General features: G+C 38.8%; 2 long non-coding RNA genes across 2 annotated transcripts in view; both read left to right on the plus strand.

Annotated features, from left to right (window-relative positions):
- Positions 1-30,216: 30,216 nt before the first annotated feature.
- LOC123936026 lies at positions 30,217-101,931 on the plus strand. Its single transcript, XR_006817060.1, has 3 exons — positions 30,217-30,342; positions 100,462-100,533; positions 101,872-101,931. It is a non-coding gene; the product is annotated as an uncharacterized LOC123936026 (long non-coding RNA).
- A 31,442-nt stretch (positions 101,932-133,373) lies between these two features.
- The window catches only part of LOC123936025, a 15,508-nt gene continuing 4,702 nt past the window's right edge, over positions 133,374-144,179 (plus strand). The window contains exons 1-2 of the long non-coding RNA XR_006817059.1: positions 133,374-133,492; positions 144,060-144,179. The exon at positions 144,060-144,179 is cut by the window's right edge and continues 25 nt beyond it. This is a non-coding gene — a long non-coding RNA (uncharacterized LOC123936025). The remainder of the gene's footprint in view (positions 133,493-144,059) is intronic.

Below are 144,179 nucleotides of genomic sequence, written 5' to 3' on the forward strand. Positions count from 1 at the left end.
ATGACCAATTTGACCATTGCTTTATATGATCTTCTAATAAGACTGTTATGGGAATAGTGTTTTGTCATTGACTCATTCCTTGATTGATGCTACCATGCTGCTATACCTCACCTTATGAGTGCTTAACTAGTGACTTTTTTTTAAAGTAGGCTCCACATTGAGTATGGAGTCCAATATGGGGCCCAAAGTCACAACCCTAAGATCAAAACCCAAGCTGAGATCAAGAGGCAGATGCTTGACTTACTGAGCCACCCAAGTGCAACTACTTAGTGGTTTTTTGACATAACATATCTGGGAAAATTATACTACTTTTCAAACAATGACCTTTTCTCCCCAGAATAGCACAATTTTCACCATGAAGCACACTGGATAATCATGCTCTTAAGAAGTGGTATTTTGGGGCACCTGGGTGGCTCAGTGGGTAAAGCCTCTGCCTTTGGTTCAGGTCACGATCCCAGAGTCCTGGGATTGAGCCCCGCATCGGATTCTTTGCTGGACGGGGAGCCTGCTTTCCCCTCTCTCTCTGCCTGCCTCTCTGCCTACTTGTGATCTCTGTCTGTCAAATAAATAAAATCTTTAAAAAAAAGTGGTATTTTAACATTATGATTTCAGACAAAGACATGCTTATCAATTCATTCAAAACAAGTTTTTAGACAGAGTACAACATGTGGAACAAATTTAAATTGCATACTGTGAAGGATGCACCCAAAATATTTTCCTCTGTGTATGCAAGACAAGTGAAAGAGATGAGAACACAGCATCTTCAGCTAGTTACTCACATGGGTGATTTTGAAGTGTTCTGAAGTATTCTCATGGTTATTTAGTCTTTATTTCACCCTAAAAATATATTTCTGGGCTATAACTTTGAGTGTAGATTTGTGTACTAGACAATGATGTACCAAAGAATGGTTGAAAAATTGTCAAAGAGAAAGATGGAGAACAAACCCTCCAAAGAATATATTTCCTACACCCCTCCTCTAAAACCCACCATCCACTATAGTCTTTTATTACATTTTAAGTATAAACTATATTTACTTTAAACTAGTTATTAATTACAAGAAATTATTTTCTTACAATTCAATTCATGTATTTTTCTAAGAAGATTGTTTGGGTATCTTTCCTTTGGTATTGATATAAAACATCATAAATTTCCTTGTTAAATTTAATAGATTTTTAATTGAATTGTCAAGTTGCTTCACTTCTCTGAGACTTCCTTTCTTCATCAAAAAGAGGGTTAATAAAACTGGTGCTGAAAGTGCTGTGGGGTTTTTAAATAATTAATTAATTAATTAAAAAAATAAATGTCATGAGTAAATAGTTTCAAGCACTTTCACAGCATTTATTTATTTACTGATAAATGTTTTGTTACTAATGAATCACTCCTGGGCATCTGGGTGGCTCAGTCAGTTAAGCATCTGACTCTTGGTTTCAGCTCAGGTCATGATCTCATGGGTCATGATCTCACGGGTCATGGGATCAAGCCCCACATGGGGCTCTGTGACCAGTGGGGAGTCTGCTTGAGGATACTCTCCCTCTTCCCCTCCCCCCTAAAATAAATACATAAATCTTAAGTAACAGTAATAATAAAATCACACTTATTTACACATTAAAATGGTTATTTAGCATATGAGATATTCAAACTGCATTCTTTGAAAATTAAAAAAGATAAATTTAATGGTTTTCTTTTTCCTTTAATGACTCTTCACATGGTGGCAGCATTTCACAAATGAAGTAAAATCAGTAAGCAAAGGAAGACATTGATGGAATAAAAGATCCGAGTAAGTTATAGCCTCAGCCTTGAAGGAAATTGTACATAAGAATGTGCAGAATGTAAAAGTTTATGTACATTATAAAGAAATAGGACCACATTTTAAAAAGCAAATAAGCATATCTGAGTTTATACACCAAAACTACAGTTATCTCCTTTAAAAATTTCCCCTGGAAAGTATACACTGTCATTCCTCAAAAACTTATTTGGTTGAAAGATAAGTTATGATGATAAAGTAATGGGAATGGTATCACAGAGAAGCACTAGGATATAAAATGCCCAGAACATAGATAAGCGATTTTTCTAAAGGGGTGACTATTCTTAAGGATCTTTCCATGATCTATTCTCCTTTCAACATTTTCTTTATCTATCTATCATCTATCTATCATCTATCTATCTATCTATCTATCTATCATCTCTATATTCTTTATATATATATATATATATATATATATATATATATATATATATATATATTTCTTAATTTTTATTCTAAGTAGACTCCATGCCCAACATGGGGCTTGAACTCATGACCCAGAGATCAAGAGTCACATGCTCTGCAGACTAAGCCAGCCAGGTGCCCCTCAACATTTTCTACATAAGACTATAACAAGGTTCAGAAATGCTGATCCAAAGGAGCATTCAATTGTTAAAGTCCCATTCAGGAAAGTAGGTCAAGCTTGGATCCAACAGTGTGGACATTTTTGCAATGGGAAACAACCAACCACAAAAGGAACTGACTTTGAATACCAAGTGAATAGACTCATTCTAGAAGATACTCTTTTTCTTGCTTAAAACTGTTGTTGGGAGGCAATGGTGGGAGTAAGGCATAGTCTCATACCTTCCTATACAGCAGAAACAAGAATTTTCAGAGGATATTCATGGACATACAAGAATATTCAAAAGGAGTTTATATGGCAAGAGAAATAAGGCTAGGGGGACCTGGCAGGCTCAGTCAGTTAAGTCGCTGTCTTAGCTCAGATCATGATCTCAGGGTCCTGAGATCAAGCCCTACGTCAGGCTCCCTGCTCAGTGGGAAGTCTGCTTCTCTCTCTCCCTCTGCTGCTCCCCCTGCTTATGTTCTCTCACTCTCATGCTCTCTCTCTCTCAAATAAATAAATAAAATCTTAAGGAAAAAAATGAAGTAAGGTTAATGAACTTTGTGTGTCTGGAGGTGTCTACAATCAACCATAAGCATGGTACATGTAAATGGTCACCCCATATGAAACAGGTCAAGATCCTAATTAAGTGAGATCAAGAATAACAGTGAATCAGGACACAAAGGAGTTCCTGAAAGTCATTCTAGAAGCTTCTGACCAGGTTCTTCAGTGTGCCCTATGATAATGTTTTGGTAATAGCTTCATTGCCATCAAACCCACTCATATATGACTTGGTATGTTTATTCCATAATGTGGGTTCATTTGTGTTCAACCAATTCTTTTTTGTCCCAAGTTAAAAAAAAAAAAAACCAACCCAAAAGGTTTTATTAAGGGGGATTCTGAAACTGAAAGGACATTGTGTTTCTGATCCAAATGGACACTGTATACACTTAACACCCTGATTTGTTCACAGGTAGATAGAGTATCAGTCCCATTATAGAGTAAGCAGGGCCATTTGGTAAACATCCTTACATTAACCAAGGATTGTACGTGGTTAGTGCTTAAATTTGATTCCTTCAAAATAGACATACAGAGGTTTCTTTAGTACTATACTGACATATACCTCTATGTCAACATTATCATAATTCCTAAATGGGTCACAGTGGGGGAACTCAGACTTTGTAAGGTCCCCAGTGAGGCTGGTTATTCTGTGTGTGGGCCTCTTGTGACATAGCTTTTGCTCTTCCCCATCCTGCTTCATGCCCCAAGAAGCAAACCTGGAAGTCTGCGTTATCCAAATTCGTCTGCCCTCTGTCATTTGGTTGGGTTTGACAAATGCAATGCAAGAGATTAGAGAGTGAGAGGAGGAAGAGGTCAGAAATTTATTCCTGCTGCTCTCTGCCTGGTTCAGGAGCACCCATGTTCCTTTACAGATGGCCTCAGCACTTGGTCGGGTGGCTTCTCTCCAAGGGATACAGCCCTTACCATGCCCCAGTAGAGCTCTCCTTTGGGACTTCCTGCTGTCTCCTCAACATCCTCTGTTGGTTCCTTATCCTTGACAATCAGTCCCTACATCAAATCCTCTTTGATTTCCCCATTGGAATGGCTTCCTGCCTGAAACGTATATCTTCCATGTATTATTTTCTTATATATTATTTTTTTCTCATTAGCACAAATATTTATTAACACTATTTATACACCAAAATAGGTTGAGTCTGAAGTTTGGATAACTTGAAGTCACCATTTGCTTCTGCACAAAGGGATTTTCTTATTTATTAATGAACATTTTTCTTTGTCATCCTTTAGTTTTTGTCCAGATATTGGCCACTGTCAAATATTTAAAATTTAGCTTAGTTTCTATTAAACAAAACTAAAAGTGATTCTGTGACAGTGACTGTATGGTAACCAAATACATCTGAGGTCAAATGTCATTTAGAACGTTTCTTGGGATGCCTGGAGGGCTCAGTCTGTTAAGCATCTGCCTTTGGCTCAGGTCATGATCCCAGGGTCTTGGGATCCAGTCTTGCATCAGGCTCCCTGGAGCCTGCTTTTCCCTCTGCCTGCCACTCCCCCTGCTTGTGCTTTCTCTTTCTGAAAGATAAATAAATAAAATCTAAAAAACAAAAAACAAAACAAAGCAAAAAACCAACTTAAAAAACCCCCACCAAAATTTAGTAAACAAAAAACAAACAAAAACCAAAAACACCCCTGATTCTTGATCATCTCTGTCAGTTTGTGCTACTTATGACAGAGAGGGCTGGGATTTTATAAATTCCAAGCCTTATCTGAACAGTGTGCATATAAAAGTGGTCTTTTAGTTTATTAAAGGGGTATCCATGAAGCTGTGGACCTCTGCATTCTTGTCTCTACTCATCAATAACAGCCATCCTTCCAACTATCTTCTTTCAGGCAACCACAGGTTTTAGGAGCTGGCAAGGATCCACAAATAGGTTGTGCAAGTTTACTGTGAGGCACTGGTATACCCCCAGAAGAAGGGGAAGTGGGTCTCAGCAAGCCACTTCTCACAGTGGTTGTTCCTGCAGATCTGGTTGAAGGAGGGCTGTTGATATTGTTGGGAAGATTTGCTGGGACTGTGTACTCTGAGCCATGGGAGGACCCGGCTGGGAAGGGGGTTGGTATGAGCTATTGTTTCTTTGGTACCTGGAGAATGAGAGCCATGGTTTCTTTTGGTACCTGGAGAACTAGAGCCATGGTGGCTAAATGCTTTTACTGGTTGCTGGCAAGCCAGAGGAGAAGATACTGTAGGGAAGCAGAATTTGCCTGGAGAGATATGGCTGAAGCCTGAGGTTGTGTATAAGGTATTTCTCCATTTGACACTTGAAAATTTAAGTCACTTCTGCTGCTTTTCACTGAGTCAACTTGCATATTCGATGTTTGGGACTCTCATTCATTATTTAATATAATTCCCACAATGCGCTTGTTAGAAATATCACTCTAAAGATCACCAAAACAGAATCATACTTACCACAAAGTTGTAACTTAGAAGTAAATCTATATTTGACCATCTCTGAGCCTTTCTCCCCCATTTCATACAGTTTCCTTCTAGAAGGTTTGTTAATACTTACTTAGCAAATCATCCATAAATATGCTATTATTATTCCCGTTTTGCAAATGGAAACTAAAAATCAAAACCATCTACTCACTCCACCTCACATACTTGACTATTCACATTATCGTGATTTTACTCTGCCACTGTCTTTATCACAATGTCTTAACTAATGCAGGAAATTTTTGTCCAGAGAGCTAAAAGTTAAAAATAACTTCAATGTTCCTTTCAGGAACTTCCTGAAAAAGTCCATTTTTAATGAACATAAGATTGTTTGGCTTTTCAATAGATAGCATCCAATAATTCTTTGCTTTCCGATTTTTCCATACCTTTACCTCAAAGCCCTTATTTTTCTGTACCCACAAATCCTAAAGCATTCTGCTTTGATCTTTATCCCATCCTAATTAAAAGTCACCCCTTGCCTTGAAAGACTTGCCTTAAACCAAATACCGAAACTTCATATCACAACTTTGCTCTCTTCCTTCCAAGATGCTACTAATTTCATGGTCAAGCAGTGTTCTCCCTTACTGAGATAAGCAATAAATTCAGATTTACCTTTTCAACAGGTTATTTTGGTGGAATTTTTGAGGATCCAGCATTTGCCAACACTAACACTTAGGGACTTAAATAATCACCCAAGTTTAGCTAGATAGGAAGACGTGGAGCTGAGATTCAAACCGAGGCCTTCTGACCCTGGAGCCCTCCCATAAAGAGCACACATTTTTGCCTCTAATAAGCTATACTATTAAAAGAAAATGTGACAAATCACATAGCATAAATGTTACTAATTGGTCACTAGAGTGTTTAACACAGTCCCTGATGGCTTTGTATAACAGCACTATCTTTTCAGGTATTCAGAAAAAAATTATTAAAAATTAGTCTTTTTCTTTTATCATTCCCCAAAGCTTAAATTTTTAAGACTTGTGTTACTTAGATTCACAAATATATCAAGGTAATTAGCAAAAGTAATAGTATTTCTTTATATATCAACTTTTCATATGAAAATATTGAGCTGTGTTTTATCACGACATATAAGTAAAAATGGGTCTTGCCTTTACATGGCATTATGCATCAAAGTACTGATTTCCAATTTGTCTTCACTGTGCAGCACTGATTATTTTATCATCTGAATGAAATAGAGCAGAATTTTACTTGTTCTAAAAAAGTAGTTGTCATAATAAAAGTGGGCATTTCAATAAAACAGCATATGATTTTACTCTTGAGATACCAAAGGCAATAACTCAGAGAGACTTGAGTAAGAATTATCATTTTTAAATTACATATTTGAAAGCAATTATGAAAATAGGAACTGATGAATAAACCAAAGGAGTCAAGAAAGTTACTAGAAAATTCTGGAAATAGATTCTCTTCCTGTTTATTTTATTTTTCATGGTGACCTTTGGAAACTCTCAAATAAATCTGATGCAAACGGATGTTAATGTTTAATGTCTTTTTAGCCTGATAATATGGGAAGCAACTCACTAAGGCTTCCACTGAGGGGACTCTCAGGATTAACAGACTCTCTACCCTCTCTCTGTGAATCATACTGGCTGATTCCCACAGCAAAATGACCCTCAGCACTGCCATACTAGCCCCATTCTATCCTTGTACCTGTGCTCCCATCAGCTGAGTTGTATGCTTCCCTAGACTCAATTGTGTTTGATTTGAAACCTTGTCATTGTAATACTATAACAACTACATGTTAATACAACTTGACAACTACATATTACCCAAGATGACAGGTTGTAAAAGAAAAATGTTGCTGCTGTGAAAACTAAATTAAATACTTCAGAAAGCAAACTGCTTTTTAAAATGAGATCAAATCAAATAATTATAAAGAATTAGGGGGAAAAACCCTTTTAAGGCCTAGAAAAATTTTGCTGTTAGCTTTAAGATCTTTTTATCACTTGAAACACACTAGGAAATGTAGATGAATTAAGCGTATAGTTTTGTGAAAAAGACTATCTGGAACTCCAGTCACCAGATTCTTATTAAAAAAAAAAAAAAAAAAGCTTTGGGTCTACTACAAAAGGAAGGTAAGCAAATATGTATTTATATGTTTGATATAAAATTCAAAGTTCCAATTTAATATGTATCTCTTTTATGACTGTCTAATATGACTGATATTTCTTGATTAACCAATTGTGATGGTTAATTTTTTTAAATTTATTTATATTCAGCATAACAGTACTCATTGTTTTTGCACCACACCCAGTGCTCCATGCAATATGTGCCCTCTCTATTACCCTCCACCTGGTTCCCCAACCTCCCACTCCCCGCCCCTTCAAAACTTTCAGGTTGTATTTCAGAGTCCATAGTCTCTCATGGTTCATCTCCCCTTCCAATTTCCCTCAACTCCTTTCCCCTCTCCATCTCCCCATGTCCTCCATGTTCTTTGTTATGCTCCATAAATAAGTGAAACAATATGATACTTGGCTCTCTCTGCTTGTCTTATTTTGCTCAGCATAATCTCTTCCAGTCCCGTCCATGTTGCTACAAAAGTTGCTATTCATCCTTTCTGATGGAGGCATAATACTCCATTGTGTTATATGTACCACATCTTCCTTATCCATTCATCCATTGAAGGGCATCTTGGTTCTTTCCATAGTTTGGCGACCGTGGTCATTGCTGCTATTAACACTGGGGTATAGATGACTCTTCTTTTCACTACATCTGTATCTTTGGGGCAAATACCCAGCAGTGCAATTGCAGGGTCATAGGGAAGCTCTATTTTTAATTTCTTGAGGAATCTCCACACTGTTCTCCAGAGTGGCTGCACCAACTTGCATTCCCACCAACAGTGTAAGAGGGTTTCCCTTTCTCCACAACCTCTCCAACACAAGTTGTTTCCTGTCTTGCTAATTTGGGCCATTCTAACTGGGATAAGGTGATATCTCAATGTGGTTTTCATTTGAATCTCCCTGATGGCTAGTGATGATGAGCATTTTTTCATGTGTCTGATAGCCATTTGTATGTCTTCATTGGAGAAGTGTCTGTTCATATCTTCTGCCCATTTTTTGATATGATTATCTGTTTTGTGTGTGTTGGGTTTTATAGATCCTGGATATCAACCTTTTGTCTGTACTGTCATTTGCAAATATCTTCCCCCATTCCGTGGGTTGCCTTTGTGTTTTGTTGACTGTTTCCTTTGCTGTGCAGAAGCTTTTGATCTGGATGAAGTCCCAAAAGTTCATTTTCGCTTTTGTTTCCTTGCCCTTTGGAGACATATCTTGAAAGAAGTTGCTGTGGCTGATATCGAAGAGATTACTGCCTATGTTCTCCTCTAGGATTCTGATGGATTCCTGTCTCACGTTCTTTTTTTAAGATTTTTATTTATTTATTTGACAGAGAGAGATCACAAGTAGGCAGAGAGGTAGGCAGAGAGAGAGAGAGGGAAGCAGGCTCCCTGCTGAGCAGAGAGCCCTATGTGGGGCTCGATCCCAGGACCCTGAGATCATGACCTGAGCCAAAAGCAGTGGCTTAACTCACTGAGCCACCCAGGCACACCGCACGTTGAGGTCTTTTAACCATTTCGAGTTCATCTTTGTGTACGGTAAGAGAACGGTTGAGTTCCTTTCCTCTACATATAGCTGTCCAGTTTTCCCACCACCATTTATTGAAGAGACTGTCTTTTTTCCATTGTATATTTTTTTCCTGTTTTGTGGAAGATTATTTGACCATAGAGTTGAGGGTCCATATCTGTGCTCTCCACTCTGTTCCACTGGTCAATGTGTCTGTTTTTATGCCAGTACCACACTGTCTTGGTGATCACAGCTTTGTAGTAAAGCTTGAATGTGATGGTTAATTTTACATGTCAATTTGACTAGGCATTGACGTGCTCAGATATCTGGTCAAACACTATTCTGACTTTGTGAGGGTGTTTTTGGATGAGATTAACATCTGATTAGGTAGACTGAGTAAAGAGACTGCCCTTCTTAATATGGGTGGACCTTATCAAATTAGTTGAAGGCCTAAACAGAACAAGAAGGCTGACTCTCCCATGAGTAAGAGGAAATTCCTCCTGCCTACTTGAGCTGGAATATCAGTCTTTTCCAACGTTTGCACTCAAACTAAAACATCAAACTTCATTTTGTCTCAAGACTATCACCTTTCAGACTAGAAGTTACACCATCAGCTCTTCTGGACTCACATTGGAACTGTACCATAGATTCTTCTGGGTCTCCATCTTGTTGACTACTGATCTGGTGACTTGTACTTGAACATTTAAAGGTGATGGCAAAAAGAGGAAGAGCAGACAAGAAAGACTGAGGACCAGATGATGAAGTAAAAGAAAACCAGGAGAATGTGGGATCATTCAACCCCTAAAAGGAGAATTTCAATTAGTAACCAGTTGTATTAAATGCCAAAATATCAAGGAATATGAGGTCAAGGCAATCCCCAATGTATATAGCAATATAGTATAGTTTGTTGTGACCTTTATGGAAGTAATTTCACTGAAATGATAAGAATGAAGTCAGATTATAAGAACTGAAGAGAAAATTATATCTCTAGTTAATGAGGTCTATCAGACACAAGTGGTTACTTCTGTCCATTTTATAACACCATTGAAAAGATAGCAAAAGAAGATTTTTCTAAAAAGTGATAAACCCAGAAAAATAATGATGAAATTCTAACAAGCTTTTGAAAGATGAGAAATGAATGAACTGTGGTTGTTGACTTAGCAATCTAGAAAAGGCAAACTGAAAGTGTGAGGGGCAAGCAGACAAAGAACAAGATGATTCATGTCTCAGAACCCTGGAAGAACTTGGTAACTTTAAGTCTTAGGGATCTCTGAAAAATCAGTTGGAAATTCGTTTATGAAACAGCTTTTCACATCTTCTCCAGTCTTTAGCCAATCGGTACCCTGTCCTAATACTACAGAAGACTGGAAATTCCCTATCTAGGCATGTTGAAATCTTTCCCCAAACAATATGAAAATTCTCCCAGCCATAATCAGGTGGGAGAATAGAGAATCACTGTCAGGGAAAAATCTGCCAGTGGTAAAAAAAAAAAAAAAAACTGGAGAAATACTGATATTTGTGTGCCCTTCAATGAAAATGCCAGCTTATTGTTAAGTGATGTCCAACAGAGACTTATTCTGCTCATGCAAATTGAACTCTGAACACGAAATACAACAAGAAAATTAAAAAAAAAAAGCAAACAAACTATTTTAAAAAACAACAACAGAAAATGTAGGGGTACATGGGTGGCTCAGTTGATTCTCTCTTTGGCTCAGGTCATGATCCCAGGGTCCTGTGATCAAGAGCCCTCTGCTGCTTCCCATGCTTGTGCTCTCTCTCTGTCAAATAAATAAATAAAATCTTTAAAATAAAATAGAAAATTCCAGGAGGATCAAGAAACTTCAAAAGATATTTTAATAGGATCTTCACAGAGGTGCAAGATGATATTGCATCCACAAACAAAAATGGAATGTTATTTAAAAAATTACCAAGCCTAAGAATGGGCTTTTGGACACCAAAAATACATGAGAAGTAGGAGGGGTGAAAGGTTAAGTCAGGAAAATCTTTCTGAAAATGGATAAAAAGGAAATGGACAATAGATGAAATTTAAATGGACAATAGATGAAAATTAAAACAAATTTAAAGATCTGTGTAGGAGGTCCAATATTTGAATGATATGAGTTCCAGAAAGAAATACAGAGGAAAGTATGAAAATGCCTTAAACCAAAAAAATTCCTAGAACTGAGGAACACAGGTTTCCAGATTAAAATGACTCACTGGGGGTGCCTAGGTGACTCAGTCAGTTACACACCTGACTCCTGATTTCAGCACAAGTCATGATCTCAGGGTTGTGAGATTGAGCCCACATCAGGCTCTGCGCTGGCCATCGAGTCTGCTTGAGATTCTCTCTCTTCCTGTCCCTCTGGCCCTCCCTTTCTCCCCCCCCAAAAAAAAGAAAAGGAAAGGGGAAAAAAAGACCCATTGAATGTGCAGCCATACGAATAAAGAAAGGCAAATAAGGACAAAAAAAATCTTAAAAATTTGAGAAAGAAAAAAATCAGGTACTATACAAAAGATAGATTCCACATGTCATTCATAGGAATTCTGAGCAGCATTGAGAAGCCCTGTGATTTAAGGAAGAGCACATCCAATATAGAATTTCTAGATGACAGGGAAATCCCTTCATGGAGGCCATATAGTAAGGAAAGAAAGGACGTGAAATGTGTCAGGAGTCTTGATTGCTGTGATACCTGAGGTAAGCAGGATTAAAAGGCATGATGAACTCATGACTGGCAATAGAATGGGCAATCAGCCTGGTCCTGATATAGCCCTTTGTATGGCGGGGCCTTGGCCAGCTGTTGTTTGTTCCTGTATCTCTGCTGAGGCAGACAAAGGTGGATTCTGTGCTAATGAAACTAAGCTCCAGCTATCCAGTGGAAATTACCCCCACCGGGAAATATAGTCCACTCTCAAGTCTTATTTTTGAAAGCTTTCTAATATGTGATCGCCAATGCCACCAAGAATTTCCTAAGGTGGAAAAATTCCCTCATAGGAACTACCTATTCCACAACTGCCTTTAGTCTCCATAATTACAGGTTACATGGAATATTATACGTTATATGACATGGGATTTTCAAGCAATTGGTTGTTTTCCTTTGTGACAAAGGCACACATTCGAAGTCCTAATGGAATTTATGTATTGGGCTTATTTTCTTAACAACCGGCCCCAGAGAGAGGAGTCAAGATGGTAGAGAAGTAGCAGGCTGAGACTACATCAGGTAGCAGGAGATCAGCTAGATAACTTAATCTAAACATTGCAAACACCTACAAATCCAACGGGAGATCGAAGAGAAGAAGAACAGCAATTCTAGAAACAGAAAATCAACCACTTTCTGAAAGGTAGGACTGGCGGAGAAGTGAATCCAAAACAACGGGAAGATAGACTGCGGGGGGAGAGGCCGGCTCCCGACAAGCGGCGGAGCAACGGAGCACAAAATCAGGACTTTTAAAAGTCTGTTCCACTGAGGGACATTGCTCCAGAGGCTAAACTGGGGTGAAGCCTGCGCAGGGTCAGCATGGCCCCAGGTCCCGCAGGGTCACAGAAGGATGGGGAGTGTTGGAGTGTCGCAGAGCTTGCAGGTATTACAACAGGGAAGCCAGCTACAGAGACAGAGCTGAGGAGTGAGCTCTCAGTTTGGGGTTACCTTGAACCCGTCGCAGGTTGGGTGAGCTCAGAACATGGCTGGAGGCCGGGGATATGGGAGTGATTGGGCGCTGTTCTCTGGGGGCGCACTCAAGAGTGGGGGCCTGGCTCTTGGCTCCTCCGGGCCAGAGACTGGGAGACCACCATTTTCATTCCTGTCCTCCAGAACTCTACAGAAAGTGTTCAGGGAACAAAAGTTCCCGAAAGCAAAGCCGAGTGGATTACTCAGCCCGGCCCCTGGTGAGGGCGGTGCAATTCCACCTCAGGCAAAGACACTTGAGAATCACTACAACAGGCCCCTCCCCCAGAAGATCAACAGGAAATGCAGCCAGGACCAAGTTCACCTACCAAGGAGAGCAGGTTCAATACCAAGGACAGCAGCGGAATTCCAGAGGAAGAAAAAGCAAAGCACGGAGCTCATGGCTTTCTCCCCATGATTCTTTACTCTTGCAGTTAATTTAAATTTTTTTCAATTTTTTTCTTCTGCTGCTAAATTTTTTTTAACTTTTACCCTTTTATAAAGTTTTTAACTAGTTTATCTAATATATATATGTATTTTTTTCTTTTTTATATTTTTTCTTTGTTTTCTTTTTTTAATTTTTCTTTTTTTTTTAATGAACCTCTTTTTATCCCCTTTCTCCCCCACAGGATTTGGGGTCTCTTCTGATTTGGTTAAAGCGCATTTTTCTGGGGTCTTTGCCACCCTTTTAGTATTTTACTTACTCCTTCATATACTCTTATCTGGACATAACGACAAGGCGGAAAATTCACCAAAAAAAAAAAAAAAAAAAAAGAATCAATGCACAGAAATCAGTTGCATTTCTCTACACCAACAACAAGACAGAAGAAAGAGAAAATAAGGAATCAATCCCATTTACAATTGCACACAAAACTATAAGATACCTAGGAATAAACCTAACCAAGGAGGCTAAAAATCTATATGCAGAAAACTATAAAGTACTCATGAAAGAAATTGAGGAAGACACAAAGAAATGGAAAAATGTTCCATGCTCCTGGATTGGAAGAATAAATATTGTGAAAATGTCTATGCTACCTAAAGCAATCTACACATTTAATGCAATCCCTATCAAAATCCCATCCATTTTTTTCAAAGAAATGGAACAAATAATCCTCAAATTTATATGGAACCAGAAAAGACCTCGAATAACCAAAGGAATATTGAAAAAGAAAGCCAAAGTTGGTGCATCAGAATTCCGGACTTCAAGCTCTATTACAAAGCTGTCATCATCAAGACAGCATGGTACTGGCACAAAAACAGACACATAGATCAATGGAACAGAATAGAGAGCCCAGAAATAGACCCTCAACTCTATGGTCTACTGATCTTCGACAAAGCAGGAAAGAATGTCCAATGGAAAAAAGGTATCCTCTTCAATAAATGGTGCTGGGAAAATTGGACAGCCACATGCAGAAAAATGAAATTGGACCACTTCCTTACACCACACATGAAAATAGACTCAAAGTGGATGAAGGACCTCAATGTGAGAAAGGAATCCATCAAAATCCTTGAGGAGAATGCAGGCAGCAACCTCTTCGACCTCAGCCGCAGCAACATCTTCCTAGGAACAACGGCAAAGGCAAGGGAAGCAAGGGTAAAAATGCACTATTGGGACTTCATCAAGATCAAAAGCTTTTGCACAGCAAAGGAAACAGTTAACAAAACCAAAAGACAACTGACAGAATGGGAGAAGATATTTGCAAACGACATATCAGATAAAGGGCTAGTGTCCAAAATCTATAAGGAACTTAGCAAACTCAACACCCAAAGAACAAACAATCCAATCAAGAAATGGGTAGAGGACATAAACAGATATTTCTGCAAAGAAGACATCCAGATGGCCAACAGACACATGAAAAAGTGTTCCACATCACTCGGCATCAGGGAAATACAAATCAAAACCATAATGAGATATCACCTCACACCAGTCAGAATGGCTAAAATTAACAAGTCAGGAAATGACAGATGCTGGCGAGGATGCAGAGAAAGGGGAACCCTCCTACACTGTTGGTGGGAATGCAAGCTGGTGCAGCCACTCTGGAAAACAGCAAGGAGGTTCCGCAAAATGTTGAAAATAGAACTACCCTATGACCCAACAATTGCACTACTGGGTATTTACCCTAAGATACAAACGTAGTGATCCGAAGGGGCACGTGCACACGAATGTTTATAGCAGCAATGTCTACAATAGCCAAATTATGGAAAGAACCTAGATGTCCATCAACAGATGAATGGATAAAGAAGGTGTGGTATATACACAATGGAATACTATGCAGCCATCAAAAGAAATGAAATCTTGCCATTTGCAATGACATGGATGGAACTAGAGGGTATCATGCTTAGTGAAATAAGTCAATCGGAGAAAGACAACTGTCATATGATCTCCCTGATATGAGGACATGGAGATGCAACATGGGGTGTTAGGGGATAGTAGAAGAATAAGTGAATCGAGATGGGATTGGGAGGGAGACAAACCATAAGTGACTCTTAATCTCACAAAACAGAGGGTTGCTGGGGGGGAGGAGGGTTTGGGAGAGGAGGACATTGGGGAGTGTATGTGCTATGGTGAGTGCTGTGAAGTGTGTAAACCTGGTGATTCACAGACCTGTACCCCTGGGGATAAAAATCCATTATATGTTTATAAAAAAAAAAGAAATAAATAAAAAATTTAATAAAAAAATTTCTCATAATCGAATATAAATAGATGTTGCAAGTTAGGTTAATCACTACTATTTAAATAGGGAATACTATTGGATGGGTTATCTTACAACTGTCTTCCAGCTCACATGTTTAATCCAGATAATTTCAATGTTATTAAACTATTCCAGATCATAGACTTTTTAGATGATTTCTCATTTATGGTAAGAATTCAGGTTAACTTTAATAATAAAATTTGTTAAGGAGAGCACAGAAAAGGAAAACTAGGGATCCAATGCTTTTATGAATATGGATGCACACTCAAATAGAAAATATAATCAAGTAGAACCCATTAATTTGGTACCACATTTTAAAAAATAAAATATGACTGAAATGCATACAAATGTGAGAGGACAGAATGTAAGAGCTGAGAGAATTCTGCCTGGGATATGCATATCCCCTTCCAGCTTTTTCTTTTTCACTCTCCCCACATCCCACAGACTACACATGTCAACCTGACCTGGGGTGCAACTGTAGAGCACTTTCAAAGCAGCAGCCAAACATAAGAAGTGGGAATACACAGAACCTCCTAGGGCTTCACAGTTGTTAAAGTGAGAAAATCCTCTCTGGCAGCTATTTAGGGAATGTATGAATGAGATCCTGGAGGCAATGAGACACTCTTCAGGGATCCAGATGTTTGACTTCCAAGGCAGGCCCACAGATCATTCTGGGTGGCAGGTATCGCGAGTGTCAGAACTCAGAGTACTTCCTAAAATTCTGGCTCCTCCACTGGACATTGACTTTTCTCTCTTTTATAGATGATTTTGCAGTTAGAGCTGTTCTTGTCACCCCCAAAGCTACTGTGCTTCTAATGGCAGGGACACACAGTCTTTTCCAGATCACCTTTGAATTCTGTGCCTTTGCCACCAAGGTGGGGCCACATACTCTCCTCTTCTTCCCCGTTTGTCCTTTATTTCTGCTTCATGTCTTCTGTCTTTCCAACTTTACCTTTCGGTTAGACCTTCTCTATACCCTGTTCTCAGTTCAGTTTAGGTTGGAACGCAGTCCAGCACTTTGGCAGTAGCTGCAGCTCACGCTGAAAGTCATGATTACTGAAGCTATGGAGTAGTTTCATAATGTTGGCAGCAATGGCTTGAAGTAATGGCAGCAGCGATTAGGTAGACTCAAAGGTGACAATTCTAATAGTTGTAAGTTGGCAAAGGTGCCAGCAGTTTCCATAGTGATAATGTTGGGTTCAAGAGAAGCAACAATGGATAATGGTCATGAACAGAAACTTTTCCAAGGTGAGTTACTAGCCTCCTCCCACCTGTCCTAGACATTGTAATTGCCTCTGTAGCATCCCCTTTACTCCTACTCCACTGGTTTCCATGAGATTGAACCCACCCTCAGTGCTAGGGATGACCTGGTTTGACCTAAGCCACTCATGACAACTTCTTGCTACACTAACTAGTTCAAGGAAAAGCAAAGATTCAGACCTAAGCCAATGAGTATACATAATTCCTTCAGTCACATTGATTGTTGAAGGAATGAATCTGTACCATTAAAATGGTCCAATAAGAGGGTCACCTTGGTAGCTCAGTTGGTGATGCATTGAACTCTTGATTTTGGCTCACGTCATTTTCTCAGGGTTGTAAAACAGAGCCCCATGTCATGCTGGGCGTGAGCCTGCTTAAAATTCTTTCTCTCCCTTTCCCTCTGCCCCTCCCCAACCCCTAAAAAATGTTCAATTAGACACAAAGTTCAGAACTTCTGTTAGAGGTTGTTTTTAAAAATCCATTGCTCAGGGCGTGTGGGTGGCTCAGTGGGTTAAAGCCTCTGTCTTTGGCTCAGGTCATGATCTCAGGGTTGTGGGATCAAGTCCCACATTGGGCTCTCTGCTCATTGGGGAGCCTGCTTCCTCCTCTCTCTCTGCCTGCTTCTCTGCCTACTTGTGATCTCTGTCTGTCAAATAAATAAATACAATCTTTTAAAAAAAATCCATTGCTCAAGAAAAAAAAATACATTCCAAAACTTAGTGACTTAAAACATCAAAATTTATTATTTTTCTTAATTTTGTGAGTAGACCACGTGTTTCTTCTTCTTGTCTTGCCTGAGCTCTTTCATATGGTTGCAGTCATGTGACAGCTCACTTGGAACTAGAGTCCCAGATGTTATCACTCTCATGTCTGACAACTGATGATGACTGTTGGTTAAGGTACTTTGGCTCTTCTCCACGTGGCTTCCAATCCTACAGTAGGTTACTCTGGGCTTTTGTCTAGATGATGATCTCAGGTTTTCAAGAGGGCAAAAATGGAAGTTACAAGTTTTTCTAAGGGCTTAATCTCTGGAACTTATAGATCATCACTTCTATCACATTCTTTTGGAAAAGGCAATTCACAAGGTCAGTTAAGACTTAAGTAAGTGGGAAAAACGACTCTATGCCTTAGTGGGAGCAACCAAATTGTGAAATTATTAAATGATGTGGATATAGGGAATTCATCAAGGGGCATTATCTACCTACAATCATTGAATGAGATCAGTTATGCTGTAAAATACCACATGTTGTGTAACCCACTATCTAGTATTATCTTTAAAAACTTATGTAGGGGCGCCTGGGTGTCTCAGTGAGTTAATGCCACTGCCCTTGGCTCAGGTCATGATCTTAGGGTCCTAGGATTGAGCCCTACATTGGGCTTTCTGCTCAGCAGGGATCCTGTTTCCCCCTTTCTCTCTGCCTGCCTCTCTGCCTACTTGTGATGTCTCTCTCTGTCAAACAAATAAACAAAATCTTAAAAAAAAAAAGAGCCATTTATTATTTTTTAAAAATTATGTAAACTCTTCCATCTAGTGTATTTCAGTTCCATAACTTTCCTCTTAGAACTGGCTATTTGTTCTACCACATCTTGTGTGTGTACACTTATTTAAGTGTATGTATACATGTCGTTAATCAAGATATGAAGTCACCACTAGTTTTCTCTTTTTGGTAATACAGACTTTTTTATTTAAATGTTCCACTGGCATCAGTGTTACACAGAATTTGAAATTTGTATTTATAGATGGTACAAGATAACGGGCAGAGGGTATGTGTTTTTCCTTAATCCCTTCAAACCCCCTGCCAACGTTAGGTAAGAGTAAAAGAAAACACCCATTTCTGCAAAGGGAATGAAATAGAAATATGAGCAGGGGAGAGATTTCCACACATTTATGAAAGATAAAAAGAGGATGGAAGATTTTCAACAAGGAAAAGAGAGTGAGGCAGGTGTAGAGCAGAAAACGGGAGAAGGTCGACCTAGAGGAAAGTTGAAAGGTGTAAAGCCAACAAGAGTGAGAAGAGTGGCATATCTGAGAAGGCTATTTGCACAGCAGCCTAATGTTTTCTTCCTGACATGCTCATTTCTTTGCTTTCCTTCTCTGTGTTTTCTGATGCTTAGTGTAAAAATCAAGCATCAGTCTCAGACTAAAAACACCTAAGGATTCCTCTCTAATAAGATGGAAGCATCGATATAGGCAGAATTGGAACTTTTGGTGCCAGCACCCCAGAGTAAAGTTCTCCCATTTTGGCAGTTGGAACCTCCACAGCTAAAGACCTGTTACCTGCCTGTACCCATTAAATAATTCATTTCATTTAGACAAGTCCTAGACACCTACATAAAGGTCTCAGTAAATGTCTATTAATGAGAGAAACCAAGTAGAAAAACAAACCCACATAAATAGAGGAAACACATCCCTGCTACAGAGAGAAACAATCCCATCCCCTTTTCTTAATTGGAATGAATATACTGTCAACATCACAAAAGGACTGGATAAAAGAAAGACAAGACAAAAGAAAAAAAAAGAAGAAAAAGAAAAAACCCAAAAAACCAACAACAACAGAAAAATTGTTGCTAGAAGAAACAAAGAAATTTCAGAGAAAGATTTGAGAAGGTAGTACCCCCGAGTACAAGAGCAGAATGCTACAAGAAAGAACAGTCAAGGTACAAATTAGAACATTTATTATATATTTAATTATATGCCAAATGAAATATTTAAAGAAGGGTTAGAATATAATGTGAGTAGTTCTCGCACAACATAAAGAAAAAAACAAAGAGATTGAATGAGACAGAGGCAACAACAACAAAACGAGGAGATTGAACACTTGAAATAGATAAGATATTCAGAGTATAATTCTAAGAGATCCAACTCAACTAACAGGATTTCCAGAAAAATGGGCATACATTAACAAAGTTAAAGAAATTTTAATTTTAATTTTAAATTTTAATCAAAAAATTTTCTATGCCTAGCATGGAGTTAAATGGGCTTGAACTCACAACCCTGAGATCAAGATCTGAGTTGACATTAAGAGTCAGACATTTAACCAACTGAGCCACCCAGGTGCCCCACTAAGAGAAAGAAATTTTAAAGAAATACTACAAAAAAACTTTCTCAGAGGTCAGAAAACACTATTCTGTTTGAGTCTATCAAGTTCCTAGTAAATTAAGAGAAAATTCACATGTAAACATATGCCTGAAATCTTTCTGTCAGAACACAAAAGAAAGAGAATTCCAAAAAACTTTCACTTAGATAAAACAGGTCATTTACAAAGGATAGAGAGTCAAAGTCGCACTGGACTTCTAATCACCAACACAACTGGTAAGAGAAAAATGAGCAATGGTATTTCCAGTTCTAATGGATAATAATTCTGAAGCAAATGCATCATGGCAAAATAACTACATTTTAGAGATCCCAGGACTCGGAAAATTTATATCTCATGCACTCTTCTAAAGGAAGTCATTTGAGATATAATCCAGTAAAATGGGTGTAGATATCAAGTGTTGTCAGTTGAATTGTATGCCCCCAAACGATTTTGTCATTCTAGTCCCCAGTACCTATGAATGTGACCTTCTTTGGACCAAAGTTTTTCAGATCAATTTAAGATGAGGTCATTAGAAGAGACCATAATCCAATATGACTGTGTCCTTCTAAAAAGGGAACACAGACATGCACAGAAGAAAAACAATGTGAAGACATGGGGAGAACAAATCTACAAGCTAAGGAATATCTGAGGATATCCAACAATAGGAGAGAGGGATGACCAGATTCTCCCTCACTGACCTTAGAAGAAATCAACCTTTTTAACCTCTTGATCTTATACTTTCAGCTTCCAGTACTGTGAGATGTTAAAACTTAGTTATGGCAGCCCTAGAAAATGAGTATACCAAGAGAAAAGACTCTAAAAAGAGAGATGGTGGAATTCACCTGCAGGCTTTGGAAAAACAATCCCAGGATGACAGTTTTTTTTTTAAGATTTTTTATTTATTTATTTGAGAGAGAGAGAGATCACAAGTAGGCAGAGAGGCAGGCAGAGAGAGAGAGAGAGGGAAGCAGGCTCCCTGCTGAGCAGAGAGCCCGATGTGGGACTCGATCCCAGGACCCTGAGATCATGACCCGAGCCGAAGGCAGCGGCCTAACCCACTGAGCCACCCAGGTGCCCCAGGATGACAGTTTTTGATCAGGTACTTAATCAATCAGTCCAGTGTGGGAATGCAATCAAGGGCTCCAAGAAGAATGAACAGAATAAAGACAAAACAGAGCAACAGAGAGTACCTAAGGGGCTGGAGTATATTAGTGATTTTCCAAAGAAAGGATATAGTTCTTCTTTTCACAGAAAATTAGAATCTCTACCAAAAGTAGAAAATAAAACCAGAACCTAAGAGACTGTGTAATAAAGTCATGGTTCAGATATGAAAGAAACCCAATGTCATGCAGGTCTTTCAGCAATTGATGGTGTGTTATGAAACAGAACCCATTTAACCTAGAAGAGGTCCCTGAGTGTCCTGAGTGTTATGAATTTGGACCTAAGGAGAAGGAAGTACAATTTTATTGTACTACTTATTTATGCAATGAGCATTATTTAAGTAGTCATATCATAAATACATTGTTAATTGATTTTAAACTTTTAAAAAGAAACGTGGATGTCTCAAATGTAGTTACAGAATACAAGATAAATATTATCAATCCTGACAGTACAGAACTAAAGATACCAATTAAAAGGTAAAGGTGGAAGGTGGTGAGTCAGAGAAAGAAAGGCAGAATTGTTAATAGTCTCATGTAATAATACAGTAGGTAGTCAGGAGACATTGCATAACTTTTCTGTAACAGGAAGGAGTATTTTAAGTGTGCTGCTTATTTACAGATGTTGCCAATATAAGAATTAAAACAACTATCAAAAATGGGCATACCTGGGCGCCTGGGTGGCTCAGTTGGTAAAGCAACTGCCTTCGGCTCAGGTCATAGTCTCAGAGTCCTGGGATCAAGTCCCACATCGGGCTCCCAGCTCTATGAGGAGTCTGCTTCTCCCTCTGACCTACCCTCTCATGCTCTCTCTCACTCTGTCTCTTTCTCTCTCTCAAAATAAGTAAATAAAAATCTTTAAAAATAAAAAAGGGCATACCCTCTCTCAACTTGATAAAGAACATCCTTGAAAACCTACAGCTAATATCATACTTAATGGTAGCAACTAGATGCTTTCCCACTAAGATCAAGAATAAGGCAAAGATATGTGCTCTCACCACTTCTATTTTATATTGTATTAAATCCTAGCTAATGCAATAAAATAAGAAAAGGAAATAAAAAGTATACAGATAAGGAAGGAAGGAATAAAACTGTCCTTGCTGTAGGATGACATGATTGTCTATGTGGAAATCCAAAACAATAACAATAAAAACCTCCTGTTACTAGTAAGTGATTAAAACAAGCTAGAAGGATACGAGGCAAATATAAAAAGCCAATTGCTTTCTGCTATACTAGAAATGAATAATTAAAATTTGAAATAAAAAACACAAGACCATTTACTTGGTAAACCTCATGTCCACACAAAAACCTGCACACTAAAGTTTATAGCAGCTTCATTCTTATTTTTAGTACCAAAAATTATACTTAGGTATATTGTTAACAATGTATATGTAATAGCTATATGAGAAACATAATGAAACTCTGATGAAAGAAATCAATGAAGATCCAAATAAATGAAGAGATATTCTATGTTCATGGATAGAAATATTTCATATTGTAAGTACGTCAGTTCTTTCTAACTTGATATATAGATTCAACATAATTCCAAACAAAATTTCAGCAAGCTAACTTGCGAATATTGAAAAAACTATTCTAAAGTTGATATGGAGAGGCCAAAGACCCAGAAAAGCCAATCCGATATGGCGAAGAACAAAGTCAGAGGAGTAACTTTAAGACATGGTATAAATCTAGAGTAATCAATACAGTGCGGTACTGGGGAAAGAATAGACAAATAGATCAAGGAAAGAGAATAAAGAGTCCAGAAAAAGACCCACACTAACATAATCAATTGATCTTTGAAAAAGGAGCAAAGGCAATTTAATGGAGAAAGGATAATCTTTTCATCAAATCATGCAGGAACAACTGGACAACCCATGCAAAAAACAAACCAAAAAACCCCCACAAATCTAGGCAAAGACCTTACACTTCTCAAAAATATTAACTCATGGATCATGGGCCTGAATGTAAAATGCAAAGCTAAACATCTGAGAAGACAACCTAAGAGAAAATATGGGTGACTTTGGGTGTGACAATGATAAAGCCAAACATTTTTTGGATAGAGTGCCAAAAATGTGATCTATGAAAGAAAATCTTGATAAGTTGGACTTCATTAAAATCAAGATCTTCTCTGCCAAAAGACAACGTCAAAAGAATAAAAAGACGAGCCACAGACTGGGAGAAAATATTTTCAAAAGACACACCTGATAAAAGGACCATTGTACAAGATATACAAATAGCTCTTATAGCTCAGTAATAATAAAAAAAAACCTAATTAAAAATGGACCAAAGACCTTAACAGACAGATTATGAAAGAGGATATACAGATGACAAGTATGCATATGAAAAGATATTCAGTCTTGTATGGCACTAGGGAATTATAAAATAAAACAACAATAGGATGCAACTACATACCAATTAGAATGGCCGAAATCCAAAATCCTGATACTGCCAAAGGCTGGTGAGGATGTGGAACAACAAGAATGTTCATTCACTGCTGATGGGAATGAAAAATGATACAGTCTCTTCAGAACAGTTTGGCAGAAATACACTCTCATCTTGTGATCCAGCAGTCATACTCCTTGGTATTTACTCGAAGGAGCTGAAATGTTCTATCTGTATAAAACCTGCCCAATAATGTTCATAGTAGCTTTCTTCCCAATTGCCCAAACTTGGAAACATTCAAGATGTCCTTCAACAGGTAAGTTGATAAGCTGGTACATCCTGATAATGGAATTTTATTCAGTGATAAAAAGAAATGAGCTATCAAGCCATGAAAAGACATGGAGGAAACTTAAATGCAGATTTCTAAGTGGAAGAAGCCTGTCTGAAAATGTACATAATGTATTATTCCAATTATATGTCACTCTTTAAAAGACAAAACTACAGAGACAGTAAAAAGATCAGTAATTGCCAGGATGGGGAATGGAGAGAGGAGTAAATACATAGAGAGCAGGGCACTTTTAGAAATTATTTTCTGACCTGTAATGGTGGATATATGTCATCCATTTTTAAAAAGATTTACTTATTTATTGAAGAGAAAGAGAGCAAAAGAGCAAGGTGGAAGGGGCAGAGAGAGAGAGAGAGGCAGAGAAGCAGACTCTCCTATTAGCACAGAGCCTGATGCAGGGCTCAATCTCTGCACCCTGAGATCATGACCTGAGCCAAAATCAAGAGTTCGACATTTAAAAGACTAAGCCACCCAGGCACCCATATATCATACATCTGTTAAAACACACAGAATGTGCAACACAAGGAGTGGATTCTAATGTAAACTATAGATTTTCATTAAAAATAATTTATACACATTGGCTGATTAATTGTAACAAGTGTGCCACACTAATGCAAGATGTTCACAATAAGAAAATCTATGTTGGGAAGGTGGAATATAAGGGGGTTTATAGGAACTCTCTAGCCTAATACATTATATATCTGTTTTCAGTAAACTTGCTTTTCTGCTTTGGTAATGTGATTTTTTCCCCCTGGATTTATTATCATATATTTCGTTCAGTTTTCCATGATTGGTTTAGGAATATGTATATGGATTTTAATTATGTGATTGCCACATTTCAGGTGAGATGAATGGTACTTCTTTGAGAATATAAGAAATGTAATATTTGTAGTTTCTTCTGGTCCCCTAAACAGGCTCATAATTCACAGACACAGTCATTTACATATACACCATTTTTCTCTGAGAAAATAAAAGAGTATCTTTTGCCTTCCCCTGAAGAAATGATAGAGGAGAAGCAAAAGGCCACCTCTAAACAAAGACCATTTTGGTTTAGAGATAGAATGATTAAAGAGTTCCAGTGCAATTCATTCATTCATTTGATCAATAAATATATATTTAACAAGACTGTATGCCAGATTCTGGAGAAGCTGTGGTGACACTGTCTTTTCCTTCAAGATACTGTGGTCCTGTAAAGAATTCCGTCAATTGATCTGGCAATTACAATGAACATAACGGATGCTATGATAAGGAAGAAGGACTGTGCTATGGATCTTGGCACTTAAGAATTCTGAAAGTACTCCTGCATGGCTGGGGTTCGTTTGCCAAGGTGGGAGTGGCATGAAATAAACCCCGAGAGGCTGGGTCATAAATGACATTTGCCTTTATCCTGAGGGATTTGAAGTAGATTCAAACCCTTCTTGTATTCCAGGAAAAACTCTCTTGACCTCTTCTCTTACTCTTGATGACCATGGATGCAGTTCCTCAAATGCCCTCACCAACTTCATACAGGACCAATCTAAGAGTGCCTCACCCTTCTTGCTTCCTGACTCCACTTTTATCTGTGCAAACCTCTAAGCATTCATGCAAGGGCACCATGCAAGTACAAGGTCCTATGAATGCCTTATGGAGCAATCCTTGACCACCTGGGGATAGGAAATAATGATTAAATGCTTCCCTCTTTCTTCCCCCAGGATAGTTCTGAGCTGTATTTCAAAAGACTACTCAGAAGGTCCTGTAGAAGAGAGCATCTAGTTTCCCACTGGAATGGTCAACTCTATTTTGTATTCTTGTATTGGTTTTCCCTTTTTCTCTGTTTCACTCTTTCTTCCCTCACTCTCCCCCCCCCCCCCAGGATCACATTACCTATATATTATCTTCATGTTAGCTATTGTCTCCTCTCTGCTTTCTAAGGAATCCAGGATAAGACACACAGGCAATGACATGAAAGACATATAATTTTTATAAATTACATATATTATATATAGATATTGATAATAATAAGATACTATTATATATAATATATTATATATCTCATGTACATTTATATATATTAGAATGAAAACCTTGGAGGACACAAGAGAGGGTGTTAATAGAGGCAACAAGACAACCGGGTAGAAGTTTTTACGGGGAGGAGAGAAATAAGGTATAGCTTGAGGTTTATGAGGTTGGAGAGGATTTTTAAAGGGAGCTAAGCAGGCAGATGGTATGATGTAAGAATGATATTCTCCTGAGATTAACCATAGACAAAAACTGGCTGCTTATTTTGCAGGCATGGCTGTGTAAGGGCATATTTAGCCAGAGTGGCTCCACTTTGGTTGAACAGCCATTGTTGTTTATGCAGTAAAACTTAAATTGACCCTGCCCCCGCCCCCTCCCCCCTCCCCCCCACGGGAACTTACTTAAAAGCAAGTCTGGGAAACCAGTAAAATATGGTTGACCAGTTCCTGCTAACAGAGCCCAAATACAAGGGTGGGTCAGATCAGGTGGCAATAACAGAGCCCGAATTTAGGGATGAGTCGGGTCAAGTGGAGACGTCCAATCAGTGGAGTATGCATATTGTCTCCCTAGCTACCAAGGAGTGTGGGCCCTGCCTTTTGGGCAACTTTTGGGCGCCAATTCTGACTAAGGAGATAGACTAGTTCAAATAGCTACTATGGGGTGAACTGTAATTCAATTGGCCACCCATGTGTGACCTACCATGACTGCAGCTTTCTCTGTGTGTTGCAATCTCATTGGCCACCTGTGTGTGGCCATGCTCAACCACATGGCCTTTGCTTTATAAAAGTTAGTCTGTGAGGCTGGGGGGTGGCCGCCCTCTCTGTAAGAGGTGGCCCTGAACGGTTGGTTTGATTCTCGATGCTTGGCGCGAAATAAAGCTTTGCTTGACTTTTGCTTTGTATCAGTCTCGCTCCTTTGATTACGGACCTAACAGCTGTAGGTCAAGTTTCCATAATGAGGAAAGTGATTATCCATTACATGTTAGATTACGGCTGTGAGGATGATTTGGGTTTGATCAAGCTAGTGTAGAAAGGACCACACTTTTAAGAACTTGAGAGTCTTCCCAAAGGAATCCTATTCAAACATTTATTTAGTTTGCTATGCCATGAACATTGTATCTAAAATTAAAATATGGCTGTGAAACTAAATTTTGTCCTTTCAGGTAATACACATTCTAAAATCCTAAAGTAATAAGTATTTTTAGAATTATTTCTTGTCCAAGACTCCTAATTATGCTTTATACAGCTCCAACATACCTATATCTTTATACTAGTATAGTCTAGAATCATCTATTATAGGCTAGAGTAGTAAAGGAAATGCCAGAATCGATTTTACTTATAAATAAAAAAGTCTGACTCCTAGAATTCTCTGTTTAACAAGATGGCCATGCAATGAAGTGATCTTTCTTTTTTTTAGCCAGTGCTATTGTCTTTTGATGACTTCCACATCAAATCTGATTTATTACTTCACCTGGGCAAACACTAGTACCGGAATGGCAGGCAAGCTAAAATGATCTCTATCAGAAATACAAGCTGGGAACTCTTTTTTTTTAGAGAGACCATCTTGGGTTCTTCTGTCCAGGAGTTGTTCTTCTCTAATTCTGACCAAAGAAAACCTACTGTGCATTGTACTTTGGCTCTTTGAACTGTATAATAATAGATTCTAACCCGAACAAGTTCATGTATATGAAATAAACTTAATGGCTGGGCTAGTTTACCACTTAGCCTTTTCTCACTATCTTCTTTTTTCCCATCCCCTTTTTATTGGATGCTTCAACCTCATTACTATTTCAGGAAAACCTGGGTCTTGTCCATCATTTTTGTTGTCGCTTTCTTTTTCCTGGCAGACAGAGCTTAAAGTTTCAATAGAGGAAGTGGGGAGGGATACAACACGTTCAGAGTTTATGAAAGACCTTATTTACCATCAAAGTGAAGGTTTCCAGATATGAGGGCCCTGTTTTCTTATGCTCTCAAGTCTCTGATAAGAAATTAAGAACTCCTGCCAGGGCTACAGAAGACACTGAGAGGTGCCTGGCAGAAGGCACTACATGGTGTTCTGAAGCTGTTTAGTAATTACAAATGGTATTGAGGAATAATACACCGAGGAACAGAAGAATGGGGAGAAACTGTTACTATCATAATAATTTCTATGGGCACTTTTGAGAGACAATTGGATGTGCACACTTGAATATTTTTCTGTTAACGTCCTTGCACTTTTTTATTTTTTCAAAGCATGCCTTGCAGCTTCCTTTTAACAGAATTACTTATATTTATAACACTCTCCTACTCAATTATAATTCCTTAGAATGGTGGCTCTCAAATATTAGCAGGGCTAAGAATAATATGAAAACCCGTCAAAAGAGTTTAGGGCTTGCATCTCTGAGATTCTCATTCAATACATCTAGGATGAGGCCCAGAAATGTTTAACAAGACCTCCGTGTAATGGTCTGTGAAATACCTTCAGAAATATTTGCCTAGAGATCAAGTCTCTGTGGTCCTCAGGCCATAGGTCCATGCAATGCACGTAGAGTTACTCAATACACATGTTTGTAGATTCAAGGCAAATGGTTTGGGTAGGTAAAACCCCACTGGAGATTCAAGCTCAATATATTACTCTCAGAGATAAGGCTGAAGCTCTAGTGGGTTGTATATAAACTAATTATTTTTGATAGAAGGATAATGGCATAAACAGCTCTCAAACTTGGGGGGGGGGGACAATTGGTTAGAAATATATATAGATATGTATATATTTATCTATAAGAGTCCCTGAATGGAAAGCGTGATTTATTTACTCACTTTTTACATTGGAGAAGGGTGGATGTAAGGAGGAAATGCATTCATTCCTTGTGGTACATTGTGTAAAGGCTAAACCATGTTTGATTTTCCCATTCATTGCTGGATGTGTGTTTCCTTTGTCCTCCCTTGTTTCTTTTGTTTATTGTTTACTAGGGGTTATGAGATCTGCTCTTTAATGCCCCTCCTCCTTTGTTCTTCTGCCACAGGTGTGACGCCATTTGCTTATTTGTCCTTTGCTCAGAGCTACCTATAGATAGGCATGCACAAAACAAAGGAAAATCATATCTTGTCCATCAGCTCCTCACACATTCAAAAGCTGTGCCCTTAATAAAAGAAGAATATTTCACTCCCTCTTTGCTCTTTGAGGGATGTAGGGATTCATCATGCTCTGAAAAGATATCTCTGATAATTATTTTAATGTAAGTAATGTGGAAAATATCTTTTATTTTTAGAGTTTTGCTAATGCTTTCAACTATTGGAAAAAATTAACATGCTACTTTCTTTCATCAAAACCATTCACTCTTCAGTATATTTAAATGTCATTAGTGTGGAGTGCTTCCAGTTCTAAGTAGGAATAAAATGACACTGAAAAATCAATGTGGATAATATAAAGACAAAAATATATATGGATTATTCTGCTTGGAATTGTAAATGTTCAGTGCTCATTAGCTTCTGATTCTGTTTCCAAGTGAGAAAAGGCAATAAACATACACATTACAATCAGGACATGCTCTGTGTTTCTCTCCTTTTTCAAATCCTAAGAATATATCTGTATCTCTATACCTTTACGTATCTACATATCTTTTGATAACCACTCAATAACAGCTTTACACAAAGCTGCTCATTTAGTGACACTGTGTTAAATCATAGCACCTCTTAGAAACAAAATTGGCACGAGTATTTTTGCCTGTGATTAAATTCACATACTATCTTGCTATTGAAAAAAAGTCATAGGCATGCAAAGCACCCCTCCAAAACAGCACAGTGCAAAGGGGGATGCTTATTCTATCTGGAGTCTGTTTGTTTGGGCCAGGGCTGTCATTTTCCCATAGTGTCTTCATTTATTATGCTAACTGACTTTCCAAGGGCAGGCAGAAGGGTATCTGCTCTGTGAATTATTCTCGGTTGGGGGGCTTTTAAAAGCAAACCTATTTTGTGCCCAAACAAAACCAAAAATCAATGTGTTTCTTTTCAAAGATGGGAGGGTTAATACCATGGTTGTTTTGTTCCCATCCAGTTATGTAACCTTGGGAACTTGTTTCTTTGCTTTCAGGATTTGTACAAAACACATTAAAGCTAAACAATAGGCGGGAGTCATAGAAGCAACCCTCGAGCTGTGTCTTGGAGTTCGTCCTCCTGGGTTTGGGAATCTCCAATTAGTTCTATCTCAAGTGCTGACTCCCTGTGTGTGTGTGTGTGTGTGTGTGTGTGTGTGTGTGTGTGTGCTTAGTTAGCTGGCATGCAACACACTTCCCCAGGGTTGTTTCCTTTTTCCTGAGATATGGCGAAGGGTAAAGTGTCGGCGTCACATGGATACAAAGCATTTGATTAATGTCCAAGTCACCGCTGTGGCTGTCGGAGCTGCCTCTCCTCCAGCCCCGGCCGCGTGAGGCCAGAGCCATGGGGCTCAGCCTACAGGTCCCGGGCAGGGGCCATCTCCTTGTCTGCTCAGAGCCTCGCGCCTCCCGCGCTGGAGTTCCAGCTAGCGCACTCTACTCTCCCAACACCCCAGCCTCTCCCCGGCATGTAAAGTCGCCCATACCCCCTCCGACTTCTCAGAGGCAGCAACTTTCCCCTCTGGCGGGTGCGGGGCGGGGCACCAGTCGGCACGCGGCATAGCGCGCAGGACCGCAGCCCTGCGTCCCGCCGCCCACCGTGACCGACGAGAGCCGCGGGGATGCCAGCGCCGAGAGCGCCCAGGACCTGGAGAAACAGCTTCGCCTGCGCCTGTTGCATGCTCAGCGAGCTCCAGAAGACCGAGCGGGACTATGTGGGCACGCTGGAGTTCCTGGTGTTGGTGAATGTGTCCCCGCGCGGCGAGGCAGGGGGTGGCGGGCGGCGCGAGGCGCGGATCCCGGAGAGGCCGCTGGAAGCGCGCGTGGCATTGTCTACTGGGGGACGGGGTACCGCTCCCAGCGTCGCGGGACCATGAACCCGCGCACGGACACTATGCTAGCCCGCGCGTGGACCCCGGGCGGGGCTGTTTCACGCCTGGACACGCAGTGAGTTTGCCAGGGCCTTGGAGATAGGCGGGCTTGAAAAGTTAGCTCCAATGGGAGAAGGCTCTTGTCCCCGGAATCCCTGCTTACCCCATCTTTCCTCACTCTTTACCCCGTCCCCGGCTGCCTTATGTAATTTTTTTACCCTCTTCTCTTCCTCCCCTGGGATTTTAAGACTTTGGCTTGGTGATTAAAGTCAGTTTACCACATGCAGGCACATTTAGTTAAAAGAAAAAAAAAAATCCTTGATTGCTTTAGAGCTTGAGTTCATTATTCAGATTAGATGGCAGCGAAGTCCCTTAGTTATAATAATCTTTGAAACATAGGATTCTGGCGGGGGCTAGAGAAGGAGCAGCGGGGTTATGATCTCTAGCGGCTGTTGGCTATTAAAGCCACCTGTGGTGCTTACCCTGTTCTAGCTCTGCAGTCTCCTACCCCCATCCTCCATCCCGGGTTTAAATTTGCTCCCCGCTCAGCTTCTGGATTCTCTGTTCACACTGAGCCCAGGAGAGTAGTATAATAAAACTAGTGTCAAAAAACTTCAAGATTTCATAGAAAGAACTGGCAGGAACTTTGTTTCAAAGTTTCAGCTTGACGTATTGGAAGGCTGCTCTGGAAACGTTTCATTCATTTTAGAGCCAGAAAGGGCAAAACTGAGTGAAAGAAACTTCTGAGACATCACTCAGAAATTGAATTTTTTCTATTCATTGTTGCAAAGACAAAAGAGCATTGGCTCCTTTCCACCCAGATGCCTGGGCGAGCATAGGACTGAGGAGCTCTTAGCCTTTGCAATCTAACTCACATCTTCAAACCTACTGCTCCTTCCACCTCCGTGTTGCATGCCCTCGTGGTCCAAAGGGAAATGTTTCAAAGGCCAAAACTTTCCGCTCAGTGTTCTGTAAGATGTAAACTTTCTGCTTATAATTATGGTAGAGGAATTCACTTCTTTGCTATGTCAAGAAGGAGAGAACAATGTTTCAACACAGGTTGACTTCTGGTTGACTTCTCAAATTAAAATCAGTATACCTGAGCCCCTGGGGCCACATTCTTTGGAAATATTTAGATATTTGAGAATATATGGGTAATTGGTGATAAATTGGATTGTTGTACACTTCCATGCAGCAATGTTCTAAAAAGCATGTTTTTAAGATTTGACTTTTTTTTACAAAGTTATTACAATATTATTGACTATATTCCCTATGTTGTATGTTTCTATGACATTTTATAATCAGAAGTGTGTACTTCTTAATCCTCTTCATCTATTTCACTTATCCTCCCACTCCCCTCCCTGCTGGCAACTGCTTGTTTTTTCTCTGTATTTATGAATCTGTTTTTCTTTGTTGTTGTTTGCTTGTTTTGTTTTTTAGATTCCACTGTAAATTAAATTATATGGTGTCTTTCTGTCTGACTTACTTCACTTGGCATACTACTATCTGTGTTGTCACAAATGGCCAGATTTAATGCTTTTTAATGGCTGAGTAATATTCCATTGTGAATTTCATATTCTATTCCATACCACATCTTCTAGATCAATTCATCTATAGATGGATGCATAAGTTGCTTACATACTGTAAATAATGCTGCAACAAACATAGGTGTACATATATCTTTTTGAGTTGGTGTTTTCATTTTCCTCAGGCAAACGCCCAGAACTGGAGTTACGAATCATATGATACTTCTATTTTTAATTACTTGAGGAACTTCCATACTGTTTTCCAAAAGGGCCCCACAAATTTACATTACCACCAACAGTGCATGAGGGTTTCCTTTCCTCCATGTCTTTACCAACACTTGTTATTTCTTGTTTTTTTGATACTAGCCATTCTGACTGATGTGAGGTGGAGATTTGACTTTTAATAGCTTCAGATTTGCCTTTCATGAAACTTCACTGGTGACAAAGTCCTTTGACTTTTGAAAAATCTGAGCCACTTCTTAAACTGTATTAGTTACTTCTTTCTAGAGGTATATGAAAAAAGTACTGTGTAGAGTCCTGAATTGTAGAAATAGAGATCTAACCTAATCTACATCAAAAACTAATTTGTTGATCTTTATTTAATATATGCGTTTTTCCTCTAACCTTAGCACTTGATTATTAAAATTGAAAACTTATTGCTAGATAGAGTTGGGTAAGAAATTGTGGGACACATGGGTGGCTCAGTTGGTTAAGCATCTGCCTTTGGCTCTGGTCATGATCCCAGGGTTCTGGGATTGAGCCCCACATTGGAGTCTTTGCTCAGCAGGGAGCCTGCTTCTCTCTCTGCCTGCTGCTTCCCCTGCTTATGATCTCTCTCTGACAAATAAATAAATAAAATCTTAAAAAAAAAGGAAAAAAAAAGAAATTGTGGGAGGTATAAAGTAAATTAATTATATGTCCCTATTTACAAGTAGTTCATTTAATGATTTCATTCTTCTTATTTCATTCAGAAATTATGGACTCTTCCACTTTTATTTTTCTTTGTCCATTATTTTGTGCACGTACATCCAGTACTTATGCACAGACATGTTCACACACACACAAACACACTAATTGGCCTGTCATCCTAAACAAAAGTTTACCCTGACTTCTTTTTAATCATAATCATTGAAAGCCTCAGATCTACTTGTAATACACTTTTAGATTTTCTTTTCTGAGTATTTATTTTTTCATTATTATTTATAGTAACACTGAATATGCATGTATTATTACTTGTTCACCTTCTGTTGATGTAGTCAATCTAGTTCTAACTTTAACGTAAGCTAATAATATACCAAGCTTTAAAAATATTCAAACTCTTTGGCCTGGCAATTCTTTTTCTAGGAGTCCATCTTGAAGGACTGATCAGAAATGTAGACAAACCATAAAAGTGATTTTTAAAAAAAGTTAGCACTAGTATTAAATAAGGGGTACATTTGTTGTAAAAAATCTGGTAGTGCATTTCTAAGTCAAATGTAAATATTTGTTAGATTAGTCATTGTTTTAGATTTCTGTCATTGTTTCAGCCATTAACATGCAGTAAGGGTAACTCTTATTTTTATTATGAAGAGATAGAAAATGTATTTTTAGTTTTATCAAGAACATATTTTTGACTTACAAGCCCATAAATAATCAAACAAAATTGTATTTTTTCTCTTGATGAAATGATCATATGACCTGAAGGGGAAAACTTTTCATACTAAGATCTTTTATACTTCTTTTTCTTTTAAAGATTTTTAAAAATTTTATTTGAGAAAGAAAAAGAGCATGTGATCATGAACCAGGGGAGAGGCAGAGGGAGAAGGAAAAGGAGAAGCAGAGTCCCTGCTAAGGGGAGCCTGACTGGGGTTCTATTCTAGGACTCTGGGATTAAGACCTGAGCATTTAACTTCACAGTTAAATCAGTTAACCTGAGCTTAACTGACAGAGTCACCCAGGTACCCCTAAGATCTTTTATACTTCTAATTCCTTTCTGTTCTCATTTCCAACCCTTTCATTTTTTGAAGTGAGAACAACTTTCCCACCCCACAGATAGCTGGTATATAGAGTGATTCTCGCTTCCCATGGGATCTCTGGCTTCTTTTATTTCTTACTAGCCCTTCTATCCTTTTGTATTCCCACTGGGCTTTCAGGGCTCCATTCCTTGAGGAAACTTCATAATCCTGTCCTCTCTGCTGTCCCCCCTACCCCATCCCAGGCTACAGTGCTCACTGCTTTGTAGTTTCTTCTTCCCTGCACCAAAGGAGGCTTATACATGTATGTGTTTACTTTGGTCTCATTCTATTAGAATGTAAGCTTCTTGAGGACAGGCCCATATTTTACTTGTGTGTTTTTCCACAGAATTTTGTGCAGTGCTTGTGAAATCATAGGCCATACCAAGATCAGGATGTCTTCCCAGACCCATCTGAGTGAACAGAAGAAGGGCAGAGCAGGGCCAGCTTCATGGGTGTGCATGCTGTGCGCTTTGCTCTGGGCTTCGTACTCAGAAGGACCTGGAACTTGGTTTAGAACTCTGCTAACACTGTCTTGAAATTTGTGCTAGTTTTATCTTTGAACTTGTGTTTTACAAGTGAAGTCCATTGGGATAGTAGAGTGTGAGTAGAGCTAATATATGAAAGAAAGAGAAAAGCTTTATATTTTAATACCTCTTTTTTTTAAAGACTTTATTTGACAGAGAGAGAGAATGAGAGAGGGAACACAAGCACGGGGAGAGGGAGAGGGAGAAGCAGGCTTCCTGCTGAGCAGGGAGCCCAATGCAGGGCTCAATCCCCTGACCCTGGGATCATGACCTGAGCTGAAGGCAGAGGCTTAACCAACTGAACCACCCAGGTGCCCCTATTTCAGTATCTTTAATAACACATTTCCCCCTGCTTTTTGAGCAAAAGGCCTCACACTTTTATTTTGCACTGGGCCTGGAAAATCTTGTCGACACATTTCACTCTGGCATTGTGGCCGGATGGCTGTGAACACTTTTGTCTAAAATGGGACACTTCTGAGGGTGAAAGGGAGTGTTATTAATAATTACACTGGGAAACAGATGTAACCCTGGAGTGTTCCTGGCAAATCAGAATGTGCTGTTCTTCCACATTGCGGGCACATGAGTTACATGTCTTGTCATAAACAAAAGATTTTGAAGTTTGTTACCTGTCTAGACGCTGACCTCAGATAGCCCAGAATCTGAGTCCTGTCTCTAATTTACTAGTTAAATTAGGAATGGACACATTCCTAAACTTTTCAAGCCCCATTTTCTTCATCTCTAAAACGGGGAACCAATAGCATTTCTCAAGGTTGCTGTAAGGATGAGATGATGGATGCTTTGGGCTCTGCCCAGTCCCTGACTTACGGGAGTGCCCTATATATGGTTACTGTTATTTCTTCTGATGCTACAGTTGCTACACAGAGGTACCCATACTGGTCAGCCTTAGTGTCTAATTTTTGCATGGGTGATATTCCTCTTTATACTTTCTGTCTCTGAGTCTCTTCTTTACTTCTTCCCCCAGTGTTTCCCCTTCTTTGCATGCAGTCCTTCTTCCCATGATATTCTTATTTTTTAAAAGATTTTATTTATTTACTTGTCAGAGAGAGAGAGAGAGAGTGAGCGAGTGCACACACAAGCAGGGGGAGTGGTAGGAAGAAGGAGAAGCAGACTCCCTGCCGAGCAGGGAGCCCAGTGTGGGACTTGAACCCTGGAATCATGACCTGAGCCAAAGGCAGACACTTAACCAACTGAGCCACCCAGGTGTGCCCCATGATATTCTTATACATACTCTGTTGACTTAAAACTGTAAGAACACTTTGCAGTCTATAAAACAACAACCATAGTTAGTATGCCATTTTACAGTTTATAGTAAATAGTTGCATATTTATTATCTGATTTGGGTTAATATATATGCCTCTTACTCTTTCAAATGGTGCTCCCTAGAGTTCCAGGGTTCTGTGGTTTGGCCCTCATAGAGGGTGAGCAGGAACTGAGTTGGATGGTTTCAGGCTTTCCACTCAACCTCTCCTAGCACAGCCCCACCTTCTTCTGATTTGTGCCTTTGCTAAAGCAGTTAGAAAAGCCTCTTACCTAGATAGTAAACTCCAAGAGAACAGGAGTGGTGCATTTTTCTCTTAGGTACAGTTTTCTTGGCCTAAATATAGTGGTGTGTAAATAGGTACACAGGGAAACAAACAAATCAAACAAAAGCAAACACACAGTTTGAATGAGTCCAAAAACAACTTCCTTCAGTCACGGTCTAACTTTTTTCAGGCAAGGATAAATGAATTCAACACATTACCTTTAGGTTTGTGCTATCCCGGCTGAATTGTGTGATCGTCAAATTCATATGCTGCCATCCTAACCCTCAGTATACAAATAATTACAATGCCATGTGGGCGAGGCAATGATAGAGTAATAAGCAAAGTTGCATGGAGGCATTAAGGGGCCCCTTCAGTCCGGGGTCAAGGGAAGTTTTGGGAAAGAGGTGACGGATAGCTTCTGAGGGATGAGGAGAATATGCCAGACTGGGAAGACAGCTAACTATCCATCCGGAAAGAGCAGCGTGTTCCGTGTGACCTTCATATGACATTTTGGGGCTGCTGGCATGACGGTGCATAGGCGATGCTGACAACTCTTTGTTGACGGAGACTGATAAGTTCTACATGCTTTTTGGATACTTTTGGGTATTGGTAGGAGGTGAAGTAAGTTCAGTCCAGTTTGAGAAGGATTGTGTGTTTAAGAATTCTTTCTCCCAAGACAACTATCATATGATCTCCCTGATATGAGGACATGGAGAAGCAACATGGGGGGGTAGGGGGATAGGAGAAGAATAAATGAAACAAGATGGGATTGGGAGGGAGACAAACCATAAATGACTCTTAATCTCACAAAACAAACTGGGGGTTGCTGGGGGGAGGTGGGATTGGGAGAGGGAGAGCGGGCTATGGACATTGGGGAGGGGAGGCGAACCATAAGAGACTATGGACTCTGAAAAACAACCTGAGGGTTTTGAAGGGTCAGGGGTGGGAGGTTGGGGGAACAGGTGGTGGGTGATGGGGAGGGCACATTTTGCATGGAGCACTGGGTGTTGTGCAAAAAGAATGAATACTGTTACGCTGAAAAAATAAATAAAATGGAAAAAAAAAGAAAAAAAAGAATTCTTTCTCCCTTTCTTTCTTTCTCTCTATTTTTATTACTTATTTGAGAGAGAGAATGAAAGAGGAAGAGAGAGAGAGAGTATGAGGAGGGGAGAAGCAGACTCCCTGTTGAGCAGGAAGCCTGATGCTGGACTCGATCCTGGGACTCCATGATCATGACCTGAGCTGAGGACAGTCTCTTAACAAGCTGAGCCACCCAGATGCCCCAAGAATTCTTTTTTTATTTTTATTTTTTAAGATTTTATTAATCTATGTAAAAGAGAGAGTGGGGGAGAGAACTTGAGCAGGGGGAGGGACAGAGGGAGAAACAGACTTTCCACTGAGCATGACCTGAGCCAAAAGCAGACACAACTGAGTCACCCAGGCACCCTTATTTGAAGAATCCTGACTTTAACTAAAAGTAGTAGGAAATCAATTGTGAGGGGACACCTACTGTCCTGTTAGTAATAAACAAATTTGAGAGCTCCAAAGTTGGCACCGGAAAAGGATGTCTTGTGGGATAAAGTTACTAGGCCAAGATTTCCTGAATCACTGTATCTGAATTTCACCTTGGGATTCCTTCTCTCTGTTCCCTATGTCTACGACCTCTCTGGTCCTCAGCAATCCACTTAAGCATACAGAGAAGACCTTTCCTTGCTTCTCTTAATCTGGGACATGTTATAATCTTCAAAACATTATTCTTGAGTAGGGAAGAACAGAGGCCAGTAATCCTAGAAACAACATGAAACACAAACATAGTCCAACTTGTATAATAGAGATTCCTGCTCCTAACAAGGTGATCTTTCAGGGCCGGAGACTCGGAACTATTTTTATCTTAAGCCCCAATGTAGTTCCTAACTGACCCCCTGGCTGGGCACTACTCCTGGGCTGACTTGGGGGAGTGCTTTGTTTTCTAAACATTAACTTGAACATGTATGTATGAGGATGGCCTCAGGACACTGCCCTTAGGATGTCTTGAGTCTCGTAGTGAATACACCTTCATCCATAATTCAGATATTTGGAATATTAATCATTATGGCCAGAGCCTACTCCCTATACAAAGGAATGTATTTTTAGTCTTATGGTTTCATCTGCATAGTTGTACCTTATTATAATGCCATTAATATAAGAATAGTATCTACTGAGATTAGCTTTGTTTCCCAGCAAGAGAATTCTGTCAGTAGGATTGAGGAATGAAGACTGGAGTCTGGTTCCCATTGGGAGCTTCTGCCATTGCATTGGTCCAGGTAAGAAATGTGGAATGTCTGATTTAAGACGGAAGCAATGAAGAAGATAAAAAAAACAAAACAGAATAAAAACCAAATAAACCACAAACAGGAAAACAAGCACCCACCAACTAGCAGACATCCTTGGTTGGAACTTTTGGTAGGTGTGTTCATTCAGAAGTGGAGGTTTCTGTAGAAGGGAGAACATTGTGTGGAACTTCAGCCTGTAGTTTGAAAACAAGATGAATACAAGGGACAGAAGAGCATTGGGAGGTGGAAAAAGGTGAATTTGGTTTTGGACTCGCTGGGCTGCAAATTCTGCTGTTTTTGAAGATATGAATATGAAAGTTAAGAAAGAATTTGGGGGGCGCCTGGGTGGCTCAGTGGTTTAAGCGTCTGCCTTCGGCTCAGGTCATGATCCCAGGGTCCTGGGATTGAGCCCCACGTTGGGCTCTCTGCCCAGCAGGGAGCCTGCTTCCTTTCCTCTCTCTCTGCCTGCCTCTCTGTGTACTTGTGATCTCTGTCTGTCAAATAAATAAATAAAATCTTTAAAAAAAAAGAAAAAAAGAGAAAGAATTTGGGGCAAAAATTAGAGTTCTAGAAATTAACTTATCATATTTTTTTGAAGTCATCAGGTGGATGAGATGCCCTAAGGGGATGAACTTGAGGAAAAAAGCCATAGAGACACAGGGTAGGTTGTTGGAAAGCCAGCATTTGAAGGATGGAGGAAGAAGTAGATTGCATTGGTGACCCAGACTGAGCCATCAAAGGTTGAAACAAAGAACCGGGAAAGAGTGATCTCTTGAAATCCAAGGAAGGACTTAGTAGTACCCAGGAGAAAGTCTTCCTAGAACTTTTGAGAAGTAGGTGGTGGGAAGACTGAAAAGGCCCCTGGATTTGGCAATTAAATGCCTGTCATTGGGCTTTAGTTCAGGAGTGTGTGAGCAGTAGACTGACAGACAATGAGCTGAGACCCCAGTGGAAGCTGAGGGATGAAGACCAGTGGAGAAAAAACTATACTGAGACTTTGTCAGTAAATGTAAGGGGAGAAGTAGGTTAGTAACAGAAGCAGGTGATTTTGTCGAGGGATGTTTGAGGAACTGCCATGTCACTAGGAGATAAAGAGGATCCTTGGCAAGATTCACTGCCACGAAACACCCACAACAACACATCGTTGCAGACTGTAATGCCAAGAGTGGGCCGGCTGTCTTGGATACTTTTAAATTTCTGCTGCTTCTCTAGTGTAGCATGTGAGGAACTGCTGGGATGGCCTTTGTGCCTCCTTTTGCACACTCACCAGCATCCTGCTGGGACAGTAGGGTGTGGTGCATGGTACAGAGCATGGGTTTAGGGAATCTGATGACCTGGGTTAAAGTCCTGGCACTGAAACTTACAAACTGTGTGTAACTTTGGGCAAATTACATAGCCTCTTTATGCTTGGTTTCATATTTGGAAAATACATTTAATAATATCTCACAGGCTGGCCTCAAGTTCAAATCAGCTTCTGTAGGTATAGTGCTGATAGGTAGTAAGGCTTTCCTCTTTTTCCTTTCTCGTCCTGCCTCACAGACAGAGTCTGGTGGTTGTTGAGGCTACCTAGCCTGCTTCTGGGCCCTTTCTCTTCCAGCCTGGAAGCATACTGGAGGTTTTAATAGATAAGTTTTAATAGAAAAGTCCTGAGGAGGCTGGAGGGGCCTTCAGGATTGCTGGTGAGGTGTGGTCTTCCAGGAGGAGAGGGAGTGGTAAGGGTGTGGGAGATGCGGGTTGGGAGTGTGTGGAAGGTACAGAGTAGTTTGCCTCTGGGAGGAACAAAGGATGCAATGCCTAGAGTTATTTTGGAGGAGAGGGGAGTTGGAGGTTTCTGCCTGGTGACCTTTACTTTTCTATGAAATTGAACTATTGTTTTCTTTGTGTTCTGTTTTGTTTGTTTTTGCTGAGAGTAAGGCCTATGAAGACAGTGGTAAAGATTTGAAACATACACTTTCAAGAACAGTAAGGGGAACTGAACTCAGGTATCTGAGGTTGGATGTCTGACTGTCTTTGTGTAATCATTCTTTTATTTATTTATTTATTTTAAAGATTTTATTTATTTGACAGAGAGAGATCACAAGTAGGCAGAGAGACAGGCAGAGAGAGAGAGATAGAGAGGAAACAGGCTCCCTGCTGAGCAGAGAGCCTAATGTGGGACTCGATCCCAGGACCCTGAGATCATGACCTGAGCCGAAGGCAGCGGCTTAACCCACTGAGCCACCCAGGCACCCTCTTTTATTTATTTTTGCTATGATTTTTAACAATTTTATTTATTTATTTGAAAGTGGGGGGGAGAGAGAGCATGAGCGGTGGGGAGAGAGATAGAGGGAGAGGGAGAAGTAGATTCTTCTGCTAAGCAGGGAGCTCAACGAGGGTAGAGGGGGGAATGACTCAATCCTAGGACCCTAGGATCATGGGATCATGACTGAGCCAGAGCCAAAGGCAGAAGCTGTTTAACTGAATGAACCACCCAAGCACCTCATGCGTATTCTTTTAAAAGTGACTTTCTTAATGCAACATATAAATTTAGAAGTCAAAATAGAGAAGTAGCTTCACCTGATTTCTTATATTATGACTAGGTTCAAATCTTGGAAATAATGACATAATCATTTTTTTAAACCATGACACAAATTGTGTAGAACTTCTGTATTATTACATTTAATGCACACAGCAATTACTATGCACATTCTTTTGAAAAGGAACATTGATTTATCTGACAACATTTTGATAACATTACATTTTTTTCTCAGTACTGTCTTTTAGCATTGTTCTGTTGAGTGTTCTCTTATTATATACCTGGTTTATACTTTAATTCCAAATAAAATTGTTATATTTGAGTTTTGAGTACAATTAGTTTAACCTAAAAATAGTTGTTTCTGTTTACATGAATTCTTTAAAATTATTATCTATAATATTTACTTTTCATAATAGATGAATTTTTATTCTCAGTGTATTGTAATTGCATTAGCTATATTAAAATCAAGATTTCTTTGACTTATTATATTATTGCCTCAAACAATAACAAATTCAAAATCACCCCTTAATAAATGTTTCTTTGCTTAAAACTATTGTTGGGCCAATTTTCAAATGGTGTTCAGTATATTCATTCAAATCCTGAGACATCTTATAAAAACTTTTTTTTCAATTTTTTCCCATTCTCTGAACAATCATTGAATTTTATCCAAGAATTCAATGATTGTAATTTTAAGAAAATTGATATGTTAAATTGAGGTTATGGTTTTTAAACATCTCTAGTTAGTATAGATAACTTCAGACTTTGATTCCATGCATAAATTTGTAGTATTCTAGCCTTACCATATAGCTAAGCATACTGTACAAAAAAGGACCTGTGTTGTTGGAGAGTAGCTAAGCCAAGGACATTATGTTCTGTCATCAATGTGAAATGAGTATTTTCCATTAAAAGACAACCCCTTCACTTGGAAAGGTTAAATGGTATAATACTTAAGAAATGACGGCATCGGGTTAAATTTAGAATACTGACATAAAAATATTCTCTGGGTTAATAGCAAAAATACAGTAATATAGAATATGAATGAGTAAACATTTTTATTTATTTTAAAACTTTGTTTCTCTGGGAGAGTCGCCTAAGAGTTGATGTCTGTGTTTGACTTTGCTTTGCTACTTTTGTTATTTTAATTATCTATTGAAGTTGTCTTCTTGACAGTAGAAGAGGCTTTATAGATGGTGACACATTTTCAGTGATTGTGCAAGAAATGTGGATGTTTTCCTTTGCTGCCTGGTAATGCTTCACCTTGGCCTCGCTTTCATGCTCCTTTGGTTTCTAGTTTTTTTCTTGTTTGAGACTATTGCCCCAAAGAAACAAATCTTAGGATTCCAGAAATAACATCTCCCATTCCAAAGTTTTTTTTTTTTTTTTCTGTCAGTAGCACTTGGGGGAGAGCTATGGAAAGACATTTTATCATCTAGATGTTAGTCCCATACTTGCATATTCCAAGATTGCTTTAATAGTTCATTATTTCCCCAGAACTAAAATTATGGAAGGAAAGGGAATTTTCATTTTCTACACTGTGTATCTGTGTGTTGGCTTTTGTGTGACTTTAATATATTTTTATATGTTATGTAGGAATATTTTTGTATTCATATATTTATTCTACTAAAAATTTTTGAATATTTTAAACACTTTATGCCGGGGTTTCTAGTATCTCTTGAATAATGAGATGTCTGGCAGAGATTTCTAATCGCTCCCAATGTCCAATATTCTTTTCTTCCATAGTGATAAAAGTTTTAGCTCAGGCCATGATTATCTAACTTAAGATTGCATGTCTCAGCCTCCCTTGCTGTTAAGTGTGAGCCTATGAATAGGGTCTGGGTAGTGGGTTGTGAGCAGAAGTGGCATGGGTAACTTCCAAGGTGTACCTTGATAATGGAGGAGTATGCACTCTCTCCCTTCTCCCTGGGTGGTGTGAGGATGTGATGGTAGGAAATGAGGCAGCCATTTTCGACAACGATTTCATTGAAATGGAGTCACATGTTGAGGATAACAGAACAACAAAACAGAAAGAGTCCATTTCTTTACTAAAACAGTCTAACTGGTATCCTGTCAAAAATGGGTCTGTAAAAATAAGTCAGTATTTACTTAACTCTGCCCTAACATCATCTTTTTTGACATTTTTACATTGTGCTTCCAATTTTTCACTGATTTATGCAAATTATTAATGAATTGGCAAACTTTAATCGATTTTTCTGCCTTTGTCTTCACTGAGTAATCCTAACGTTTTAAATTTATTTCTAGCTTTTCTTTAATGAAAGTTCACCAGTGATTTCCCTGGAATACACTAAAACTACACTCTCTTTTGCTCTTGGTAAACTTTCTTTTTTTGTTGTTAGAAAAAGAACAGTATATTTATTTATTTATTTTAAAGATTTTATTTATTTATTTGACAGGTGGAGATCACAAGTAGGCAGAGAGGCAGAGAGAGAGGAGGAAGCAGGCTCCCCGCTGAGCTGAGAGCCCGATGCGGGGCTCGATCCCAGGACCCTGATATCATGACCTGAGCCCAAGGCAGAGGCCTAACCCACTGAGCCACCCAGGCGCCCCAAGAACAGTATAATTTTTAACCTATGCTTCTATATTTTTTTTTCCTGAAGGCCAGGTTTTGTGTGTTTGTTGTGTATATTTGTAAGAACATTTGTTCAGCTGCTTTGACTGAGGTTAAACAACAGTGGTTTAAACAACACGGATTGTTTGTGACTATGAAAGCCGTATGTAATCAACATGGCTTTTTGTGTGTGTGTTCTGTCTTGGAGCTCTGCTTATTTAATTTTTCAATTCGATTGCCTAACAGTATTTCAGAGGAGTAAGCAGCTTGGCTCTATCAGGTCATTGAGTATCCCAGTCCTTCTATCTTATTGCTCCACCATCCCCTAGGACCCATTAAATCAAAGTCTATAGGAGAGAGAGCCAGGCATCAGTATTTTATATAGTTTCTCCAGGTGGTTCCAATGTGCAGAAGGTTGGAGAACCAATACACGAGGGTCTTCTTGTCCATAGGGGTCGAAGCTGGCTTACAGACCCCTTTCTCATTTCAGCTCTAAGGGGACAGAGGCAAATTCCACACATCACTTTCAATCTCATCCCCTTGGCCAGAACGTCATTACATGGCTGAACCAGCTGCAGGGGAGACTGGAATAGTGCTATCTAGTTGGGTAGCCATGTATACGGCTGAAATTTGGGAAGTTCTGCACTAATATGAAGAAGTAGAAAATAAATATTGAGGAGCAAGGTGTAAAACTTAGGCTCCAGTGAAACATTAGGATTGGTTCTTTTTTTTTTTAAGACTTTATTTATTTATTTGACAGAGACACAGGGAGAGAGGGAACACAAGCAGGAGGGACGGGAGAGGGAGAAGCAGGCTTCCAGCTGAGCAGGGAGCCCGATGTGGGGCTCAATCCTAGGACCCTGGGATCATGACCTGAGCTGAAGGCAGATGCTTAATGACTGAGCCACCCAGGTGCCCCTAGGCTTGGATCTCAGAAAATCATATATATTAATTCTTGGGTTCCTTTACTATAAGAATCTGTTCTACTTAACATATAATTTGGATTATTTCCCCCTAAACTAATATATTCTTGTCCACATAGAAATCTATCTAATATTTTGTCTATCTCTTCACATATGTTTGTAAGAGCAATGTAAAGGGTTTTTTTTTGTTTGTTTGTTTTTGTTTGGTTTTCGTGGTTTTTATTTTTGTTTTTGTTGTTTTATTTTCCCATTGGTTTTCACTACAGGAAGAATGAAGAGAGGGTTTGGAAATTTTGTAATTTACATGTTTGTAATTAAACATGTTTTTTTTCCTGAAGTCTCAAACAAATGATAAAACTGTCCCAGGAAAATCTGGAGATCATTTAATATGTCTTTGTTGTATGTCAGGCACTGGATATTCATGTATAACTCACAACTCCTTTCAAGGCTTGTATCATTTTAACAAATACCTAAGTATAGTCTGGTTGGTTCCTCAGTGAGAGAGGGGGGATTCTGAGCCAATCCATTGTGCAGCTATTCCAAGAGGTTCTGCTGGTATTTACTGGCCCAGGCATTTCTAGATTGTGGGAGCACTGTGATTAATCAGGACTCAGAGAACCAAGGCAGATGTTGGGATCAGGGCGCAGAACTTGTTGACTCCGGAAGTACACAGAAGCTAGAAGTCAGGAAGGGACAGTAGTTCATTTCAGGCAAAGGAACAAGAGCAAAGGAGCAACAAGAATCGCCTGGTCAATCCAAGACAGGGGTCAGAGCCAGGCAAGCACTCAGGAGCCAACAATTACCCAGAAGTCAAGAGTTTCCAGGACAGAAATGAGGAAATGCAATGAATCATTTAAAAATAGACAACCTTAGTTCTACTGTTGGATATCTGTTAGTGTATATCATTGCTAAGGGTGATTTCAGTGTGGATCATTTTGGATCTCCATGTGCTTAATTACTTACTACTTACTCTTGGTTTTATGTGTTGAAAGTGGCTCATGGGTGTCCTCTATATGATTAAATCATATGCTATTTGAAACAGGGATTAAGTACACACACGCACACGCACACCCAGACACACATCCTCACTCTTCAGAATGTATGTATTGTTCTGCATTCAGTGGATTTTGTATAATTGGCGTTGGTAGAAAGCATTAATGTAATTAAAACACAGAGAAAGTGAACTATAATTCAAATGGTTGTTATTCCTGGAAGTGCTCTATTTGCCAGGACTACTTCTTTTGATGGGATAGATGAGGGAGAGGAACAGGCATTGTGGTAATCCCAGAATGACGTTTGATAAATAAGCCACGTTCTATAGGTGGGGCCATTTTTCTTAGCTTCTAGCAAGGACAGTTAGCACAGCTGTATAATCTTAGAGTCCAGAAGGGAATCATGCTATGGATAGATGAATATAGCTTTCAAATAAAATATGAGAAGTTGATGTTTCTCATGTATATTTTGAAATAATAATTCTCACATATAAATTTTACCTTCTCTGTATGGTGAAATTTTCTGAGGATAGCAAATATTCTTTGGGCTTTAGGGCTGTTTTTTTTTTTAAATTATTTTATATTTAAAATTGACTTAATTATAAGGAATTTAATGAGTTATATTATCAGAAAAAAATTTTTTTTATTTGTTTATTTTCAGCGTAACAGTGTTCATTGTTTTTGCACCACACCCAGTGCTCCATGCAGAACGTGCCCTCCCTATTACCCACCACCTGGTTCCTCAACCTCTTACACCCCCGCCCCTTCAAAAGCCTCTGGTTGTTTTTCAGAGTCCATAGTCTTTCATGGTTCATCTCCCCTTCCAGTTTCCCTCAACTCCCTCTCCTCTCCATCTCCCCAAGTCCTCCGTGTTCTTTGTTGTGCTCCACAAATAAGTGAGACCATATGATACTTGACTCTCTCTGCTTGACTTATTTCGTTCAGCATATCTCTTCCAGTCCCATCCATGTTGCTACAAAAGTTGGGTATTCATCCTTTCTGATGGAGGCATAATACTCCATTGTGTATAGGTACCGCATCTTCCTTATCCATTCATCCGTTGAAGGGCATCTTGGTTCTTTCCACAGTTTGGCGACCATGGCCATTGCTGCAATAAACATTGGGGTACAGATGGCTCTTCTTTTCACTACATCTGTATCTTTGGGGTAAATACCCAGCAGTGCAATTGCAGGGTCATAGGGAAGCTCTATTCTTAATTTATTGAGATTATCAGAAAATTTGATAGTTTAGTTGATAACTTCAATAGATTCTTAATTTTAAACATTCACATTTCTATAGTTGAGTATTTGGTTCAGATTCAACTTTAATGGCATCAGAAAAATATATGCAAACCTAAATGAGAGGTCCAGGAAGTCAGCCAGGATATTTGAATAAAATCTTAAAAAAGAAAAAGTCTGCTAACTAGACTTAAAGAGAAAATTATAGCTTTACTATATTGTATTATATATTCTTTCTACAAACCATTTCTTTTCCAGCTTGTCAGTATTAAAGTTCCAATTATTCTGTGATATTCTAGAATTTTCTTTTCTAGAATTTAATTTTTGCCAAGTGAAATCTGTAGTAATTTTGTAATAAGTAAAGACAGAACTAAGCAATCAGTAAAAAAAAAAAAAAAAAAAAAAAAAAAAAGGAATGGAATTGGAGTGATTTTTAAATTTATTTCAAAACCAACTTACATGTGAAAAACCTTTTAACAGTGCAATTTATGTCTCAGGTCAATTTAAAAAATACCTCTTTTAGGGGCGCCTGGGTGGCTCAGTGGGTTAAAGCCTCTGCCTTCAGCTCAGGTCATGATCCCAGGGTCCTGGGATCCAGCCTCGCATCGGGCTCTCTGCTCAGCAGGAAGCCTGCTTCCTTCTCTCTCTGCCTGCTTCTCTGCCTGCTTGTGATCTCTGTCTCTGTCAAAAAATAAATAAATAAATAATCTTTAAAAAAAAAACCTTTTTTATACTAGGCCTTATGATTTAGTCTCTTCAATAATTGTTTTAAAAGCATAAGATTCAGGTGTTTTGATTTTTTTTTAAGATTTTATTTATTTATTTGACAGAGAGAGACACAGCAAGAGAGGGAAGAGAAGCCTGGGGAGTGGGAGAGGGTGAAGCAGGCTTCCCGCTGAGCAGGGAACCTGATGCGATGCGGGGCTTGATTCCAGGACCCTGGGATTATGACCTGAGCTGAAGGCAGATGCTTAACGACTGAGCCACCCAGGCACCCTTGATTCCTTTTTTAAAGACTTATTTATTTATTTGAGAGAGGGAAAGAGAATCTTAAGCAGACTCCCCACTGAGCACAGAGCCTGATTCCAGGATCAGTGGAGACCACCCCTGCCGAAATGAAGAGTCAGATGCCTAAGTGACAGAGCCACCCAGGCACCCCCAGATATATTTTTTTAAGATTTTATTTATCCATCTGAGAGCAAGAGAAAGCGAGAGAGGGAGAGAGCATGAGTGGGGTGAGGAGCAGAGAAAGCAGCAGATTCCTAGCTGAGCAGGTAGCCCCATGTGGGGCTTGATCCTGGGACTCCAGAATCATGACCTGAGCCGAAGGCAGACACTTAACCAACTGAGCCACACAGGCCCACCAATTTTGATTCTTAATATTCCAGGGCATATTCATTAAGCACGTATTGCATGCCAATCACTGTTCTAGGCTGGGAGGAGGAGTTAAAAATCCCCTGTTTCATGGAGCTCCCTTTCTTTCTTTCTTTCTTTTTTTTTTTTTAAGATTTTATTTATTTGATATATAGAGAGAGATCACAAGTAGATAGAGAGGCAGGTAGAGAGAGAGGGGGAAGCAGGCTCCCTGCTGAGCAGAGAGCCCGATGCGGGGCTCGATCCCAGGACCCTGAGATCATGACCTGAGCCGAAGGCAGAGGCTTAACCCACTGAGCCACCCAGGCGCCCCTGGATCTCCCTTTCTAAAACAGTAGATACAAGATAAATGAGTGAACTATTTGGTATATTAGCTAGTTTAAATGGCAATGAGAATGAGTGAAGCAGATGGAGAATAAAAATTTGTGTATGTTTTTACATTTTATATAGGTTGGAAATTCAGAAAGTCACTCCTCTCTGCAAGGCTCTAAGAATATTTAAAAATAACTTTTTTATTTTTGTTTTTTGACACTCTTAACTCAGGCAGTACCTAAGAGGAAAGTGCTACTCAGGTCTCTTGTTCAGCTCTTCAGTATGATTATAATCTAATGATGAAATTAATTTAAAAAAAATTTTTTTAAAGATTTTACGTATTTATTTGACAGAGAGAGATCACAAGTAGGCAGAGAGGCAGGCAGAGAGAGTGAGAGGGAAGCATGCTCCCCGCTGAGCAGAGAGCCCGATGTGGGACTCGATCCCAGGACCCTGAGATCATGACCTGAGCCGAAGGCAGCGGCTTAAACCACTGAGCCACCCAGGCGCCCCTAATGATGAAATTAAACCCAGATATACATTGCTAATAAATTTAATGGAACAGATTAGCAATAGCTTAGTGAGTGTAAGACTTAAGGCTTTAACTAGTTAATTCTTTAGCTGTCATTTCTCGGTACACTGACTTTAATAGAGTAGGCACATGGTTTTTTGGAGGTTCAGCAAACTAACAATGTATCTACCTCACCCTGTCACTGTTACATGTTTATGCCATTGAGAAGCTTATTTTGTAGAGTGTTTGTCAATACGGTTTCACATCCTGGCAGCTTTGTGTCTAGTGGGAATTGTAGCCCGGGTTAGAATCCATCACTGGTGGGAACCAGCCAGCTGAGCAGTGCACCACCTCGGGGAAGCTTCTGCTGGAAATGAAGTGTCCTTCAGCCGTGAGTGGACGAGGTGTGGAGGTGACAGGTTGGGGATCCTGAAGGTGCAGCAGGATCTCAAGCCAGTTTTATAACTGTTACCTTAGATAATCCCAGATGAGTTAAAGCTAAGGTATGGAATGCTTTTTTCCGTTTTATCCATTAAGGTCTTCCCCTGAGAGGAAAAAGGAAGGGTAAGGAGTGTACCTTGTAACCCCTCCCCATTCCTTGTTCGGATAGTATTAGCTCCCTTGTGGCCCTATAGAAGTGACTCCCTGGAGAAGTGTGGACAGCTGGAGGCAGCCCCTCTGTGGCCTATAAAGTGTCATTGGGAGCCACAGCCAGAGACTGTGGGGGAGGGAAAGGGTCACTTCAGGACTGTGGAAAACGCTCCCTTTCCCCTCAGCATCCTAAGGCCTTGTTTCTTGTGTTATTGTCAGTAGAGTCTGGGAGCTTGGATTCTGGTGCTGAAGTTTTTTTCCGGGTTAGTTCTATAAATGATATTTTTTAAGCAACCTTTTTGTGGAGTTTCATTCTTTAGTTCACTGAATTTGTAGCACAAAGGAACGGAAAGAGATTTATTGCTATCGTCATTACCAATTTCAGAATAGAAATTGGTGAGTATTATACTTACATTAGACTTTTAAAAAGTATAACTGAGGGAAAGGGATTCAGCTGGCTGTATTTTTTGATAAGGTTCTGTGCTTTCCTCTTCCGTTTCTCTTTAGAGACCGTTCTATGGCTAATACATCATAAATGTGAAAAGGAAGTGCAAACACAATTACCACAGAAAGTCAAAATCTCTTCCATTCACTTCTTTATGCTGTTTATGACTGTCTGCCTGATTGTTTCAAAGTAAGAAAAAGCTTGGGATTCTTATCTATCATTATCAGTGGCACTGGCTTTGAGTGTGTGGTGTGGTTCTGACAAAACTGGGACAAAATCAACCTTCATGCTAGCAGCCATTGTACCAAACTAATCACAAGAATGTGTGCAGAATATACACAGTGAGCTTTAAAGGCAAGTACATTTGTCTAATGAGATAATGCAAGATACAATGCAAGGAGGGAGATCAGATATAGAATGAACATTCCGTTAACTCTGTAACAAAATATTCAGTGCCATCAGTAGCTCTTCCGTGGGGGCTTTGAGATTTTCTGCTCCACTCTGCTCAGTTTCTTAGTCCTCATCCAGTCCTGAAGCCCCCAGAGGAGGAGCTGAGAGCTGATGGGGCTCCTTAATCAAGAATACAGTGAATGTGGATGAAGTGATCCCTGGGAAACAAGGCTGGGTTTAGAATTTGGTCTAAGATAACATCTGGACATTTCAGAGGTCACAAAAGGAGTTGGGGTCAAGGATTAACACAGCTGAGGTCTGCAGTCTGTGACACAGAGCCAAGGAGCAGCTTTGGGGGATTTCTGCCATCTTTTACACTTGAGAAATATAGCTCCTACTCCTTAGCTCCTTCCCGTGCCCTCTGGTCTAACCATACCCTCTCCCCTTTCACTTTCAGGTTCCTCTAGCAGACAGTTTTCCTGGACTGACCGGGTAGCTTTGAGTATGGGCTTCAGGCTTATGGTAACTTCTGAGGGGTGGATAATTCCATAATGATAAAGATTAGTATCAGTATTTGTAATCCAAGATGAGGTAGATTTTGACTGCTTTCATTAAACTTATTTCATTAGATGATTAGAATAATCATTTAAGCCATTTGGTTCATAGTTACTCCCTTAATGCATTTTTTTTTCACCTAGAAAGGTTTACTAATGTTTTATGATTCTTGTATAATTTTGAAGAATATTTATCAGACTCAAAGAACTTCCCTGATAACTCGAGTCTGGTCTTAGCGACAAACTGTGCCATTTGGAAATGCTTGAAAACTTTCCTGACCACTTCTTTGAAGTTTGCTGTTTATTTTGATCAGCAGGTTCACTTGGCTACCCCTGTGGAAATGTTACAAGGGTCTTCTTTCAGTTCATTTCTGGTCCCAGGTTGACACAGATGAAGTGAGTTGCTCCAAACAGAAGCAACAGAGTTAGAGAATCTTCTGCCTATCATCTGAGTCAGCCTTGCTTAACATCTTACAATTCCAGTTTCTATGGCTTGATTTGTTCTAATTCCCAGGACCTGGACTATTTCTTCTCCTTTTTATTCATACCTTTGGTATAATTTGTTTAGAAATTCAGGAAGTATGGAAGAAAAGTTAAGAGAGAAATCAGTTATCTCCATTTTGGGAAACCAAAGAGCAAAGTGGTTTTGTTTATTAATTTGATGTTGTATGTTTGAGTAACAGTTGTTGAGAGGTTAAGGTCTTTTTCACAGAGTCATAATCTCTGAATTTCACATAAAACAGTATTAGGTACAGAGAGAACTTAGTTTTCAAACTGCCACCCCAAACTGAAGACAAAAATGAGTAAAAAAAAAAACAAAACCCAAACCCCAAAACCTCAATGAGAGCTATTCCTATTGACATGAAGAAATACTGTAATGATCATCAGCCTTTCAACAACATGGGATTAATTATCCCAGTAAAAAGAACAATACCCCTAATCTATTTTCACGCTTCTATGTCTCTGATGGAACCAATTTACAAATAAAGGCTGACATTTTACTTTGCAGTTCTCAGCCTTGCCAATCCCCCGCGGCAATTGCGTTGGCCTGCCAGTTGGGAAAATACACAAAAAATAACTCAGAGTTAAGAGTTCTCACACTAGTAGCTATAAACTCATGTTTTCTCGATCAGGAGGTAATCCTCTTTTGATTTCAGAGTAAGTAAGAAATGCAAAATGCATCAAGAGAAGACCATTCTCCTCTTCTAAGATTGTGATACAATTGATGTCCTACACAAGGATCCTCAGAACCTGCTAGACTAGAGCCTGGAGGGTCAGGACAGAGACCAATGGTTCAGGGCTCCCTTCCTCCACCTGTTGACCTAGCAGAGTTTCCACTGTCTGAAGGATTTATCAGTTACGCTCTTACACTAATTTACCTAATGCAAACAGATTCTCCTTCATCTGTCATGCTAGTGCCAAAGAGGAAAGGCCTATGGTTTTTGAGTAGATTATACTGGAAAGACTGTCTCATTCTTTTGTTTTTGTAGAACAGTGATTAAAGTGGTCTGACCAAAGGATTGGTGTAGGGGAGTCGTGGGTGGTCAAGGTAGCCTAGGGTCAGATGGTTGAGTAGCCTTGAATGCCAGATTAATTTAGAACTAGTGGTAGACAGTGGAGAGGTGGGGAGTTTTTTGAGCAGAAGTTATAGAATTGAGCCTTGATTCAAGAAGGGTCATCTGGCAGAAAGTCTTTTAGCAATAGGTTGTAGGAATGGCTTCATTGGGCACAGGTAAGACTGGAAGAGACCAACCGATGAAGCCCAACGAACGTCAAGAGATTAAATGAGTGGAGAATATGATGAGGCTCCCACTCTAGACCACCTTAATTAGAACCTTGGGATGGGAGAGAGAGTGGAGAGTCAGGAATTAGTATTTTTAAAAGGCTTCATAGCTGATTTGAATATGTAGGTAAGGTCAAAAAATAAAAGAAAATGAATAAAATAGCATTAACATATGTATCAATCAGGGATTGAGATGAATAATGTTTTTTCCAATATGCTGCTAAAAAGTCGACAAGTGTGGTTTAAGTTGTGGGCATGCTTTCTTGAAAAGAGATAGAGCTCTGAGATGACAGAGGCAAGATGTTGAGTTGAGGACTGGTATGCATTATGGAGTAGTTTAAAAACCACCACCACCAGAAAGACATTATTGCATCAGCCAAAATGATCAGAAATGGGGCAGAATGATCACACTCATGACCCAGAACAAACTTTTTCTGCAGTTGTTTAGGAATTTTCTTTCTCCCTTTTCATGCTTTGATCTATTTCTCCAGATACATGAATCTCTGTGGGGAAAAAAGGAGTTTTTTGTTTGTTTGTTTTGAGTTTAAAGTACTATGTGCGATAGTTAAGTTGGCTACCTGGTATGGTGAAATCTGACTTCTGGCCCTTCCGCTACTTATTAGGAAAAGTGAGAAAGTAATTGATGTGTGCCAAATAATTCCCATACAGTGGGAATTTATATACATTATCATTAACCTGCCCAATAGTCCTGTGATGTAGGGATTAACCTCCCAGTTTTATAGGAAATAAAAGGAGGCTCTTGCTTTCAAGAGAGCACACACCTGCTCTTGCTCCCAAGCCTGTGCTATTTCTTATTACCTGTCCTGTCTCAGCAGACATGAGAAAGAGTGGAGATAAACCATGAGTGCAAAGGTTAGTATTATTATTGTCATTTTCAGGTATTATAGAGATAACCCAGACGAATGGCTCATTCAAGGTTATGTGAAAGTAAATGACAAAGGAGAGGGTGTGCAGAGGAAATCAGAGTTCATGAGCATACCCAAAGAACAGAAAGAAGGTTTAGGCTGAAGAGGCAAGTAAATTCACTTCACTCTCCTCACATTTTTTTTTCTGACCCCAACCCTGTGGGCTTTTATTTCATCACTCCACCAAATATATATTTATCCAAGTCACCAGTGCTATCCACATTGCTAAATCCAGTGGCCATTGGCCAGTTTTTCAGTCCTCTTTTTGCTTGACCTAAAGGAATGTTGGTTTTCTAATTGAAACACTTACTTCCAGGACAGTATATATTGACTTTGTTTCTGACTCCGTACTCCACTATCTCAGTGTCCTTTGCTGGTTTGTCATCTTCTCCATGATAAGTAGCTATTGGAGCCACATGGTATCTATCCTAGAGATACAGGATTCATTGCTCTGACCACTTTTCTTCTTTACATACATTTATTCCTTTGGTAGTCACCCTGAACTTCAGTCTTGAATGTCTGTGTCTCTCCATGGATGTCTAATACATGTCTCAAACTTAACATGGCCAAAATGAAACTGCTTAACACCTCACCTCATTCTTTCTCCCAGCCAAACCTCATCTTTCTGAGATCCTACTCTTGTCAGTAAACAACAACTTAATCTTTTCTCATTGATCACATTTAATAATGGCAAATCCTTTTAGCTCTATTAAAAAAAAAAGAAAATCCAGACTTTACATACGTTCATGATAAAAACCCTCAACAAAGTAGGCTTAGAGGGAACATACCTCAACATATGTAAAAAACCCACAGCTAACATCATTCTCAATGGGGAAAAACTGAGAGCTTTTCCCCTAAGGTCAGAAAGAAGACAAGGATGTTCACTTTCACCACTTTTATTCAACATAGTATTGGAAGTCCTAGCCACAGCAATCAGACAACAAAAAGAAATAAAAGGCATCCAAATTGGTAAGGAAGAAGTATAACTTTCACTATTTGCAGATGGCACGATATTATATATAGAAAGCCCTATAGACTCCAACAAAAAACTGCTAGAATGAATAAGTGAATTCCGTAAATTTGCAAGATATAAATCAAAGTACGGAAATCTGTTGCATTTCTATACTGAAGCAACTGAAAGAGAAATCAAGAAAACAATTCCATTTACAACTGCACCAAAAATTATAAGGTATCTAGTAATAAACCTATACTCTAGAAACTGTAAAACATTGATGAAAGAAATTGAAGATGAACAAAGATAGGGAAAGACAGTGCATCCTCATGGATTAGAACAAATACATTAAAATGTCTATGCTACCAAAGCAATCTACACATTTAATGTAATCTCTATCAAAATACTAACAACATTTTTCAAGGAAGTAGAACAAACGATTCTAAAATTTTTATGGAACCACAAGACTTTGAATAGCCCAAGCAATCATGAAAATGTGAAACAATGCTGGAGGTATCATAATTCCAGATTTCAACCTATTTAAAAAGCTTATGTCATCAAAACAGTATGGTACTGGCATAGAAAATGGACACATAGATCAATGAAACAGGACGGAAAGCCCAGAAATCCACCTATGAAAAAGGAGGCAACAATATGCAATAGGAAAAAGTCTCTACAACAAATGGTATTGGGAAAACTAGACAGCTACATGCAAAAGAATGAAAGTGGACCACTTTTTTTTTTAAAAGATTTTATTTATTTATTTAACAGAGAGAAACAGAGATCACAAGTAGGTGGAGAGGCAGGCAGAGAGGGAGGGGGAAGCATGCTCCCCGCCGAGCAGAGATTCTGACATGGGGCTTGACTCCAGGACCCTGAGATCATGACCTGAGCTGAAGGCAGAGGCTTAACCCGCTGAGCCACCCAGGTGCCCATGGACTACTTTTTTTATACCATACTCAAAAATCAACTAAAAGTTGAGGAAAGACCTTATTTGTGAGATCCAAACCATAAAAATCCTAGAAGAGAACACAGACAATAATTTCTCTGACATTGGCCATAGCAACTTTTTTTCTATGTATGCCTTCTGAGGTAAGGGAAACAGAAGCAAAAATAAATTAGCGGGACTTACAAAAAATAGAATGCATCTGATTAAAGAGGGCATGTATTGCATGGAACACTGGGTGTGGTGCATAAACAATGAATCTTGGAACACTGAAAAAAAATTAAAAAATAAAATCCATGCACAGAAAAATAAAGGTCCATCACTGCTGTGGGTAATTTTTCAAAATGCAATGGAGAATATAAATGTAACTCCAAAGTAAAAAAAGATCCAACAGTGTGTTAAACTACTGTAAAATCACAAAAATACGTGTAAAGTCTACTGTGAAAAGAATAATATTTTTAAGAATCTTTTAAAGAATAAAATGCATCTGCATAGCAAAGGAACAATAAAACTAGAAGACAACATACTGAATGGAAAGAGATATTTGCAAATGACATATCTGATAAAGGCTTAGTATCCAAAATGTATTAAGAACGATACAACTCAACACTAAAAGCCAAATAATCCAATTAGAAATGCGCAGAAGACAGGAACAGACATTTCTCTAAAGAAGATATCCAAATGGCCAACAGACATATGAAAAAATGTTCAACATCACTCATCATCAGGGAAGTGCAAATTGAAATCAGAATGGGATATCACCTCAGACCTTTCAGAATGGCTAAGACCAAAAACAAGAAACAGCAGGTGTTGGTGAGGATGTGGAGAAAAAGGAAACTTCTTGCACTGTTGGTAAGGATGTAAGTGCTGCAGGGACTGTGGAAAACTCTGTGGTTCCTCAGAAAGTTAAAAATAAAACTACCCTATGATTCAGCAATCACACTATTGAGTATTTACCCAAAGAATAGAAAAACACTAATTCAAAAGAGATACACGTACCCCTATGTTTATAGCAGCATTGTTTACCAATACCAGGATATGGAAGCAGCCCAAGTGTCTATTGGTTGAGGAACGGATAAAGAAAAAGTGGTATATGTACGCACACACACACACACACACACACACACTGGAATATTTCTCAGCCATAAAAAAAATTAAATCTTGCCATTTGCAAGGACATGTATGGAGCTAGAGAGCATTAATGCTAAACAAAATAAGTCAGGGAAAGACAAATATTGTATGATTTCACTCATATGTGAAATTTAAGAAACAAAACAAATGAGCAGAAGGGCCTAAAAAAAGAAAGAGAGACAAACCAAGAAATAGACATAACTATGGAGAACAAACTGTTGGTTACCAGAGGGGAGGTGAGGGGGGCATCAATGAAACAGGTGATGGGGATTAAGGAGTACAATTGCTATGATGAACACTGGGCGGTGTAAGGAAGAGTTTATTTATTTTTTAAAGATTTTATTTATTTATATAACAGAGAGAGAGAGCATAAGCAGGGGCAGTGACAGAGGGAAAGGGAGAAGCAGCCCCCCACGCCCATCCCACAGAGCAGAGAGCCCAATGCGGGGCTCAATCCCAAGACCCTGGGATCATGACCTGAATTGAAGGCAGGTGCTTAACCAACTGAGTCACCCAGGCGCCCTGATATATGGAAGTGTTGAATCACTATAGTGGACACCTGAAACTAATATAACACTGTATGTTAACTAACTGGAATTAAAATAAAGACTTTAAAAAATTCGAAATTTAACCATTTTTCACTACCTCTGTCCACTGCTGTTATCCTGACACAGCAGCTTCCTGCTTGGTTTCCCTGGATCCCTATAACCAAGGTAGCTGGGGTAATTCTTTATGAGCATGTCAAATCATTTCACTCTTTTGGTTTAAGCCCTTCAAATACTTTTCATCTCGTTCAGAGTAAAAGCCATGTCCCTCTAATGGCCTGTGAGACCTTGTGATCTGTGGTCTTCTCTGTTACATCTCAATCTCATTTCCTGCTCTTTTTCCAACGTGCCTTTCTCTGATCACAGTCACCCCTTTGCTGATCCTCAAAATGCTGGGCATGCTCCTGTGTCAGGAACTTTGCACTATTGTTCCCTTGGCTTGGAATGCTCTCCCCCCAGGTACTCTCATGGCCAGGTCCTTTGCTTACTTCAGATCTTTGCTCAGATGCTGCTTCTCAGTGAGGCCCACCCTGACCACTGTATACCAAGTTGTATCTCTTCCCTTTCAACACAACACTCCTCACCCACCTTTACTGCTTTAATTTCTCTAAAGCACCTGCTGACCTACTAAATACCTCAGGTATCTTGTTTGTTCTTCTCCCACTAGGAAGCGAGTTCATTAGGAAATGAAGGAGATCCGTGACTGCTTGTTTATGGCTATTCGCACAACCTCTAAAACAATGCTTAGCACATAGTAGGTGTTCATAAATGGTTTTTTAATCGATTGATGTGACTCATACTCAATATCATATGACATATATATGTGTATATGTGTGTGTGTGTATGTGTGTATTTAAACCCTTTGTTAAGAAAACTTCTTAAAACATACACAATGCATTGGAAAGGTATTAGAAATCTAGTAAAGGGTTACAAATTTGAGTCTGATCTATAAATGCTAAGAGTTTAGCAAAGTAGATATTGATAATAAAATGGATGATGAGAAGGGATACACTGAAAAAATTAACTCATAAAACTAAGAGGCAAGTAAACACTGAAGAAGAAACTAAAGAGAAATGAAATTAGCTAGGAGACTGCATTTATAAGGAGATGTCATTCAGTGATTACCGAATAATACTTTTTTAAATTACTGAGAAATACTGTAGTGGAGGAGATACTGTTAAACTTTCGATTTGTCTTGGAAAGCAGTCAACTAATTATTTTCCATGTGTCTGAGCAGTGTAATAAGACAACAGTGATTAGTGGAAAGTACTTTTGGTGTGGGAAAGGAAGTATACTACTTTGGGATATAAGGATGTTGTAGAAATTAAGATTTTAAAGTCTTAAGAGGATTCCCATAGGGGGCTGATGTATTTTCCAAAGTCCTTTGTTGTGATGAAATATGGAAGGTTATTTTCTAAGTACCAATTTGTGAACATAAGCATATGTATGCCAAGGGAGATTTGAAATTCAAGAAACTGATTTATATGAAACCACTTGTTTGATGTGATGTCCTTAATGATTTGGTTTTATTTTCATCCCATCCCTATGTCTAAACACATAATTAAAGTTCACCATTGTGAGAGGCTCAGATGTCCTTGCTTTTGGCTGTAATAGTAGAATTTTGATTTCCAGTACCAGTAATTCTTATAAATGAAGTCTACTGGTGATCTCCACAGAATGTAAGCTATTACTGTATATGAAGAGGCAGAAAAAGTGTCATTTTAGTTTATATCTTTCTATGGAAATACCTTACACTATGAGATTAGGCAGGTCTTTTAGTGTTGAAAAATATGAATGAAACCTCCTGTGGATTCCATTGCTTCTTGTAGCTGCTGTGGAAATTCTCTCGCAATGCTTTCAGACACCTTGACCACACTGTTGTACGTATTTACTGTTGCACTGACTGCTTTTTTGCCTTCTTTGAAGCCTTTCCCAACCTGGCTTCTTGACCCTTCTTTTCAGAAGAAAGACTCCTAACCTTTTCCCATGACCATCTTTTAACCATATAGTTTAACTCTGCCCCAGTAGGATCTCCTTTTGCTTCCCTGTGGCATTTGATATTGCTCATCAGTGTTACTTTTTTGAAATTTCCTCCTTGGGTAGCATCCGTTGGGTTCACTGATGAAAGTCTATAATATCCCCCTTTGCTTTCAACTCTCATTCTTGGCTTTTCATTCCCTTTCTTATATAAATTTTATCTGTCTTTTTAATAAACTTATCAACTCATCATGACCTCTACACTTACCTTTACATAAAGTGAAATATATCATTCCAGTTAAGATGTCGAGTTCCAAAGTCATGTCTTCTATATACGGGACATTGCACCGTATGTTTCACTTTTTTTTAAAATATTTTATTTATTTGCCAGAGAAATCACAACTAGGGAGAGAGGCAGGCAGAGAGAGAGGAGGAAGCAGGCTCCCTGCAGAGCAGAGAGCCCGATGCGGGGCTCGATCCCAGGACTTTGGGATCATGACCTGAGCCGAAGGCAGAGGCTTAACTCACTGAGCCACCCAGGCGCCCCATATGTTTCACTTTTGCCTCCAATTCTGTCATTATTTTTCCTCTCTTGGGCCCTACTACCTTCTTATAATTGGCATTTTCCAATTTCCCTAGACTGGAAAACTTGGTGTCTTTTTGGTCTTCTTGTTTTTTATCCCCTATCAAACCAGTTTCTTTTCTTTTTTTTTTTTTTCCATTTTATTTATTTTTTCAGCGTAACAGTATTCATTGTTTTTGCACAACACCCAATGCTCCATGCAAAACGTGCCCTCCCCATTACCCACCACCTGTTCCCCCAACCTCCCACCCCTGACCCTTCAAAACCCTCAGGTTGTTTTTCAGAGTCCATAGTCTCTTATGGTCCGCCTCCCCTTCCAATTTTTTTTTTTTTAATAAACATACAATGTACTTTTATCCCCAGGGGCACAGGTCTGTGAATCGCCAGGTTTACACACTTCACAGCACTCACGATATCACATACCCTCCCCAATGTCCATAGCCCCCTCCCCTTCTCCCAATCCCACCTCCCCCCAGCAACCCCCAGTTTGTATTGTGAGATTAAGAGTCATTTATGGTTTGTCTCCCTCCCAATCCCATCTTGTTTCATTTATTCTTCTCCTATCCCCCCAACCCCCCATGTTGCTTCTCCATGTCCTCATATCAGGGAGATCATATGATAGTTGTCTTTCTCCGATTGACTTATTTCACTAAGCATGATACGCTCCAGTTCCATCCACGTCGTTGCAAATGGCAAGATTTCATTTCTTTTGATGGCTGCATAGTATTCCATTGTGTATATATACCACATCTTCTTTATCCAGTTATCTGTTGATGGACATCTAGGTTCTTTCCATAGTTTGGCTATTGTAGACATTGCTGCTATAAACATTCGGGTACACGTGCCCCTTCGGATCACTATGTTTGTATCTTTAGGGTAAATACCCAGTAGTGCAATTGCTGGGTCATAGGGTAGTTCTATTTGCAACATTTTGAGGAACCTCCATGCTGTTTTCCAGAGTGGTTGCACCAGCTTGCATTCCCACCAGCAGTGGAGGAGGGTTCCCCTTTCTCCACATCCTCGCCAGCATCTGTCATTTCCTGACTTTCAAACCAGTTTCAATGCCCTATTGATTCCCTCTTCTGATTGTGTTTAGACATTTCTAAATGTGTCCAGGATGCTGCTACTTAGGTAATGAATTGATCTTCCTTTGTTCAGGAAAGATGTAACAATGACAGAGAAGGCAGAGTGATAACCATGCAACAAACATGCCCAGATTAGTTTTGCTAAAATACTATTTTCATCTTTTTATTTATTTATTTATTTTGCCAAAGACAGACCTCACCTCCTTGAGGCTCACACGTCCTAATTGCCCCAGCTGACATTCTAGAACCTTCATAAAAATCTCCTTACCATATCTTTTCACACTTACCATGGTAACAAATCTCTCCTGTAGGGTTAGTTTGTTTCTCAAGTAATCCAGTCAGTTATCTTGCTGACTTATCTGATTGCCTCTGCTTATGCTCTTCTTTCTGCCGGAATAAACTCTCCTCTCTTCTTAGACACCCATAGTTTACTTGCCTTGTAAGACTCGATTCAAATATCACATTTCTATAAAGACATCTCATACCTCTCTTACCTTTCATCACCTCCCAATGTTTTGTTATTCATATTACAAATTTCATCATTTTAATGCTACTTGTCTTGCATCATCATTTATTTGGTTTCTGATATTGCTATCAGCTTAGGTCATGATCCCAGGGTCCTGGGATTGAGCCCCACATCAGGCTCCCTGCTCAGCGGGAAGCCTGCTTCTCCCTCTCTCACTCTCCCTGCTTGTGTTCCCTCTCTTGCTATATCTCCCTCTGTCAAATAAATAAATAAAATCCTTAAAAAATAACAACAACAAATGAACTGATAGATCTGGTCAATGTTACGAGTGTATAGCCTGTGCTTTTCTGTCTCTATGTCCTTTTCATTGTGTTTTCTCTACGTATCTTTAAGCAGAAACTGTGCCTTTCTCCTATTTTTATTTTCTATAACTAGTTCATAATGCACTGCCAATCCTATAGTGAACCTAGAGAATGAATGAATGACCAAATGCATTGAAAGTGAAACAAATAAATGTTAGTATACATCTTTTTAAAAAATCTCTTACATTTCCAAGTACATAAGAGTCTGAATAAACTATAGGAAAAGATGAGGGCAATGGAATTGAACAAAGTGTTAGATGGATATTATTATCAATAAGTAGGGCAAAGAAGTAGTGCCTAAGTAAGTATTATATTTTAGCATGTAATTATATCTTTTCAACCATATCTTATTCATTTAATGTTCCCAGTATTTATCAGGAATTCAGTAACTGGTTTTTGTGAAATGAATACATGAATTGTGTCTCATATATTTTTAAGTATTTGCTTAAATAATAATGCACTGCCGCAGCTGGTTTCCAAAGTTGTCTCCCCAAGGACCTTTACCTCCCAGTGGTCACACCTTTTTGGCATCCTTTCTTTGACTCTGAGCTGGCCCTGCAAGTTGCTGTTGACCAAAGACTCCTAGGTCTAGGTCATAAGAAGCTGTGCAGCTTGAAGAAAGTTTTGCTTTTGTGATGCTTTGCTTTGAAGCCAGTCACCATGTAGGAAGTGGACCTATTCTGAGACCACTGTGCCATGAGAAGCTTGAGCCATGTTAAGAAAATCACACGAAAGTGAAAACACAGTCACTGTACTATAGTGTAAAAATGTACCTGTAAGGAGAGCCATGCACTTAAACTCATGTTAAAGGTCAGCTGTTTTGTGTGTCCTATTTTTTGCATACCACTGTTTGTGCAATTTACCTGTAGTTTTTAAATTGCTATACTGTATCCCATTCTGTGAGTGTATCACAATTTATCCATTCTGCTCTTGATGGACATTGGAGTAGTTTCCTCTTGTTGACTAATATGGCTAGTTTTGCTGTTAGCATTCTTATAAATGTCTTTGATAAAAGGAGGTACCCCTTTCTGTTGGGTGGTTTTGAATTGTTTTATGGCTATTTTGCATTGCATTAGTTTTGTGTCTACAAGTAGCCTATATGCCATTTTAGAGTGTAATGACTAGGGTGTATGTGTTTCTCTTTCTTATCATAATGCCTACCAAGCAGAGTTTATAGTTTAATTATTCAAGAAATATACATTGATTGTTCATTTAGAAATTTTAAAGCACATCTGCTTGGCTTCTCAAAAAAAGTTCTAAATTAATCATGGAGTTTGTACTCCAGTCATTAAGGACAAAAAATAGGGAGACAAACCATAAATGACTCTTAATCTCACAATACAAACTGGGGGTTGCTGGGGGGAGGTGGGATTGGGAGAGGGGGAGGGGGCTATGGACATTGGGGAGGGTAAGTGCTATCGTGAGTGCTGTGAAGTGTGTAAACCTGGCGATTCACAGACCTGTACCCCTGGGGATAAAAATACATTATATGTTTATTAAAAAAAAAAAATTGGAAGGGGAGGTGAACCATAAGAGACTATGGACTCTGAAAAACAACCTGAGGGTTTTGAAGGGTCAGGGGTGGGAGGTTGGGGGAACAGGTGGTGGGTAATGGAGAGGGCACGTTTTGCATGGAGCACTGGGTGTTGTGCAAAAAGAATGAATACTGTTACGCTGAAAAAATAAATAAAATGGAAGCATCAAAAAAAATAGGGAATATCTTTTTAATTAGACATTCCTGTTGAATAAATAGCAGTTTGTTGGAAAATATTTCAACTCCCCAGAGCTATTGTTTATTGTTTTACAAATAACATGAGAAAGAAAATCACTTTTCTCATAATGATAAAAGAAAGGGTAGTAATAAACAACTGAAGTTTCTGTGTACTATTATCATACCTTAGGGTTCTAAGCTTCAATAAATCACTTGTTAGGATAGAGCTTATAAATTATCAGTGTGTGTAACTTGAGAAGAGTGTTAGAGTACATATTTTCTATTTGATGAGCTATATTTTAGAGCTGCATCATATCATTTATTATAGTATAAATTAATGGGTACTAAAATTACAACATTTTTTTCCTTCACAGCTAATCAACTTGAGGAATTTTCTTGTTTTTTGCCTCTTTGTCATAACACCTGGATTATTTATTTTAAAAATTACAATGATAAAACTATTCCAAATAGGCCAGGTCTGATTACTTTCCATTCCAGCAAATTTACTTTAAGTGCCAATACCATATGGAAAAGTTTGACTCTGATATACCAGACTTTTTTTTTCTTTTTTGGTAAAGTGTAACTCTTGAACAAAAAAAAATGAGTGACATGGAGGTTTAAATTAGTTTCAGATGGTTTATAGTTTGTGGTTTGTTGTTGTTAACTCTAAAGAATCTAAAGGATATATAAAAAGATTAAAGAATCTTTTCAACTACCAAGCTTAAAATATCCGTGTTTATGAACAAATGCCATGCATTTTCTATCTTGGTTTATCCTTGTTCCTTTAATTCCTAGTATTTTTTTTTTTTGAATACCGTGATGTCTTTTGCATCTTCCCATTCATCTATTTATTCAAACATTTACTGAGTGTTTTTTGTGAGGTAAACATTACTGTGGGCCTCCCATTTTCAGAGACTTGGCTCTTCCCTGGAGGAGATCAAGTGTACTGGGAATACCAGCTATATAGATGGATACAATATAATATCAGTAAACCTGAGGAAAGTAGGATCAGAGCAACTCGTTCTGCTTAAGGGAGTCCAGGAAGTTGTACACAGCAGATAACATTGGAAGGGAGACATGAAGGATGTATAGTAATTTGAGCAAAAAAGTGGAAAGAAAGATCTTCTGTGCAAAGAGAGTAGTGTAATACAGAGGCACAGATATGAGAGAGGTTTGGCATATTCAAGAAACAATGATAAGTGTGGTTTTCTTAGAGCTTAAAGCACACTGGGATAAAGAAGAGGGGGAAGACTTGAGATGAAGAAGGTTACCATTTCCACTGCCAGACATGAAAAGCACAGCCTTCCCCCAGAATGACCCCCTCTTTTTTATCTTGGAACAGAACAGTAATATGGGAACTGGTAACCCTTGGTACAATTGGCAGGAATTGAATAAAAAGTAGGCTTTTTGATCAGCAAAGAAAATAGGATTGAGTTTTCTAAAAAAGTGTAAAAAGGACAAATGGGAGTAAAACCCCAGCATAGGCTCAGAGCAGTAAGTAACCAGTGGTCATTCCCAAAGTAGAGATGCTACAGCTAAGAAGGAAGGAAGCCTCCATTAGAGTGCCTTTGAGCACCGGGCATGGTTTTCTATATTTCTTCGTCTTCCTTCATCAACCTGGGTGAAACCCCAGAGGGCAACTGGATGGAATTAGGTAGACACTAATGTGGTTGATAGCAGAAATAGGCAACAGAGTGATTATGATAGGGAGATGGGCTGGCCTGAGAGTGAGAAAGTAAAGTTTAAAGGCATAAATCCAAATTTCTGCACTTCTACAATTACTGGGAAAGAGATGTTCTGTGTTTTAAACAAGCCCCTAAAAGAGGGGAACAGTATTAGAAGACTGTTGGGAAAGTAAATGTGGTCTTACCAGGACGATGTTGGTGAAGACAAGTGACACTGGATGGAGGCGTCACCTCCATTTCCCTTTGTCCTGGAGGCCATATTTTTAGAGATAATTACAGAGAAGAGAATGGCTGGGGAGGTAACCAGGGTGGTGAACGGTCTGGGAAGAATATTGCAGGCAAAAGAGACAACGGACCTGAAGCTGATCAACCCTCCCATGGAATAAAGGAGACAAGACAGTCAAAAGCAAGAATTGTCTAGAGTGAAGGCAACAACCACTAACTGGAAGTCCGAGGAGTAGATTTAGTTCTATGAAGAAATTTAGTTCTATGATCTTTCTTACGACTTTCATTGACAATAGGGAAATAAACAACTTTGGAAGAAATACCTCCAGGATAATGGGTTCTCTGTGTATTGGGAGTGTTCAAGCTGTGATGGGTGCCAACTTGTCAGTAATGCTGTGATTTGTAGGCATTTTGATAATGACCTTGAGTGTCATTGGAAGATGTCTGAAAATGTAAAATATGACACTCTTGATAGCCTTAAGATGTATGTGAACCAGATGGCCTCAGCTGGATGCATTTAGGAGCCCTGATGCCAGCGAGCCCTGGGCATGCGGTAGGGCTGTGTGCGAGCTTTCATTGGAGATCTGACTCGTGGGAAATGACCTAGTTGCTAAATTGAGATGAAATAACAATTATAGCCATTAGGAAATGAATGCCTGCTAGTGCCCAATTCTCAGCTGGGTACTTTATACACACTGTCTGACTTAGTCATCACAACAGACTTGGGTGGTGGAGTTTATTAAATATCCCTTCTTTTATCAATGAACAAAGAAAGGATTGACTAGATTGATTCCAGCTCCAACATTTGCCAGCTGTGTCACTTTGGAGACTTACGTTGTCTCCATGCCTCCGTTCCCCCATCGAAAAGTGTGGATAGTAAGAGTGGCTGCCACATAGATGAGAGTTAAATATGCTTAGCACATAGTAGATGCTTAATACAAGTTTGCTATCATACTTTAATTTTTACTATGGCTCCAAAGCTCATGTTGTTTTCCCTGAGATGCAGTGGGTTGGGGGAATGTCACAGCTAAAGAAATATGAAAAAATATTAGAATCTTCATTCTTTACGGGGGGGAATATATATATTAAATATAATATTACCATATTATATTTTATATATATATATAAAATAAAAATATATTGTTCCACTTGGGAGTTTGGGAGAGAGCCAGGTAGCAGTTGATGATTACATGAGTAGTCTCGTATATTTATGTATAAGAACGGTGTACAGTATTGGAGTTATATATCCTTCAGGTTAACAACCTCTCAACACCAATCCAAAATGCTACTTACTTTATAAAATTTTTCCAGTCCTCAAACTGGAATGGGATTATGTTTTCCTTTAACTGCCCACCCCTGCACACACCCCCCACCCCCGACCCTGAATGTTCTTACTTGCTTATTATTTCCTGATTTATATCATGGTTACTTGTGTACTCTCCAAAGAACCTGAAGCTCAGTTTTGGCCTGGCCTTTAGCATCTCCTCTGTGGTATTTCTTGGAATACCTCAGTTCTGGTATGCAGGTACTCCAGTCTTTATTTGAATTGAGCCGCATTATTAAGTTTTCATTTTTATCCTTTTTTTTTTTTTACTGACCCCTTTAGACAATACTGAAAGGCATCCACAGAACATTTACTTTCTGTAGACCATAGAGTTTGTTTGTTTTTTTTTTAATTTATTTATTTTTATTTGTTTATTTACAGCATAACCGTGTTCATTGTTTTGGCATCACACCCAGTGCTCCATGCAGTACGTGCCCTCCCTATTACCCACCACCTGGTTCCTCAACCTCCCACCCCCCCCACCCCCCCTAGAGTTTGTTTTTTTTTTTGTTTTTTTTTTTAGATTTTATTTATTTGACAGAGAGAGAGAGAAATCACAAGTAGGCAGAGGCAGGCAGAGAGAGGAAGAAGCAGGCTCCCGGCTGAGCAGAGAGCCCGACGCGGGGCTAGATCCCAGGATCCTGAGATCATGACCCGAGCCGAAGGCAGAGGCTTTAACCCACTGAGCCACCCAGGCGCCCCTAGAGTTTGTTTTTTTAAAGCAGATAGGCTAATTCCTAAAATTTTAAGTTTGTGTACTTCTTTAAAAACAAACATTACTTTAATGAAAATAGATCCTGAATCTGGTATCTGCATACCAATGATTATGAATCAGTGGGGGAGGAAAGAAACTTTATTTCACTCTGGCCCCAAATGGCTTTCATGCAAAAAGACTAAATGCTCCCTTTAACTGACTCAGTTGCACAGATGTGTGGATGTGTATGCCCCCCTTCATCACCCAGCCATGCTGGTGCAGTGATGCTTGAATGTGCACACGCTTTGCAATACCTTCCACCTCTCCATCTTCACTGTCACTTCGTTTAAATTCTTATACCTGAGTTATTGTACTAGGTTCCTCATCGAGGTGCCTGCCACCATTCTGGACTCAGGTAAGCCCCCACCCTTCGTGATCATGAACGTTCTATGCACAGAGCTGACCATGTTCATGGACCTAGAATGCCACAGGAGTTTCAAGCAGTGAAGCTGGCCTCAGGGTCCTTCTGAGATCTCCCCCTCCCCCCAACAGATTTCTAGCAGCAGTCTTTCTCTGTCCTTTCCCTTCTGCCAGACCCCTTGGATTTTATGCTCAGAAATATAGGTAGTTTTTTGTTGTGTTATTCACTCTTTGATAACCCCTTAAATGTTATTGTAGTTATTAGGGATGTGGGCTCTACATCCAAATTTTATTTCCTTCAACTTCTACAACTGTAAGATGGGGATTATGTTAGTGCCTAAGTCATAGGATTGTTATGAGGATTGAGTTAATATTTGTAAAGTAGTACATCAGTGTACCTCTGTGCTCTGTCCTGCTTTGGGAATGTGTGTCATCATGCCTTTATTCCTGTTCCTGCTGTTCTCCCTATTTTTTAAAAAGATTTTATTTATTTATTTGACAGAAAGCATACACATGAATGGGGGGAGGAGGGGCAGAGAGAAGGGGAGAAGCAGGCTTTCAGCTAAGCAGGGAGCCCAATGCAGGACTTGATCCCAGGACCCTGAGATCATGGCCTGAGCTGAAGGCGGATGCTTAACTAGCTGAGCCACTCAAGCACCCCTGCTGTTCCCACTGTCTTAAGAGTTCTTCTTCTCTACTTGAAGAATTTCTATCCATTGCTTTAGAACCCTCCTCTAAGACATCAGTCTCTTAGTAAAGCCTTTCCATGTTACCCTTTACATGCTCAGAAAGATCTGATACTCCATCTACTTCTGAACCTTGAAAACAAATTTATATGGAACACACTGTGATGCAAATATTTTTATATATATCAGTGTCCTCTACTGGATCATCAACCCATGAAGTCATTATTGACTTATCATTGGTTCCTCCGAAGCTAGCTCAGTGTCAAGCACATCATTTTTAATAAAATCATTGGACAATTTTTTTTTTTGACTGAACAGCAAAGCATTTTACAACAGAATGTGGTGGTGGTAGTATTGAATTTCAAGATTTCGTTTGGACTTTGGTCCAGAGCATGGTGTTCTTGTGTGATTCTGATAGGTATAGATACATATCTGCATATGTGTAGTTTTATTAGTGTATGCCTGATTGAATACAATCATTCCTGCCAGTTTGCATTTATTTAACTACTTCTGGTAGTTTATAAGAAATTAATCTTCTGACTTCCCATGTAAAAATGCAAGCCGAGAGTTGTGGTGATTCCGTGCCAAAGATCTGTTGCTGTTCACCTGGAAGACTGACGCGTCCTCTGGTTCAAGCTGTGCTTTAATAAACGGGAGCTCAAACACTTTGTGATGGGGAGTACAGCTAAGGACTCTTTGAAGTACACAAGCGGATCATGCTGAATGCTTTTCTAGGTCATGTTCATTTCATAAAAACAGTCAATTCCCAGCCATCCCAGAAGAGGAAATGCTGAAGGTCCCTCACTGCACTGCGGGGCTAGGAGGAAACCAAGGGCTGCGAGCGGGAGGGGCCCCACCGCCTAGCCTTTCCTTGACTAGTAACTGGTGGGCATGGAGCCCAGTCACACAGGTCCCCACACACAGCGGCTTTCAGGCTAAATTTGTGCCGCTGCTTCAATGCAGAAGTTTTTTTGTTTGGTTTTGTTTGGTTCCCATGTTGATTTCCTAATCATGACTTGATTTCAAAGCCAAACACGATAGCATCCTGAACACTCATCAGCATTTGGTCAGCTTTGCTGCCAAGCTAATTAACAGATTTTTATTTAAAGGGATGAGAATAAAGGGGATGATTTTGGTAAAGAAGTACCATCGTGGGAAATTTGATTTTTCTCTTCTGTTTAAGGGTTGTTATTTCTAATTTTTGGACATTATGTTGTAAATATTAATTCCACTGGCCATGTTTGCTTTAATTTGAACACACACAGTTTTCAGATTCTGCTGACCATTGATGCTGACACATTTGTGATGGATATTACCAAGTTATCTTTTTTTTTTAAAGGTATTTATTTATTTGAGAGAGAGACAGTGAGAGAGAGCATGAGAGAGGAGAAGTTTAGAGGGAGAAGTAGACTCCCCATGGAGCTGAGAGCCAGATGCTGGACTCGACCCGGGACTCTGGGATCATGACCTGAGCCAAAGGCAGTTGCTTAACCAACTGAGCCATCCAGGCACCACCCCCCAAGTTATATTTTTAAAAACCTGATGAGTTATTGAGAAGGTACCACTTTGGATCTAAATGCCAAGATCAGAGCAGCTACTTGTGCGCTGACAAAACTTATTTTTCTTTCTTTTCAAGGATGGGAAAACAACTTTTTAGTCTGGAATAGCAGGCCTCTCACTGCTAAGCCATGAAGCCTGAGAGTCCCGAAACCAGAGGCAGAGAATCCTGGGGAGGGTGCTTAGTGTAGGGGGCTAAAGGGGAATCAGGAAGGAATCTCTCTTCCCTGGCATGACCAAACATTTGGAAGGGAGAGGAGCAGCTAGGCCATTGGAGGCAATTTGAGTGCCATGTCCGGACAGGGCATTTGGGCTTGGCTAAGGTCCAAAAATTATCTGGGGTGTGGAGCTGCTCCAACCTTGCATACAACCAGTGCTTCCCACCAGAAATATCCAGAATGATGTCTCTTTAATTCTGTTATCAGGACCGTGAGGTTTCTAGCAGGGAACAGCTCTGCTGGAGGCTTTCAGGAAGCTTGATGAGTAAGAAGACTCACGTAGTGGTGGAAAGATCTCAGGCAGCTGTCACTTGGGAGATGGAAGTTCAAGGTTAATTTCACTTAGTTGGCAAATGTGTATTGAGAAAAAAGTTCATTTTCATAATGCTTCTTTTCGCTGGAGACCGGAGAAATGCAGGAAAGATTAACATTTTTCTAGGCTCTCTTTTGGGCTAATCAGGTTATACTAATGAAAATATTTTAGTGTGCAACACACAGTATTAAGTGCACCATGTGTGTAAATTCTTTTAATTCTCACAGTAATCCCATGAGGTAAGTGCTCTTATTCTGCCTTTTTTACGGTTGGGATATTGAGGCACAGAGAGATGAAGTGATTGCCCCGGAATCACCCAGCTAAGTGGCATAGCTGGGATTTGAACCTCGTCTTAGAGTTGAGCTTCTGCTCTTTGTCAGGACACTGTACTGCCTGAGCATGCGGGGAGCATGTAGATGCAATAGTTGGCTTGGTCTCTGAACTCTCTGTAACACTTCATGGAGCATTGATTTATCTCACTGGGTTTAAGCTATTGATTTCCATTTATATTACTTCTCTCCTTCTGTAACCTTCCAAAGGCAGGGGTTTGACTTTGCATCCCTGGCACCAGCTTGCGTTCCTGGCACCTTAGGAAATTCTGGAACACGGTCCCAGCAATCTGGGGTCCAAGAAGACCAGCAAGGCTGGGAAATTCAAGTGACCCTGTGGCCTTTCCAGCTCTGGTCAGGGGAATAGAGATAATGTGTCAGAGTTTAGAAGTCACTGAAACCAAAGTTAAAGATGAATAGAATCACTCATTTCTGATGTGTTTATGTTTGCTCTCCTTTTATTATCAATATCTTCATCTTTCTAGAACTATGTAAAGCTGGTCAACATTTCCCAGAACGTAAGCTAGAGAGACCGTTAGCTAGCAATGCTAAATAGATCAATTCAGAGCCTCTATTGACATCATAAAGCCGGATTCTTTTTCTCTGACCTGGCTGGGCACCTTTAAGATATTTATTATTTCTTTCCAACCTGCCATACTTCTGCAGGGATTCTGAGGTTATCTCTGAGGCAAGCTGTGTGCATTGGGAGCAAAGGTTCAGTTACTGAATATGTCCAGAATGAAGTCGCAGACTGAGAGTTCCTCTCCAGGTATATTTCAAGTTCATCTCCTGCCTTGTTCCCCCAAGCCCCCATCTCGTGCACTGGACTGACTGTTCCCACATAGATCTGGTAGCTGCTAACCTTGGGTCTGGCCTTTTCGATCATTGCCTTTTCGAGATACCAGATACCCCATTTCTTCCTCTTTTTGGAAACGCTTCTCAGTCTGTGATGTTCAGACTCCACCTTTTCTAAGCATCTGTCCAGAATCTCCCCACCTGCATTTGACTTCTTCCTTCCCTACTCTGATAATCCTTCTTTCTAGACTGTTCTTACTAAGGCAAGCCTCATATTAGGTATTTGAATGTGTCTGTCTTTTTCATTGGGAATTTTGGAGGACCAGAAAGTTGTGTGTGTGTGTGTGTGTGTGTGTGTGTGTGTGTGTGTGTGTATACATGTGGCTACTCCCACGTACATAAATATACCCAATGTCTTTGCTGTCCCATAAGGCAGAATAGCAGGTACTCAAAGATACTTTTTCCATTTGAATGACCACCCTCCATCTTCCTGTTCACCTTCTGCCTCCACACATCATGGATGCCTCATTCTGATACCACAGAAAATATTTGAACACTTCTGCCTTCTAGTCATACAGTTTTTGGATTGTCTCTCTTCCCATTCTTTTCATTTATGAAATGCTACAGAGTGCACAGCCACCTAGCATCTGCCTGGCCTCAGTTCTAGCCAGCACTCCTCCACTTGCCCCTGCAGTGGGACAAGGACTAGAATCAAAGCAGTAGGGCTGCTGATGATAGAGGTTTGGTGAAAGTCAATGCACTCCATATCAGACATTCTCCTGGCAACCCTTCTGTCATTACTCCAGGAATGTTGCCTCCAAGGAGGAAACTGAAGCTCATGGAGATGACGGAGTGCAGCTGGGATTCAAAGCCAGATTTTGCTACCAAATCCCATGTTCTTTCGCCTACCACTCCTTAAGCCTCCTAAGCCCTGAATGTGCGTGACACGGTGCACTCCTCATCACCCGAGGGACTCTTTACTGAGAGAGAAATTGGTAGCCCCATTATCCACAGAGAGCGAGCTCCACCCAAGGTCCCACCAATGATAGTGGGAGAGCCCATGATTCAAGCACAGATGATCCCCCCTCTTCTCTTTCCATTGAACCACACCATTTCCTGACTCCCCAAAATATATATAGGAGACTTTGCGTGTCTTCTTTCTTTCCCAGGGTTGTTGCCCGCCACTCGTTTTTTTGTCTTCTAGTCCCCCCCCCCCCTTAGTTGTGGAGCCTTGGGCCCAAGTTAGGGGTCTCTTACTTGATTAGTTTATCCTTTTGTTGGAAACTCAGAAGCTTCCCAAGGTAAAGCAAGCAATGCATACATAACAAGCAGGTGGTGATAACTGGTCAGGTGGAGGGAGCCTGTGCCCCATCCAAAGGGGCAGCGATACTCACGTCCAGTCAACTGCTGCTGAAGACTGGGACCCCAATGTTCCAGAAGCTCCTGCTTTTCCAGAGTAAGCTGGGATTCTGGATTTTTATCTGAGTTTTCCAAATTTTTGAAATGCAGAACAAGCAAACCAATCATGTGTATGGACCGGATTTCCGGACTGCTGTTTTGTGGCCTCTGCCTGGGGACCTGACTCGTCGCCCATACTTTGCTGTTTGGTGTGATTTCCCTATCCTGTAGAGATCTGGGTTTGTGACCTTGTTTGGGGGAAAGGAGAAGGAAATTAGTACATGAGATACAGATATGGAAAAAGAAATTCAAAAGTGTTAATATTTGATTTAAAATATTCATGCTAAAATAAGTGGGGCACATCTAAATTTACATTTAAATATACATGGCATCCTAATTTAGCGACCACAAAGAATATCAGATTTCCTCAAAATAGAGTTTTCCCCAAATTAGTTATCCCTCTACCTAAATTTTGCCTAAGAATGATCTTTAAATGTATTTTAAAAACATCTAAATCTTAGATATTTTAATAATTAAAAATTTCCAGATCTAATTAAAGACTTCTAAAGAATAATACTAATATTTTATTTTCTATACATGTAGTTTGATAAGCATTTAAACTGTTTAGCCAAATTAGCATAGAACTTACACATATATTAGCAACATTTTAATAATGTTGCTCTATATTTCCTGCAAAATTATTGATGATTTTGTTATTTTTAAGTAGAAAGCTATGACTTCATTATAAAAATTTAAAGTTGTCTCACTATTAAGTAAAACTAGCTTTATATGTCAACCTTTAATTAATTACTGTGGTATTGCTAAATTCAGTCACCTTCCAAAGACTCAAAATTATTGTCCCTCAGTCTGTGGAATGCACTTAAAACAGGCATTTAAAATCACTTGTGTGGGGATACACTTGAAGAAATACCACATTTGTAAACAGTGATCTTCCTATTTTTAAAAAAATGTAAATCACTTAATCCATAATGCAGACATGTTTACAAAATGAATATTGTCTGCCAGATGAATCAGTAATTTCTGTATTTTAATGCTTCCTAAGCTGCTCATTTTTAAAAATGTGAACCCCTTTGTTGGATCTTTCGAGAGTCCTAGACATGGCTGGGGAGGGCTGGTGCTCTCTGTGTCATGGAACAGTGGTTCTCAAGCCTGTCTGTACGTTAGAATCACCTAGGAGCTTTAAAGATACATATAGATCCACTTCAATAGATCTGACTTGCTTGGTTTGGTGTAGGGCTTGGGCATTGTTTTCTTTAGTTTCGAAACTCTCCCCAGGTGGCTGTAAAGTGTAGCTAGGTATAAGAACAGTCCTGGGACTTCGAGGAGAATGCCAGCCATAACTGATACAATGCACTGAGTTTCAGCCTGGGTCCACCTCACTCAAGGTCCCAAGCAGCCTACTGGGGCTGTGGCCTGTGTTCCCTTGGCCTAAGGCTGAAAGCTCCGAGTTTATAGCTCTATACACCTAATGCAGTGGGGCAGAGGGGGTTTAATCTAGCCCCACTCGTGTGTCTGTGTGTTTTCCTTAATAATAAGTGCATTTATGGATTCATTGGGCTCTGTACTTGATGTCCAAGTTATCTTTAATTTCCCCAACAACTCTAAAAGTAGTGAAAATTATTATAAATTTACAAGGAGAAAACAAAAGAGCAGGGAGAGGGAAGAAAGTAATATGCCCAGGGTCATACAAGAAGGAAGTGTTGGGATTTAAATCAAGGTATTCTAACTGCAGAGTTCACACGCTTAAACCAAAGGGTTTAAATAAAATGCTCATGAAGTAAGGCAAGGAACAAAAATGGCCAAAGCTGCTCAGGGGCAAACACTAGGGAGTGGTGAGGACTGGGGAGCGCAAGGAGGGCAGCACCCCTCTGCTCTACCCAATTGCTGCCAGGCAGCAAGTATAGTTAGCTCATCTAATGTTTTAAGAGGTACTCTAAAAAGTCTGGAATATTAATTTTTAAAATTATTTATTTATTTAAAGATTTTATTTATTTATCAGATAGAGATCCCAAGTAGGCAGAGAAGCAGGCAGAGAGAGAGGGGGAAGCAGGCTCCGGGCTGAGTAGAGAGCCCGATGTAGGGCTCAATCCCAGGACCCTGAGATCATGACCTGAGCCGAGGGCAGAGGCTTTAACCCACCCAGGCGCCCCCCAAATCTGGAATTTTTAATATGAATCTTCCTCAACTTTTAAACTAGCAAACCTCTGTTACAAATTATGCAATCTTCACTGTTCTTCGTTCTCATTAAGGGAAGCCCTGGTCAAGGACAGAGATACTGAAAAGACAATATGAGCAATGCATTAAGTTCTGTGAAAAGAAAGCATGTAGATTCTTTTGGGGAGGGACTTGGCTTTCCACAGACAGGACCTGCATTGATCTACACAAGCTCTTTGTGTTACTCTTCTGAAACTGGTATATACTGTTCTTTGTGACACTAAACTAAGCTGCAGGTATGGGAATGTCTTATTGATCAGAAGGTCATAGCAAGGATATCTCTCCAGTTTCTTTGTCATCTCTGTGGTCTATGGTTCAGCACAGATGAGGGTATCATGATATCATAAACACAGGTGTTAAGATATAACCTGCCCCCATCAACTTAATATCCTGGTTTTGCTTAATTTTCATGTATAAATTTCTCATTTTTCTGCATGTGCATTAATGAGTCTCAGCTGGGAAGTATGATGAACATTGTCTTAGTATTTATTCATTCAACAAAGATACAGTCTGAGAAGTATTTAAGAACTTGGAAAAATAAAGTGTTTTATACTTTAAGGAACATTGCTTCAAATCTGATTTGGTCAGATATTGAGCCTTTCTAAATAATACCTAAGGTTAAGGAACATTAGTTATAAGCAACTTTTGAGACATAGATTTCTCCCTTAGTGTTCTAATACAGCACAATAGTTTAGAAATTCTTAAAACAGTGCAGTGTTTTGCAAGAAATGTCATTGTTAAGGGCAGTATAACCATGGGACCTGAATGATAGCACTTTGATTTAGAAACAGTCAAAAGCTTATTTTTCATAGCCTCTATAGCCACGGTTCAGATTCCATGAGTTTGAGTTATTCATCTGAACGTAATAGGAACTGTCTTTTTGTTAGAGGAATCAAACTGAGTTCTTTTAGGAGATGTAGGGGGTCATAACTGGTACCTTAGAAAAACAGGGGCAATGTAGTTAGTTATTCTTAAGGAAAAACTTCAGATGAATACATTTCTCTAGCAAAACCTAAGGTTATGAAAAAAATTGCACTGTTTATTTTAAAAAATAAGTTTTGAAGATGATGGATTGTTTATTTCAGAACTTGAACTGTTCAAAATTATCCTTGGCTTAAGTTTGTAAACAGATTTCAATATATTCTGTATTTTTTTCTTTTAATGATGAGGAAATAATTATTAAAATTTGTTCTAGATTTATAAGTATTTAGAGATAGGTGTTCTCCTGTTTAAGAATTCTGTTTCTTTTAAATACAGGTAGGTCCTGAAATTAATGCCATGCTTCAACTCGACTTTCTAACCGTACAGCACATTTTATTGGACTGTGTTCTTTTTCCAGATAGTAACATCCATTTGTAATCATATGATTGAAGATGAAATGTTCAATTTGTACATAAAATTCTAGTTTCTTTGAAAGAATAATAATGTCTAACTTTTTGAAAATTTAGAATTACTACTTCAGTTTGGTAGCTACGTATTGAGTATTTTATCTAGTAATTCTATTGGTTATCTAATTAAGAAATAAAAAATATGGGCCAAAGGATTGGAGGAAATCTTCTGGAAGGAAGTGGGCTTTGATCTAGGCCCTGGAGGATGGATTGAAACCTTCCTTCACCACTGCAATGGTGGCTGCAGTTCTTATCAATGACACTGGTGATTGAAGGGAAATGACTGGAATTAGAGTATGACTTTGAGACGAGGAATGGCTGAGCGATAATATTTAAAAAGGTAGATGAAGTTCTGTAGGAATGATTTATATAATTTTAAACTGATTATTGCTCATCTACTATCATCTGGTCCTGGGTGATTCCACTGGTTAAAGCATACATCTGGTGCAAGCCAGATCATGCTTTCTGCTTCCTCTTCTTTTTTTTTTTTTTAAGGTTTTATTTATTTGACAGAGATCCCAAGCAGGCAGAGAGGCAGGCAGAGAGAGAGGGGGAAGCAGGCTCCCCCCTGAGCAGAGAGCCCGATGTGGGGCTCTAACCCAGGACCCCTGGATCAAGACCTGAACTGAAGGCAGAGGCTTTAACCCAATGAGCCACCCAGGTGCCCCTCATGCTTGCTTCTGTCCCAAGGCTGTAGACTACACTTACTATCTCAGAAACCTGCAGCATGGGTCATCAAGCAGGTGGCTATTGACAGGCAACAGGAAAAAACCTGCATTAGCCAGCCCAGGAATCTTCCCTTTTGCCTTTGACAATTATTCGACATGGCATAGATACCAGAACAAAAATTCAGTAGGAGTTGCCTTAATATTGTCACTGAATGTATTATTCTAAGTTTTCTGGTAGAGAAGAGAGAAGATTCTTTCACTGATTACAGCCTTTTGATGTCGACTAATTGTTTCTCTTAAATCTTGAACGAAATATCTTCCTGTACTTGCAGAAGATAATACAGATGACTCTGAGTTATTTACATATAATCATATATTAAGCAGTTGTTGGAAAAATGGAATTCAAAAAAGAACACTGGAGAAATGAAATCGTTATACCCAATGAATTTAACATGTTTTCATTACGCATCTGTTATGCGTGAGATTCTGGGCTAGATTCTGCGAGAGAACCAGGGAAACAGATTTAATCCTGGTCTTTAAGAATTTTATCAGTAACTACCATTGCTGACTCAGTATTCAGGAGAACTGCTTCACCATGAAGTCCAGATAATGAGTATGTGATAATGAGTATGTGATAATGACATGTGTATGGAGCTTGTGCTATGTGTCAGACCGTATAAAATCCAGGACACATTAAGAGTAAGAGCTGTGCCTGGAGAGGACACAGGGGTTAGACCCTAGAGGACAGTATATGCAAAGGAGATCTATACAATTTGAATATAATTTGATAGGCATATAATTCTATCCTAAAACTAAATTTTAAATATTTTGAGGGGAAGAATTGTTTCATCTTTTTTCTTTTCTTCCCTTCTTCCTGCTCCATAGTTTTCTCCTCTTCTTTTAGACAGTTTACTTAGTACACTCTTTATGTTGATTGCCCTCCATACATAATGATATATAATAAAGTTTTACAGATAATGGGAAGTATAAGGTTTAGAGTTATTGTAAAGCTACCGAATAGAATTACATGGCCTTTCATGCTTAGATTCCTTAAAATTAGTATAATGCATAACATTTTCTTAATAAGCCTTTTATTATGGGTTTTAATTTTTTTATTTTCACTGCTTATGTATCACAGACAGACTGTGATATAAATTGCTCACCTGAAGATGATTGAGAATTGGCACTTTAACTTATTTTTAGAGTGTCATTTGTAGTCCTAGATAAAGCCACATTCTCCCCAACCCTTGGTATCGTTAGTCTTTATTATTTTAGTTCCTGGTATTAGTGTATCTTATTTTCATTTTAATTTGATTGTTCCTGATAACGGATGACCCAAGCTGCTCTTTTAAGCATTTATCAGCATTTTTGTATCTTCTTTCTGTTCAAATGTTTACCTGTTAGAAAATTGTAAAGTATTTCTTTTTTTTTATTATTGATTTAAATATTTGTATATTCTACATAAGGAACCTTTGTCATACTTATGTATTACAGATATTTTTCCCCAGTCTGTGGTTTGCCTATTAATTACCCTAATTAATGGTGTCTGGGTGCGGGCAAAACTTAGATTTAACATCATAAAAGCAACAGTTAGCTTTATGGAGAATGAATGCTTAGGATAATTATTATCATTATTAACTCCATTGGTCATCTTCAAAGGAGATTTTATGCTGTTTTGAATTCATTAGTACATTGTTTTGGATGTCTGAAGACTGATTCAGGGTTTCAGGGTTTGGGATGTATCCTATGTCCTAAACCCTTATAAGCTCCTGTATTTCTCTCTGTAGTAGTAATACAATAATTTTGGATGAAAACAAGGTAACTCTAAGTATTTAAATTCCTCAAATGGTGAAAGGCCATTTCCTATATTTTGTAGGTGAAACTAGTGGGTAGTATGCTAACCAGGCAGACTTTGGTCTGCCCCTGGCAACTGATGGAATTCGTTAGCTGAAAGTAGGTACTCAATTGTATTGTGCTCTTTAATGTGGTCTTAACTTACATGCTATAATTAGGTTAAGAGGACAGGATTTTCAGAAAATTGTCTTCTGTAAGCAATATTCTGTTACAGATACAAGAGCTTACTCAAATTCTGTGCTTTTTATTCATTTCAGGAAAAAGTCCCTACAATCAAATCAAGTAGCCTTAAGCGGAAGATTTCTGTGCTCAAAGATATGAGGGAGTGCCATCCTTTTCCAAAGCAGGGCTAGGAACATTGGAAATCAAATTTAGAAACTGAACTTTATTTGGTTTCTGTTTCAGCCTCTGCATGAGGTCTCCTGACCTGACTATTTTAATTTCCCAGTGGGGGAGTGTGGGTCTCATAATCCAGTGAGCCATGGGAGAGTTGGTGCTGAGTCAAGCAGGAATTTATTCCAGGCTCCCTCATATCCTGGCTGCTTGACCTTGGAGACCTTACTTCACTTCTTTGAGACTTAGTTTCTCCATTGCTAAAATTCAGCTAAGATTATACCCAAACTTAGAGGATTATGGAAACATTAATTGAGTTAATTTATATAACTGGTGAAAAAAAAAAGGACACTTTATTTATTAAATAATTAATAAATTAAATATTATTGCTCTATCTGTGGTAGAAATAGTAAGTTTGAATAGTAACCTTAATTTTTCTGTAACCTTAATTTTTCAGTAACCTTTCTTTTTCTGGTCATGTGGCAATGGCTAATTATTTCATGTCCCTTTATTCATATGTGTTCTTATTAATTAATTCTTTAGTGAATAGGCATCAAAGCAGTTATGTCTGTCTTTACTTAGCCAACTGAGAATTCAGAGTTGTTTATATTTCTTGCCACTGAGAAAAGGGCCATGCCAATTTATATGAAATACTCTTATTTTAGCTTTTTTAGTTTAGTATTTAGGCAATTTACTTGATTAAAATAATGTTTAATATTTTTCTTAAACAGTCACAATCCATATATGAAAATATATAAAGCATTTCTCATTTCTGAACAAATATTCCAACGAGTGTGGACTTTTGACCCGGGGAGTTCATCATTCATTTCTATCACTTTGGAATGAGAAAGAAACCAGTATGGCCACATCCCATTTATTCTTCACTTAATGAAGTGATACATAAGAAAGCAATTGTTGACACAGTTTATAAGTCATAATTTTTGATGGCTTCCTTAGTTCAGTCTACAGAACAGAAGGGAATATTTAAATGAAAAAGAGAAACAGAACAGAAGAAATAGCCATGCATCTATTCCTTAACTGGCATTTTAAATGATTTTGAGAAATAAAAAATGGGATTACTTGGATCGGTGTTTATTAATTGAAATGGGGTGTGCTTGTGTGTGTGTGTGTGTATGTGTGTGTGCATATGGATATGTGAAAAACATTTGTAATTATGGAGGTACTAACAAAATTCATTTCACCGAATGAGAGATGCAGTAGCTTCATCACTCATCTTCCTGCTTCTGAGCTTGCATCTCATTTTTTATTATCAGAAAGGTACCAGAGTCCATCTAAAACATAGGCCAATCCTGTCACTACTCAGTTGGAAACCTTCCCCATTGCACTATGAGTAAAAGTCGACGTTCTCATAATGGTCAACAAGGTCCTATACTCTGCCGTCTCCTTACCTCCTTACTCTCTGCTCTCACCCTCTACCTCTTTTCCTTCTCTATAAGGTGATACTATTTTTGGCCCCTGCTTACACATGAAGAAACAGAGTCCCAGAGATCTCTTAATCTAGCTTGCATTCAGTCCATTGTTCATTTATGAAACATTGAATTTCTACTTTGTGCACAGCACTGGCCTGTTGTTCTGGGTATAAAGGCGGTTAAAATACTGTGTTTATCCCCATCAGCTTCAAGCTAGTGGGGGAGAAGGGTGCATACATTTAATACAATCAAATAGTACATGAGGTACAATCATGAGAAAGTGCACAGGGCATTCTGGAAACCAGAAGAGCAGAACCAACGCCAACCTAGAGAATTAGCGCAAGGCTACCTACAGAAGAGGACCCTGAACCACTGTTAGGGAGGAGTAGAAGTTGACTAAATTTGGAGTGGAGGAGGGCATTCCAGGGAGAGGGCATGGTGAGGACACAGGCACAGAGTACGAAACAAGGTGATAAATGGACACTGGGAGGTGGCGGGTGTTTCAGGACCATAAACTTAACACAAGGCAATAAGCGATAAACAGACCGCATCGCCTCTTCCACCCTGGGAAGCAGGGTCTGGAATGAGTTTTACTGTCTTAGGTCCAGGGGACTGGGATGAGCAAAGACACCAATTCCTGAGTATCAATCTGATAACCCACCTCTACAGTGTGACTCGGCACTATAAAGTCACATGCTACTTCATTTCTGAATTTTATTCCAGTTCTTTATCAGCTCTAGGGTCCAAATCTAAATCCTATTGCATTTGGAAGAGGCCATGACAATAAAAATTATTCCCCGGTAGGTGCCATTTTCCCTTCCTCCCACCTCCTCTTCTCCCCACTCCACGTCAAAGAGCATCTGTATATACGTATAACTTTCAGACCAATGACAGCAGGACACATGCTCCCATATCCCTGAATAATATCATTGCTGCCTGACGTCTTCTTGCTGGGGGCACTTAGGACTTCCAGACAAACCCCCAAATATTGGATGTAGTTCTGATTAGATTTTAGTTTACTGTTTAGTTTGTTCTTTATATTGTTTGCATTTTCAAGCTCTAAGCTCTGCAAATAATTGCCCTAAACCATGTTAGTAATGTGCACTCAGCCTAGGGACAATTTCATGTACATCCCACTAAGGCTGCTTCTTGAGGATCTAGGATGATTTAAGTGTTCTGAAACACAGAAAGTACTGGTATTAGAGGGTGTTTGCTGTTTGGAGCAGTAAGCAAATCTATTGCATCTTTGTGGTTATATAACAAAATTCATAAAGTTTTGAATGGACATTAGCTTTTTCTTTGTTATTTTACATAACCCAGGTCAGAAAAAAAATGCATAAATTTTTGTTGTTATAATTGCTGTTTTCGTGTAAGGGAAGTTTTCTCGTTTACCTGCATCCAACTTGCTTCATGAATATTCAGCTGTTGATGGAGCTGCAAGCTAATATCTATGGAAATGAACTCATTAATAGTATTTTCCTGGCTCCTACTTGGTTCATGAAGTATACAGACTATTTATGATATTTCCTATTTCATTTTCCTCTTGGCTTTTGAAACAGGGTGCCTGGGTGGCTCAGTGGTTAAGCCTCTGCCTTCGTCTCAGGTCATGATCTCAGGGTCCTGGGATAGGGTCCCACATCGGGCTCTCTGCTCCATGGGGAGCCTGCTTCCTCCTCTCTCTCTCTCTCTCTCTCTCTCTCTGCTTGCCTTTCTGCCTACTTGTGATCTCTGTCAAATAAAATATTAAGAAAAAAAAAAAACTGATTCTTCTTGAACCTTCAAGAAGAATTAGAGATTAAATGTACTGTTATTTAGAGATTAATTTAGAGATTAATTAATCTAATTTAATTAATCTAATCTAATTAATCTAAATTAATTAATTTAGAGATTAATTAATCAGAGATTAAATGTACTGTTATTTAATGAGAGTAACATCTGGCAAGTATATTTGGTGATATAAAATAAGAAAAATTAGTAGTTCTAGCTAACAGTGGTATATTGGTTTTTGATGTAATAGTTGCTTCACAAATATTAATTTATTTAACCTTTGCATGAAGGCTATAAGAATAAATACCATATTATTCTCATTTTACAGATATTGGGACTGCATCAGGGAGGTAAATTTACTGGTGAGATGTCTTGTATCTAGCATTTGGTAGACCTGGGGTTTGAATCCAGGCAGACTGGCTCCAGAATTCAAACTTTAAACCACTTCACATTCTTTTTTTTTTTTTTTTAAGTTGACAAAGTCTACAAACTGGACTGTCTGTTGTCTCAACACCTGTGCATTCCTTCCCCACTGATTGAAAGTACCACGTGCTTCATGGGGCATCTGGGTGGGTCAGTAGGTTAAGGCTCAGACTCTTGATTTCGGCTCAGGTCATGATCTTAAGGTTGTAAGACTGGGCTCCAGTGGGGCTGTGGGCCAGCATGGAGTCAACTTGAGGATTCTCTCTCTCCTCCTCCCTCTGCCCCTCTCTCCTCTCCCCTGTGCATGCTCGCAAGTGTGCTTTTTCTCTATAATGAGTAAATTAATTAAAAAAAAAAAAGCACCACTGGTTTCAGATACAGAATTCCCTCCTACTCAGAGTGTTTTCTGGGCTCTCTTCTGTTCCACTGATGTGTACTAGCCCCAAACTAACTGTTAACATTACTATACATTAGTTCCTTTTAGAAGTAGAGTTCAAATAGAATGAAAATGGAAAGGAAACAGAACTACAGACTGAGAAGTGGATGGTATGTTGAATATCTAGACATGAAGAAAGGAGAGAAGGGGGTATGGTAAGTCAGAAGGGGCAAAAGGATGTTGGTAGAAAAGTCATATGTATCTTAAGGATAGGAATGAACAATTTTAGGAGTTCTGAAGAAAAGGTAAAATAGATACAGAAATTTCTAAATAAAAAATTTAAATTTAAATTTAAAATTAGTTCAAGCATATATGTATCATGAAGCAAATTTAAAAAACCTTTCTTCTCTACCTTGTGGGATTTTTATAGTGAGCTAGAACAGAGTTTGAAAAAAAAAATGAGGTCTGGATACCAGGCAGAGATGAATCCTTGTGTTGGGATCCTCAAATCATTTCTCTGGGTTATTTTCCAGCACTAAATACTTTTCCTTCCATCACTGCTACATTTTCTTTTCTTTCTTTTTTTTTTAATATTTTATTTATTTGATAGAGAGAGATCACAAGTAGGCAGAGAGGCAGGCAGAGAGAGGGAAGAAGCAGGCTCCCTACTGAGCAGAGAGCCCAATGTGGGGCTCGATCCCAGGACCCTGAGATCATGACCTGAGGCTAAGGCAGAGGCTTTAACCTACTGAGCCACCCAGGTGCCCCAGCTACATTTCCTTTTCATGGGACCTGAATTCTCAAATAACGACTTAAACAGGAATAGTGTTCTGCACTTTAAATTTGGGAAATGACCAGTTTCCTGTGCCAGAGAAAAATTTGTGCTTGAGAATATTATCTATATAGTGTGCTTTGTACTTCCTGCTTAGCCTTTTCTTTCATTGTGCTGTGTTTTTTAAGTTATCTGATATCACTGTGAATTCCTGAGCAGCACAATCTGAAGTATTATATTAGAACCACAATAGTCTCCTGGCATCTCTGACTAAATATTTGTGCAATATTAAAAATAAGTTAATTGAGCCGGCATTTTATTGAGGAAACATTTTCACAAGTATGTTCGTATAAGCTTATGAACGGCCCTTGGAAATTCATTTTATCCCATATCGATCACCAACACCGGAAACATACTTTTATCTTATTAAATGGCACCCCAAATTCTGAGATATTGGAAATACCCTTTTTTGTTATTAATTCAGAATGTAATGAAAGGTTCATTATTTTCATTTGACTTTGAGCTCTTTTACAAATATTATGACTTGTAATACATAAAGGAATAGATTTTAATTTTTGTTCTATAATCTCGCCTAATGTGCCATGTTTGTTTAATGGTTCTCTTGGTGCTATAAAGAGTTGATAGCATTCAGAAGAGCTAAGGCAGCTCCAAGGATATTAGTCTTCTTTTCTGTACCTGACTTTTCTGTAGAACTTTTTTTCAGGTTGGCCTGTCATTTTACTTTATTTTAAACTATTAAATATTTTTTAATAAAGTGACTTTTGGCAATAAATTTCTCTTGGCTTATATATTCCACGTATCATTTGATTCATGATGATCTTGTGTTCCTTTATATTGTTTTGGGTGATTGATGTCTTTTTCCGGAATGGTCAGTGATACACCAAACTTCAGGAAAAAAACAACTAAATAAATAAGATTAAGAAGTGCCCAATGTTTATAGTCTGCTGTTTTGAAACCCCTCAGAGCTAATCCTCCTCAACACACCTATAAACACCTACCACACACCTATGCAGATACAGTATGTCTCATAGGCAGGGAATGCAGCCAAGGCTCTGAGCCTTGGTTTCCTCACACATTAAATTAGGTTAATAATAATAGTACTTTGGGATATTTGGGTGGCTTAGTTGGCCGAGTCTCTTCAGTCATATTTTCTACACATTTCAGAAATTTAAAAACTAACAAATGCAAAGAAGGTAGAAAAAATTAATTCAAGACCAAACGGTAAGGTGTTTATAGAGACTGCAGCCCATCTATCATCCTTGAGAGGACTTAGAGCACAAAGTACTAATAAAAGTTGAACAATGTATGTGGAGTAAGGCCACACTATGGCTTTGATTTCAGTGATGTCCTTCATGATCTTGGTATGGACAGAACTCACACAGGCTGATAAAGTAAAATGACAGGCCCATCTGAAAAAAAAATGTAAACTTTATGTTAGAATTAACATCTAATATAATTGTTAATGCCTTGGAAAAACAGATGTTAAGTCAATAGGCTCCAGTTTTCTTCGTGCTTTTTCTTCAAGCTTTTTCTCTTCTCTTCGGGGGAATTTTTCACTCTAATACTTTAAGACCAAGTGCCGTTTTAAAACTTAGAACTCTGGGGGCTCAGTCAGGGGACCATGCGACTTGATGTCAGGATGCTGAGTTCAAGCCCCCTGTTGGGTGTAGTGATTACTAAAAATAAGCAAACTTTGAAAATAAAATCAAATAGAAGTTAGAAGTGTGGAATTGTAAGGGCCTGGTTGGCCAGAGAGAGCCATTTCCTTGTGGGCTTGGGTTGACCCTGCCCCTCCCAGAGGAACTTGCTTGCAGGCCCCGGAGGCGGGCCAGGTTGGATGGAGACATCCAATCAGTGGGGTGCACATATATTTGCTGTGGTGAATTGGGATTCAATTGGCCACCCCTATTGCTGACCCAGGGTGACTGTGCAGTTTTCCTTGTGTGTTGCATTCTCATTGGCCATCTGTGTGTGGGCCGGGCTCAAGCACCTGTATAAAGGTTAGTCTGTGAGGCGGGGGTAGTAATAGTCTTTGGGGTAGTAGTGGTAGTGTGGTAGTCATCGGGAGCATGGTCCTTGGGACCAGCATCCTTGGGAGCATTGTAATCGTCAGGAGCAGAGCGTCATGAACCTCGCGGGGGAGCGGCCTTGCCGCCTCCCTCGCTGGGGAGCGGCCTAGCCGCCTCGCTTCCCCGCCTCCCTCGCTGCCTTGCCGCCTCGCGGGGGAGCGGCCTGGCCTGGCCTCGCCTCTCCCAGCATCAGGGGAGCAGCCTGGCCTCGGCTCGCCTCGCCTTGCCAGGTAAGGGGAGCGGCCCGGCCTCACCTCGCCTTGCCTCGCCTGGTAAGGGGAGCGGCTGGGCCTCGCCTCGCCGCCTCGCGGGGTAAGGGGAGCGGCCTGGCCTGGCCTCGCTTCGCCTCGCCTGGTAATGGGAACCGCCTCGCCGGGTAAGGGGAACCTCCAGAGTCGGTGTCCTGGTTGTCATCGCCTCTTTGTAAGAGAGGGCCGCCACTGGTTGGTTTGATTTTCGATGCTTGGAAGTAAAGCTTTGCTTGACTTTCACTTTGTGTTGGTTTTTGTCCTTTGATCACGGACCCTAACAGAATGATTACTATTAAAGAAAGCTTTATAAAAGGTAACAGGGCCTTGGCAAAACCTCAAGATTATGTGCTGAAAATTTAAAGGGCCACAGAGATTTCTAAGTCACAAAAATCAGTAAAATGAATTTTATATAAATTAGATGACAATATTAGTGTTGAGAATAAAAAACAATTGCCATTTAGTTTTGGTCTGAGGGTAACAGGGAATAGTGATGACTGCAGCCTGTGAAGGGAACTTGTGGTTGCTTTTGCTCCAGGCTATTGCTACCATTCAGGATGTGGAACCTGTGTTGATTTTTTTTTTTTCCTAGCATTTGAAGAGGGACTGTAATGATTGATTTTTTATGTAAATGTTTTTATTTCCTTAAACGGTAGCAGTTGAAACAATATTTTAACCAATTGTGTTATGTTCAAAATACCTCTACTGCTTTCTATCTCCGCTTTAGACTTAACTCACTGCCTTAAGTCAATGGAAGTTAAATATCCAAGAAAGATGGCTATTATTTATCTTTTATGGGCTGAGCGGTGAGGATGAGACATAGGAATTGAAATCACAAAAACACACAAGAGAAAACCAAAAACTTAACAAAATAACAAAAATTGGCAAAAAAACACACTTCAGAAAAGCTTGGTATGCTTTGAAATCACTTAATAATTATTCTGATTCTTACTCTCCTTTCCATTTTATGCATCTCCGAGATTCCATTCATCATGGTTTTGGTTTTTCCTTCATCTTCTGTCCATTTTCACTAGTGGCTCTCTAACCACCTATTAACCATCCTTAAAATCTTGTGCCTTGTATGTGGTTAGATTACCGATTACATGCTGATCCTTCATAAATTCTTGCCCCTGAGAAGTCCTGAAGAGCACAGTTCTGTCATGCTGCCTTTTAACACATTGAGGTCAAACAGAAGACACTAAATAATGTTTTTTTTTTTTTTTGTTTGTTTTTTTTTTTTCCATTTTATTTATTTTTTCAGCGTAACAGTATTCATTCTTTTTGCACAACACCCAGTGCTCCATGCAAAACGTGCCCTCCCCATTACCCACCACCTGTTCCCCCAACCTCCCACCCCTGACCCTTCAAAACCCTCAGGTTGTTTTTCAGAGTCCATAGTCTCTTATGGTTCGCCTCCCCTCCCCAATGTCCATAGCCCGCTCCCCCTCTCCCAATCCCACCTCCCCCCAGCAACCCCCAGTTTGTTTTGTGAGATTAAGAGTCATTTATGGTTTGTCTCCCTCCCAATCCCATCTTGTTTCATTTATTCTTCTCCTATCCCCCTACCCCCCCATGTTGCTTCTCCATGTCCTCATATCAGGGAGATCATATGATAGTTGTCTTTCTCCGATTGACTTATTTCACTAAGCATGATACGCTCTAGTTCCATCCACGTCGTCGCAAATGGCAAGATTTCATTTCTTTTGATGGCTGCATAGTATTCCATTGTGTATATATACCACATCTTTTTTATCCATTCATCTGTTGATGGACATCTAGGTTCTTTCCATAGTCTGGCTATTGTAGACATTGCTGCTATAAACATTCGGGTACACGTGCCCCTTCGGATCACTATGTTTGTATCTTTAGGGTAAATACCCAGTAGTGCAATTGCTGGGTCATAGGGTAGTTCTATTTTCAACATTTTGAGGAACCTCCATGCTGTTTTCCAGAGTGGTTGCACCAGCTTGCATTCCCACCAACAGTGGAGGAGTGTTCCCCTTTCTCCACATCCTCGCCAGCATCTGTCATTTCCTGACTTGTTAATTTTAGCCATTCTGACTGGTGTGAGGTGATATCTCATTGTGGTTTTGATTTGTATTTCCCTGATGCCGAGTGACGTGGAGCACTTTTTCATGTGTCTGTTGGCCATCTGGATGTCTTCTTTGCAGAAATGTCTGTTCATGTCCTCTGCCCATTTCTTGATTGGATTGTTTGTTCTTTGGGTGTTGAGTTTGCTAAGTTCCTTATAGATTTTGGATACTAGCCCTTTATCTGATATGTCGTTTGCAAATATCTTCTCCCATTCTGTCAGCTGTCTTTTGGTTTTGTTAACTGTTTCCTTTGCTGTGCAAAAGCTAGTGATCTTGATGAAATCCCAATAGTTCATTTTTGCCCTTGCTTCCCTTGCCTTTGCCGTTGTTCCTAGGAAGATGTTGCTGCGGCTGAGGTCGAAGAGGTTGCTGCCTGCATTCTCCTCAAGGATTTTGATGGATTCCTTTCTCACATTGAGGTCCTTCATCCATTTGGAGTCTATTTTCGTGTGTGGTGTAAGGAAGTGGTCCAATTTCATTTTTCTGCATGTGGCTGTCCAATTTTCCCAGCACCATTTATTGAAGAGGCTGTCTTTTTTCCATTGGACATTCTTTCCTGCTTTGTCGAAGATGAGTTGGCCATAGAGTTGAGGGTCGATTTCTGGGCTCTCTATTCTGTTCCACTGATCTATGTGTCTGTTTTTGTGCCAGTACCATGCTGTCTTGATGATGACAGCTTTGTAATAGAGCTTGAAGTCCGGAATTGTGATGCCACCAACTTTGGCTTTGTTCTTCAATATTCCTTTGGCTATTCGAGGTCTTTTCTGGTTCCATATAAATTTTAGGATTATTTGTTCCATTTCTTTGAAAAAAATGGATGGTATTTTGATAGGGATTGCATTAAATGTGTAGATTGCTTTAGGTAGCATAGACATTTTCACAATATTTATTCTTCCAATCCAGGAGCATGGAACATTTTTCCATTTTTTTGTGTCTTCCTCAATTTCTTTCATGAGTACTTTATAATTTTCTGTGTATAGATTCTTAGTCTCTTTGGTTAGGTTTATTCCTAGGTATCTTATAGTTTTGGGTACAATTGTGAATGGGATTGACTCCTTAATTTCTCTTTCTTCAGTCTTGTTGTTGGTGTACAGAAATGCAACTGATTTCTGTGCATTGATTTTATATCCTGACACTTTACTGAATTCCTGGACAAGGTCTAGCAGTTTTGGAGTGGAGTCTTTTGGGTTTTCCACATATAGTATCATATCATCTGCGAAGAGTGATAGTTTGACTTCTTCTTTACCAATTTGGATGCCTTTAATTTCTTTTTGTTGTCTGATTGCTGAGGCTAGGACTTCTAGTACTATGTTGAATAGCAGTGGTGATAATGGACATCCCTGCCGTGTTCCTGACCTTAATGGAAAAGCTTTCAGTTTTTCTCCATTGAGAATGATATTTGCAGTGGGTTTTTCATAGATGGCTTTGATAATATTGAGGTATGTGCCCTCTATCCCTACACTTTGAAGAGTTTTGATCAGGAAGGGATGCTGTACTTTGTCAAATGCTTTTTCAGCATCTATTGAGAGTATCATATGGTTCTTGTTCTTTCTTTTATTAATGTGTTCTATCACATTGATTGATTTGCGGATGTTGAACCAACCCTGCAGCCCTGGAATAAATCCCACTTGATCGTGGTGAATAATCCTTTTAATGTACTGTTGAATCCTATTGGCTAGTATTTTGGCGAGAATTTTTGCGTCTGTGTTCATCAAGGATATTGGTCTGTAGTTCTCTTTTTTGGTGGGATCCTTGTCTGGTTTTGGGATCAAGGTGATGCTGGCCTCGTAGAATGAGTTTGGAAGTTTTCCTTCCATTTCTATTTTTTGGAACAGTTTCAGGAGAATAGGAATGAGTTCTTCTTTAAATGTTTGGTAGAATTCCCCTGGGAAGCCATCTGGCCCTGGGCTTTTGTTTGTTTGGAGATTTTTGATGACTGTTTCAATCTCCTTACTAGTTATGGGCCTGTTCAGGTTTTCTATTTCTTCCTGGTTCAGTTGTGGTAGTTTATATGTCTCTAGGAATGCATCCATTTCTTCCAGATTGTCCAATTTGTTGGCGTAGAGTTGCTCATAGTATGTTCTTATAATTGTCTGTATTTCTTTGGTGTTAGTTGTGATCTCTCCTCTTTCATTCATGATTTTATTGATTTGGGTCCTTTCTCTTTTCTTTTTGATGAGTCTGGCCAGGGGTTTATCAATCCTATTGATTCTTTCAAAGAACCAGCTCCTAGTTTCATTGATTTTTTCTATTGTTTTTTTGGTTTCTATTTCATTGATTTCTGCTCTGATCTTTATGATTTCTCTTCTCCTGCTGGGTTTAGGGTTTCTTTCTTGTTCTTTCTCCAGCTCCTTTACGCGTAGGGTTAGGTTGTGTACTTGAGACCTTTCTTGTTTCCTGAGAAAGGCCCGCACCGCCATACACTTTCCTCTCAGGACCGCCTTTGCTGTGTCCCACAGACTTTGAACTGTTGTGTTTTCATTATCATTTGCCTCCATGAATTTTTTCAAATTCTTCTTTAATTTCCTGGTTAGCCCATTCATTCTTTAGAAGGATGCTGTTTAGTCTCCATGTATTTGGGTTCTCTCCAGCTTTCGTCTTGTGATTGAGCTCTAGCATCAGAGCACTGTGGTCTGAAAACATGCAGGGAATAATCCTAATCTTTTGATACCGGTTGAGACCTGATTTGTGACCCAGGATGCGATCCATTCTGGAGAAGGTTCCATGTGCACTAGAGAAGAATGTGTATTCTGTTGCTTTGGGATGAAATGTTCTGAACATATCCGCGATGTCCATCTGGTCCAGTGTGTCATTTAATGCCTTTATTTCCTTGTTGATCTTTTGCTTGGATGATCTGTCCATTTCAGTGAGGGGAGTGTTAAAGTCCCCTACTATTATTGTATTATTATTGATGTGTTTCTTTGATTTTGTTATTAATTGGTTGATATAGTTGGCTGCTCCCACGTTAGGGGCATAGATATCTAAAATTGTTAGATCTTCTTGTTGGACAGACCCTTTGAGTAGGATATAGTGTCCTTCCTCATCTCTTATTATAGTCTTTGGCTTAAAATCTAATTGATCTGATATAAGGATTGCCACCCCAGCTTTCTTCTGATGCCCATTAGCATGGTAAATGGTTTTCCACCCCCTCACTTTAAATCTGGAGGTGTCTTCGCGTCTAAAATGAGTTTCTTGTAGGCAACATACTGATGGGTTTTGTTTTTTTATCCATTCTGATACCCTGTGTCTTTTGATTGGGGCATTTAGCCCATTAACATTCAGGGTAACTATTGAGAGACATGAATTCAGTGCCATTATTAGCCTGTAAGGTGACTGTTACTGTATATTGTCTCTGCACCCTTCTGATCCACTACCTTTAGGCTCTCTCTTTGCTTAGAGGACCCCTTTCAATATCTCCCGGAGACCTGGCTTGGTGTTTGCAAACCCTTTCAGTTTTTGTTTGTCCTGGAAGACTTTGATCTCTCCTTCTACTTTCAATGACAGCCCAGCTGGATAGAGCACTCCTGGCTGCATGTTTTTCTCGTTGAGTGCTCTGAATATATCATGCCAGCTCTTCCTGGCCTGCCAGGTCTCCGTGGACAAGCCCGCCGCCAATCCAATATTTTTACCATTGTATGTTACAGACTTCTTTTCTCGGGCTGCTTTCAGGATTTTCTCCCTGCCACTAAGACTTGTCAATTTTACTATTAGGTGACGGGGTGTGGACCTATTCTTGTTGACTTTGAGGGGGGTTCTCTGCATCTCCTGGACTTTGATGCTTGTTCCCTTTGCCATATTAGGGAAATTCTCTCCAATGATTCTCTCCAATAGACCTTCTGCTCCCCTCTCTGTTTCTTCTTCTTCTGGAATCCCAATTATTCCAATGTTGTTTCGTCTTATGGTGTCACTTATCTCTCGAATTCTCCCCTCATGGTCCAGCAGCTGTTTGTCCCTCTTTTGCTCGGCTTCCTTATTCTCTGTCATTTGGTCTTCTATATCACCAATTCTTTCTTCTGCCTCATCCATCCTAGCAGTGAGAGCCTCCATTTTTGATTGCACCTCATCAATAGCCCTTTTGATTTCAACTTGGTTAGATTTCAGTTCCTCAATTTCTCCAGAAAGGGCTTTAATATCTCCAGAGAGGGTTTCTCTAATATCTTCCATGCCCTTTTCGAGCCCGGCTAGAATGTTCAGAATCGTCATTCTGAACTCTTGATCTGACACAGTACCAATGTCTGTGTTGATTAGGTCCCTAGCCTTCGGCACTGTCTCTTGTTCTCTTGTTTGTGGTGATTTTTTCCGCCTTGTCATTTTGTCCAGATAAGAGGATATGAAGGAGCAAATAAACTACTAATAGGGTGGCAAAGACCCCGGAAAAATGCGCTGTAACCAAATCAGAAGAGACCCCAAATTGTGGGGGGGAGAAAGGGGATAAAAAACAGGTTCTGAAAAAAAAAGGAAAAAAAAGAAAAAAAAAAGAAAAGAAAAAAATTTAAAAAATAAAACAAATAAAAAAATATAAAAAAGAAAGAAAAAATATATATATTTAGATGAACTAGTCAAAAAATGTTAAAAAAGAAAAGGGTAAAAGTTTTAAAAAAATTTAGCAGAAGAAGAAAAAAGAAAAAAGAAAAAAAAATTGAAAAAAGAAAAAAAAAAATTGAAAAAAAAAAAAAAAAAATTGAAGTAGCCGCAAGACTAAAGAATCATGGGGAGAAAGCCATGAGTTCCGTGCTTTGCTTTCTCCTCCTCTGGAATTGCTCTGCTGTCTTAGGAATTGAATCTGCTTTCTCCTTGATAGATGAACTTCGTCCTGGCTGGATATTTTGTTGATCTTCTGGGGGAGGGGCCTGTTGTAGTGATTCTCAAGTGTCTTTGCCCGAGGCGGGATTGCACCGCCCTTCCCGGCGGCCGGACTAAGTAATCGGCTCGGGTTCGCTTTTGGGAGCTTCTGTTCCCTGAACGCTTTCCGTAGAGTTCCGGAGGACGGGAATGAAAATGGCGGCCTCCCAGTCTCCGGCCCGGAGGAGCCGAGAGCCTGGGGCCCCACTCCTCAGTGCGCCCCCAGAGGACAGCACCCAATCACTCCCGTATCCCCAGCCTCTAGCCGCGCTCCGAGCTCACCCAGCCCGCGACCAGTTCAAGGTAACCCCGAGCTGAGAGTTCAGTCCTCGGCTCTGTCTTTGCAGCCGGTTTTCCGTTCTAATACCTGCAAGCTCTCCGACACTCTGACACCCCCGATCCTTCTGTGACCTTGCGGGGCCTGGGGCCACGCTGGCCCCGCGTGGGCTTCACCCCGGTTTAGCCCCTGGAGCAATGTCCCTCAGTGGAACAGACTTTTAAAAGTCCTGATTTTGTGCTCCGTTCCTCCGCCGCTTGCCGGGAGCCGGCCCCTCCCCCCGCGGTCTATCTTCCCGTCGTTTTAGATTCACTTCTCCGCCAGTCCTACCTTTCAGAAAGTGGTTGATTTTCTGTTTCTAGAGTTGCTGTTCTTCTTCTCTTCACTCTCCCGTTGGATTTGTAGGTGTTTGCAATGTTTAGATAAGCTATCGAGCTGATCTCCTGTTACCTGATGTAGTCTCAGGCTGCTACTTCTCCGCCATCTTGACTCCCTCCTAAATAATGTTTTAATTATCCTCAAATCCTGGAGAAGTTTCAGCCAAGGAAGTTTAAAAAGTATGGTTGTATGGTGAAAAATGATCTTCGTCTAGATGTTGGTGATGTTAATTTTGAAATAATAGTTGTTTTGAGAAAGAATAAAACATCTTTTTGTGAGAAATTGAGTACATATTAACAGGCTCTCAACAAATAGGACGTAATAAATCCTTTTGGTTCTGAATCATGAAAAAACACCAACATTCCAAGATTTTTTCCTCTGGATATTGACATACTGTTTGGTATCCCTGTGATCTTTTTAGGCATCTATCTGAGTAACCCAGGGTGACATATATTTTCCTTTAATCGTTTGTAGAGAGATAGATGCCCAAGAGGGTTAGTCTTCAGTGCTACTGAACAAGTGACAAGTGATTTATTATTCTCTGTTTTTGGAGCTTTGTATGGGTGGAATGTTGTCATGGCAGTCTAGGGACAAACTAATATCTGTTCCAAAAGATGAAAACATGCTGCCCATACATTTTCTGTAGTGTTATATAGTCTGATGGAGAACAGACATGCAAACTCCAAGTATTTTATAATTGTTCTTCATCGTGCCTGAATTGAAACTATACAACAAAGGGAGCTTTAAAAAATCTGCTTTGTTTGAAAGGAACTTTAAATTCTGCCTAATAATTTTATAAAAATGTGGTGGACTTTTTACTTATAATCTAACAAAATCATTGAAATAAGAAGATATATGGAGAAATAGGGGACATTGCTTAAAACCCAGGAAGCCAGAAAAAATTATTTTTATCATGTAGCCCAGAGATGTTGATAATGCAGAAGCTTTTAGTCTCAAATTTGTGAATTTCCTTAATAGTGCTATAGGTATTTGGGGATTGTATATACCAGGGGCGCTCAACTGCACCACTGTGGGGGTGCTGAGTCATGGCAATGTGGAGAGACATTTTTGGTGGTTGCAACTGGGATGGTAGTTGCTGTTAGCATCTAGTCAGTGCAGGCCATGAAACACTTAAACATCCTACATGTACAGGACAAACCCCACAACCAACATTTTTCTGACACAAGTGTCCAGAGTGTTAATATTGAGGTACCCTGGTATATGATGATGAAAAAGAAAAGCGATTGTATGATATTCTTATATTCTAAGTTGCTGATGATTAGCTGTATTCTAATAGCTGGGAAGATAATACACGAGGGGACTTAATACTACACAGTCTGGTGGTCTTTAGAAACAAAGACCCTCTAGTGAAGAAAATATTTTTTACTTATACCACTAGAGTTACTGAGTGCTTACCAAGTGCCAGGTATTGTTGGGAGACACGGGGGAAACCCAAGTGAACAAAACAGGTAGACTGCCTTCACAGAGCTCTGGTATGAATGTGGGGGACTAGTAAACAAATACATAAAATGGGACATGGAGGAGCAGGTAGTGCCATGGGGTAGATAAAGTAGAGTAATGGGGTAGGTAGGTAATGATGGGGGGTGGGAAAGGGAACACTTAGACTGGATGGCCATGAAAGACCTGAAGCTTAGGAGTGAGTGACAGTAGGAGGCAGCCAGATGAAGAGGGTTTTAGGCTGAGGAAGCAGGTTGTGAAAAGGTGCCAAGGTGGAAGTAGGCGTGGCTTGTTGGGGAGGCACAGAGAGGTGGCTGTGGTTGGGCAGTGGTCCAGAATGGGGAAGCTGGGATGAGACAGAATATGAGAGGATGGAGGGGCCAGATCATGCTCATTTCTTTTTTAGGTTGAGAATATTCCATCGTTTGGATGTATTTATCCATTCACTTACTGAAGGACATCTTGATTGCTTCCCACTTTTGTCATTAATGAATACAGCTGCTGTGAACTTGCAGGTGCAGGTTTTGTTATGGATAAATTTTCAGCTCATTTAGGTAACTTCTAAGGAACACGATCGCTGAATTGGCATGGTGAGAACATTTATGGTAAGAATATGCCAAACTGTTTCCCAAAGTGGCTGTATCAGTTTGCATTCCCACCAGCAATGAGTGAGTGTTTCTGATTATTCCCCAGCCTGACAGCCTTTGGCACTCTCAGTATTTTGGATTTTCTCCTTTCTGATAAGTGTGTAGTATCTCATTGTTCTTTTAATTTGTAGCTGCCTAATGACACAAGATTTGAACACCTTTTCATACGCTTATTTGCCATGAGTATATCTTCGGTGAGGTGTCTGTTCAGTTCTGCCCATTTTTAAATTTCATTGTTGAGTTTCTTATTGTTGAATTTTACTTTGTACATTTTGGACTATGATTCTTTATCACATGTGTCATATAATTCTTAGGGAAATACTTTCTGGTTTGTGGCTTGTCTTCTCATTCTCTTGTCATCACAGAGGAAAAGTTTTTAATTTTAATGATGTCTGGATTGTCAATTTTTTTTTTTCATGGATCATGCCTTTGGTGTTACATCTAAAAAAGTCATCACCATATCATCACCTAGAAATTTCCCCCTATGTTAATTCTAGGCACTTTAGGGTTTTGTATTTTATATTTGGGTCTGATCCATTTTGAGCTAATTCTTCTGAAGGATGTAAGGTCTGTGTCTAGATTTTTTTTTTCTAATCTTTTTACATGTGGATGTCCAGTTGTTCCCAGCACTGTTTGTTAGAAAGACTATCCTTTCTCCATTGTATAGCATAGCCTTTGCTCCTTTGTCAAAGCTTAGTTGACTATATTTGTGTGAGTCTGTTTCTGGGCTCTCTGTTGTATTTCATTTATCTATTTGTTCTTTAACCAATTCCATACTGTTTTGATTATGGCTTTATATTAAGCCTTGAAATCCAGTAGTGTCAGTCTTGTGACTTTTTCCTTATTTTTTTTTAGTACTGTTTTGACTATTCTGAGTCTTTCATTCTCCATATAAACTTAAAATCGTTTTGTTGATATCCACCAAAGAACTTGCTAGAATTTTGATTAAAATTGTGTTAAATCAGGTTGGGAAGAACTAGCATCTTGACATTACCGAGTCTTCCTATCCATTAATGTGGACTGCCTCTCTCCATTTATTTAGTCTCTTTTGGTATATTTTTATCAGAGTTTTGTGGCTTTCCTCCTGTTGTACATATTTTGTTAGATTTATACCTAAGTATTTCATTTTTGGAGGTGCTAATGTAAATGGTATTGTGTTTTTAATTTCAATTCCATTTGTTCATTGCTGGCACAGAGGAAAGTGAGTGAATTTTGTATATTAACCACGTATCCTGCAACTTTGCTATAATTGCTTCTAAGTTCCAGGAGGTTTTTTGTCGATTCTTTTGCATTTCCCACACTGACAATCATATCGTTTGTGAACAAAGACAGTTTTATTTTTCCTTTCCAACCTATAAGCCTTTTACTTCCCTTTTTGTCTTACTGTATTAACTAGGAAATGGAAGACAATGCTGAAAAGGAGTGGTGACAGGATTTGCCTTGGTCCTGATTGTAATGGGAAATTTTCTAGTTTCTCACCATTATATATGATGTTAGCTGTAGGGTTTTTTTAAAAGATTTTTTTTTTTAATAATGTTGAGGACATTCCCTTGTATTCTTAGTTTACTGAGTATTTGTCATGAGTGGGTGTTGGAATTGTCAAATGCTTTTTTCTTCATCTTTTGATCACATCGTATGATTTTTCTTTTTAGATCGGTAATGAGATGGATTTCATTAACTGATTTTAGAATGTTGAACCAGCTTTGCATACCTATGGTAAATTCCCCTTGGTTGTGGAGTACAATTGTTTTTAGACATTTTTGGCTTTTACTTGTTAATATTTTGCTTAGAACTTTTTTCTTTTCTTTTTTTTTTAAGATTTTATTTATTTATTTGACAGACAGAGATCACAAGTAGGCAGAGAGGCAGGCAGAGAGAGGGGAGGAAGCAGGCTCCCTGCTGAGCAGAGAGCCCTATGCGGGGCTTGATCCCAGGACCCTGAGATCAGGACCTGAGCCGAAGGCAGAGGCTTTAACCCACTGAGCCACCCAGGCGCCCCTGCTTAGAACTTTTGTAAAGATTGTATTTATTTATTTTACAGATAGAGATCACAAGTAGGCAGAGGCAGGCAGAGAGAGAGGAGGCAACAGGCTCGCCACTGAGCAGAGAGCCTATGCTGGGCTTGATCCCAGGACCCTGAGATCAGGACCTGAGCCTAAGGCAGAGGCTTTAACCCACCGAGCCACCCAGGCGCCCCACTTAGAACTTTTATACTTATAAGAGATATTGGTCTGTTATTTTCTTGTGAAGTCTTTGGTTTTGGTATTAGGATGATGCTGGCCTCATAAAACAAGTTAGGAAATGTTTCTTCTACTCCTGTTTTCTGAAAGAGATTGTAGAGACTTGGTATAATTTAAATGTTTGGTAACATTTAATAATAATTTTTTTCAATTGTGTGTAGATATGTTATTATTACAGTAAGTTCATTGCTCAGTTTTAGCACCTAGCTTCTAGTACGCTGAATATGTTTATTATGTTTATTGCATATCGTCTGCCTCCTCCCACTAGAATAAGAGCAGAAATTCTTGACTATTTTGTTTATTGATATGTTTTATATACCTAAAACAGTGGCTCTCAACTGGTGCTTTGCAGGTTTTTGGCGTTTTGCAAAAATCCTTTTGGAGAATATGTAAGGTCAAAGCTATTCTCGTGGTAATACTAAGACTTCTAAGACTTCGTTTCCTTCCCCCCCACCCCCCTGACCCGCTACTGTGCTGTTGCTTACACTGGTGGGGGAAAATCAGTCATGTGTAAAACTGCTGATGTTTTAGTGTGAATCCAGCAGTGGCACCAAACTCTACTAGTAGCCAAGACATACTTCCTGGTCCTCACTCATGAGGGAGTGACAAGGGGATGCCAATTTCACTTAAAGCTGTAAAAATTATGAGTTTTATTAAGTCCTGACTCTTGAGCATGTGTCTTTTTAATATTCTGTGTGATGAAATGGGAAGTATACCTAGTACTTCTGCTCATACTCAAAAATATGGTTGTCTCCAGGGACTAGAATTTGTGGTTGAGTTGCTATGGAACATTATATTTACTTGAAATAACAACTGTGAGATAAACTATGTTTCAGTTTCCTGGCATTCAGGCATTTGGCAGATAGTTTTTTTTCAAAAAGGATGAAGTAAGCTTGTCACCTCAAGGAAAACAACTGATAGTATTTGCTGATGATGATAAATTCAAGTTTGCAAGTGAATTTCGAGTTTTGGAAAATTTATATCTATGAGCTCGATACTTTCCTCATACTTACAGATTTTTCTAATGAGTTGGATACTGATACTAACTATTGTGATGTGGGTTTTCTTTGATATTAAATAACAAAATGTGTTAATATCTTGAAGATATGTTTAACTCCCAGTGCATCATTGCTAAAATACCTTATAGCATCAAGCATATATAATAGATCTCTTCAAACTGCAGATAGATCAGTTGGTGTTAATGCAACAGAGTGTGGAGAGTTCACTGATATGGTTGGTTTCAGATTAAAAATCATGACTACCCTTTAAGAAATGACCTGAGGTATGGTGTTGTATTAAAGAAGAATATCCACAACTATCTGAAAATGTTATAGCAATGAACATGTCTGTGTGACTTTTAAGAGTGATCTGCTGTGCATGCCTGACGGAAAGAGTGGGGAGGACAAAAAATGAGTTGAAGGAGATACATTTTTCATTATTCATTATTTCATTATTTTCATTATTCAATATTTCAATATTTCATTATTCATTATTCATAATTTTTCATTAGATTTTGGTGTTTTGTACTTCGCAAGACTTAGAAATTTAGGAAATTTTGACTCCTAACTGTTTACCACAGAACATTGAGATCGTGGTGGATAAATTTAGTTCATATATACATGATCACTTTTGGTCTTGCCCCCAAATTCTTTTTTTTTTTAAAGATTTTATTTATTTGACAGAGAGAGATCACAAGTAGACAGAGGGGCAGGCAGAGAGAGAGAGAGAAGCAGACTCGCCGCTGAGCAGAGAGCCCGATGCAGGACTCGATTCCAGAACCCTGAGATCATGACCTGAGCCGAAGGCAGCAGCTTAACCCACTGAGCCACCCAGGCGCCCCTTGCCCCCAAATTCTGAAGGATATATTCCCAGGGAGAAACCACTGTGAACCAGGGTTTCACCTTTTACAACTAAACAATTATTCTCAGGAGTTACTGGGTTTTTAAACTCTGGTTTCCTATAAAAAATTTAGTTCTAATCAACACCCTGTTATTTTATTAACCTAATGTTGCCTTCACAATATCTTTTTTTTTTGTTTTTTTCATGCAGGTTTTCTTACACTGAATGAACCAGTGTGCTGCATCAAAAATTGATCAAAATGTAACAGAAGAAACAGTGAAGGTGAGAAGAGGCACAGTCTGCCCTCAACCCAAGCACACATTCCCTTTTAGTTAAAATTTCTTCTGTGGGATGTTACTCTAGGCTCTTGAGCTTCTCCTCAGTTCCACTATAAGTTCTGTGCCAGTCACTTGTGTGGACGACCCTGAGATAAAGGGAAAGAGGTTTTGGGAAAAGAAACAGAGTGATGAGGACGTAGAGGCGTAGAAGACATGGAACAATTTTTTGCCGAGGCCTTTGGGCAGTTTGAAAAGAGGAAGAAAAACAAACACATGACCAAGAACCTCAGTGTCTGTGAGCAAGGGGGAACAGAGCCCTAAGTAGGAGCATTTCCTGAGGTGGCTTAGGAAGCAAGATGTGGACAAATGTGACTTCAATCTTTGATCACCAAAGAGTAAATGATTTGGGTGGTTCCGTGGTGCAGAAAATGTCTGCATAATGTCTTCAACTCAGAAACACATGTATAAGCCTTTCCTTTTAGGAAAGGAAAATGATGAAGAGTTTTGTAAAGGGGGAGGAGGTACATGAAAATTAATTGCACTACTGTTATTATTCATTTAAGCTGCCTAAATTATTATTGATGTTTATTTTTGGTGCTGATTTGCTGTTTTATTTTACAAAAAAAAAAAAAAATTCCCAAGGATTTTTATAGGCTCTTCTGACTATTTTTTTATAAATTAAAAATGAACTTTCAAATTCTCTTACCATGGGAGCATTTTAGTTTGTGTGCTTTTGGTCCCAAGCAATAGACACTTATTATTCAAACAAGTTGAAGACACATCAGCTCTCATTTGGGGACTCCAGACAGAAGAGAAGGTTCAGGACCTGTGACTCAGGGAGGTGGATAAGATTGCCAGGTTCTGTCTAGCTCTTCACTTTCATCCAGGTTATCTGCTTTGCCCCAGGGCTGGCTCTTCTCATCCCTGCAAAATGACCTTGTAGCTGTCCAAGCTATCACTTCCAGACACAGCACCTTTCCAGAGGGGAAGCTGTCCATTCCAGGATGCTGTTCCAGAGACCAAAGAAGCCTTTGCCCCCAAAAGCCTGCCAGCAAATCTGCCTGCACTATGTTACCTGCTGCCCATTCTCACTAATGGGTTGGGGACTGTCACGCTTGGATTTAGTTATTCGGGCTTTTCCTGAGAGCCAGGAATGGGTTCCTGGTTCCCAGAGCTGTGTAGGAGTAGAAAGGATGTCCAGACAAAATTGGTCCTCTGCCCTCTGCGTGGGTAGAAAGGATAAGCATGCCCTGAAATTTTCAGCTTGCAAAGAGAATACTATCCTCTCATGGACTTTTTTTTTGACCTGCTTCACTATTGCACTTATTATATTTATTTGTAGATGCTGTTCTCAAATATTGAAGATATCCTTGCTGTACCTAAGGAATTTTTAAAAGGCGTGGAAGAATGCCTGCATCCAGAACCTAACACTCAACAAGAAGTGGGAACCAGCTTTCTTCACTTTGTAAGATCAATTTCTGTTTATTTTAGAAGCTCTGCCCCATCCCCCAGATTTTAAGGTTTAGCTTTTGGCACAGTAGCATGTGAGAACTCAGTGTAGAAGTAAAATGTGACACCGAAAGTTTGGGGTCTTTTAAGGCCAATGAAATCTTCCACTGAGAGCCAGGAAAGGGGTGAGGTCCTCACATCATCCATTTTATTCAGTGAAGAACAAACAGCCTTTTCTTTTTTCCAGCAAGTTAGTTCTTGGCATCCTCTGTAGCTTTGAATCCTAATGAATATTCAGGCTGTTCATAATGAATGGATTTTTATGTTTCCCCCAAACATAGAGCATTTCCCTTTTGAGGGAGAAAATCCTTACTCTTACAATGGCCTGATGAGCCTTTTGTGAGTCAGAATGTTCCCTTGTTAATGGGCTGGTGACAAGCCTGCAGGTGAAGGAGCCCTGTCACTCTAGGTACACAGACGCAGGAGTCTCTTGTTTTTCAAGGGTAGTTTCTCAGAAGGTCGTACTGAGTGGTGCAGAAGAATAACCAGTCAGTCCTCCGTTGTTTCAAATTACACATCATGCTCCTGTAATCATTTTCGTCTCTTTGTTAAAAATGCAAAAGAGTATTTTGTCACAGAAGTCAATTTTTGTTTATTTTTATTTCTATTTAGCCTTTAGAAAGTTAACGGTATGTAATTTTTTTTTAAATTTTTTTTTAAGATTTTATTTATTTATTTGATAGACAGAGATCACAAGTAGGCAGAGAGGCAGGCAGAGAGAGAGGAGGAAGCAGGCTCCCTACGGAGCAGAGAGCCTGATGTGGGGCTCGATCCCAGGACCCTGAGATCATGACCTGAGCCGAAGGCAGCGGCTTAATCCACTGAGCCACCCAGGCGCCCCCGGTATGTAATTTTTAGGTCTGTAATCCTGTCTGGAGTGGGCAAAGCTGCAAAAGTTCTTTTTATAATCAGGAAATATTTCATAAAGGTACTTAATATTAAATGGAGAGAGGCTCCTTGGCGCAGGAAGATCAAGCCGTACTTTCCTTGGGTATGACTGGAAACCACGCATGTTTGTGTCCACTTAATGCAGACTGTTCCTCTTCATGAATGAATTCACATCTTCTGCCAGCTGGAGCATCTGCTGCCTTAGTCCAGGGCCTCACATGGGAATCTTGCACTCTGACATCCATTTCCTCAGTAACACACTATGAATCTGTCATCCATGAATTTAGCTAAACCGTATTTCCTTTTGGGTCATACCATCTCTTGAAATAAGTAACTCAAAATATAAGTAACTCAAAATATTTTTTGCTGGCTATATAAAATAGCACTCAGTGTTGCTTTCCAAATGTATGTCATGGAAATTCCAGAGGGTGTACTTCGGTTCTAATATTTGATCAATACATTTTCTGTGTCTTCCTCTTATTGGAGTTGCTTTGGTAGATACTAATCCTAGCCACTGAGAGAAAAATCTAATGACAGAAGGATGCTTAGAGGTCATGATGGTGAAATTACTCCCTTTTTGAATGTACCCCTTCTGTGGCAAATACGAAGGTTATTTATCTTGTTCCTACTTGATCTCTTTTAATGAAAGCTATAAACACTAGAAGATCTTTATGTTAATCCTGAATCTGCCTACCACTGCCCATTATGGATTGCCCTTGCAATGTCCACCCAGTGGTCTTAGTTTTGTGTTTTGGAGCTACACAGTGTTGTAAGTCCCATTACACTATGACAGCTGTCTGAAAGTAGCTACCATTTCCTTACTTTATTATACTAACAAATGATTCTACTTGAAATGACCTCTCATACTTTGTCACAGAGAGTCTCATATTTGGAGACTCTAAGTCCATCATTATCTTAGTCACTTGTTGCTGACTATTCTCTTGTTTGTCCGTGTCCCTCCTAAACACAGCTGTCCAGATTGGTGCATGTGAACTGCAGGGTATTAGGTCCCTCTATTCCTGCATGATCAGGCACATGCTTTTCCCTGTTCCTAAAATGCTTTCTTCCCTCACCCTGCCTGGGAATGATGCATTCATCTCTCTGAACCTTGCTCAGATACTACTTTTTTTTTTTTTTTAAAGCTGTATCTGAACCGTCTCAGGAAAGCTAAGTACCCTCTTCTCTGTAATTTGCTACCATTTGGCTCATTTACTTAGTATTGCATACGTCATATTGGACTCTAGTTCGTATAACCTTTTTTCCTAGATTATTCTTCTTGAATCAGAGAAAATTGGTAAATGAAGTGTGCTTAGATACATACACAGAGTAGAGCTCCCAAAATATAGTAAACGCTTTGGACACATAAAATATGTTCACAAACATCACACAGGTTGATCTTTCCAAATACGTATTACCATGACTCTAACTTATCCTTATTCAAATTCACAGAAAGACAAGTTTGGTATCTATGATGAATATTGTAGTAACCATGAGAAGGCACAGAAATTGCTTTTCGAACTTAACAAAATAAGAACAATCTGCACATTTCTTTTGGTAAGTATATATATGAGTGTTACCATACGCTGTGATTTGTTGCTAGGCTCTCTAAGGAACCAAGGACTAGCGTCAATGTGGTGCAAAAATTACTCATGGGACAATGCTTTAAATGTGTCCGGGCTAGGAGACTAGAGTCACAAAGGACTCTAATCGTAAGAAGGGAGAGTTGGCAGAAGCTCATGGATGGGAAAACACTGATAATGGCCTCTCCTGGCTGACTATGAATTGTTTGTGAGAACCTCAGATTCTTAGTGAGAGAAGACATTTATGCCAGAGTTCATCATCGCTTGTATATCCCTCAGCTCCCTAGGGTTTCATTTGCTTTTGCTAAGAGAGCTGTAAATGGGGCCATCACAGGAAGGAAGCGATTCATGGGTATAGTAGAAAAGAAATTTCAAGATTGAACTTTCTCCTGCATAAGTTCCTTACTCACTTTCCACAGAAAGAATAAGAATATATGTTATTTTAAAGATTTTATTTATTTATTTGACAGACAGAGATCACAAGTAGGCAGAGAGGCAGGCAGAGAGAGAGGGAGAAGCAGGCTCCCTGCTAAGCAGAGAGCTGGATACGGGGCTTGATCCCAGAACCCTGGGATCATGACCTGAGCCGAAGGCAGAGGCTTTAACCCACTGAGCCACCCAGGTCCCAAGAATATATGTTTTATTTCTTTAGGATAGCACAGAGAAATGCATATTTTGGTAGTAATTTGGACAATTTAATTGCCCGTAAGGACCACATTGTAAGTGTACAATTCAATACTATTTAGCCAATTGTGGAGTGGAGGAACCATCCCCACTATCCAGTTATAGAGATTTCTAGCACCCTGAAAAGTCCCTCATGCCTGCTCATGGCTCATCTCTACAACCCCTGTAAACTCTACGCTATCAATTGATTTACTTTCAATCTCTGTAGTTGCCTTTTCTGGATAGTTCTTATAAATGGAATGGTTCAATGTAATATTTTACACCTGGTTTCTTCTACTGAGTAAATGTTTTGAGGTTTATCTCCATTGTAACATGTATCCATATGCCATTCATTTTTATTGCCGGATAGTATTCGTTGTATGGCTATACCATATTTTATTTATCCATTTGCCGGTGTATGGACTTTGGGTCAGCAAGCAAGTATGATTAATGATGGGCCTTGAAGATCTTTTCAGAGAGAGGTATTAGTATAGAAAAAGTCAGGAAATGTCCAGTTTGAACTGTTTTATCAACGATGGTGAGATGAACATTCATGTACAAGTCTTTGGATATTTTCATTCTCTTGGATGGATGCTAAGAGTGGAATTGCTAGGTCATAGTAAGTGTATATTTAAGAAACTGCCAAAATGACTGTGCCATATACACCAGCAATGTACGTTTGCAGTTTCTTTATATTTTTGCAAACACATGGTATTACCAGTTGCAATTATAGCTGGGTTAGTGGATGTGTAGTTTATCTCAAGATGATATTTATTTGCATTTCTCTCATGACCATTGATACCAGGCATGCTTTCAATGTTCTTATTAGACATTCATATATCCTGTTGGCGAAATGCTTATTCAAATCTTTTGTTCCATTTTTAAATTGAGATGTTTATCTTATATTGAGCTATAAGTGTTCTTTATTTTGGAACACATCTTCTGTATCTGACATATAATTTGTGAATATTTCCACTCAGTGTGGTTTGTTTAAAAATGTTATCTTTTGGACATCAGAATTCTTACATTTTGTTGAAGTAGGATTTATTAAATTTTTTCCATATGAACATATTTTCATTTTATTTAAGAAGTCTGTATTCAGGGGCGCCTGGGTGGCTCAGTGGTTTAAGCCGCTGCCTTCAGCTCAGGTCATGATCGCAAGGTCCTGGGATCGAGTCCCGCATCGGGCTCTCTGCTCGGCGGGGAGCCTGCTTCCCTCTCACTCTCTCTGCCTGCCTCTCTGCCTACTTGTATCTCTCTCTGTCAAATAAATAAATAAAATCTTTAAAAAAAAAAAAAGAATTCTGTATTCAGGTTTTATACTTACTTTGTTAATTTTTTCCCCAAGTATTTTGCTCTTTTTGATGCTGCTGTGATCGGAATGATTTTTTCTTTTCTTTTTTAAAATTTTTTATTTATTTCTTATTTTTTTTTATAAACATATAATGTATTTTTATCCCCAGGGGTACAGGTCTGTAAATCGCCAGGTTCATACACTTCACAGCACTCACGATAGCACATACCCTCCCCAATGTCCATAAGCCCACTCCCCCTCTCCCAAGCCCCCTCCCCCAGCAAACCTCAGGTTTTTTTTGTGAGATTAAGAGTCACTTATGGTTTGTCTCCCTCCCAATCCCATCTCGTTTCATTTATTCTTCTCCTATCCCCTAGCCCCCCATGTTGCATCTCCACGTCCTCGTATCAGGGAGATCATATGATAGTTGTCTTTCTCTGATTGACTTATTTCACTAAGCGGAATGATCTTAATATCATTTTTTGGACTGTTCATTGCTACCATATAAGCATTTGACTTTTATTTATTTTTGTTTATTGTATATTCTTATATCATGTGCTTTAAATTCATGTATTAGTTCTAGGAGTTTTTTTGGTAGACTCTTTAGGACACTTTACATATCGAATGAAGTCATCTGAGAGTAGACAGTTATATTACTTCCTTTTCAATATAGATGTCTTTTTTCCCCCCTGGGTTTTGCACTGGTTAGAACCAGTTTACTATTGAATAGAAGTGATAAGAACAGACATGCCTGCCTTGTTTCTGATCTTGGGGGAAATCAATCAGTTTTTCATCATGAAGTGTGAAGTTTACTGTTGTCACAGATGTCCTTTTCCAGTTGAAGAAGTTCCACTATATTCATAGTTTGTCAAGAGTTTTTATTGGGACCTTTTTGCTTTTTCCGACGTAGGTGTTTAAAGCTATGATTTTGTCCTACACACTGCATTAGTTTTATTCCATAAAATTTTACATGTGTTTTCAGTTTCATTCAGTTATTGAAAAGGATCCCGTTTCCTTCGTAATATCTGTCTATTCTTTATTTAGAGTTTGTCTTGGAAGGCAGTTCTGCATGGGACTGTGTCCCTGCACATTTTCGGAGCGGAGGAACTGACTGCTTTTGTTCTGGCTGATCTTTAAAGGATGTTTATATCACGATATAAAGGATGTTTATATCAGAAGGTAGAGATATTCTCTTCCTCCTAAGTGGCGGGCAGTCACGCCTGCTGCCCTCATGAAAGATGCATGGTTCTTAGCTTCAGGTCTCCTTTCCTGGTATCCATGTGCATGGGCCACCTGGTCTTTCTTGTGTTGCGATTTGGGAACTGAGCCTTGGCAAACTGGCCCCAAAATAATGATACTCTGGCTACTGCTATTGCTTTCAGGGGAAAAAAAAAAAGTCCTGTAGCTCTGGCCTAGGAGTTTTATGTGTTCTTCCAGCATCCAGAAATCTCTGGCCGGTTGACTTTTGAGCTTGTCAGTAGGGTAAAATCTTAGAATGATGAGTTTTAACATTCCGTTATTTTATTTCCCAAGGTTGGAATTTTCCAGATTTCTTCCTGTAGTTGACTTTTTAAATTTAATTCCATTTTGGTCAGAGAACATAATTAAATCATTTAAATCTTTTTAAATTCATTAAGACATTTTTATGGTTTAGCATATGGTCTGTCCTGGAGTTTTTTGTTTTTTGTTTGTTTTTTTTTTTCCCCCTCTCTGTACTCTCCATGTGTGCTTAAAAACTATGCATATTCTGTAACTGTTGGGTGGAATGTTCTATAAATGTTAGGTCAGTTTTGTTCATAGTGTTGTTCTTCTCTTCTTTCTCTTTTCCTCTAGGTGTTCTGTCAGTTATTGAGGGTAGGATATTGAAATCTATAGGTATAATTGTTAAATTGTCTGTCTTGCCTTTCAATTATGTCAGTTTTGTTTTATATGTTTTGGGGCTCTGTTGTTAAATATATATTCATTGAAAGTGCTTGTATTTGTATTTCTATTGATCATAAAATGTTTTTCTTTGTCCCTAGGGATATTTCTTTTCTTAAAGTCTGTTTTGGCTGATATTATTATAGCCATGACACTTCTTGTACTGTTTGTGTATCTTTTTCCAGTATTTTCCTTACAAACTATTTAGGTCTTTGAATCTAAAACATGTCTCTAGGAGACAGTATATAGTTGGATCTTGCCTTTTTTTTTATTTTACTTTATTTAAATTCAGTTAGCCAACTACAGTACATCATTATGGATCTTGATTTTTTTATCCAGCCTGATCATCTCTGACTTTTGATTGGACTGTTCCATTCATTGATCTTTAACTGAATTATTGGTATTGTTGTATTGACAGGTACCATTTTATTGTTTTTTCTGTATGTGTTTTTGTTGTTGCCCCTCTGTTCCTCCCTTACCTTCCTTAGTGTACTGTTTTATTTCCTCTGTTGATTTTTTTGAACTATTTTTTTGGGGGGGTGATTGCTCTAAGAACATTATTCATCTTAATTTATCAAGTCTATTTCCTGAAGTTGGTTGTTGTTTTTTGTTTGTGTTGTTCTGTTTTGTCTTTTTGTAACTTTCCTGGACTTGATTTAAGAACCTGTGACTCTTGTATGTGCAACTGCTCTCTCTACTCAATTTTTTGTTTTTTAATTTAGCCTCTCTTTTTAGGGGTCACTCCAGTAACTGCTTAACTTAGTTCTGTCGGTGGTTTGTCAGAGGTGACCAAATATCGTTAATCATCTTGTCTATGGATCTATGTGTTACTTTAGGGGGGTGGGGGAGACATTCAGAGAGTAGGCAGTTTTCAAGTCAGATCTAGGTTTTTCTTTCCATGGGGACACCGCTTCCCCCTTGGGTCTTTTTTACAGATGCACAGCCTGATATCTGCTCCAAAGAGGGCTATAATCTCAGGCCAAGGGAATTGTGGGCATTCTCCATTTTTCTTATATAGTGTGCTAACTTTATTGACAACGCCCTCAGGAGTGAGATATTTACTTTCTGCAGCCCCACCTGAAAGCAGGTTTTCAGGGTCTATCACTATGTCAGGGCCCCTGTGATGCGGCCACTGCAGGAGAGCCACTGTGGAAGCACCATTTTGATAGGGCCACTGTGCAGGGCGAGCTGAGGAGGGCGGAAGCACGGGGAGGCAGGGGGAAGGTGGGAGAAGCTCTTGTGAGAATGCTATAGACTCCCACCTTTCTTACCAGAAATTTCCGCAGTTTTTCATGGAAAAAACACTTCTCTGTTTTTTTGTTTGACTTTAGTTGATTTCCAGAGCCCTGAAGTTGATATTTTCGACAGTTTTGCTGAGGTTACAGTTGTTTTTTTTAGGAAGAGGATTTACTAATCCCTTTTCTCTGCCACAGCCAGAAGAGGCTTCTATGCCACTAAAATTTTAGAGCTTTTTAGGAGGTGTTAAAGCTTCATTGTCTTAGTGAATCCAGTCTGTTCTCAGCACAGTTGACTCTTTGATCCCCTTGATCTAGTTTATTGACTGAATTGTGTCAAGCCATGCCAGTCAAGTCCAAAGTGTGTTGGTTTTTAGATGATCCTGCAGCATAGTCTGGTAGGAAACCTGGCTTTTATAATACCTGCTCTGGTACTAAGTGATCTCTAATTACCTGAATGACTTTAAGAAATTGATTTTATCGCTGGTGTCATTTTCCATCTCCATAAAATGGGGGATAATAACAGTCACCCTTGGGAAGACAGGTAAGAGTACAGATTTGGTGGTGGTATTATTTGGGTACTTGGGTATGCTGGCACAGTTTTCATCATCATGGAGATCTGTGGGAGCTCATTTAGAAGATATTCTTGGTAGACGCATGGAGAGAGAGTTGGCTTTCATAAGCCAGTCTAAAGTGACAACCCACCTCTGCTATTATGAAGACAGTTCATGATCTGTACAGTCCTCTTAGACAAGGAAATAACAGTGTGTTAAGCAGTCATGAATTTCTTAGGGTACCTCAACGCGGGGCTAGGGAAAGGGGTGGCTGTGTTTATAAGGGGCGCTAACGTATGTAAGGATGCTGAAACATCACTGAAAATACAGTGAGATGTACATAGTTGTGTTTCATACGGTTCCTCTGGGGACAACACCATGCGGGGTTGGAAAAAATATTTTGATAAACTGATTACAATGGGGGGATGAAGCCCTCAAAGAGCATGCTTGAGTCAGAACACTTCTTTGCTCCCCTGTCTTCTAAAGTGTCTGGGTGAAGTTAAAGTCATGATGTTAGTTTTGCTGACTCAAATACACTTGGCTAAAGCCAAGTCGCTCACGACATTCGGGGCTGGGGGGCAGATACTGCTACCCCCAGTCTTTTCATTTTCATCCTTTCCTGCTCAGCTCTTGGTCTCTCTTCTCAGTGAATGTAGGACAGTAGTCTCATCCCTTGTAAAATGCTGGTATAAAGGTTGCTAAATTATCAGTATGATATCTGAGGAGCCCTTTTCTCCATTTATTACATATTTATCGACTACTTTCTTTTTGCCAGTCCCTCTGATAGGCATTGTAGGAAAAGGATTTGGCACAAGTTTCTAATCTTTTTCTTTTTTAAATTGATACTTAAATTATAAAATAAAGACCAGATGCTTCAGAGGATATAGGCTTTTTTTTTTTTTTTAATCAGAGTTGATTTTCCTTCTATTTCATGTTATTCTGATTGCTGCTTTTGAGATTTCTCCGTTCATCTTGCCTCTCTGGTGATCATACCTGACCTCCTTCTCAGAGACTGACTGGCCATTGTCACTGGTCGGGTATTATAGCTAAAAGTGACTGAGCAATCACTTGGTTAAAACATGACAGTTTTACAGGCAGGAAAACTAGCATTCTGAAATCAACCCAAAGTTACATCACTAGTCAGTGGTGAGGATGTATAGAACCCGGTTGTCTTCAGGCCCTGCTCTTTACAACACAGCACAACACCACAATTCAGCTACAACACAACTCCTTTTATAAGCAGGATTGATCTGTGTATCTTTTTGTCTGTTATTTATTTATCCATCAGTCCATTCATCCACCCATCTGTCCATCCATCCATCCATCCACCTACCCATCATTTATTCCTCCATCTCTATCCTGTTTCTTTTTCCTCAGACTTTAGAGGATAGTACATAAAAATTAATTTTAAAGGTATGTATTTAAAACTTATTTTGGTTTCTATAACTAACGTGATACGAAAATACTTCTCTTTGTCTTCTGTCAATGTTCTTTGTGATTTCACAGGCTCATCTCAGAGAAAGAAGGTATAAAGACAGGCTTTCAAAAGATTTTAGCAGAAAATTTTATGATAGAAGAAAATTTCATGGCTCCAGCTTTAAAAAATTGCGATTAATTATTTTTATTTCCACTGCAGAACTGCATGCTCCTGGGAGGACAGAAGAATACAGATGTTCCCCTGGAAGGATATTTAGTAACACCAATACAAAGAATTTGCAAATACCCTCTCCTTTTGAAGGTATTTTATGTGTTTATTTCACTGTAGTATTTTCCTTGTATCTGCATATTTTGCTGCATATTTTGCTTTAAAATGTTTTTCTTTTAAATAATCTGATTTTCTAAAAAAAGGGCAGATTATACTTACTAGGGAAAATAGCTATTTCATCACATATATATGGATTAGGAAACAAATCTTTTAGGAAAAGAGACTTTTTAGTGCTCTTTGTAGAAAACTTATCCGTTTGAGTTTCATTTAGAGTAAATGCATTAGTTTCAAGATAGATCCCATTAAATACCTTATGACAAGTTTATATTGCATATTGTCTACAGGGTTCGTTATCTTAAGTAAATCTACTATTGTTGTATTTTTTGACTTCCCCTTACACTGGTCTCCTCTTGATGCTAATGAACTTAAAGTGAAAGTTACCTAATTTCACAGTTTGGTTTTTGAATCAGTATTCAGGGAATGTTGTGGGTCACATGGGACAATAAATGGTAGGATGTAGAACGACCGTGCTAAGCAAATACTGCCTGTGGACGCATTAATAGTCATAGGCCATTGTCTCATTACAATGACTAAAAGTGTTACTGTGAAATACACATTTTAATGTGCTAATTCTGCTTGTACTGTAAGAATATGTGAATAGATTAGAATAGCAATTCTGGAAATGGTGCTTCTTGGAACTAGAACAGCAGTTTGGGTTGGCGGTTGAGCACAGGAACTCTGAGTTCAGATCCTAAGTATTCTGCTTACTATGACTGAACACATAACCTAACTTCTTTTTTTTTTTTTAAGATTTTATTTTTATTTATTTGACAGACAGAGATCACAAGTAGGCAGAGAGGCTGGCAGAGAGAGAGAGAGAGGGAAGCAGGCTCCCCGCTGAGCAGAGAGCCGGATGCGGGGCTGGATCCCAGACCTCTGGGATCATGATCCAAGCCGAAGACAGAGGCTTTAACCCACTGAGCCACCCAGGTGCCCCCACATAATCTAACTTCTTAAAGCCTTGGGTTTTTATTAATGAAGCAGAAAAAATGATGATGAAATTGTAGCGTATGTCTGCAAGGATGTGTATAATGGATGTGTATGTCTGTGTATGTGTGTATATACATATATACATACACACATATGGAAAATGTATTACATAAAAATAGTAATTCAGCTTTTATGCAAATCATTTAGCACAGTATGTACTCCGTATATGTTAGTTATTATGTACTCCGTATATGTTAGCTGCTATTATTCATATATATTTGATTCTGATTTATCTTAATAGATGAACTACTGCTTGCTCTCTAAATTTTTAAAATATTTCAATATGTTATGCACATATTAACTGGTGTTCTTATTGATTTACTTTTTGAGAAACAAATGTAAGGAATTTGAACTTAAAAAAATTTTTTTAACTACAACTTCCATGAGTTGCATAATTGGGTTTTTGTGTAAAATTTCTTTGAAAACAATTTCTCCTTATTAAAAAAACAAGTCAAAATTGCTTGCTTAAGCCACAGAGGGAAGCTAACATGGGGATCTTCAGTTTTGCAGACCTTTAATATGGTCTTCAGTTCAGTAAGATTGGGGCAAACGTGACTCCTGTCTTTCTGAGAGTCCTTTCAGACTCTTGACTTGGTGACTCAGATCACGTCAGCTATTCCTGGCCCTGATTTTGGAATCCCAGGCATTTGTTTGTTGTAAGAGTCAGAAGGGATAGTGCTATTAAGAGAAGGATATCATGCTAAGTAGTTGTTCTAAATCACTTCTGGATGGGGATGACCACCAGATAGGGTTGGCTGATCTGACCTCTCCAAAGATAGAACAATGGACACATCCTTGCTTAGGAAGAAAAAGATCAACTCAGAGCTCCTTCGAGAAGTGGAAAGATGACATCTTTCCCCTTCTTTGGATGATTATCTTCACAAAGAAACATGAAGAAACTATTTATTTGTGTAGTAGATATGTTGGTGTTGATAATTTTGTTGTTGTTGTACCATTGTGCCTATAGTCTCTTTGATTTTGGTTGGTTTTATTTATTCGGAGAAAAGCATTAGGGGTTAGGCTGTGTGTTATACAATCTATCGGTCATCTTTGTGGAACTTGAAATTATTGGCATGGCCAACCAGTACAATGTTGATAGAAAGTAACTGACAAACGATTAGTACTACTCATTTTTCTTGCTGTTTCACATTGTCTACATTCATGTCTCAACTTCACAGATACGCACTGGCACAATTCCATAGGACCTCAAATCACAGTCTGCAGACTGACTTGACCACTTCACATAATTTACAAATACTTCTGCACTTTAGAATTTTTAGAGAAGCCAGCATATCTCTTTTATGGATTTGTGATCCAACATAAGTTTTTAAATCTTGTCTTGGGAGTGATGTAATGTGCACTCTTCTGGTGCTAGCCCTGCAGAACGGAATGTGAACATACTGAATGCAGGGTCAAAGTTTATGGCAGAAGTTTCAACAGCAACAGACCTCAAGAGAGTATAACAACTGCATAGTTTCCCATTGGATGTTAAGAATGAAGAAACTTATTTTAAAGACTTGCCCCAGGATTTCTGTAATTGTGTTAGTTAATGTGATGATGGCAACTGTAGTAAAGAGACAAATGACTAATGAAAAAGCAATGTGGTCACAACTGTCTAGACAGTGGGTGAAGATGTTTAATTTCGTGCTTCTAAACAACAAACAAAACCTTTTAATATATTTAAAAGATTAAAGATCACGCTTGCTCTGATATCCTGAATGGACAAAACCATAAAATGCCAAAAAAAAAAAACAAACCCAAATCAAAACAACAACAACAAAAGCTTTGGAGAGGCCTATGGCAATTCATTCACTGTAGAAAGTGAAACCGAGTTATTGGTGTAAATAGCATAAATTGCTCCGTTAGTGATGGAGTATCATGGAACTTGTAAGTTACTTATTTTGCTAGAGTATAAGACATCATTTAAAAATTTTGCTTTACTCATGGCATGTTTTTGTAGTTTCTCAAAAGTGTTTTAGGAAATAAGGCATTGAAATTATTTTTGAAATTATGGGACATATTTATTTAAAGACTTACTGTTCCGCTAAGACTCTAGGAAGACATACAGAGTTCTATTTCTGTTGGAGCAGAGGTCAATCTTATAAACAAATTACATGCTGCAGGTGAGATATTTGACAATTCAAAAGGAGAAATCTAATTTAGTTTTTAAAACAAAATAATTTTAAGGCCAAAAAATTAAAGGAGCTGCAAAATGTGTGTCAGGGTAACGTACATTCATTGATCTGAATTTCAGTGGAGTTTGTGATGTCCCTTCTGAAGGTGGCTCTCACGATCTCTGCAGTTCTCATTTCCTGGTCATTCTGAACCTGCTATACCAGAAAGCTGAAGATCAAAGGGCGATTAGGTTTTTTTTGTGTATAAACAGGAGTTGCTGAAGCGGCCTCCAAGGAAACACAGTGTCTACGCAGCAGTAATGGAAGCCCTCCAAGCCATGAAAGCTGTCTACACCAACATAAACGAGGCCAAGAGGCAGATGGAAAAGTTAGAAGTTTTAGAGGAATGGCAGTCTCACATTGAAGGCTGGGAGGTACATTTACTCTACTCAACAGTGGAGCTTAAAATAGTTGTGTTATGTCTTATGCTGCATGTAGAATTGTTGACAGTGGATGGAGCCATAAATGGTCATTTTCCCAGATAATGCCAGAGGGCTATAACCATTTCTGCAAAGTGCTGTCATTATTATTTTTAAATCTCTTTAGAGTGGCAAGTTAATTGACTTAACGTCAACCTGAAAGCTTTGTCATAGAGCCTTCTAATGTTGTGTGGGTTATAAGCTTTGGTGTTTCAGTATTTGTGCGTCTTGATTATCCTTTTCCCTGCCTTCCTTTGATCAATAAGTACATAGCCTGAAACCTGGAGAGAGTAAGGAAGGGGAGTAACGCCCCGTATGTGTTCTATGATACTGTTATTTTCAGATTCTAAATTAGGTGTTTGATGATGAATTTCATGTTAAGGTCACTTAATCTCTTAAACTGCATTTCTTTGCAATTATTTCATCATTTCTAAGTGAAGAAACTGTCTTATGATGTGATTTTCAAGGTCCATTCAAGATGAAAAGTCTTACGGATTTATGACTCATTAAAGAAAGATTTTTTTAAATGATAAAAGAAGCAAACAAAGAATGATATTCAGACTCTGTTATATGTTTTCATCCATGGTAACTTTGAATCCTTGTTATTTCATGGGGTTGGAGCCCTGTGTTATTTTAGTGCTATATAAAGCATAAACTGAAATTTTGTCTTTAAATTGACTTAATTGAGATGAGATGAGCTTTCAACCAGGATCATTTAGTTTTATAAAGTAAAGCAATTAAGACATTTTTTAAAGGGATAGAGAAGATTTAAAATGTTTCCAACCAAATAATGTTTTCACACAAATTCGAGAGAATTGCTTTGTATCTTTAGGACCTTATAATTGACTGATTTGTTTCATATCTTCAATATGTTGGTTTCCATTTAGATCTAAAATTAAATCCATTCAAAAATTATATCCATTCAGATTTGCAAAGAAACCTCAAACGTTGACCTCCGGGAATTCACCAGTTTATCCATCCTTCACCATGAAATTTTCAAATCCAGCTAGGATGGAAGTTTTCTCTTCATCTATATTCTTTCATTTCAAGTGTCCAGGGGGACCTCCCATTTCAGCATGAATGCTAATTATTTCAGTCAGTTAAAATGGTTGTGTGTTTTGCAGTTGATTCATGATGATAATTCCTTTCTTGGGGAGCGCTTGTCCTGCTGGGTTGAGGAAAATGGACTGAAGTTTGCTTTTGTCGTTCTGTTGTCAGGCGAGCATTGGAAGAAAAACTGAACATGCTTTAAACTGCAGGGTTTCTCATTGATATTTGCCAGGCCTTTTCCCAAAACAAAACCTCACAGGTTCTTCTCGGTACTCTAGGGGAATGGAATCTGTCATAATTTTGTTCCTCCTCATGTATATTCTAAAAAAAAAATGTATCTACTGCAGAATTAAGAGATTCTTTAAAAAGTTGATATTTCTTGCTCTGGGCATGGCAGTTACTCAGAGGAAGAATGTGTGTGGATCATGTTCCGTTACTTACAGTCCCTAACAGGGGGTGCCTCAATCTCACCAGCGCTCTCTGTTTACAACAAACAGTTGAAGTGCAAGAGGAAAATGCAGCATCGGGACAGAGGAAACTGGCTGCAGGAAATCAGATATTACTACAGTCCCAGCAGGCACAGAGGAGATCATATGAGTTCAGGTCCCAAAAAAGGGCAGTGACGCAGATTCTATTGGAGTAGGATTTGAATATAATTGCATAAGACACAGCCAGGCTACTTTGGGGGGTTTTGGGACATTGAGGGAACGGAGCTTGGAGGAATGCCCAGCTAACTGGTTGGCAACTTTTGATAAGAACATGATTCCTCATCTCAGTCCACCAGCTTGGAGAGAGGGGGAAAGCTCTTACAATACTCACACCTGGTCTGTTCCTGGAAGCTTTGGAGAAACTGCTGATAGGACTCCCGATTTGTCCAGGAGAGAGGGGTAGTCTTACAGGATGAATGCAGGCCCTGGGAGGGAAGGAGGATAGTTACAGAGCTTTCTCTGAATTGCAAACAAAGATTACTGCTCAGCTTGCAGAGAGCTTTGTGTATGTTTAGAGTAGCTCTCGTGGGATTAGGACACCGCCAAGGGCAGATGTCAGGTGGCAGGCTGGCCAAGAATGGAGAGTTCCTTAAAAAGCCTTTGAGGTGAGAAGTCTTGAGCTAAGAAGGCTGGGAAACAACTCCCTGTCTAGTTCCTTCCCCAAGCTCCTGCAGACCCTTGAGGACCACCTGAGGGATGACACCCTCGCTCCAGTAACTATAAAATTTCTTGAATGGGATCTGAATCTGATACAGCATGAATTAGCATTGTTTTCACCTTAGGTGGATTATTTATTTCATGTAAGTCACTTAATTATCCAGTCTTATTTTCTCATTAATCAAATGAAGGCTTTTTATAGTAAAATCTGTCTGGTATCTTGCCTGTCTAATATTTTGTGCTATAAATTATCTTTACATTCCTTTATGTTGAATTTAGGTAAACAAGTGATTGAAATCTATGGTCCCAAATTAGATGACACAGAGGTGAAACATGATTTTCTCTAGTCCGGACTCTAACCCTTACTTTGGGGATGATATATCAGACCTCTCCCACATAGTATGTGGATTATTACAGGAGTCAAACGAAATAAGTGGAAGTGCTTTGAATACTGTAAAATCCTATGCAAATGAGAAGTATTTTAAAGCTCTGGTTCAATGGTACGATTTTTACCGTTGAGAAATTCCTATTTGTCTAATACAAGCTCCTGACTACTGAAGGTATTATATCATTTCACTTAAGGTTAGATACCTCCAAGTCACAGAAACTAAAAGAAAAATTAATTTTAAAAGATATGGAGTAGCTCACAGAATCAGTAGAAAAGCTACACTCTCAAGGGTGTCTAGGCAGCCAAAACTGGTAGGTAGGTTCATCAGTGCCCTGAGTAAAATGGATAGACTCTAATAATGTTTTCTACCATTTTATTACATCACTCAAGATTCAAGATCAAAATCTAAGATTCCTGTAGTCTTGCCTAGGGGAGGACAGAGGTCCTTGTTGGCCAGTCAGCCACTTCCCTTTTGAGGAAAGGCTGATCTTCCATTGTATGCAATCTTGGTGAGCCCTTAACCATTGGCTGAGGTTTTATAATCCCCATTACACAGATTTAAAAAGTGAGGGCCCGTATGATTTACCCCTAAGTGCTTATAGCTAATGGATGGCAGAGTTTAAACCTATATTCCTTGTCACCGTGTAATATTGTATCTACTCAGAAAAAAAATTAAGCTAATTCTTTAGATTACGTTGATTGCTTGCCATTTAGAAGTAAATTTACTATAGAAATTAGGTGTTTGTCATCATTTACATAGTGACTGCCATTACAGAAGATCTGTAGTTTAATTGCTCAGATTTGAAGTTCTGCCTTTTATTAGTATAATTTATGATATCTCAGTTTTATGTCTTCTCCAACATTCAGAGCATTGCACAGGATATTCTACCAAAGGTAATTGTAGGGCAGTGATCAGTGTGCTTGGAAAGGAAGTTCATTAGTTGTTTAATCAGAGTCACTGATTCATTTCATAGAGCAGGACCAGTCGCCGTCTTGGTCTGCTTTTTGGCTGATTGATAGTATTGTAATGGTAACTCTAATCTTTGGAGTCCTAATGAACTCTGTCGACAAGGGAGTATCAAAAAGCATTATATCACTTGGTAATTCAGCTTTATATCCGTGATAGCCCTGTTTGGAATAGACCTCTCAAATCTGAAAACAATCATATTCAAAGATAAGAGGGAGAATTATTAACATATGAAGGTGCTGGAAAAAATAAGATCAAAATAGTTACTGCATTTTATGAAATAGAAACAGAATAGAAATTTGACACCTCTTGGCTTTCTGCGTGGAGAAATATAATGGCACAAAACCGTTTTAACATCCATTTCCTGCTTTTTGTATATGATTGTGTCTGACAGTATATTGACTTCAAGTCATGTTCTCTTACTTTATGAGTATGAGTCTAACAGAGGTTGTGATGAGAATTTTTTTTTCTTTCTACAAGGTGATTTGGTAGATACAAATTTGTCTACTGCCTTGAGACAGAATTGATTTATAGATGGCTCTTGTTACTTAAGGACAGGTGGTTTGGGAAGAAGGCCATTGAAAGTCAATCTATGTAGAAAGGGAGCAGAATTTCCTGAGTGGGAGGGGGGAAGGTTGATTGGGACTTCATTTCGATAAAACGAACATTTATGTTATTAGTTTTATCTAATAGATGACAGAATCTAGGTTAAAACATCAGTTAATAAATTGAATCTCAAAAAGAGTGAACCAAATGCTGAATCTTGCTGGGGGACATACATTTTATGACATTCTATGATAAAATGATGTGATATTCTTCATTTCATGTTTAACTTTTCTAGTAGATTTAAAAGGTTTTTTGAAAGAATATTCAAATGCTTCATTCATTTTCTCGAGACACTCCTTTGATACTGAAATCATTCTCTTATGAGACGCTCACCTAGTTGTCATTCTTGTCAATTTTCTTTTCTTCCACAGTGAGTGGGTCTAGCTCTTGTTAGATCTTCATCTGTCAGTGCTTTGTATATGATTGGGGGAAGTTTCAGGGCCTCCTGTCATCCTCCTCCTTTGCCAAGATTATGCCTTCTCTCTGCAGTCTGCATTTTTCCAGTATTGACATTCAACATTGAGTTGACAAGATGAATGGGGTAGACTCTGGTGTTAAGCAGGGAGCGCTGACAGTGGGGTCAGATAATTAGTGACTAGTTTCCTATTATAGTGATTTTTTGCCTCCTCATAGCTGCAAAGAATCAGTAATGAACCCTTCCATAACATATTAAGAGAACTTAACATAAAAAGATTTACCTTTCAAATAATCCAGATGTGGTTTAGCAATAGTATTTTCATTGGGTCTTTTTCAGAGGTGGGGCTTTGTTCTATTGTTGCAGTGCTTCATAAATCATTTTAATGTTTGAAGACACACTGGAAATTAGAAAAGGGGCCATAAAATAAATCCACACGCTCCTGTCTTTTCTGGGTGTTGTCATTTTCTGAAAGCATACTTTGTCACCTAACTTGTGTCCACCTATGGAAATTCATCATATTCCACATTAAATTAAATTACATTAAATTCTGTAATGGCACTTTGAATTTACTAGTCTTTCATGTATGCTGACTATATAATTCACACCTGACTATACCTCCAATTCATAGAATCAAAATTATTCAGCTTCTTAACAAATTAGATTCTGAATTGTCACCATTTTCTGGCTGGATCTTGACCATGAGACACCCACAGTGGGAAGAGGAGCCATTGGTGAGGAGGGTTGCCAATATGGACTGCCACTGGGTCCTGGCTTTAGTGACTGAAGTCATGGTTTGCTCCATCCATTTCAGACTGATCTTTTCACCCTATCAGAAGGTGATACTGAAATGGTGTACTTTGTAAGTCTGACAAAGAAAATCCCTAAAGAGTGATTGAAACCTGAAACCACGATATGGAGTGAACTATATAGTTAATGATAAACAAATAATCATACACACACAGCTATCTCTAAGAGTGTTAATTCAGGCCAGCTCTCATTTTGTTGCTACTCTGTTACTGCAGTGATCACACTGCATTTAATTCTATGCTTTCATATCTGTTTCTTCCACTAGAATCTGGAACAGGGGTCAAGTCCCAAGCCTTTGCACCTGCTGGGACCAAGGTGAAGGAGGAGGGATGAGATAGGTTTCCACAGACTTGACTAGAAAGAGAAGCTTTTGGAAGGAGAGGCACTGGATGAGTAGATTCCCACCCATGGTGCAGTTATTAATGGGTGGTTACTTCTCCCCTTGAACGGCCACTCAGCCTCCCTTTCCTGATTTAATAAAAGTGGTCAGAAAAAAAGAAAAAAAAATAAAAGTGGTCAGGATGAGAACCATCCATGGAACGTCTTGCTGGGGCTTTGCTGTATTTAGTTCTATATATATACTTCATCACAGGTGTGATTTTACATGATAAATGTTGCTTCTTAAAGGGAAATGCATGTTAAAAAGGATAAATCATCTAGATGAAAAAAGTACATTATTTTGGTTATTTTTTAAGGGATTGCTGAGACAGCAAAAGTCTGAATCATATGGGTAAACACATTATTTAAAAATATCTGTACTGGGGCGCCTAGGTGGCTCAGTGGGTTAAAGCCTCTGCCTTCGGCTCAGGTCATGGTCTCAGGGTTGTGGGATCGAGCCCCACACCGGGCTCTGCTCAGCAGGGAGCCTGCTTCCCCCCTCTCTCTCTGCTTGCCTCTCTGCCAGCTTGTGATCTCTCTCTGTCTGTGTCAAATAAATAAGTAAAATCTTTAAAAAAAAATCTGTATTGAATATGTACATATACATATTACATTATGGGCAATAGCTTTCGGATAGTCCAAAATTAATGATTTATACAAGCCCTCTTATTTTTTTTTAATACTTTATTTATTTGACAGAGAGAAATCACAACTAGGCAGGCAGAGAGAGAGGAGGAAGCAGGCTCCCTGCTGAGCAAAGAGCCTGATGCGGCACTGTATTCCAGGACCCTGGGATCATGACCTGAGCCGAAGGCAGAGGCTTTAACCCACTGAGCCACCCAGGCGCCCCCCTCTTACTTTTTAAAATAATTCTTTATACCTTGCCTTCAAATGTTCGTTTATGACTCTATGATATATCACTGTACTGTTAAAATAGCTTATTTTAATGGGCAATATTTTTTTCACAGACACATGAAATTCCATCTTTGTAAAAGTATTTCTATAGGGTTTTTCCCATAGTGAAATAATCTGCCGCCTTCAACATCTACTTGGTGACCCATGAAAGACTGTACAAAACTGATCTAACCAAACATCTTTCCCTTTCTTTTATTTTCCTTCCTCCTGTCCTCCCACCATATTTCTTTCCTCCTTCCTTCCTTCCTTCCTTCCTTCCTTCCTTCCTTCCTCCCTTCCTCCTTTTCTTCCTCACTCCCGTCTCCCTCTCTCCCTCTTGCTTCCTAAAACTTTACAAAGAAGCCTACTTGCTAGAGATTTATACCAGGAAAAAATGTTTAACACATTGTTTGGCATGTTATAGAAATGTTAAAACCCTGACTTTAGTATTCATCTAGAGAAAAGTGTTTATCATACATGATTGTTCAATGACTAAATATGGAATTGCCAAAGAACAGATTTCTAGATTTAAAAATTAGCATCAATTTTCAAAATGAAGATAAAACACTAACTAGGTTATGTAACATTACTTAGGTATAATTGAATATTCACCAGTGATGAAATATACCAGAGGTGACCATGTGGTATATTTGCGACCATGGTAACACGATCAATGCCTATCTACCCTGGGACTAGGAAGCAGTCAGGACTACCTCAGGCAGAGACCTGTACTCACCTCTATCTCCCTGTCAGCAGGGTTGCCATAGGATCACTTGAGCACCTGGAATCAGGTACTCAAAGCCTCCAAGGCAATTTTACTTAGAGTGTTCCACATGCATCAGCATTTACTGGAATGACGTGGGACCTACCCCAGCTTTACTCAGTTTCAATCTCCGAAGGTAGGACCAGGGAACCTGGGAATTTCAAGAAGCATATCAGGTGTGTCTCCCAAACTCTAACCTTTGAGACCCATTGCCCTAGAGGCTTTGCTGTCTTCTGATGATCTGCCTGGCTTGTTTTACTGCTTTGACATTTTTTATATTCTAGTTCACTTGCCTGACGTTGTCATTTTTATAGACTTTAGTGCTCCTGACTCTTGCCTAGTAATCTGATGTTCATAGCCATACTATATTTCAATTTCTTCCGTGAATTTTGTAGCTTGACTTCTTTATTTCTATCCCCAGAAGCTCTCCTGGGATTTCTAGGTAAATGAAAAAAAATTGCATGTAATTTCAAAATATCATACATTTCATTTACTTTAAAGATAAAGTCATGAGGGTTTTGTTTTGTTTTCTTTTGTTTTAGCTACAGAGAAAGGTAGATTTATCATGTAAGCAAGGGGAAAATAACACAACATTATTTTAAAAGAGACGCTTATTAAGTGTCTACTTGTACAGGGGATGGATTTGAAGTGAGAGGCATATCATGACTATACAGAAGATGGTATATACACTTGGTCAAATTTTTAATATTTCTAACATTGTATGTCTCTGTAGTTAAGAGATTCTTACTGATTTCTAGTTGCCATTGTCCTAGTAATAATGCACAGATTCAATCATGGTAAATCAAGGGCACAATGGTTCTTCTTGACCATTTACAGCTTATACACATGGTATAAAGAGAAATGCTATAGGCCATTCATTTAGAAGGAGTTTTTTTAGACAAATGTGTATGTTCAACACAGATTCCTTTAAGTGTGTAAGCAGTCCTCTGGGATTTATTTAATGGACATTTCATGTGACAGTAGTAGTTTACTATTATCTAATACTATTACTATTCTACTCTGGTAGAAGATGGTAAAGGTACCTAATGTACTGATTCTTAAAGCTGGCTGTTAAATATTAAAGACATATCATTACAGGGATAGAAACGTCTTGGTAGGATTTAGTAAAATATAATAGGAGTGATGTTATGTTTATATTGTGAGATATACTTTAAAAGATAACAAGATTGTTGGGCTCGATGTCATTACCCCACAAAGTTTCATTAATAGATTATTAAACAGATGCTTTGGGCTGTTTTTGAAAAGAAGTGTTTTACCTCACAGAGGTCAATTAATATTATTCTGGTTTTTGATCAGGAGCTAGGAGCTAATGGGAACTTATGGTAATGACTTAAACATAATGTAGTTTTTAAAGATTTTTTAAAAATTGTATTTATTTGAAAGAGAAAGAGAGCACAAGTGGAGGGACAGGGACAGGGAGAGGCAGGCTGAGCCTGACCCAGGGCTCCATTCCAGGACCTTGGGATCATGACCTGAGCTGAAAAGAGACAGTTAACCAACTGAGCCACTCAGGTGCCCCCAAACATAATGTATTTGTAATATTAGTAAGGGGTTTGAGAGTTTGCTATGATACCAATCTAGATTAAATCAAAAGTCAAACTCAGCATACAATAGAGGAAAATGATCCAGAGGCGTTTGTTGACTAATGGAGCACTTGGAATTAGCTGTAAGATGGGATTGCCATAAATGTGTTAATCCAATCTTATAGAATCAAGATATATGTTGTAGGGGTCTGGAGAAATACTGATATCACGACATGATTTATTCACCAGCTTGCATCTGGGTGGTCGTGTTCACTTCTGGAGATGTTCCGTATTGAGGGAGACCCTCACAAACTGGAGAAGGTTCAGAAGAGATCTTCAGGGATCTTGCATATCTTTCCATAGTTTGGCTATTGTGGACATTACTGCTGTAGACATTTGGGTGCATGTACCCCTTCAGATTACTACATTTGTATTGTTAGGGTAAATAGCCAGGAGTGAGAGTGCTAAGTCATAGGGTAGCTCTATTTTAAACCTTTTGAGGAACCTCTGTACTGTTTTCCAGAGTGGCTGCACCAACTTGCATTCCCACCAACAGTGTAGGAGGGTTCCCCTTTCTCCCCATCCTCTTCAACATCTATTGTTTCCTGACCATTCTCATTGGTATGGTATGGTATCTTAACTGTGGTTTTGATTTGTATGTCCCTGATGCCGAGCGATGTTGAGTTCTTTTTCATGTGTCTGATGGCCATCTGGATGTCTTCTTTGCAGAAATGTCTGTTCATGTCTTCTGCCCATTTCTTGATTGGATTATTTGTTCTTTGGGTGTTGAGTTTGGTAAGTTCTTTATAGATTTTAGGTACTAGTCCTTTATCAGATATGTCATTTTCAGATATCTTCTCCCATTCTGTCAGTTGCCTTCTGGTTTTGTTGACTGTTTCCTTTGCTGTGCAAAAGCTTTTGATCTTGATGAAATCCCAATAGTTCATTTTTGCCCTCACTTGCCTTGCCTTTGCTGATGTTTCTAGGAAGAAGTTGCTGCGGCTGAGGTTGAAGAGGTTTTGCTACCTGTGTTCTTCTCAAAGATTTTGATGGATTTCTGTCTCACAATGAGGTAGTCCATCCATTTTGAGTCTGTTTTTGTGTGTGTGGTGTAAGTAAATGATCCAGCTTCATCCCTCTGCATGTGGCAGTCCAATTTCCCCAACACCATTTGTTGAAGAGACTGTCTTTTTTCCATTAAACGTTGTTTCCTGCCTTGTCAAAGATTAGTTGACCATAGAGTTGAGGATCCATTTCTGGGCTCTCTATTCTGTTCCATTGACCTATGTTTCTGTTTTTCTGCCAGTCCCATACTGTCTTGATAATTATAGGTTTGTAATAGAGCTTGAAGTCCAGAATTGTGATTCTGCCAACTTTAGTTTTCTTTTCAACATTCCTCTAGCTATTTGGGGTCTTTTCTGGTTCCATATAAATTTTAAGATTATTTATTCCATTTCTTTGAAAAAAAATTGATGGTATTTTGATAGAAATTGCATTAAATGTGTAGATTGCTATAGGTAGGTAGCATGAACATATTCACAATATTTGTTTTTCCAACCCATGAGCATGGAACACTTTTCCATTTCTTTTTGTCTTCCTCAATTTCTTTCATGAATACATTATAGTTTTCTGAGCACAGATTCCTTGCCTCTTTGGTTAGGTTTATTTCTAGGTGTCTTATGGTTTTGGGTGCAATTGTAAATGGGATTGACTCTTTAATTTCTCTTTCTTCTGTCTTGTTGTTGGTGTATAGAAATGCAACTGATTTCTGTGCACTGATTTTATATCCCGACACTTTACTGAATTCCTGTATGAGTTCTAGCAGTTTTGGAGTGGAGTCTTTTGGGTTTTCCACATAAAGTATCCTATCTGCAAAGACTCAAGAGTTTCACTTCTTCTTTACCTATTAGGATGCCTTTAATTTCTTTTTCCTGTCTGATTATTGAGGTTAGTACTTCTGGTATTATGTTTAATAGCAGTGGTGATAGTGGACATCCCTTCTGTGTTCTTGACCTTAGAGAAAAAGTTCTGTTTTTCTCTGAGAATGGATATTGAGAATGGATATTTGCTGTGAGTTTTTCATAGATGGCTTTGATGATATTGAGGTATGTACCCTCTATCCCTACACTGTGGACAGTTATGATCAAGAAAGGATGCTGTACTTTGTCAGACGCTTTTTCAGCATCTATTAAAAGTATCATATGTTTCATGTTCTTTCTTTTATTAATGTATCACATTGATTGATTTGCAGATGTTGAACCAACCCTGCAGCCGAAGAATAAATCCCACGTGGTTGTGGTGAATAATCCTTTTAATGTACTGTTGGTTCCTATTGGCTAGTATTTTGGTGAGATATTTTGCATCCATGTTCATCAAGGATATTGGTCTATAATTCTTTTTGATGGGGTCTCTGTCTGGTTTTGGGATCAAGGTAATGCTGGTTTCATAAAATGAGTTTGGAAGTTTTCCTTCCATTTCTGTTTTTTGGAATAGTTTCAGGAAACTAAATTCTTCTTTAAATGCTTGGTAGACATCCTTAGAAGCCATGTGGCCCTGGGCTCTTGTTAGCTGGGAGATTTTTTTTTTTTAAATGAATGCTTCAGTCTCCTTACTGGTTATGGGTATGTTCAGGTTTTCTGTTTCTTCCTGGTTTAGTTGTGGTAGTTTATATGTCTCTAGGAATTCATCCATTTCTTCCAGATTGTCAAATTTGCTGGTGAATAGTTGCTCATAATATGTTCTTATAATTGTTTGTATTTCTTTGGTGTTGGTTGCGATCTCTCCTCTTTCATTCGTGTTTTTATTTATTTGGGTCCTTTCTCTTTTCTTTTTGATAAGTCAGGCCAGGGGTTTATCAATCTTATTAGTTCTTTCAAAGAACCAGCTCCTAGTTTTTTTGACTTGTTCTACTGGTTTTTTTTGTTTTGTTTTGTTTTTTTGTTTTTTTTTAGTTTCCATTTCATTGATTTCTGCTCTGATCTTTATGATTTCTCTTCGCCTGCTGGGTTTAGGCTTTCTTTACTGTTCTTTCTCCAGCTCCTTTAGGTGTAGGGTTAGGTTGTGTCCTTGAGACCTTTCTTGTTTCTTGAGAAGAGTTGTATTGCTATATACTTTCCTATCAGGACTCCCTTTGTTGTTTCCCAAGGATTTAGAACAGTTGTGTTTTCATTTTCATTTGTTTCCATGATTTTTTTAAAATTCTTTAATTTCCTGGTTGACCCATTCATTCTTTAGCATTATTCTCTTTAGCCTCTATGTATTTGAGGTTTTTTTTCCAACTTTCCTCTTGTAGTTGAGTTCTAGTTTCAAAGAATTGTGGCCTGAAAATATGTGGGGAATGATCCCAATCTTTTGATGCCAGTTGAGACCTGATTTGTGGCCCAGGATGTGATCTATTCTGTAGAATGTTCCATGTGCACTAGAGAAGTATGTGTAATCTGTTATTCTGGGATGGAATGTTCTAAATATAACTGTGATTTCCATATGTCTAGTGTGTCATTTAAAGGCTTCATTTCCTTGTTGATCTTTTCCTTAGATGATCTGTCCATTTCAGTGAAGGGTTGTTAAAGTTGCCTACTATTATTTTATTATTATCGATATGTTTCTTTGATTTTGTTATTAATTGGTGTGTATAATTGGCTGCTCCCATGTTAGGGGCATAGATATTTAAAATTGTTAGATCTTTTTGGACAGACCTTGTAAGTAAGATATAGTGTCCTTCCTCATCTCTTACTATAGTCTTTGGCTTAAAATCTAATTTATCTGATGTAGGGATTGCTATGCCAGCTTTCTTTTGATGTCCATTAGCATGGTAACTTGTTTTACACCCCCTCCTGACTTTAAATCTGGAGGTGTCTTTAGGTCTCAAATGAGTTTCTTGGAGACAGCATAACGATGGGTCTTTTCATTCTTGTTCTTTTCTCTTTTTTTTAATCCATTCTGAACCCTGTGTCTTTTGACTGGGGCATTTAGCCTACTTACATTCAGAGTAACTATTGAAAGCTATACATTTAGTGCCCTACTATTGCCTGTAAGGTTACGGTTACTGTATGTTGTCTTTGTTCCTTTCTGGTCTGTTACTTTTAGGCTCTGTCTTTGATTAGAAGACCCCTTTCAATATTTCCTGTAGGGCTGGTTTGGTGATTGCAAATTCTTTTAGTCTTTGTCCTGGAAGCTTTTTATCTCTCCTTCTATTTTCAGTGACAGCCTAACTGGATATAGTATTCTTGATTGCATATTTTCCTCATTATATTGCTCTGATTATATCATGCCAGTCCTTTTGGCATGATCTCTGTAGCTTGGTCTGCTTCCAATCTAATATTTTTACTGTTGGAGTTTACCGACCTCTTGTCCTGGGCTGCTTTCAGGATTTTCCCTTTGTCACTGGGAATTGGAAGTTTTACTATTAGATGATAGGGTGTGGGCCTATTTTTATTGATTTTTTAATTTTTTTAATATATTTTTATTTTTTTTATAAACATATTTTTATCCCTAGGGGTACGGGTCTGTGAATCACCAGGTTTACACACTTCACAGCACTCACCATAGCACATACCCTCCCCAATGTCCATAACCCCACCCCTCTCTCCCAACTCCCTTCCCCCCTATTTTTATTGATTTTGAGGTGGCTTCTCTGTGCCTCCTGGATTTTGGTGCTTGTACCTTTGCCCAATTAGGGAAATTAATTCTCTGCTATAATTTGTTCCAAAATACCTTCTGCCTCTCTTTCTTTCTTCTTCTGGGATCCCAATAATCCCAATATTATTTCATTTTATGGTATCATTTATCTCTCAAATTCTGCCCTTGTGGTTCAGTAGTTGTTTGTCTTTTTCTCAGCTTCTTTATTCTCTATCATTTGGTCTTCTAAATCACTTAATTCTCTCTTCTGCCTCATTTATCCTAGAAGTAAGAGCCTCCATTTTTTTATTACACCTCATTAAATTCTTCTTCGATTTCAACTTAGTTAGATTTTCATTCTTGTATTCCTCCAGAAAGGGCTTTTTTTCTCCAGAAAGGGATTCTCTGAGGTCTTCCATGCTTTTTTCAAGCCAAGCTAGCACCTTGATAATCATCATTCTGAACTGTAGTTCTGAGATATTATTAATGTTTGTATTGTAGATCCCTAGGCACCGGTACTGCCTCTTGTTCTCTCTCTCTCTCTCTCTCTTTTTTTTTGTGGTGAGTTTTTCCACCTTGTCATTTTTTCCAGATAAAAAAGATGTTCTCTCGAACAAAGGGTGGCAGTGATCCCAGAAAATTATATACTAACCAAGTCAGAAGAGACCCAAAACTGGGAGGAAAACAAAGGAGGAAAAAAGGAAAAAAGAAAAAATTTATATATATTAGACTGGTGAATAGAACAGACAAAATAACGGTAAATATGATGAAGGGATGGAATATGACTGTAAAGCTGAAAATTTAAAAAGATTCTAAAACAGGAAATGATAAATTCTTTGAAAAAGGAGGAAAAAAAGAGGAAAGAATGTGATCAGGCTGGAGACTAGAACAAAGACATGTGCTAGATTTAGGGTATATTTTGATCTATTAGAAGAATCTGTGTTCCAAAATTTTAAAGAAAATAAAACCTGTATATATCCAAAAAATAAAGTTAAATAAAATGAAGGGATAGAATATGAGTATAACAATGAAAATTTAAAAAGATTTTTTAAAAGGTATTGATAAGATAAAATAGTTAAAAAACGTTAAAATAAGATGGAGGAAATTTTTACAAATAGAAAAAGGAAAAAACAAAATTTAAAAAGTTAACTTTCAAAGACTAAAGAATCATGGTAAAAAAGTCATGAATTCTATGTGTTGCTTTCCCCTAGCTCTGGAGTTCTGCAGTTCTTATTGAGTAGGGGACTTATTCTTGGCTAGATGTTCTTATACATCTACTGGGGGAGGGGCCTGTTGCCATGATTCTCAGATGTCCTTGCCTGAGGTGGAACTGCACCACCCTTGCCAGGGGCCAGGCTAAGTAATCTGCTCGTGTTTGCTTTCGGGAGCTTTTGTTTCCTGAACACTTTCTGTATAGCTTTGGAGAACCAGAATGAAGATGGTGGTCTCTCAATCTCTGGCCCTGGAGGAGCTGAGTGCTTGGGGGCTCTACTGCTCAGTGCACCCCCAGAGAAAAGCAGTTAATCCCTCTGTCTCCCTGGTCTCTGGCTGCACTCCAAGCTCACCCATCCTGTGACTGAGTTTTTCTATCTCTGTGGAATGGCCCCATTTGGAGTCTCCAAACCCAGCTGATTCCAGCACTGTACTCCTATGCAGCTCCTCTTGGAGGAAGAAGGGTTTTCTCCCCTGATCTGCCCCTTGTGGGGTTCCTGCTTGGAGAGTTGTGGCCCAACTATGCCTCGGATCATGGTTTAAGGTAACCCTGAGCTTAGTTCTCCCTCCTTGGCTCTGTCTCTGCAGCCGGCTTTCCCTGCTCTATACCTGGGAGCTTTGCAACACTCAGACACCCCTGGTCTTTTTTTTTTTGACCCCGTGGGTGCTGAGACCATACTATCCCCACGAGTGATCTCCCCACCCCCACCCCCCCTACCCCTTAGCCTCTACAATGACATCCCTCAGTGGAGTGGACTTCTAAAAGTTCCTTTTTTGTGCTCTGCTGCTCCCTCTCTTGCTGGGAGCTGGCGCTTCCCCCCCAGTCTGTCTTCCCATCTGTTGCCTCAGATTCACTTCTCTGCACGTTCTACCTTTTGGAAAGTGGTCTGTTTTCTCTTCTTAGAATTACTGGTCATCTTCTCCTTGATCTCCGGTTGAATTTGTAGGTATTCAGAATGGTTTGATGACTCTCTAGCTGAATTCCTGGGACCTGATGATATTTAAGTCTTTTACTTCTCCCCCATCTTGCTCCTCCCTTGCAGCTCCCATTTAATTAGATAAAAACTTAGCTTCTTTGCTTTACTTTTTTGGGCTACCATGAGAAATAATGTAACGTGACGTATTTTGTACGTTTCGTAAAATTGTTATCAATAAAACCGCTTTCATAACATTGTATAAGTCCTTGTGCAAGAATCAATGTGATGTTTCCTTATTTCCATTTTTAATAGTATTCTATCGTAATTTTTTTCTGAGGTAGAGATAGTACTTAAGTAAGAAATCATTGCCACTGAAATTGGGATTTATATTCGAATTTGATGACAGTTTTTACTTAATTATCACATGAGGAAGGATATGAAATTGTATAAATTTTTGATAGATCTCTAATTATATGTCCACCTTTATGATGAAAGACGAGAAAAAGGGAAATGTCTTAAATCTAAAATATTTTGTAATGGATGGTCACCAGAGGGGAGGTGAGTCCGGGGGAAGCGTGAAAGAGGTGAGGGGGATTAAGAATACACTTATCGTGATGGGCACTGAATAAGGTATGGACTTGCTGAGTCACTATATTATACACCTGAAACTACTATAACACTGTTTGGTAACTCTCCTGGAATTAAAATTAATTTTTTTTAAAATTTAAGTTAAATATAAAAACAAAAAATAAAATACGTGTGTAGGGATGCCTGGGTGTCTCACTCATTTTAGCACCTGCCTTCGGCTCAGGTCATGATCCCAGGGTCCTGGGATTGAGCCTCCTTCTCCCTCTGCCTGTTGCTCCCCCTGTTTGTGCTCTCTCTGTCTCTCTCTCTCTCTCTCTCTGACAAATAAATAAATAAGATCTTTAATAAAATAAAGTTAGTAAAAAATAAAAAATAAATAAAATGTGTTTGTAATGCAGATACTCAGCACAATCACATTCTCTTAACTTCCCATTTGGGAAATTTCTTACTGACATGTATGAGTTATCACTGTAATTTAAATTTTTATAATCAGATAAACCATATCAATGATTACTGTGGAAATATGAAATTTACAATTCGTGGTCTGATTTTTAGATATCAAAAACAAAAATAAAAGCATTGAGTTGAAAAAGAATCAGAAATTTATCCTAGATTTAAAGACCAGACATATTGAAAACAGAGCATGCTTACCAGCTATCTACTGAAAACTTTTTTTGTTTTTTTTTTGTTTTTTGTTTTTTGTTTTGTCTAACTCAGTGCATTAGCTGTGATAGTTTAGGATGTAGAAACAAATACACTGCCACTTTTATAATGGCTCAAAGGACAGACTTTTAATCAGCTCACACAACAGTCCAATGCTTGTACTCTGCTTCATTGGGCAGCTTTCCTCTGTTCATGATTCAGGTTCTTTCCATCTGTGTCTCCTCTCAGTGGTTAGTTCTTGTGTGAAGACTTAGTTTTGTCACTAGTCATCTGAGCTTAGCATGCACTCAGTGAAGGCTTATTTAAGGAACAAGTGTGCCTATGCTAACTTTTACCTTGGGTTAAAGCTGTATGGAAGGTTGCTCTCTTTAAATAGTTTTTTTTCTTTAATTTCTTCTTTTTCTTCTCTCCATCCAAGGAGTGGATAAATAAGTTGAGACCCGTTAAAAATTTAGAGAATTTAATGTACTTTGTGATATATCCGTGGAGCTCTTTTCCCATACCAGGGGAAGAGAGGAGGGGGAGAGAAGTGTTAGAGACATGAATTTTATGCATCAGTTTGAAATCATCTCCTTGTAAAAGAGCATCGGTAACATGTATCATCCATGCTTATATATGCCTACGTGTGTAAGAAAGCTAAAAGAAGACCCAGAGTCTCCTAACCACAGTTGTATCTGCTGAGACTGATGAGGAGGAGTCTGGGAGGAAAAGAGACCTCCATCCAGTGTATAAATATTTATGGTGTTTCAACTTTTATTCTGTCCGTATATTGTATCTTGAAATAAAAACAGACTTTTAATGAGAAAAAGAATTACACACAAACGTTTCTGTTAAGTAATCAGACATTATCTCTCTCTCTCTTTTTCTTTTTTTTAACCTAGGAATCCAAGATCGCCGACACCTGCACTGAGATGCTAATGTGTGGCGTCTTGCTGAAAATTTCTTCTGGAAATATTCAAGAACGGGTGTTTTTTCTTTTTGATCATCTTCTGGTGTATTGCAAAAGGAAACACAGGTAAGGTGATAAACAGGTACTACTTCAGAAATAACTTACTAACCTTGGAAAATATTTTTTGAGAAAAAAGAAATTATCAGTCTCACAGTTTCAACCTTTTCCTCTGTGCTCCCTGGAACTCAGGATCTCCTCAGTAAAATTCACGTACTCTTAGCCTGTTTTCTGATTCTTCTCGTTACCTTCTTGTAAAACCTGACTGAAATGTGACAGTCGTTCAATAACACTACCTTCCCAGGAAGCTTTTGGAGGAAAAAAATTTTTTCTGTTGCTACCCGACATGCCTCAGGCTCTGTAGGAAAGGTGAATATGTCTTCCGTGTTTCCCAGTGCTGTTTCCCAGTCATTTCCTCCCCTTCCTTGGAAATATTTTCCTTGATTGCCCCATCTAATATAGCCTCCCGGCAATTTTATATCGATACCTAGAAAATTCTTGCTAATAGTTCCTTCATTATTTATTTATTTGTTGCCACCTTTGCTGGATTAGATGGTAAAGTCAATGAGAATACTGGTCTTGCTACTTATTCTGTGCTATTTCCCCAGAGACTGGACCTGCCATGTACCATGTAATAGACACTCAAGAGGTATTTGTTGAATAAGTGAATAAATGAATGAATAAGTGAATGAATGAAACCCATGCAAGTTCCTGGTATAGCTTAGTTATCATTAGTTTAAGTAATTTAATGTAGCAGTGTTACTGATGTATGTTATTTTTTTTAAAGTAGGGATATAATTTTTTCTTCAGGAGGTACTTAATATATAGGATGTTTCCTTGAACTCCTGGTGAAATGTTTTACAGATTATTTAAGCAAAATAATAAAGCTGAACTTAATTGGGAAATTTCCTGAGCCTTTCTTTACTTCTTCCTAACCATATCTAGGATACATTATTTTCAGTTGAAAGGTACTAAAAGGCTTCCTGAAATTTAAAGGTGAAACAGATGGGTTGAGGATGCTGGGTTTGCATGAGTGTTTATTCTAGGTTCAGAAATGAGGACAGTGTAACCAAAGATTTTTGGTAACATGAAAATGAGAAACTCAAAAACTGCCTGATTTCTGAGGCAAGTTTAAGGGAAGTCATTCTTCATCTTTTGAAATGGGATTTCCTAAGTCAATGAACAAGATGTCAAGAGCAAGTTCTCTGAGCTGGCAGCTGTATTGATGACATGGGAGTTCTGCCTCTTGGATTATAGTATCAGAATGCCCTAGCAGGAGACATGAGTGCAAAAATACAGTGATGCTGAGAAAGCATAGAACTACCCATGTGTCTTGCTGAAAGGGAACAGGTTTGGGTTAAAGTCAAAAGATAGTTATGGGCTGCCTGGGTGGTGCAGTTGGTTAAGTGTCTAACTCCTGGTTTCAACTCCGGTTATGATCTCAGGTTTGTGAGATTGAGCCCCATATCAGGCTCTGCATCAAATTGGTGTCAGCTTGAGTTTCTCTCTCTCTCACTCTGCCCTTTCCCAATCTCACACATGCTCTCTCTCTTTAAAATAAATAAAGAAATAATAAATCTTTCAAAAAAAGATAGTTGTTGTTAATCCCTGCCTTAATGAGCTTTTTTTTTTTTAAAGATGCTTTTTACCACATATGAAAATGAATTGACTATTTTTTTACTATGCTCTTCTAAATTCTTTGTATTTTGCAGCAAGATTGGGACTCACAGAAATACGTTTCAGGAAGATGTAGAAAAGGCTGTTAATTTTACTTGTATATAACTCATTAAAATATTATAACGTGCTTCAAGTTGTTTAGGTACAATTGTTTTTATCCAGCTTTATTGAGGACTAGTTGACAAGTAACATTGTAATATATTTTAATTGTACTACATGATGATTTGATATACATCATGAAAGGATTTTACCTATGAAGTCAATTAACACTTCCATCTAGGTGCAATTATTAAAGGCATCCATTTGAGAATGAGTTTTTTAAATTACAATTGATCTCATACATGCCTGCTTTCAAGTGCAAAGCTTTTGCAAGATTAGCCATGTACAGTGATGATATCATTTATGGTCTTATGACTTTCCTTTTTAAATTGGTAAACAACAGAAAAGATTTTGTAAAATTAAATCCTGAAGGTTTTTTTTTTATTATTTTGAGAGAGAGAGAGAGAGAGAGTGAGCAGTAGGAGGGGCAAAGGGAGAGGGAGAGAAGCAGACTCTCCCCGTTGAAGTGCAGAGCCTGACATGGGGCTTAGTCCCAGGACCCTGAGATCATGACCTGAGCCAACATCAAGAGTTGGACGCTTAACTGACTGAACCATCCAGGTGCCCCTAAAATCCTAGTTTTTGAGCAAATATCCTTAATGGGTATATAATATGGACAAAATGCATAGTGACTAGAAATGGAAATACTGCATAAAAATGATTGTCTATTCACTTCCCGAATTGAAGTAGTAAGAAGATACCATCTAGTCCCTTCATTTTAGGATACTTCATCCCCTTAATCAAGTATTATTGAAGCTCTAAAGATTATTTAGTGAGTATGAGTAAACTGAACCTTTTCCACATTTCCACAATATTTTAACTGCAAAACCTGGGGACTTGATGAATTGAATTCTAGATTTACATTCACAAAAGACAAGAGTGCTGATTAGGAATCTCAGCTCTGGAATTTACTAATGCTATTAATCTCAGGAGAAACTAGTATTTAAAAAAAATGATGTATAATAGTTAATACATAAAGCATGATATGGCTTAGTTTGGCTTGTTAATGATCTCTATAAGTATGATAATGTATTTTTCTTTCTGCAATTTATATTTTGTATACAATATAGTTTGTAAATTATTTATCCATATGTATAGGAATAGTTTATTCATTTAACTGTTGCATAATACTCCATTGGTTGAATATTATCACAATTATATTATAACAACTTAATTACTCACTCTCCCATCAGTGGACTTTAGGTTTTTATTTGTTTGTTTTAGTTTTTCTGCCATTATGAATGTTCCTGCAGTGTGTATCTGATGACCACTAAAACAATTAATTAGAAGGGAAATCAGAAAATTGGGATATCAAATATTCTCCATTAAAACATAGAGCAAAATTATTTTCAAAGCAGAAGCTTTTCAGTTGATACACTTTAATAGAACCACCTCTGAAGGGACCAAAGATCTCTCTTTTTAAGCCAAGTGTTAACAATATTGATCAGACACTTAGTGGAATTTCATACTGAGTGTTACTATCTATGGGTCAAGAGAAATTTAAAAGCCTATACAGAACTCACAAGATCACAAAGTAAATTAATGCTTTGGAAAATAGACCCAGTGTTAGATTCCACACCATGATTCTTTGCCTGTGAATAAAACTTTTTTAAAAATGATTGAAGTATGATGTATCAACTTACAAGAAACTCTCTTTTGCAAGAGACCACAATAATATGTCCTACCTGGGAGAATATGCAATTATCTACATACTAAACTTCTCGGCATTCTTCTCTATCCTGGCTTTCTATGATGCCAACTTGCATACTATATGGCCTGAATCCGTAATTGGTAGCATTTATTTAGGGTTATTAGCAAAGGACATTTAGAGGTGACTTTCATAATGAACATAGGAGTGCAAGATGGTGAAGGCCTGGGCCGACAAACCCTAATCAGGTTAACTAATCTATTTAATTAGTTTCTTTTAGTAGGGATGAAGGACTAAGTTCTGATGAGGCTTTAGACAGATGACCTAGGAACATAGATTCTCTTTCAAGGAAGGAACTCAGACTGGGACAGCACCTTGTGACCCCTCCTTGCACCTACTCCTCCTGCTTCAGGGCTGATATCTAACTGCAAGGGTGGGGAGGAGAGGGACACTGAAGTTGGTGAATATTTATGCCTTCACTTTTGTCAGATGTGTCTGTACAACAAATGGAACAAATGAATAATTATTTCAGTATACTAAATTATTAGGCAGAATTTTGTCAATGAGTCAAATGGAATAGTTCAAGTTAATTGAAATCTTTTGAGTGACTAGGTATTCTGGAATCCTCCTGAATCATTTCTTAGAATCTTTCCTCTTTAATTAAAAATCCTGTTTTTAAAATAATCTCTCCTGAATGTTCAGTGATTCAACTACAAACACATTTTGCCACATAATTCATTATTATAAATGTTCATCTATAAACCTGGATATTTTAACTTCATGTTACATTTAAAGATTAAAGACCAGTCTTAGACACACTATTCCAAAGTTCTGGAATGTTTGAGAGAGGAGGAAGCAGGCTCCCTGCCGAGCAGAGAGCCTAACACGGGGCTCCATCCCAGGACCCTGGGATCATGACCTGAGCTGAAGGCAGAGGCTTTAACCACTGAGCCCCCAGGCGCCCCCATGCTTAAAACTTTTGATGACAAGTTTAAATGTTCCCCCGCCTATTTGAATATATTATAAAAATACTAGGTATTTTTGCATACTGTAGGTATAAGTAAAATACTTTTCTAAGTAAAGGACTCCATCAGACACTGATCACAATGATTTAGCTCAAAACTTGCAGAAGAAATAATTGCGTTTGGAACGAGACTAAGCTTTTAGCCAGTGTGTAACTATTTAAATCTTTTGAAAAATAAACTTGATTACACTCTTACTTATAATGTTTTATAAATTGAATTACATCAGTTATATCTTAGAATACAAAAAAATAATGCAATAATGATATGACATGTAGAAATGTGAAAATTTGTTTGTTTTAATATATTGATGTTATCCATTACTGCTTATGTTGAAGGAAGATGGTTGCCATTGAGTTTGTCTCCAAATTTCTATTCCTCCATTGTCTAGACCCAACTCTCATTTTGGTTAATTCTAATTTAATTATTCTTTGAAGATTCTTTCCGAGATACTAGTTTGAACATGATGCATAAAAAGTATCCAACTTAAGACCTACCTAGGAAAGCTGTTGAACTTTCTGCAGTTAACTTCCTTGGTAATTTTCATAGTATATGCTTAGACATTCATTTGGAAAGTAACAACAGGTCATTTATATTCTTTCTTAAGAACTAATTTATTTGTGTAGTTGGAGAGAGGGCAAAATGGTAACCTTTAGAAAATGTGATCTCTAGTGGTGTTAGGCAAACCACAAATTTCAATACAATGGTCAAATTTGAATTGAATAAGATGAAAATTTTTTATTCTTTAAGGTGTTCTTTAGTGTGAATTGATTTTCTTAAGGAAATATTTCAGCTGTCATTTTCAATATAAATATTTTAGACCATTTAAAGATATTAAACTCGTTGAGTTTTTTAAATTAAATTTTGCTTATTAGAGAAAATTTGGAAATAACAGAGAAAAAATTGAAAATACTAGGTAATTTCATCACCTAAAAAGAAGTACATGAGAATTTTTAAAATTTCCATTTTCTTTTTATGCATAGATTTTTAAAATGCTGGGGCGCCTGGGTGGCTCAGTAGGTTAAAGCCTCTGCCTTCGGCTCAGGTCATGATCTCAGGGTCCTGGGATCGAGCCCCGCATCGGGCTCTCTGCTCAGCAGGGAGCCTGCTTCCCTTCCTCTCTCTCTGCCTGCCTCTATGCCTGCTTGTGATCTCTGTCTGTCAAATATATAAATAAAAAATCTTTAAAAAAAAATAAAATGCTTAAAAACATGAACCTCTATAGTTTTGTATCCTCTTTTCAGTAAAGTAGAATCATTTTTTGAATTTTAGTCATCTTTGTCTTCATGTCTTATCATCCACATAAGATATATTTATTGTTACTTAATCATCAATAAAATAGACAAACCATAATTACTTTTACAACCATGCTACTGTAGTATAAGCGCTATTGAATACTTTCTTAATAAAAAAGTAGCATAACTTTACAATGTTGAAAAGACTACCAAGAAATATTAGTTCCTTCTTGATACAGTTAAATTTTCAATGTTATTAATTTAAAGGAGTGTTCCTGGGAATTGAAAAAAGGTCAGTGGGGTCACTTCTAGTTTTAAAAGGAAAAATCTGTTACAACCTTTAAAAATTTTTTTTTTGCCATAAATAATGTCAAATGATTTTGGATGCCAGAAAATCTTCTTATGTTATTTGATAGAATCAAAGATTTATTCCAAAAAGTATTTTTTTCAGCATTAATTATTAATAATGTGAGTAAATTCTGATTTTTTAAAATTTCTCCTAGAAATTTATGCATTCACACCATTGATCATCAGGATAAGGGTTAAATACATTGTTTAGATATCAGTTTCTTGATGTTTTGAATAAATTTTTTGGCAGTTTCTTCTATTTCCTAGCTTGAGTATACAGTACGTGGCTAGCTTTCATCTCATTAAAACTCACACTATTGAAAAGATACCAGTATTTCCACTGAGAGTTATAGTAGTATCAGTTTTTGAAAAACCTCATCTCTTTATGTAAAACTATGCTGAGTTAAGAGTGAGGAATTTGCAAACTGTATAGCTTCAAAGTAATTAGTTAGTTGTTCAGGGCTGCCCCTTGGATTTTTCTCTTTTTGGAAAAAACATCGGTGCCTGGAGACAGTTCAGTTTGGATATTCTACATTTAATGAATGACAATTTTAATTCCATTCCTTTTTAACACTTCCTGTAGAATTATATTTTAGATCCATTGAAGTTTGCAAATTCCTGCATATGGCATTAATAAATTATTCTTTCATTAAAAATATTTTAAAATTTCTACTAAGGAAAAGCACTGTTGGGCTTTTCTGTGTTTTGTTTTAGGATTTAATTTATTAGAGAAAGAGAGAGGGAGAGAGAGAGCATGGAGGAGAGGGGCAGAGGGAGACACAGACTCCCTACTGAGCAGGGAGCCTGCCGTGGGCTAATGGGGCTGGATCCCAGGACTCGGATCATGACCTGAGCTGAAGGCAGATGCTTAACCAATTGAGCCACCCACACACCCCTTCCATGCTCTCTATGTTACTGTTCTTAATAAATAAGTTGAATTTGGGGCGCCTGGGTGGCTCAGTGGGTTAAGCTGCTGCCTTCGGCTCAGGTCATGATCTCGGGATCCTGGGATCGAGCCCCACATAGGGCTCTCTGCTCAGCAGGGAGCCTGCTTCCCTGTCTCTCTCTCTCTCTCTCTGCCTGCCTCTCTGTCTACTTGTGATCTCTCTGTCAAATAAATAAGAAAATAATTTCTTTACCAAAAAAATAAATAAATAAATAAATAAATAATTTGAATTCAAATTTACTTTTTGGAATGAAGTTATTAAAAATGTGCTGTGACTGAAATTATGAAGCCATTTTTATATCACTAATTCTTATTTTGAAATAAGTGGTAATTTGGTAACGGATATCATTGTGATATTTATACATTTTGAGGCCTGTTGTATGTATGTATGCATTCATGATTACACATGTTTAAAATTATTTATGATTTTTAAAATTAGTGATAGAAAGTGGCTAGCACATAAACTTTAAAAAGGAACATTATCCTTTCAATTTATTTATTTATAAAGATTTTATCTATTTGAGAAAGCAAATAGATATATATATATATATATTTTTTTTTAACCAAGAAATGGATATATAGGCTAAGAAGTAGACAAAGCGAGATAGGATTCCTGGTTTTGATGCTGAGCAAACAACTTTGGACCAATGACGAATCCTCTTTAAGTATTTTTATCCATAAAACGAAGAGGACAGTACCCTCTCATTCAAAGGGTTGCTTTGAGAATATATCCAAAATTCTAAGCACAGAATATGCCTGCCTTCAAGAAATAGCGTTCACGTAAATAATCATAGGTGAAAGAAAGAGGTGAACTAGAAACAAACTGATGGTTATCAAAGGGGAGGAAGGTGAAGGGATGGGTAAAATCAGTGATGGGGATGAAGGAGGCACTTGCAATGAGGCACTGGGTATTGTATGAAAGTGTTGAATCACTATATTGTACACCTGAAACTAACATTATACTACATGTTAACTGGAATTTAAATAAAAACTACATAGTGTTTACTATAATGCTAGATTTGCTTCACAAAATTGTATCTTTTTGGAGATATCTTTTATCTATTTGAGAGAGAGAGGGGAGAGAGAGAAAATGAGCAGGGTGAATGGCAGAAGGAGAAGCAGACTCCCAGCTGGGCAGGGAGCCTGATGTGGGGCTGGATCCCAGAACCCTGGGATCATGACCTGAGCCGAAGGCAGACACCTAACCAACCCCCAGGCATCCCCTGTCTTTCCAATTTAAATTATTAGGTGATATAACCTATTCTTTCAAAATATTATATTGCTACGCCTAACCAACCCCCAGGCATCCCCTGTCTTTCCAATTTAAATTATTAGGTGATATAACCTATTCTTTCAAAATATTATATTGCTGCAGCTATTAACCTATTACTTGACTTGGCAGAGTGTTAACAGTCAGTTACAGTCTTGCTTTCTGTTCATGACGCAATGGCCACATGCAATCTCATGCTGACTTGTCTAGCTCTTTTTTTTTAAAGATTTTATTTATTTGACAGAGATCACAAGTAGGCAGAGAGGCAGGCAAAGAGAGAGAGAGGGAAGCAGGCTTCCTGCAGAGCAGAGAGCCCGTGCGGGGCTTGATTCCAGGACCCTGAGATCACGACCTGAATTGAAGGCAGTGGCTTAACTCACTGCCACCCAGGCGCCTTGACTTGTGTAGTTCTGAGTTTAATCATTTATTTTCCAAGGGAAGTCTGAATGCACGGGTTGTAATGGCTAGGCAAGGCTTCATGAAGGACCTGGGTATACTGTAAAGGGAAGAAGGAGTTGCTTGTGGCAGAGAGCAGAGCTGGGTAGCTTGATGGGAGCGTCAGCCTGCAGAACAGGTAAGTATTGACAGGACAAGGAGAAAAGCCACAAAGGGTGGCCCGGCCACAGAAGAACGCAGTGGAAAATGGCATTGTTCGATAGGGTGGGGTCAGTTTAAGGAGAAGCACAAAAGCAAGCTTCCATGGTTTCACTTGGTTCAGTGGTGAGCTACCAAAGGCTTTTGAAGTAAGGAATGGCCTGATGAAATATTGAAGGAAGAGTCAGCAGGGTGTGGAGAGAGCAAGGCCAGGATCAAATAATCCAGGGAGGAAGGGAAGGAAGGAAGACCCAGCTTACAGGGGTGACTGGCCCAGGACTTCGGTATGCAGGGTCAAGAGCATCAGCCTGGCACATGGACTTGTGTTTCCTCCATTATTCTATGGGAAGAATACATTACGTTCGTTTTAAAATAAGTTCAATATTTTATCACTGCAGGTTGCGTGTGGTTCTTGTGATTTTCTTTACCTGGAGTATGATTAAAAGAAGAGTAGCACTAGTGGGACTGTGGGATCTTTTAAGCGGCAGTGCTGGCTTCACTCAGCTAATCTCGGTCTGATTGTGGAAGGGGGGATCCCGAGTCGGAAAAACTGATGCTAGTTTGTGATACTGGCCCTTTAAGGTTGACACATTTGTGGAGGAGGGTGTTTAGACATGTACAATGTGATCTTTTTCCCCCACCAATTTATCAGGACTTCTCACTTAGTGATTTTTTGTAAGAGGGAACAAGGCATTAAAGCCATTGATACCTATTTGACATGTATTACTAGGTAATTCAGCTAGGAAACAAAAATGCTTGTGTTACTACTAATTTCTTTACCAAATAACTGATAAGACAAAAAGCAGTGTTTATTCCTTTTTCCCAGAGACTTAGCAAAATATCTCATTGCTGATAAAATTTCAGGACACAAAGAACCCTTTCTTCCAACTTCAGAAATTTTCCCTTGAAGAACATGCAAAGCTTCTACTTCTATTAAAATATTCTTAGTACACATTTGTTTGAGAACTTCCAAAGCATTTCAAATACTTAACTCCTTTGATTGATCTGGGATGGAGAGCCTGTGAGAAAAATTTAAAACAAAGATTATGAATACATAGCTGTTTCTTTAAGTTTTGTTGAATCTAGCAATCAATTCAGATAGCATAGCAAATCATTTCGAAGGTAAAATAAATGTTTCATCAAGTTGAACCTTTATTTTTTCAGAATAGCTATGCGTATAGATAAATCTGAAGTGAAAAAGGAAGGAGGGAAAGAAGGAAGGGAAAAACGAAGAAAGCAAAGCAAGCAGACAAGCATGTTCTGTTAATTTGTTTATGTTAACAGGCTCTATTCTTACTAAAAATTATTCTGTTACTGACAAATGGTAATTCCTCCTCCATTGTAAAAAATAAAAATTCTAGTAAAAAATTTTGTAGTTAGAAGACTGAAAATAAAAATCACAGAAATCTTGTGATTTATGTAGGTCCTATGATAAAGCCACCCATTAACTTCCTTTTGACCCCTTCTCTTTCCATCCCCTATGCTCCAAATTCAGGTATTTTTTTATGGTTTTATTTATTTATGTGTGTGTGAGAGAGAGAGAACTAATGCACATGGGGAGGGGCAGAGGGAGAGAGAGAAGCAGACTCCCTGCTAAGGACTCCATCCCAGGACACTGAGACCATGACCTGAGCCGAAGGCAGGCACTTAACTGAGCTACCCAGGTGCCCTGTGGTAGAGAGCTCTGTATCTGCAACCCCCTGCCCATGCTTGATGTGCAATAAATTTGGTCTCATGCAGGCAAGAGTGAGTGAGGAGACTTTTTCAGTTACCTGTCCTTGGTTTCCTTTTCGATAGGTTTAAAATTAGGAATGGAGCAAGACACCTGGGTAATGATCTCGGAACAGGGCGAGAAACTCTACAAGATGATGTGCAAACAAGGAAATCTGACCAAAGACAGAAAAAGAAAACTGACCA

Source organism: Meles meles, unplaced genomic scaffold (genome assembly GCF_922984935.1).
Source record: "Meles meles unplaced genomic scaffold, mMelMel3.1 paternal haplotype, whole genome shotgun sequence".
NCBI classification, from domain to species: domain Eukaryota; kingdom Metazoa; phylum Chordata; class Mammalia; order Carnivora; family Mustelidae; genus Meles; species Meles meles.